Source organism: Syngnathus leptorhynchus, chromosome 3 (genome assembly GCF_054491065.1).
Source record: "Syngnathus leptorhynchus isolate UIUO chromosome 3, UIUO_Slep, whole genome shotgun sequence".
Taxonomy (NCBI): Eukaryota; Metazoa; Chordata; class Actinopteri; order Syngnathiformes; family Syngnathidae; genus Syngnathus; species Syngnathus leptorhynchus.
Genome location: NC_141197.1, coordinates 14094181 through 14233986, shown reverse-complemented (window position 1 = coordinate 14233986; position 139806 = coordinate 14094181). Strand labels below are relative to the sequence as shown.

General features: G+C 42.3%; 9 protein-coding genes and 1 long non-coding RNA gene across 25 annotated transcripts in view; 6 read left to right on the top strand and 4 right to left on the bottom strand.

The window, feature by feature from the left end:
* spata17 (spermatogenesis associated 17) overlaps positions 1 to 25207 on the top strand; it is a 29694-nt gene extending 4487 nt beyond the window's left edge. For 3 of the 5 annotated variants that reach the window (XM_085907549.1, XM_085907551.1, XM_085907553.1), the window contains 6 exons: positions 847 to 950; positions 11910 to 12033; positions 13234 to 13470; positions 14528 to 14658; positions 15687 to 15759; positions 24598 to 25207. In XM_085907549.1, the coding sequence (XP_085763675.1) occupies positions 847 to 950; positions 11910 to 12033; positions 13234 to 13470; positions 14528 to 14658; positions 15687 to 15723 (633 nt within the window). In that variant the 3' untranslated portion in view covers positions 15724 to 15759; positions 24598 to 25207. The remainder of the gene's footprint in view (positions 1 to 846; positions 951 to 11909; positions 12034 to 13233; positions 13471 to 14527; positions 14659 to 15686; positions 15760 to 24597) is intronic. The other 2 variants (XM_085907552.1, XM_085907550.1) reach the window with 2 other exon arrangements.
* A 19535-nt stretch (positions 25208 to 44742) lies between these two features.
* greb1 (growth regulating estrogen receptor binding 1) lies at positions 44743 to 73795 on the top strand. Of its 4 annotated transcripts, none has more exons than XM_085907209.1 (37): positions 44743 to 44767; positions 45513 to 45565; positions 54310 to 54350; positions 55666 to 55892; positions 62085 to 62245; positions 62500 to 62607; positions 62679 to 62855; positions 62945 to 63127; positions 63730 to 63843; positions 63926 to 64057; positions 64695 to 64847; positions 64937 to 65062; positions 65221 to 65406; positions 65677 to 65813; positions 65979 to 66249; positions 66345 to 66473; positions 66626 to 66796; positions 66865 to 67062; positions 67141 to 67324; positions 67413 to 67596; positions 67678 to 67814; positions 67893 to 68244; positions 68312 to 68427; positions 68498 to 68703; positions 68771 to 69377; positions 69440 to 69596; positions 69680 to 69782; positions 69864 to 70019; positions 70118 to 70254; positions 70329 to 70490; positions 70556 to 70760; positions 70836 to 70998; positions 72002 to 72120; positions 72194 to 72426; positions 72507 to 72707; positions 72774 to 72912; positions 72999 to 73795. In XM_085907209.1, the coding sequence occupies exons 5-37, from the start codon at positions 62092 to 62094 to the stop codon at positions 73160 to 73162; spliced, it is 5964 nt and encodes a 1987-aa protein (XP_085763335.1). In that variant the 5' UTR covers positions 44743 to 44767; positions 45513 to 45565; positions 54310 to 54350; positions 55666 to 55892; positions 62085 to 62091; the 3' UTR covers positions 73163 to 73795. The 4 variants fall into 4 exon arrangements, with proteins under 4 accessions (XP_085763335.1, XP_085763334.1, XP_085763333.1 ...); XM_085907208.1 differs by having other exon boundaries at positions 62945 to 63136; positions 72005 to 72120; XM_085907207.1 differs by having other exon boundaries at positions 62945 to 63136.
* A 2895-nt stretch (positions 73796 to 76690) lies between these two features.
* lpin1a (lipin 1a) lies at positions 76691 to 86929 on the top strand. Of its 2 annotated transcripts, none has more exons than XM_085907212.1 (23): positions 76691 to 76810; positions 77778 to 77978; positions 78113 to 78208; positions 78386 to 78482; positions 78647 to 78857; positions 79310 to 79378; positions 79721 to 79813; positions 79924 to 80038; positions 80185 to 80353; positions 80462 to 80614; positions 80693 to 80786; positions 80895 to 81094; positions 81598 to 81691; positions 82153 to 82222; positions 82994 to 83086; positions 83158 to 83222; positions 83311 to 83446; positions 83890 to 84038; positions 84123 to 84209; positions 84274 to 84426; positions 84542 to 84656; positions 84855 to 84958; positions 85039 to 86929. In XM_085907212.1, the coding sequence occupies exons 2-23, from the start codon at positions 77787 to 77789 to the stop codon at positions 85214 to 85216; spliced, it is 2733 nt and encodes a 910-aa protein (XP_085763338.1). In that variant the 5' UTR covers positions 76691 to 76810; positions 77778 to 77786; the 3' UTR covers positions 85217 to 86929. The 2 variants fall into 2 exon arrangements, with proteins under 2 accessions (XP_085763338.1, XP_085763337.1); XM_085907211.1 differs by having other exon boundaries at positions 80459 to 80614.
* A 169-nt stretch (positions 86930 to 87098) lies between these two features.
* On the bottom strand, positions 87099 to 88875 carry LOC147059420 (uncharacterized). Its single transcript, XM_085907753.1, has 2 exons — positions 88743 to 88875; positions 87099 to 88673 (listed from the first exon to the last, which is right to left on the bottom strand). The coding sequence occupies exons 1-2, from the start codon at positions 88868 to 88870 to the stop codon at positions 87506 to 87508; spliced, it is 1296 nt and encodes a 431-aa protein (XP_085763879.1). The 5' UTR covers positions 88871 to 88875; the 3' UTR covers positions 87099 to 87505.
* A 1339-nt stretch (positions 88876 to 90214) lies between these two features.
* On the bottom strand, positions 90215 to 99863 carry cnsta (consortin, connexin sorting protein a). Of its 6 annotated transcripts, XM_085907619.1 has the most exons (15): positions 99711 to 99863; positions 99374 to 99466; positions 98881 to 98958; positions 97880 to 97992; positions 97338 to 97697; positions 96711 to 97255; positions 95746 to 95776; positions 95139 to 95225; positions 94852 to 94933; positions 94406 to 94427; positions 94253 to 94310; positions 93204 to 93724; positions 92756 to 92941; positions 92234 to 92387; positions 90215 to 92113 (listed from the first exon to the last, which is right to left on the bottom strand). In XM_085907619.1, the coding sequence occupies exons 4-15, from the start codon at positions 97890 to 97892 to the stop codon at positions 91902 to 91904; spliced, it is 2271 nt and encodes a 756-aa protein (XP_085763745.1). In that variant the 5' UTR covers positions 97893 to 97992; positions 98881 to 98958; positions 99374 to 99466; positions 99711 to 99863; the 3' UTR covers positions 90215 to 91901. The 6 variants fall into 6 exon arrangements, with proteins under 6 accessions (XP_085763745.1, XP_085763744.1, XP_085763746.1 ...); XM_085907618.1 differs by lacking the exon at positions 98881 to 98958; XM_085907620.1 differs by lacking the exon at positions 98881 to 98958 and having other exon boundaries at positions 97880 to 97989.
* Positions 99243 to 103974, top strand: LOC147059418 (uncharacterized). Its single transcript, XR_015065637.1, has 3 exons — positions 99243 to 100946; positions 101523 to 101649; positions 102378 to 103974. It is a non-coding gene; the product is annotated as an uncharacterized LOC147059418 (long non-coding RNA).
* tfb2m (transcription factor B2, mitochondrial) lies at positions 100040 to 104193 on the bottom strand. The gene is made up of 10 exons (XM_085907623.1): positions 104008 to 104193; positions 103225 to 103561; positions 102845 to 103034; positions 102616 to 102707; positions 102347 to 102500; positions 102131 to 102279; positions 101837 to 101926; positions 101691 to 101747; positions 101461 to 101609; positions 100040 to 100911 (listed from the first exon to the last, which is right to left on the bottom strand). The coding sequence occupies exons 2-10, from the start codon at positions 103516 to 103518 to the stop codon at positions 100722 to 100724; spliced, it is 1365 nt and encodes a 454-aa protein (XP_085763749.1). The 5' UTR covers positions 103519 to 103561; positions 104008 to 104193; the 3' UTR covers positions 100040 to 100721.
* Positions 104194 to 105161: 968 nt separating this feature from the next.
* On the top strand, positions 105162 to 110233 carry LOC147059416 (saccharopine dehydrogenase-like oxidoreductase). Its single transcript, XM_085906742.1, has 12 exons — positions 105162 to 105426; positions 106470 to 106582; positions 106988 to 107068; positions 107452 to 107581; positions 107688 to 107737; positions 107813 to 107943; positions 108378 to 108495; positions 108680 to 108799; positions 108876 to 108932; positions 109135 to 109246; positions 109368 to 109449; positions 109638 to 110233. Exons 1-12 carry the CDS (start codon positions 105228 to 105230, stop codon positions 109726 to 109728), a joined length of 1284 nt encoding a protein of 427 aa, XP_085762868.1. The 5' UTR covers positions 105162 to 105227; the 3' UTR covers positions 109729 to 110233.
* Positions 110234 to 110518: 285 nt separating this feature from the next.
* gcfc2 (GC-rich sequence DNA-binding factor 2) lies at positions 110519 to 115680 on the bottom strand. Its single transcript, XM_085906741.1, has 18 exons — positions 115235 to 115680; positions 115005 to 115106; positions 114496 to 114705; positions 114142 to 114408; positions 113846 to 113946; positions 113586 to 113737; positions 113325 to 113508; positions 113078 to 113201; positions 112920 to 112956; positions 112613 to 112710; positions 112337 to 112536; positions 112121 to 112265; positions 111933 to 112054; positions 111696 to 111772; positions 111556 to 111622; positions 111129 to 111275; positions 110916 to 111052; positions 110519 to 110847 (listed from the first exon to the last, which is right to left on the bottom strand). The coding sequence occupies exons 1-18, from the start codon at positions 115560 to 115562 to the stop codon at positions 110715 to 110717; spliced, it is 2631 nt and encodes an 876-aa protein (XP_085762867.1). The 5' UTR covers positions 115563 to 115680; the 3' UTR covers positions 110519 to 110714.
* Positions 115681 to 115981: 301 nt separating this feature from the next.
* itsn2b (intersectin 2b) lies at positions 115982 to 138161 on the top strand. Of its 3 annotated transcripts, XM_085906740.1 has the most exons (41): positions 115982 to 116404; positions 121108 to 121186; positions 122147 to 122239; positions 122362 to 122425; positions 122511 to 122668; positions 122818 to 122970; positions 123261 to 123306; positions 123525 to 123661; positions 124386 to 124449; positions 124681 to 124818; positions 124900 to 124988; positions 125118 to 125380; positions 125504 to 125653; positions 125747 to 125887; positions 125962 to 126049; positions 126241 to 126380; positions 126878 to 126958; positions 127140 to 127297; positions 127379 to 128205; positions 128287 to 128408; positions 128511 to 128759; positions 128929 to 129125; positions 129362 to 129417; positions 129650 to 129816; positions 129899 to 129917; positions 129995 to 130116; positions 130268 to 130364; positions 130470 to 130667; positions 133282 to 133403; positions 133469 to 133575; positions 133652 to 133835; positions 134507 to 134605; positions 134704 to 134787; positions 134906 to 134989; positions 135121 to 135183; positions 135309 to 135458; positions 135544 to 135662; positions 135807 to 135889; positions 135962 to 136045; positions 136190 to 136363; positions 136554 to 138161. In XM_085906740.1, exons 2-41 carry the CDS (start codon positions 121180 to 121182, stop codon positions 136700 to 136702), a joined length of 5526 nt encoding a protein of 1841 aa, XP_085762866.1. In that variant the 5' UTR covers positions 115982 to 116404; positions 121108 to 121179; the 3' UTR covers positions 136703 to 138161. The 3 variants fall into 3 exon arrangements, with proteins under 3 accessions (XP_085762866.1, XP_085762865.1, XP_085762864.1); XM_085906739.1 differs by lacking the exon at positions 126878 to 126958 and having other exon boundaries at positions 115985 to 116404; positions 128932 to 129125; positions 136554 to 138160; XM_085906738.1 differs by lacking the exon at positions 126878 to 126958 and having other exon boundaries at positions 115986 to 116404; positions 136554 to 138159.
* Positions 138162 to 139806: the final 1645 nt, after the last annotated feature.

The following is a 139806-nucleotide window of genomic DNA, read 5'->3' as shown; positions in this document are numbered from 1 at the left end:
TTCAGAACTTGTTTTGTTTTATGCACAAAACTTTGGATTGTATGTGGCCTCTCACTTGCATTCTCTGCACATGCGAATAAGACTGAAATCCAGCGCCAGTGACCCTTTACAAGAACGAATCGGTGAAGGGCGACGGTACTAGCCAAGCCTTCATTACCAACGAAATATTTGCTAGCATGTGAATGGAAGCGAAAACACATGGTGGGAGAAACAATCATCCCCGAATCCCCCCGTGACTTTTTCCTTGAATCGCTCTTGTCGCTCTCCTCCATTTTATGATGCCGAGCTAGCTAACGGAGGATAATGTATTAGTGCCATAATAGAAACCAATGTTTACATGCTGCACCTCGGATTTGTATCACATTCAACGGCATCGATTTCACTTGTCAACAAAGGTCAGCAAGAACTCGAGAGGCGGCAATTACTTTATTTAAAATTATCTATTGACTAGCAGATCAATGCTAATTCTCATTTTGCTCTTTGTTGTTTTTCCCGCCCCATCCTCCAGCCGTCGTTTCTCCCATTCCCCTCGTCTGATAGTGTGATGATTCTTTTACTCGTGGTTGTTTTAATCTCCTAATTAGTCTGAAGGACGTCCAGCCTTCTGCCTCACAATACTTCACTCTCATGTGTGGGTGTGAGGTGAGGCTAATCTGCAGCCTCCACGATCAATCCGAAAAAACGTATGGAGCTGTGACAGCTGTCCATCCCACCTTGGCTTGTCCCTTTATTATGACAGTGAAAAAATGCCTTATGATATGTTGTGTGATTTAAGGCTGTTGGTCGGGCCATTAATGTTGCCATCTACTTACATAATGTGTTTTCTTTTATGATTTTCCTCTGCAGATCCAGCGAAGGTGGCGAGGGTTCTTTGTGCGAAAGTACATCCATAGTTTCTATTCACGCAAGAGCTATCTGGAAAAAATTGCCAGGACTAATGGATTAGTACGGTAAACAAATATACAATGCATATATATATATATATATATATGTATATATATATATATATATATATTTTATTTTTATTTATTTTTTTTTATTTTATTTTGTTTTTTTTTAAGTCTGAATTACCTCCTATTAAGTTTACAATGAATACGAAGTGTATTAACTAATAGAGATAAACAAAAGACAAATTACCCAAGCTACTAGATGGACATATTGAGCATAGTGTTACGCTCAGCTGGGGTGGTGAGCCAAAAATGCAGAGAACCCAGGAGACAAGACACAAAAACTGAGGTTTTAGGGCAAAAAACAATATATTTACTTCTCTCACAAAAAAAGGGGTGATCCAAAGTGGATAGGAGGGAGGAGACGCTGGTTTGACGTGTAGTTGAGCGCTGACCACGGAAGGTTAACGTCGAAGCGTCGAGCACTGTCTCTCAGGGGGTTTTGTAGACCGCCTCCGACGAGATGATGTGGAACAGCTTGGTTGATTGGGATGAGCCACACCTGTGCTGTGCTGACTGGGGATAAGTGGCACAACAGTACCCCCCCCCTGAGGGGAGGCACCGGACGACCGTCCCTGGGCACCCGGATTGTCCCGGTAGAAGTCATCCAACAACGAAGGGTCAGCAAGGTAGGACCTGGGCACCCAGCTACGATCTTCAGGGCCGAAGCCCTCCCAGTCCACCAAGAACTGGAGGCCTCTTCCCCGGCGACGGACGGCCAGCAGTTTACGAACCGACCAAACAGGATCACCATCAGCCAGTAGTCGAGGTGGCGGGGGAGCAGAAACCGCCGGTGCCAGGGGACTGGTGGCGACTGGCTTCAGCTGGGACACATGGAAAACTGGGTGCACTTTGAGAGCAGGAGGGAGATTCAGACGCACTGCGGAAGGGCCGATGATGCGGTCCACGGTGTAGGGACCGACAAACCGAGGGTTCAACTTGCGGGTAGACGTCTGAGAGGTTTGGAGGGGCAAGTCCCGGGCCAATAGCCAAACTTTCTGGCCAGGCTGGTAAACCGGGGCATGCCTCCTCCGCCGGTTAGCATCACGCTGAGATCGTACTGAGGCACGGAGTAGCGCAGCCCGAGCAGTCCTCCAGATGTGTCGACACCGGCGGAGGTGGGCCCTGGTGGATGGAACTGCCACCTCCAGTTCCTGCTGAGGAAACAAGGGAGGCTGGTAACCCAGAGAGCATTGAAATGGAGACATTCCGGTGGCAGAGCTCTCCAATGTGTTGAGGGAATACTCAACCCAGGGTAGGTACTTAGCCCAGGAAGAGGGGTTGCTGGAGGCAACGCAGCGAAGGGTCTCTTCCACTGCCTGGTTGGCGCGTTCAGTCTGCCCATTGGACTGAGGATGGTACCCGGAGGAAAGGCTGGCCGTGGCTCCAATTCCCTTGCAAAAAGCCTGCCACACCTTGGAGATGAATTGGGGACCACGATCCGACACAATGTCTGAGGGAATACCATGGAGGCGTACGACATGGAGGGTGAGGAGGTCAGCCGTTTCAGCAGCAGAAGGAAGCTTGGGGAGGGGAATGAAGTGGACGGCCTTAGAGAACCGGTCGACCACAGTCAGGATGGTGTCATAACCCTGGGACAAGGGAAGTCCAGTGACAAAGTCCATGCCAATGTGAGACCACGGCCGACTCGGAATTGGAAGGGGTTGTAGGAGGCCTGCTGGAGGGCGATGGGAAGCCTTACTACGGGCACAGACTGTGCAGGCAGCAACATACTCCTTCACATCCTTCTTAAGGGTGGGCCACCAGAATCTCCGGCCGACGAACTCCGCTGTCCGGCGCTCTCCGGGGTGACATGAAACACGGCTGGAGTGACCCCACTCTAACACTCGAGGACGGGCAGCATCTGGAACAAACTGCCTGTTCGGGGGTCCATTGCCAGGGTCAGGTTGGGTCTGCAGGGCCTCCATTACAACAGAATCTATGGGCCAGGAGACTGCCCCAACCACACGGGCAGGAAGAAGGATGGTGTCGGATATCTCCGGGACAGCAGGGCCCTCAGAGAACTGACGGGAAAGGGCGTCAGCTCTGACGTTCTTTGACCCTGGGCGGTATGTGAGAGTGAAATCAAACCGGCTTAAGAACAGAGCCCAGCGGGCCTGCCTGGAGTTGATCCTTTTTGCTGTTCTCAAGTAGGTCAGGTTCTTGTGATCTGACCACACGACAAAAGGCAGTTTTGCTCCCTCCAACCAGTGTCTCCACTCCCTCAGGGCATCATGGACCGCCAGCAGCTCCTTGTTTCCCACATCATAGTTCCTCTCCGCTGGGTCGTAACTTCTAGAGAAATAAGCGCACGGATGCACCTTCTGATCCTCCTCCGACCGCTGGGAGAGGACTGCCCCAACGCCCGTATCAGAAGCATCCACTTCCACAATGAATTGTCTCTCAGGGTCAGGGTGGACAAGCACTGGAGCTGAAGAGAACAGACCCTTGAGTCTGGTGAAGGCCGTCTCTGCTTCGGGCGTCCAGGAAAAGGGGCGTGTGATGGAGGTCAGGGCATTGAGAGGGGCAGCGATCTGACTATATCCCTTGATGAAGCGGCGTATGAAGCCTGCGAAACCCAGGAATCGTCTGAGCTGAGTCCGGTTGGTAGGACGCGGCCACTCCTCCACAGCCTTGACTTTGGAGGGATCGACACTCATCCGTCCAGCCTCCACTATGTTTCCCAGGTACGTAACAGAGTCAGAGTGGAAGACACACTTCTCGGCTTTAACGAACAGGCGATTCTCCAACAGCCGTTGGAGAACCAAACGCACATGCTGGTGGTGTTCCTTCAATGACCTGGAGAAGATGAGGATGTCGTCCAGGTACACCACCACAAAGATGTTCAACATGTCTCTTAACACATCATTTACCAGGCATTGGAAAACTGCTGGTGCGTTGGACAAGCCAAAAGGCATCACGAGGTACTCAAAATGGCCGAGATGGGTGTTGAAAGCTGTCTTCCATTCGTCGCCCTCTCTGATCCGGACTAAGTGGTAGGCGTTGCGGAGATCTAGCTTGGTGAACACCCGGGCATGAGCAAGAGGCTCAAAAGTGGAACTAATAAGGGGCAAAGGGTACTTGTTTTTTACTGTGATGTCATTAAGACCACGGTAGTCAATGCAAGGTCTCAGGCCGCCATCCTTCCTGTCCACAAAAAAAAAAACCTGCCCCTAAGGGAGATGATGATGGTCTTATGAAACCTGAGAGCAGGGACTCTGCAACATAATTGCGCATCGCCTCCTTCTCTGGAAGGGAGAGGTTGTAGAGTCGCCCCTTAGGATAGGGGGCCCCGGGAAGGAGGTCGATCGCACAATCGTATGGCCGGTGAGGGGGAAGTAAAAGGGCTTTATCCTTACTAAATACTGAGGCAAGGTCATGGTAAATACTCGGAACTCCAGAGATATCAGGGGTTACGGGCATGGGTCTGGGACTACTTGGAGGTGAAAGGGCAGAGCGTAGACAGGTCGCATGACAGGCTGTGCTCCATCCCAAAATCCGACCAGAGGCCCAGGAGATGTGAGGTTCATGCCTCTCCAACCAAGGTCTCCCCAATATCAAGGGAGCAGTAGGGGCATGAAGGACAAAAAAACGGATGGGCTCAGTATGATTCCCTGAGAGCGTGAGCATAAGAGGTTCAGTGGAGAAGGAAATGGTTCCTAACGAGTGACCATCGATGGCTCTGGGAGACAGGGATTGATCTAAGGGAACCAAAGGAATTCCGGCCTGGCGTGCGAAGGAAATGTCCATAAGGCTCTCGTCCGCACCAGAATCAATAAATGCACTAACAGACAATGTTTCTTTGCCCCAGGCCAGGGTTGCGGGGAAAAGACGGTTGGAACAAACCTTGGGCTGGGGAATGGTGGTGTTGCTCACCTGTATAGCCCCTACTGGCGAGCTGGGCCTTTTGGGCAGGACCGGATGAAAATGTCCTGATTCTCCACAGTAGAAACATTGTTCATCGCTCAGCCTCAGCTGCTTTTCTGCTGGCGAGATCCGTGATCGGCCAACCTCCATGGGCTCCCCAGACCCTGAAGTAGATAGGAACGGGGGAAGCATAGGGTCCTGAGTATGAGGAGTTGGCCTGGAAGGTGAGGTGGGGAACACAGAAGCAAAACGACGGGGGACAGACTGTAGGGGGCTACGTTGGGCTCGGTCTGTACGCCGCTCCTGAAGTCGTGCGTCCATCTTGAGAGCCAGGGATATTAGCCCGTTAAGGGTCTCCGGGCTGTCACGGACAATGAGGTCCTTAATAGAATCCCTCAGCCCCTTGCGAAAGACACTGAGGAGGGCTTGGTCATTCCAACGGCTCTCTGCAGCAAGGATCCGAAATTCCAGCGTATATTGAGCCACTGAACGCGACCCCTGGCGGATAACCAGCAGGCGGCTAGAAGCATCTTGACCATCTGCAGGGTGATCAAACACAGCCCGAAACTCACTCTTGAACTGAGAGTAGTCGGTAAAAAAAACTGGGTTGTTCTCAACTGCCGCAATGGCCCAGCGGAGGGCGTCCTCGACCAGAAGGGACATGACAAAAGCAATTTTAGACCCGTCAGAGGAATATTTAGAGGGCTGATGGGTAAAAAGTAACTCACATTGTGCCAAAAAACCTCTGCTCAGATTGAAGTCACCGTTGAAAGGCCTAGGGCTGACTAGGCCAGGCTCGGACTGAGACTGCTGTGGGTTGGGAAGGACAGGGCTGGGTTGTTGGTTGGAAGCAGAGGCAGGGCCATGAACGGGAGCGGGATTTCCTTCGGCTGAGGCACGGAATGTAAGTGCATCCAGGGACCGTTGAATGCCAGATAGCGCTCCTGCAATAGACTGCACTTGGTTGGAAAGTGTTGCCACAGAACCAAGTAATTCGGATGATCTTGGCTGCCCGGCCCCCGGGGTCCCGGCTTGGCTCATGATGGCTTCGACGTTCTGTTACGCTCAGCTGGGGTGGTGAGCCAAAAATGCAGAGAACCCAGGAGACAAGACACAAAAACTGAGGTTTTAGGGCAAAAAAACAATATATTTACTTCTCTCACAAAAAAAGGGGTGATCCAAAGTGGATAGGAGGGAGGAGACGCTGGTTTGACGTGTAGTTGAGCGCTGACCACGGAAGGTTAACGTCGAAGCGTCGAGCACTGTCTCTCAGGGGGTTTTGTAGACCGCCTCCGACGAGATGATGTGGAACAGCTTGGTTGATTGGGATGAGCCACACCTGTGCTGTGCTGACTGGGGATAAGTGGCACAACACATAGGGCAGAGCACTAAAAAAGAAATTGATCTCTTTTAATGCTTTAACAATTGAAACAGAAATAAGATTCTCCCATATTATTTCCTCCAGATTACTTCATATGATCTGATTGCTTACCTCAAACCGGCGTATGAGGTACCGAGCAAACGACACACAGTTAAGATCTGTCCTTGCAGACTAGATATTCCCTCAGAGAAAATGTAAGGGAATGAAAGTGACAGAGAGACAAAGAGAGCGCTCAGAAGAGGGAAGGGAAAAAAATCCTCGAAGGGCTCGAGGCTAAGGGAAGGGAGAAGTGAACGATGTGAAGAAATTAAAAATTAGCCTCTGATGTGAACCCCAGCTGCTGCATTAATATAACACTTCAGGGCTTACTGCTAGAGCTACACCATCTTTTACTTCTGACAACAACAAAAAAATCCCACTTAGTTAATAAGTCATATGTTAACTTTGTTAATATATTTTACCGCTAAATATCTTTAGGCTTTTGCTAAAATTAAATGTAAATTTGTTAACATGTCTTGGATCACTGACTCCCGGCTCGCCCCCCACACCCCAACAGCAGTTGTACCTTTTCACAAAGTTGAGAAGGGAGCATGTGAAAACCTATTAAGGAAGTCTTTCCACTTCCCTACAATAACAAACCAAGTCAACCGGATACATCTGATACTTTTATTTCAGAAATTCTTTAACTTTGGTCTGATCGAGCTGCTATGACTTCATCACATTGATAAAGCAGTACACATAATCAAATCTTGAGTTACATAATTTGCATATCTCAATCCTTAATGTTAAGAAATAAAAAAAAAAATGGTTTATTTTAAATAGACTTTCTTAACTATTCTAAATAAAGCAGAACTATAATCATAATAGTTTCATCTAATTTAGTCAACATCTCCAAAGCCCCTCCTCTGCTGCGGTGGGGGGGGGGCGTTAAGGTCATTTTCTCTCCAGTTAATCACATGTTTATTTAGTGCCACCGAGGTCGTGATCAATTAATGCCGTGCGGGCGTTTATTCGAAACATCCTGTGAGCCGCTGAGCTCTTGGCTGCCTGATCAGTCATCCCGCAAAGGTCTGGTTTTTAATCCACCAGCGTGCTCCTTTCCTCTCGCAAGACTGTATGTCTGTCCAGCACTCCAAATGAATTATTCAAAGTTGGACTAATGGTCCCCATTTAGCGCAGGACGATCGGCCATGCATGGTAATCATATTGGGGTATTGCATTCACTGCCTGATTTATTGCAGTTTACATATTATGCTTTTCAAAGGGTTATTTAAAAATATTTTCTTACCATTTAACAGCAATTGCGTTAAATATAATGATTACATTTTTGTGTCTTTATCAGTCAGTCTATCAAGCACATAACAAAGCAACAGGTGTCACTATAGCCCCAAGCATAACATTTCAGTCGATCTGAAAGATGTAGAAGTATTTTTTTAGAAAAGGCACAATAACAACTAAACTTGGAAACGCGAAATCACACATGGGAACAAATAATGCAGTTGATTTTTGACTCAATGTCATCCTTGAATATAAAGTTGGGGATAGTCACATGATCCATTCCGGGATGCTGGACGACTTACTGATTTGTTAATATTTGCCAGTACTTTCCAGTTTATTTTTAGCATCCTCGTTCAAAAAGATTTAAAAAAAAAAACTTTTTACAGGTTATTAGTCACATAAAAATTTTTTACGTTATTTATCTTGATCTATTTTTTTATTTGACTGCATAGACTCTTATATTTGCCCTATGTACGAGTGTAAATGTGTGTTTTTCTTTTTAACTGCCTGTGTTTGGTCTTCCCATTTGATCTTGAATTCTTTCTCTTCTGACCAGCATCGTCTCTTTCTTCTTTTTCTAATTTTGCTTTGTTTGTTTCTTCCTCTTGCCCCCACCGCCATGGCCATCAGTCGAGCATGCTCGCTCACGCATCCTCATTCATCCTCGCTCTCTTTCTGCATAGCCTAATGAAGTCAAGACCCTAGCTCAGTCCCCACTCTGCCACACTTTTCCTGGGCACCCCAACAATTTATCACTTTGTCAGCGAGACACTTAAAGTTCCCGGGCTTTAATAAGGGCACACGATGGGACAATGGGGGCAATTAGGAAAGCAGAGCAAGGCTGTTTTGCATATTTACTAAATGTGCTGGAGTCATCGCCGCTGCCACCAACACGGGCTGTTGGCTGCATGAATTATTCCTCTATCTGCCATAAACAGCTGGGTAATTATTACTGCCATCATCTGATAAATATTCTCCCCATGATGCCGCAACAACACAGGAACATTTGAAACTTATTTCACTTGAACTTGAAGAAATGCAACCGACGGCGTGGCCGGGGTTATTTATTCTCCTCTTGTGTGGCGTCTCACATCCTGCAGCTACTTCTTCTCCTGTCTCTCTTTTCTCCAGCCTTCTTCATCGCTCCCTTTCTCGTGTCCCTCTCAAGGACATTGATGAAAGGCGAGCTGCTTGACTGGAGTGGGGGGACCTGTACTGGCAACACTCCCCGCTTCTGTGCGTCACTCTTTCTTTTGCTGCTTCTTTCTGATCCAGTTTGGTGGAGACAAGTTCACTCCCTCAGTTTGATTGGATTTGTATATTGAGCGCGCGTGTGCGGTGTAGCATAATCTGGCTGCTGTGCTCTCCTTGACTCTTAAGAAAATTACTTTTGAGGAGGAAACAATGGAGGGACATGAGGACGGTCTGAGAATGTTTGAACTTTTTCAAGAAAAGCACAGATTGAATGTTTTTAGGACTTTACAGATGGAGATGATCAATTTGTGAGTCACTTAAAAGGAAAGTCAATGGGAAAGGCTCAATATATTGAGCTGGTCATTGTTTCAATGGGCTGGCCGACACCATTTTCTCCTCCTTGCCTGCTATTGAATCATTTAATTGGAGCAATTAAAGCAGCCAATCAGGTCACGTCTCCATTAAATATTTACAAGTTGGCCAATTAGTTGCACTGTTGCTGGCCTTGATGACCGCAAGTGTGGCCCGCTGTCCCGCAATGTCTCAGTCTCTGATATCCCATGAGCCCTTGACTCTCCATTCTGAACCAGGAGTTAAATTATTGAGGGAGAGCTGGGAAATCTAGCTGTACTATATTAGCCATTAAATAAGTGAACAGACCCGGGTCACGTCGGTTTGGGTTTCGGTTATTTGAAACGGCTTCAAGTGAGCTTGATTAGCTCCCGGATTCACCGTCTCCATACCGGATTATATTTTCCCCTGTTCAGTCATATTTGAACTGTCTTTGTATTTTTTTTTCTTTTTTTTTTCTGGAGATAAACCGGAACCTCAAAGTCCAATTTGTTTTTCATCCGGCACTGTGAAACTATGTAATGTATAATTGTCTAACTGTACAGGCAGTTTTAAAAAGTAACATTTTAACATTCATCATAAAGAATACAAATAGGTTAGCCATTGTTTTTTTAAGCCTCAATAAACATTAACCATTCAATTTAATGACAAACACCTAATATGATGAGTCAGATTTTTTTTTCTTATTTATTATACACATTAAAAAAGAAGTTACCTTAAGTGTTATAGATCTGACCCTCAAGTTTTGTTGGCTTAAATGTGAGTCTACTTTTGGTGGATATCACACCCCTTTCTGTGCATGAAAAAAAGCCAAAGAAAATGAAAAAAGTGCCTGTGAACTGAACTGAGGGCACCTCACAACACTTTTATGTGACTTAAAAAGCACTTTATTCCCTGAAATGCAGGTGTCATTTTGAACTTTCCAACCTAAGGGGCCTTTCCAATTTCGCTCCCAATCTGTTAGGGCCTTGCGTCACGGTAATTTCAATTTGTGACATCTATGTGAAGCTTCCCAAAATTCCTGGTGGCACCCATAAGATTGCCGAGGGCATATTATCTGCCAAAATAACCACAAACAGATGAACCACTGCCATGGTGTGTTTCTGCTTATCGCTTTACCAATTTTCTTCCTTTCTTCCTTTTATTTGCACCACTCATTCATTCACTTCTATACACACACACACACACACACACACACACACCAAGTGCATGTGCAGCGTGCCGAAGAGGGCTAATGAGGGTTGTATGTTGTGTCGGCTGGTTGGGTCGACACAGATCGAGGTGCCTTCAGCCGTTACAAATCTGTTTGGCTTTTGTCCACTACACAGCAATTAATAACGTTGGGGCTTGGGGCAGAGAAACAAAGGTCACCCATTCAGCCCGACACACACACACACACACACACACACACACACACTTATCCCATAACAATTTTCAATCCTGAACACAAATTCCGGAAAACCCTTTTGAACACTGCCTGAATATTCACAGCTGTTATTGTCTACTTTTGGCAAACAGCAGAAATATTGGAGTATATTTATATTACAAACACAATTTAATGCATAAATGAACATAAATGCTTTCATAAAGTACCTTGTTATGCGTGCGCATTGAATTCTTTTACGAATCATGCCGTCCCAGAGTAAATCGAAACTTTATATTTCACATTAATAAGTAATATTCCTGTTAGCCAAGGCGACAAATGGAGGCCAAGCAACCTCTATATTTATGCATACACGCACTATCATACATAAACATGCACAAAGTCTTAAACTACTTAGTTCAACACCTAAACACACACACACACATGCGCGTGGGTAACGTTCTGCACATTTCATTTATTTTGTAATTTAATCTGATGCTGAGAAAGAAATGAAAATGCAAAGGCGGCGGGGACCATGTTGTGATTTCTTTTTAAATGCCACTAGCCGATGAATATATTAACCCGCCATTACAGACCCGCTAAGAATATTCTGATTCGTCTGTTGAGGTCTGTCATTGAAAATAGAAGTTGGCTAGAACAGTAGAGTGAGAGCAGTGAAAATAGACGAATTGTTGATGAGCGAAAGCCAAACTCAGAGCGGGATTGCTCTTGAGGAAATAGATTGGCTTCACGTGTGTGTGTGCGTTTCCACATTACTCTGATATGAGTGCTTTAGTAATTGTTTTCCAATTCCCACTTTTAGGTTATTACCCCCCTTGTAACAATACGTAAGGCTTTGTGATTGCCGGATGGAATTGCTGTGTATGGGCTTTTAATGCATCCCATTTAAGCAGCTTGGCTTAACAGATGTCACAGACAGACCTGTCCTGGCTGTTGTGATGAAATATATTCATCATCCTCCCACTTATACCCTCACACTCGCTCACCCCCCCACCCAACAGCGTTCTCTTGTTTTTCTCCCACGGTACCTCTGCTGTCCCAGCCTCTTATTATCAGCCGCTTTTTCATTCATCTGAAGGACACTTCAGGGAATTACCAGCAAAGGCTGCATGCTAAATACAACGCCACGACTACACATTAATTGTACTATATATGCTGCAATTTATTTATTAAAATATAAAGCAGTTTTCTTCTGCGTTTCCATATAACTCATGTATAATGAGGCTTATATTTACAGAATTTGAACATATGAAATTGTTTTGTCAAAGTTAGCGATGGGCGAGTATGGAATCCAGGAATTAGTATCGGGCCGATACCGGCCTTGTTTAAGGGTATCGGGTACTCATGTCAATGTCGATACCAGTCATTGATACTTAAAAAAAGAAATACATCAGCCTCCTGTAGTCAGTGTCACACTCCGGTCCATGTTCACAATTATCTCATTGTGTTTATTGAAATTGAATTTAATTGAAATGAATCGGAATCTGTGCTAACCATTTGTTTTTAGGAGAGAGATGGATGAACTTGAAGAGCTCCAGAAGAGAGAGAGACTCTGTTTACAAAGGGTGAAGGAGCAGAGAGCCAAACTCTACCAAGCTTACAGATGGCACCACCTACTCAGCACCGAGCAGGTTGGTCATGCACACCTTGTTATTAGATCTGGTCATGATGGAGGTTCCATGTCGTATGTGCTTTTGACACTGATGTAGTTCAGTCTTTCATGATTGACAAGCAAAATGGGAAACTTGTTTTGTTGTCCTAAGCATGCAGTTCATTGGGCATTTAGTTCGGAGGAAGAGTTTTGGTGCTCCAGCAATCCTCTGCTGGTGTCTTCTCTTTCTACAGTTACTTTATACATTGTTGTCTCTTTTTCTGCATATGGCGGGGGACTCTTTCCCTTCATAGCTCTGACCTTGTCAGCAGTGAATAGATGGCTCTCCCACACAGTTCATCCTTCTGCACTTCTCAGACCCCGACCCACACACACTAAGAGACACACACAGGCACGCAGGCATACTCACACATGTACACGAAGGCATACTCACAGCTTACCAAAAGGCCCCAAGTCCCTCTGACAGAGACAGAGATGCTGTGTTCTTGGGGTCAACATCATTGCTCTTCCCTGAGCTTGCTCGTTGCCACGGTGGGCTCGTGTTTGTGTGTGTGTGTGTGTGTGTGTGTGTGTGTGTGTGTGTGTGTGTGTGTGTGTGTGTGTGTGTGTGTGTGTGTGTGTGTGTGTGTGTGTGTGTGTGTGTGTGTGTGTGTGTGTGTGTGTGTGTGTGTGTGTGTGTGGCAAGTGACATGTTTGGTTTTTTTTATTTTTTTTGAATGAACTGAAGTGACTATTTGTTTTTTGTTGTTGTTCAAATGAGTTCATCAATGTAAGAACACACGTTCCATGATCTGCCATTGCCCAGTTTAATATATTTGTACTTAATGGAGTTTATTTTAGTAATACAAACTAAATCCCTGTCAATAACCTTTACTAATCAACTAGTCTCTAAATGTTATTTTGAAAAGACCTGAGAACAAGACACTCCTCATTTTCTACTTAAGCCCTTTTCTCATTTTAGGAGTGTCCTAAATAGCAAGTGGCGTTATTAGCATATAAAGTAGAGTCCTACAACTCAAAGCTTTGGTCTGGTAATTAAAGTGCATGCAAAAGGATCACTGTGATGTGAATAATTCTGGCTCAGTCAGGCCTAGTGGAACAAATCCACTTCAGATCTTGTTCATGTGTGTAGTTCTGCTTGTGTTACCAATTCTTGTCATCTGCTGATGTAAAGTAATGTGAACATGCTTTCTATCTCTTACCCTCACTCTGTCTTTAGCGACGAGGGGTCTTCAACTCTCCATTCAGGACGGCCCCCCATGAGATGGAGTTACTACTGAGGCAGGTCAAGTACCAGGCCCCGACCAAGGTTGTCCCTCAGGACTATGCTCATCTCACACCTGCAGCTCCAACGCTCCCCAGTTTTTATGGGTCTATTGAATCCCAGAGGAGCAAATTGAGAGCCTGCTGTTCTCCCAAGCCCGTACTTCCCCGCATAGGCAGCACGAAACAGAAGGTAAGATGGTATTCAAACGGAATTGCACATCACTGAACATGCAAAATATTAAATTCTTCCCTCCAAGCTCAGCCGTAGTCGGAATGAGGAATTAAAAATTCCCAAATTTATATTTTTTTCTGGCCCCATGCCACACCTGTCCACAAAATTTGGTTGAAATCAATTTCGTCTTTTAGATTTGCATAATTATGACTATAATCTGGAAGATGGGGCGAAAAACAAACCAAGCCCTGCAGTTATGGGAACAATAGTGTCTTCCTCAGGATTTCATACCCCAACATGAATGTATAGAGAATAATAAAAAAAAATCTGATGTGGAGATTCAATAATAACAATAAAAACATTGAGCAGAATGACAAAAATATAAGTTTACTATATTCTGTCCAATTAATGCTGAGAGACCCTGTTTTCTTTTCTTTTCATTCTTTCTTTTGTTTCACCCCTTCGCCCCTAACAAGCGTGATAACTATCTGCTAGTGATGGATAAGGTTGAGGTGCAGGCTGTGGAAGTGGTCAGGCCAGGCCACTGATCCCTTGGCGATAGGGGCAAGGACAGTTTTCCCCACATCTGGCCCTCCCACCGCCCCTCGCCCCCAACCCTCCATTTAAAACGCCAACAAGGTCACCTCCGCAAAGCAACAGCACGTACCAGATCTGTACTGTACTAATTAAACATTCGCACAAGTTACACAGCACTTACACTGGAGAATTGTAGATATGGAGAAATCGTGTTTAAATGATTACGCCACTTGAATTTCGTCGTACAGACAGGACATGACTTTTCTTCATCTTGCTCCCGCATTGACACGACTCGTCTTTTTTCATCGCTCCCTCATCCTCAGACGGGCTTCGATTTATTCTCAGTCGTTTTTTTCCTCTTCACTCGTTACCTCTCTCGTGAGCTCACGGGAGGAGACATGAAGAGGATTGACTTCTGCTTTTAGCAGTAAACCACCACCTGTGGGGAGAAAGATCAGACTAAGACAGAGACGGGAGATGCTGAAGCAGGAACGAAACAGTTCTCATTAACTGATACTAGTTTCTTTGGTTCTCTCAGGTCCGGATCAGAGACCCCGTGCAGATGTGGGAGCAAAGTGGACTTGTTGCTGAGCCGTCTGCTGGTCTGCAGACCTCGTGCGCACACTTGGAGGAGGCTCAGAATAGGTTGCGACTCTACAGTAGCACACTGTGAGTGAAACGAGTCAAATTTTCTTGAACATAGTCTGGTATATTCACACGTGGGCCACAATATTAGGTAGACTCCATTCGTTTTTATTTATTATACAGGGAGAACATGAACATTTTATTTTCCAAAATTAAGGCTTTCGTGAGCTTTACAAATGACATTTAATCCTTATCCGTGCCTCTCAATATTTTTTTTAAAAAGCCGCATATATAAACATTTACGATATTTGCTTTAGAAAACCTTTAGTTACATAAAACTGAAATATTATGTAATTAGTTTGGATCCTTCAGCCAATTGAAGATTGCCTTTAAACGAGTCTTCAAATGCTTGCATTGCATTTTCTTAATCCACCTGAGACTCTGTAAAAAATTTGACTGTCAGTCCAGATGAGAACCAAAATAGTAGACACACCTTAATGTGAAACAATGCAAACTACAACCACAAAATGTATTTTTAAAACGTGAATCCTACATTAAGTACCAAATGAAGTCATCCAAATGTGGTGATTATTTTAATAGTGCACATTTCTTATTAAGAGTGTCGCAGGCTTTCCCATGTAATCAAGACCCGCGTATGTATGGAACAAGTGTCGCTGCGCTGTATTTGTGACTTTGTTAAACACTTGATTATAACCTCATTACTACTCACAGACTAATCTACTCGGCTATGTGTGAAGTGCTCGTATTAACCCTCAGCTTGATCTCGCGCACGCTGTAATTTCCCTGGCAACAGAACAAAAGACCACCCGTTTTTCCTCACCACTTTACTCTTCGTTGGTATTTAGCAGCGCTTCATTCAAGCAAATGAAGCTGCACGGATAAGGATGCAAGTGTTTGACGTAGAAATTCAATGAGTGTAGCAATGCCAGGTGAAATAACAGCTGGTGATTCAAATCAGTTCCAGTGAAGATAATAAATAGAAAAATATCAGAAACAGCTTCCTGTGATGCAGTGCACTTCTACATCACTGAAAACTTCAACCGCAATAATAAATGTGTAAAAAAAATATATATCTTTTTTGCTTTGTCCAGAAGATATACACCACCATTTGAAACACAGCAGCAATGACATTCCAATGCCAAGACCATCTTATACCAACAGAAGGTAGGTTGATAATTCTGAATACAAATGTACCATATTTATTTATTTCCTGTATTTCTGGAAGTTCATAAGTCATTATTGGAAATGAGAAATCCAATGAAAAAAAAGATTGCAACAGGCCATGTGCACCTCGATAGAGTCCATTGCATACTTTGTGGTTGACATGCAAATGCATCCAGTTCACATAGATATATAAACAATAGATTGGGGTTAACTGCGGGGTTACCATGGCTCCTGCCTCAAGTGTAACACAATATTCTTCCTTGAAATAAAAGAGGGGAAAAGAGAGACTTGGTGCAGTCAAGCCCTTTCAATTGGAGTTGCACAAATTTGTCAAAAGTGACAGCAATTTAATAAATCGCTGCTCTCTATCACACGCATATGTACACCCACCCACACACGCCAACGCAATTCCCAGTTATGCCCTCCATTGCCCCCTCTCCATGTATACGTAAATGAGGTGTATGCATGGCCGTGCGTGTGTGTGTGTTGCATGTCGGAGAGTAAGAGTGTGTGCGCGTGGGCCCTGCGGTCTGGTCCAGGCATTAGGTAATTGACTGTGTCTTTGCTCAAGGCCTTTCATGGATCACCGTCCTTTATTAGCTCACTTCCCAGCATGCACACGCATACATATATGTGCATGCACACACACAAACTTCCCAGCAGTTCCACCCCAACCTCTTACCCCCCACTACCAGCAGCACCCAGACCCAATTGCCCGGAAAGGAGGAGTGAAACAAGCGAGAGGAAAAAAGAGAGAGAAGAACAACCAAAAAAAAAAAAAAAAAGGAGAGAACAGCGACACAGGAGTGAACTAACACGGCCCCGGGAAGTGGCGATAAATAAGAATGGGGATTGAGTGGGTGGATGAATGAGGTCTCCTGCAGCTGACAAATGGGCCTGGACCAGTATTAGTCTATTCTGATCAGCTGGAGTCCGATTGAGCATACCTTTTACTTTCTAAAAGACACCTGACCAGCCAAACAATTTGTTGAAAACAAAATATTAATATTATGGCGGAACTAAGCACGCAATGGATTAAATATTTGATTTCCTAGTATTTCCCAAGTCATAGCGATATAACACAAGTGCTTTTACAGGACGGTGTTGAGTAGATCTTATTTCCCATCCTTGGCCCACTTCTATTATATTGCTCTCCCTCCGTTGTTTCATCCTCGTGTGCCTCTCTACCTCTATTTGCGCTCTCTCCTCCGCCCGTGTGGTAATTAGTGCGTAAGTCCTATCGTTGGAAGCACCCCCAGCTACAGCAGCAGCCAGCAGAGCTTTTTGTCACAGCTCAGAGGGCCAATGGAGTGGACAGTTCAGCCTTGATACTCATCATCTTCATACTGCGCCGGGGCCACGGCTCCCCCGCAGCCACATTATCTGCCTATGCTATCCAGCCACGCTCCTAATTATTTTCAAATCCCAGCCGAAGCCCTATCACCCGGCCTGCCACGTTAGCCCGCTCCGCTTGTAATCATCACCTTAAGCCTTGCTTTGTAGCCTCGAGTCCCATCATTAGCATATCCCAATTTTTTTTAATTTTTTTTTTTGCTAGCCGCATACTCTGCCTCTCTGGCTTGACCATCACGGCTCTGGAAATAGCCCATGACTCCTGGACCTTTATTTACCATACCCATCTGTGTCACAGCAAGAAAGGCTGTCAGTGTTAATGTGCTGTGCCCTGTCACGACTTGCAGCCATCCACACATAATCACACGGATGACAGTCCCCACCTCTCCAGGAAGTCAATGGCCCCCCGTCTTCGATCAAGGGGTGCTCGCCCTTCATCCATCGTCCGCGTGACCTTGCCCTCTTTACACAGGTTCCTCACCGACGATCGACTTCTCGGAAGTCGGAATTTTTCAGTTTTATTATTTCATGAGTGAATTACAATAACGGGCTAAAAATCGGACAGGTATTTGACTGGAGTGTACCCAAATTTCTATGTGTGAGCGAATAACATGCAAAGATAAGATTTAGTAAGAAGCCTTTAGTAAAAACTCTGCTTTTGATATGTGAGGAACACTGCTGTGACTCAAACAGAGAGAAAAAGCTGAGTTGAAAAGAGCAAAAGCAACAAATACTGCACCTCTCTGATCATAACATGAAATGCTAGTTCCCTTGTTTGTAGTTCCAACCCGTTGCATGAGTAATGCATCATTTCAAATGCAGTTCTGGGAAAGCCTTCTCTGTCCGGACTAATTTTGTGGCTACGTTATTAGCCATGTCACCAACGGTACCGCCTGTAACCATAAAAGGATAGCTAATTAGGAGACCACGTGCAAATCAAATACACAAGACTGAGTGGTCACGTCTGTGTTTGCTTGCGCTCCCAGCATATCTTTCCCTTCATATTAGACGGGCACCCGTCACAAGTTTGAGAAATTAACGTCATAGCCGTGAAATGCAATCTTTAAATCTCAAAGTTTGAGCTTGTAGTTGCCATTGGTACAGTATAAATGTGCACATGACTTCGAGGTGGAATACCCTTTTGCTCCTAGCTTTCTACCAGAATTATTATCACCACAACTAATTTATGCAGGTTCGTTTTAATGAGAGCAATATTCATCTGCAATTAAAACCCCAAAATGATATACAAGTATAGATCATGTATATTGGTAGGGCAAGTAGGGGGCAGCTAATGCTTGAAGTTCTCAGTGTTACCGAAACTACACATTTCCTGTTCTCGCTCGTGTCCAGCTATCATTCGTCATGCTGCATAAGTGTAGTAGAGGTTACCGTCGTGGGAAAGAAAGAACGTTAATTCTCCATAACAATTTTACAACATGCGTAAAACTCTGCAGCCCTTTCATTTGCACAGTCGTAAAACATTCCCAAACGCCATTTTCTTTCCCACTCGGGAGTGTGTGTTTTTCAATTAGCCCACACTTTGCCTCCATTATGGCGGCGTTTTACTCCAAGAGGCCTTGAGCAGGCAGGGTGATGAACACACGTGTGAGGTTTCAAGTAGGCAATCTCAATTAAGTGATTCATCAGAGTGATGCTAACTTGTCAAATGAGTGAATGGTTGACATAAGAGTTAAATGGTGTAGTTATGTTCTAAGCTGTTGACCATGGCTGAAATACTTGGGTCATTATTGTAACTGTCAGAAAATGTTTCAGGATTATTTTACTGTCCTTTGTTATTTAAAAAAGCTAGAAATCTGGTCAACGTATTTGTATTTTGGTTGAAAAAGAAAATTAAAACTTTTGGTAATGGTACAGGCAGTGTTTTAATTAACATTTTAAGATTCTTTCATGACACACAAGTGTAAACAAAACACAACTTTGAATGTGTTAAATTCACAGATTTTGGTGGATATTCTTTTTCTTTTCGCAAAAAAATAATTCGTAAACACTTGCTGATCGGGGTCTTAGAAGAATTGTAAAAGTCTCTCACAATATGTTGAAATGCGTGATTGAGCCGCCAATTGTTAGAGGCATTTCGGTAAATACGGTGTCTCAGGGGCGTTCAACTTTGTATTTATTTATTTATTTATTTAATTTTATTTATTTATAGTCATCGTTTGCCCGTTTTGCCTCTTTTTCAACTTGGCAGTCGACCTGTTTATGTGAAGACCTCATTGTTGCATTTGCTAGTAGATGGTTTACACAGTTTGCATGCATGCTTGCTCGCGCAAACTATGTGTGAGTTATTGCCAGTCAGCACAGGGTGAGTGGGGGGGGGGGGAGTTGCGTGTCAGTAGGACCTGTAAAGCGAAGCAATCACAAACACTTAAATGTGCAAATGGCACTGATGTCCTGTGTTAAGCAGCCTGTGTTGACTGATGAGCCTGTTAACCCCGCCTGAAACAACTCCAGTGCAGGGGATTAGACGTACACTCGGGCCTCGCAGGCTCCTATCCCATTTTGCATTGGAATTGTGCATATTTAATCTAAGGTGTGTGCCAAGAAGCAACATCCGCCCCCTACACACACATACACACACACGCACACCCTTCATCTATTCCCAGTTTCTCATTATTGATGTGCAACAGCACCTCGAGGCTGGGGTCCTTAATTCACCAGCAGCAATCTTAATCTAAACCTCAGTCTGCCCCCCTTTCCCGCAGTGTGAGGCCTCACCTGAAACCAAATCTTTGTTGTCGCCTTCATTCCGACAGTCCTCTCCTTTCTGCTTTATCTGTTACTGTTCTTTGTTTGTGTCCTTTTGTGTGTGACTAATTATGAATATAAAAAAAAAAAAAAGCATAAATATTGCACTACCATAATCGTAGTCATAATTGACAAAAATTGGATTTGGTGGAAATTTTCAAACTCCTCCTTTTGAATTTAATGTCCAAAAATACTTATTTTACATTTGTTTGTTTTATTAAGTCATAGTTAGACTACTTTTTTTCACATCAAATTTTCCATTAAAGCTCTCTAAACTGAGAACTGAGACAACTTTATTGTCTCTCACTTCTGTCCTCAATCGGACTTACGCTCCCTTGTGTGTAGTTTCTGCCTTTTACTTTCTATGTGTTGAAGCGTACTGTATGGGGCTTCTTTGTCTGTTCCCTTATTGATAGGATTAAGTGTCAATGACAAAGGCTGTCTCATCTCATTTCGCCCCACAACACTTTTATCATCATGGCAGTCAGCATGTTGTCTTATTTTTTGACTTATCTTTCCTTTTTTTTTTTATTTCTCATCCATGGTAACACCACCGCAATTTTGTGTGTGTGTGTTCGCATGAACATAGCTTCAAGAAGGACCCCGTGCTGTTTGTGTAATTTCTTGTTTGTACATGTTTCTAGACCTCTTTGTGCCCTGCACGGGAGGAGGAGATATGCAGAGAGGTTGAACAAGACAAGAGAGATTGGTGGAAATGGAAAGACATGAGGGGAGGGCTGGGGTGTGTGGGGGGGTGTACGAGAAAAAACAGGATGATAACAAAAGCAGCTCAGATTTCACAGTCGCATATTTCATCAATCATGTGAATAAGTCGTCGTGATTATGCATGGCGGTGGCAGGCCAAGAGGGGTGGTGGGTGCTGGTGATTACCATACACCATAAAAGCTGCTTTCTTATCTCACACACACTGATTAGTTTCTGTCTGCAGATAGCTTCTCACTCTTCACTTCTTCCTGTATGCACACACACACACACACATGCAGACGGATGTGGACAATCACACACGAGCCAACAAATTCCCTCATAATCAGCGATAGCGTATTGCTAACGTGTTCGTCAATAATGACTGCCATTTCAAGGAACTAGAAAGTAATCAGGAAAATAGCGAAGTTACTTATTCATGTCTACTGTGGCATTCATTCCGTTTTTTTTCTTTATATTGAATTTTGAAACTCGGTCGTGCAAACGCCCCCTAAGATTTAAACTAGCTCCAATCGTTCTGAAGCCTCATCCAAAACTTAGGCCAATAGTAGTTAGTGTTCATTGGCTCTTAATGAGTAGAAACTAAAGCAAAAGTGTCATTGTTTTGATAGCGTAGGTCAATTTCCACCGAAGCAGGCCTTCACGTGAGAGTAGAAATCGATAGGAGGAGGTGAAAAATTAGCTCCGTATGAACGACCTCGCTTTGTGTCTCAAGCAGGTGATTAGAAATTATTATTTTCTCTTGCACGGGAACTCCGTCTTGCTCAGATAGTTAACGTCAACTCATTTGGTAAGCAGGCTAGGTTGCTGCGTGGCACTGTCTGAGCATGCCAGAAGCGTGCATAGGACGCATTAGGGCCTCCTGACAGGGGCCCGGGTGAAATAAGTGAAATTAATGGAGCTCCTTTCATGTCGGACAAGGCCGCGGCACCCCTTTCACGCCGCGTACAGTCGCCGAAAAGTCAATACTTTTTTATTACTCCTCGCTTGCCCTACATTCTCCGCTACAAGTGCTCTGCTGGCTAATTGGTTTCAGTTTGCTGAGAAGGAGAGAGCGAAAAAACTGGTGAAAGAGAGGGAGAGGAGTCCGTCCCGGGGAACACTGAAACAAATAAATCAATCTAATATTTTTCATAGCTTTTTTTTTTTCGTTGAGGGGTAACATGCCAACGTGGTGAAGTTGAGGGAGACAAAAAGAGATGTGAGGGTAAATGGTTGGTTGGAGCACATCTGCTCCTCAGAGAACATGATAATATCCAGGAGCCCGCTAATGGAGACAAGTAGTTTAAGTTATCTGGCTTCATCACACCCTGGGGTTTCTCACCAGCAGCCATACATGTGGTATTTCTGGAAAATTCTTTGCAGAAGATACATTCAAATCCACTGCAGTAATGTGTCTTGTTATTGGGATGTGAAATTTTGGCAAAGGCACGTCAGACAATGTGTTATGGTTTCCGCTGATTACCAAAAGAACAGCATGCAGACAGTGACGCATTGTGGCGTCAGCATAACGCTTTGGGGTTTTCTTCAGATGGTAGTAGACGCCAAGACAAGGTAGAAGGAATTCTAAACAGCTTGAAATCTCAGTCAATGTTGCACAAAACGTTATAGCGTTTTCAAGGATACAAAGTAAAATGTCCGGTAAAGCCTATCACAACGGCTTAACTTCATTTGTGCTTAAACCATGTCAACAATGAATGAGATTGGTTAATTCTGAGCACAGCCACGTCCCAGTTATACAGAGGGTGTGCACACTTGTGCAACCAGATTATTTCAGATATCTTTACGTCTCCTCTTGAAAATATTTTTCAAAATCATTTTGGTTGATACAGTTTTTATGTCACAATGATGTTGATCGTTTAAAAAAATGTCTGTACATTTCAACAGGGGTGTCTAGAGTTTTTATAGCCACTATATGTGCATCCAAGCAATATTTTGCTTTGTGTTCTAGCTCATTGTTGATTTTCATAGGACTGTGTTCTGGAAAAAAAAAAAAATTTGTTAATCACCTGTTAGATACGAGGTTAGTGTTGCTGTAACACAAAAACAATCCATCCTGTGGCCAGCTTGAAGAATTTGAATCAATCTTTGCAAATCAGTACATTTTCCATTTCATCTGCAATTAATGTGTGTGTGCTCCTGTGTTTGTGTGTAGTGTATGTGTGCTGTCTGCCAGTATGCTGTGTACTGTTGTGCTAAACTCAAGTGGCAGGGGGGTTAGCCTCTTTCAGAAACAGCACAGCCACAAATTGATGTGACACTTTGAACCCCCGCCCTCCCTCCCCGCAAGCCCACCTCATCATCCCCTCCCACACACACACACCGATCGGCCTCCAGTTAGAGGGAGATTCCATCGGGTCTTGTTTTCTTGCTGCATCGCAGCTTTCACAGCTATAGCGTGTGCACGAGGGTAGGTTTGAGGGTGGGGTTCGAGCATCCATTTTTTTTTTGCTCATGTTAGTATGTGTGTGTGAAAGAGCTGTCACAGAGGGCTGGCATCAGCATCCACTTTGCCATCTCTTCTGCAGCGTGACAAGTCCCTGCTCGCTGCCCTTTGGCTCACTCCACGCACACACACTCCTCTGCCACACATACGGTAGAATGATATGCGAGCGCACCACTCACACATTTGCATCCATTTAATGTACATCATGACGACATGTACGAGCGCACTGGTATAGATTTACAACTCTGTGCTTAATCGTTATCAATAGGGGGGGGTCAGCAAGTTATTTCGTACGATTTTTGATATTTTGCTTAAGCTTTGCATGGGTTCCAAAAATTCAATTTATTTGATAGGAGCCATTTTGGTAAGTGTGTCTATTTATTTGTGCTGGTTCTCTTCATGGAAGTTGTGGACATCAGATCACGGAGGGGCCACTGTTTGTTACAAGGACAGGCTTGTCCCCGCCCCCGGGCGTCGGCGCGACGATGATTGTCATGGCGATGGAGTGTGAGTGACAGGCGGGATCGCATGTGCTAGCCGCGGAGCAGTAAATTTCAACAGCCTCAGTCCCTGACATTAGTTTGTCCTTCATCAAAACTTTGCTCTCGTTTACAACTACCACTCCCTCGCTCCTCTACAAAAAAATCTTTCCTGGCACCACATACTCACTTATTTAATGTTAAGGGATCAGTTTGGAGAACATGTTGTAATCCACAGCACGCACGATTGAATGCATCATTTGGTTCAGGTTATCTTTTTGTGTGCATTCATGCTCGGCCATTTGGTGAGCAAGCTGGATTTTTTTTTTTGTACAACACAGCAGAAAAGGAGGTCAGTTTATTTTTTTATTTTCAGTCTTAGACATTCATCATTAGTCTGCTGCCGGTAAAGTTGCCCGTTACAGCCATGATTAAGAGCCTCGCTTAGTTCCAGCAGCCACTGTGGTCTTACACGCGCACACACACACACACACACACACACACACACACACACACACACACACACACACACACACACACACACACACACACACACATGCACATTTCTAAGCATTGTAGTCGTTTTATGGAAAACAGCATGTTACACCATTACCTCGTTTCCTGGTTTCTTATTGATTTGCTTAGGGGCACTAAATAAACCACACACACACACAGATACAGTACACATCAGTAGGCACCCTATGAAAGTGGAGAGCAGCACCCCGAAAACTGAATGGCCTTCAAACAATTCAGAATAGAACCAAACTTGCATCATCAACAAACGAAAGAAAACCTAAGAAAGGAGGGGAAACAAAAGGCAAAAGCCCCATATCGAGCTTCTGTAAGAGATGCAAAGTATGGATTTGAGAAAAAAAAAAAGGTGAACATTCTAGTCTAACCTGCAGAGGGCACACATCACAGCCAATAGGCTGCCACCAAATCCCATTCTGCAGCTACGCCATAATAGGAAGGAAGGCCAAGCAGATGGGGGAAGCCAAGGCATGCGTTATAAGATAGGTTTGTCTTTGTTTATGTTAAAGTGATTGTCAATAAAGTTTTCTGTATCCTCAGATCATGTGCAGGATTGGGCCCTCAATGGCCTCAACAAGAAGTGCTGCATGATGACGACGTACAGTGGGGCTCTCCTTCTGGACCGACATCCAGCCTCTCTCAGGAGCATCCAGATGCCAAGCAGCAGGTTCAGCCCTGTCTCCTACCCACAAGCAATAGACAGCACTCGTAAGCACAAATCTATTTGGTTCACCTTCCCAGTTTCTTCATATTATGTTTCACTTAGAAATTGCATACTGGAGTTGAATCTAATGTCAGAACATTGCTTCACTTTGTTACATTATGACCACATGAGTGTTTTATGAATCAATGGACTTTCAGTTTGCAGCTATGAACATAAGCTATTTTGATTTTGAAAAAGATTGGTGATAATGACGCAATTATCACCACTGCAACACGTGTTGTGCAACATATAACTGTACAGCAATTTTTTAAATGTGTATCTAAATCATACTCATTAGAATATAATCAATTTAGCTGTATGACTATTTAGATAAGATGAATTTTATTAATAACATTAAAATCACCCCAAAATAGTCCTGATCAGTTTCTTATCTTTTTACAGAGCTAATAGAAAAGTACTACTTTCGATGACAAAATAAAATGCACCTATGACAACTGAATGAATTGGCTGAATGAGTTTTAATCAATTTCCCTCTCCTGCAGTAATTCTTATTTTCAAGTTCAGTTTGTGAGTCAACAAAAGGACAATACACGTCCACAAAAAACGTTATCTTTGAAAAATACCCGTGCATGTTTCCTCTCTATTGAGTCCTCCCACCCTCTCCATGCCGCAGGCACTCCCGCGGGCCTTCGCTGTAAGGCCTGGAAGGCTTAGCAGAGACAGAGCATTTAGTAATGGCTTCTTAATGGGCTTGTCGACAGCCACATTAGAGCGCGGTGCAGGCGGCGGGCGAGGCCGAGCAGTGATATGCCAAGCCAGATGCCGTGCCAGCTGCGGCACTCGGCTCACTCGCTCACGCTCTCATTTGTAATCACATTTCTCAGACGGATGGATGCCATGTGCGCAAGAGCGCGCGAGCAGATACGCATTTGTTGCCCTTTCTCGGCGCCTGCCAGGAAAGATCCTTTTAATCTGCCGCTCCACATTTTCTCTGTCGCATCTGTCACCATCATCAAGTACCGCCTGAGAACATTTTACGAAGGAAATGATCGTATTCCTTTTTAATGATTGGATGCCACCGCCTTCTGTTAATATGTTGCTTTATCTTGTCCTGATGTTTGAAATAAGAGGCTCTCGATTGGGGATCAAAACTGTTTTGGATTTTCTTACTGTGGCATCTTCTGAAACTAAATGTGGATGCTTAACAGCACACACTATTGTAAAGTGAAATTCCAGGTTGTAATATAAAAGTGGCAGAAAAAGGCATTATTATTATTATTATTATTATTATTATTATTATTATTATTATTATTATTATTATTATTACTACTACTATGCCTGTGTACCAAAAGAAATGTCCAGTGAGCATGTCCATTAGTCGATCCATAACATACCGTAAAGGTTAAGTACAACTTTTAACCTTTTACATGCAAAGCTGTAAAATAGCAGTGGTCTGTCTGGCAGCGGATGCCTTTAAAAAGATCGACTTGTACAGTGGGTGAGGGGAGGAAATGAAGGAAGGCTTCAAGGATACAAGTCATGGCAGTAAATGTGGAGATGGGAGCAGGAAGTGAAAAAGAAAAAGTAAAGAGAAAAGGTTGATAGAAAGTGGGAGGAGTGATTAAATGACTACATGGATGATTGGATCAATTAATGAATGCTAATGCGCTTCAGTGTCATTACCAAAGGTCTTAAAGGTCTCCAGCAGGGGGAGCCGGGTGTTAATCTGAACAGGATTTCGCCTTTGTGTGTGGTGACTATGCCTGTGTCGACGGAGGAGTCAGAAGGTGATTCTTTGTTTCCACATCTGATCAGACCTTTGTTGCTACCAAACCAAATTTCCCTGCATCAGCGATGAGCAAGCGTGATGTGGATGCATAGAGAATAACGTATGTGTGTGCGTAGTACATTACACGTGTGTGTTATTGGCAGCTGATAGCATTTCACAAGTTGAAGCCTTGAATATAGACGGCCGTCCCCGGACGCTGTATCGACAGCTGCCAATTGTCACTGCGTTGACTGACAGTGTTGTATTGATGGACAGTAGCCGCTGACAGAGAGGTGGAGGGCGAAACAAAAGGGAAACAATTGGCGAGAGGCAGGAGAGACAGTAAAAAGAGCAAAGGAAAGGTGCACAGAGAATGCTGACTAGATGTTAGTGAAACTTTGTTAAGGTCAAAAGAAGACACGACCACCTCACTAGGTCACCTCTTTGCAGTGTTTCCCAAACTTCATTGCGGCAAAGCACGTTTTACATCATAAATCATTTCCAACTCGTCTTTGAGAAGGAAAATCAAAATAAACTAGCAAGTGAATCATGTGGTTGCAAAAGTGTGCACACCCTCTTATAACTAAGCACGTGATTGGGTTCTGAGTTAACCCATCACATTTGAGCTCACTCAGCGGACGCTACCATTTAAAGGGCTTCTTATTAACGTCAAATAAAGTTCAGATGTTCAAGTAGACATTTTCTGACATGGTCCTCAAAAAGCTTCCCTGGCAGCAGAGTGATATCACAACATGGTGGCAGCAATTTCTACTTAGTCAAGATGGACAGAATTATGAACAGTGAGTAACAGCAACAAAAAAAAAAACCATCTGGAAAAGCCAACTGGAACACCTGTGAACTTTATTTGAGGTTAAATAGAGTGCAGGTGAGGTGACTTCCACTGAACACGACTTTGAATGGGATTGGTTTCTGTCACATTGTGTTATGTTCGTTAACAGTAAAACTCCCTTTTCCCAACATCCGGCTGACCTTAGCATGCCCCCCGAAATACGGTATCGTGCATACGCAGACAGTATGTGGCCCGTGTACAGTGTACGTGTGTTGCTCTTCGCCTCAGGAAACTTGTGGCTGATTCCATTAGTGGGAGGAGAGCATATTTAATGAGGAGAGACAGCTGCTGGTAGAGGGTTCTTGGTGGGCTTCGAAATGTTGGGGGGGGGAGCAATTAAACACATGCTCAAAACTGGCCACACGTACTATGCTGGAAAGGACTTCTGCCAGTTTGGGGATTTCGGGGCGTAGCCTCAGTCAAGGAATCCCAGGTTTGAATCTCGACTTGGGCCTTACCGTGTGAAGTCACAGTTACTGTATAAAATGGCTGCAGATGGTAGAGCAGTGAGACTGTTTTAAGCTATGCTAAATGTCCACATATATACGGGAAAATGTCCCAAAGCACATGAACAGCATGTTAAGATTGGAATTGGATGGTTTTCCCCTTTTATTGTTGGCCGCCTATGACGTACTCTGCTTGATTGACGGGAAATGAGCGAGGAGGCCGGGCGGTGTGTCATAACGTTAATGTGATAGGTAAAGCCCCGAGGACACGCACACAAATAACTCCATGGCTGGACTTCTATCCATATCCCCGTACCAGACACCTGGGTTTTTCCATACGTCCATATCTCAATCTCCTTCCGACACACAATTCCCTGCTCTCCCTCCCCATCTCGCTACATCATTCACATATCAAAACACTCCTTCAACGTTGTGGGCCGCGTGGCGTTTTTACCACAGGTTAATAATGAGAGGAGAGGTGTGTGACCCTGTCAGAAGTGTGAGAAACTGACCCAAAGATATCAGACAGAGGCCGAGACCCCCGGTCCTGAGGGCGTCGAGTGTGTGCGTTTGAGAGGGGGAGAAGGTTGGCGGGTGTGTGTGTATGTGTGTGTCCGTTGCCTTCTTCTCATGGATGACATATGTGAGGTCATTTACATGCTATTACCTTTCCACTGGATTTGATGTGCCACACACACACACACATAGTGGCCTGGTGTGATGCCCCTGTCAGATGGGAAGGGATGGGGGGTAGGTCACGTCTGTTTCCCCTCTCTGTCTCACACACACACACACACACACACACACACTCACCTGTCCCCCCCCCCCTTCGGTTTACAGTTACTAAGAGAGTTGTCAGGAGGCCCGTGTGAAGCATCAACTGTTTGACATCTGCCAGTGTCTCCCCAGCACACACACACACCCAAAGTCTCACCTCATTTGAGAACAACAGAGCATCTCCCTGTGATCAACATTTACACACAGTCATCATTTACCAGTCACAGCTGCCAACACACACATCGGGACACGGATGCGCACGCACAATTTACAGTCAGTCAATTAGTCAATCTGTCATCGTCATAAAGAGTCGTATTAACTGGACAGGTAACACTTAACATTTTTAATTGTAAACAAATATATTATCTACTGTAAAATAATGTCAAACAATTATTTCCTGCTGAAAAAGCAGGACAATGTTCTTTTGCAATAAATTCCAATGCAGGTCATGATAACACTTTTCCTCTTTGCCCCGTCACTGCAATCACATAAAACACAAATAACAACTTTGGAGTTGATTCTTTAAAAGCACACTAAACTTGATCCCCTTCCAAATGAAACAACAGATACAAGCCAATAGATACAAGCCAATCTAGTTGTTAAATTTGTTTTGTTCAGCTCTGTATGCTTACATCTGCTGTGATCCAGATAGACAAGCCTCCATTTGTCCCACTTTCATACAAGATAATGAAGCTGTCATTCGCAGACAGCCAGACAACTTCATTGGATTGCTTCAAGAGCGCAGACGACTGCTTGGGGAGACACACACACACTCATGCACATACATATGCGCACAAGACTCCGAGCAATCCCCTCGGCCCCTGTTAAGCATATGTCAAATATAACCGCATATAGAAAGCGAGATTGTTTGACATACGCGCGGCCAACTGAATGGCAGAGACACAAAAGACAATTAGACGCACACCAAGCACATTTTGGAACATGCAAACAGACAAGACAGTCCTGATAGCCACGAATATGAAATCAACCTTGAATGGGAAAACCCTCTGCGAATACTTGTCTCCACTTTACAAGTCAATTTCATATAATGTAACCGCGAACAATTCCAAAGAGATTTAAAAACAATGTAGAAGCAGCCAGTTGATGAGCAGGAATGAAAAGAGGGTCACAAAGAGGAAGTGGGCGAGGGGCCAGGGTGCATGACAAGTTGAGTATGTTAAAATGAGGTTGAAGAGTCAGATTGTAGGTGCAAAGAGCATGTCTTAAGGCATACGATGGTTTAACAGGTTAGGTTGAGGAAATGTGTGTTTTAGAGTTTCTTATGTGCCAACCGATTTTTTTTTTCTGCGAGTGGCAATGAAATTCACAAGAAACAGCAGATTCTAAACAATTCTTCCAAAAAAAAGGCCCGTTGATTCCTACGAGCTGTTTACCAACATTATCAATTGAAGTTCCACAAAACCACATCGTAACTTACAAATGTTAGCACTACGCTATTACGCAACGCAAAACACCATAGACAGCCTCACCACATCAATATTGCGGTAGGTTAAAACAATATAAGCGACATATACCTGAACACAAACAGTGCCTCAACACACGTAGACAGACAATATAACATTACTCACTGGCATATTCTTGCCTAAAAATTGATCATTTTACTGCAGCTTATTGAGTCACATAGTTGTGAAACTCTTCTTTGTGTGGTTGTAAAAAAATATTATCGTATAAAGGCAGAAGTAATCTATTTGAAAGTCTAAACGAATATCAGGCGTGGGTGTACAAAGGACACTTCAAGGTGGTGAGGTCTTTAAGTCTTGTTTGAAAGCATTGGCTCCTACATTTCCCACAATGCAATTTCTCTTCAGAGTCTCCTTAAGAGCCCCCCTGGAGCTTCTGAGGAAGTGTGGTTCTCTCATCAAGGCTCACATTAAAATTGGACTTCAAAGCTGAAATCATTAGTTCAAATAAAACACTGGAGGTAGTGATTGGAAGAGCTCTTTAAAAGTTTACTGAAGTGCGGCACAATTGGACACATCAAGATGGCCACAGCCGGAAGCCCGGGCGTGAAGTGTCTGTGTTGTGTGAGCAAATGAGAGAGAAGAAGGAAGGCTGTTAACTTGCCTTTTTTATCCGATCATCCGCAAACCCACTCATCTTTCGTTATTCAAAGACAAGACATAATTACTGCTTTGAGTATTTAGCTTCATAATTTACTCGTTCTGACACATTATTTACAAGCCTTTCCTCCGTCTTGGGCTCCCGGCAGGGGTTCGCCTCTATAATCTACTCTGTTAGGGCCGATCCGAGTTATTATCACTCTCATTTGCTTATTAAGTGCTCCCTTGTTTTCTTCAAATAAAGTTATAATTAGAGATTGAGCAGTTTGAAATACTATCTTCTCTTCGTAGAATCTTGACTGGGATGAGAGAGAATTGTGTTTTATCACTCTCGAGGAGTTAATGAGGATGTGCGCAACTGATGCTGTTTGTAAGCGTGTGTGTGTGTGTGTGTGTCTGTGAGAAAGAGCGAGTGAGTGTATAGACTGGATGGATAAAGTCTCTACACCCCTGTCAAAATATAATTTTGGGAAAATGTGAGACCAAAAGAAATGATTTTGTAACATTCTTCCACCATTAATGTGTTACATTTTAATGTTTGAGCAGCCACTATGTTTTTGGGCCATTTTGTTGTTGTTATTTTATTTTCCCTTTAATCACTCACGGGCCACCGTAGCTCAAGCTCAACATAGCTTTCACTGAAATGTAATTCTGACACCAAGTGGAAGGAAAAGATATCCTGTCGTCCCGTCCCAGTCGTATCCTTTTCAAAACCTGCCATGAAGGGAAACGTTGGTGACAAGAACAGACAATTAAAAAAAAAAATAAAAAAATAAAAACAGGATTTCCTTTATCATACTCTTTTACTGCATCAAAATGCCACAAAAATCTACAGTATGCACAGTAGCCTACTTTACTTGAAATTAATAAGAACTCTCGGGCCTCTTAACTTGGACGGAGGGAGTTCTCAGCTTTGAGAAGCAATCAAAAAGGCTTCCCGAGGATGGTCCACTGATCCGTTTTTACCTTCTCGTGACCCCCCCTGCGGGCCAGGCCCCGTCTTTGAGTGGAGTACATTAGGACACGGCCCAGCGCCACTCTGATTACATATGCTAGCCGCGCTAATGAGCTGAGGTGGACAGTGGAGGACTGCCGCTGTTTATGGCAACTCATTATCCGGCCCATTGACCAGAACTGTTCTACACATCACAGAACCTTGTGTCCTCTACATCTAGTCGACCATCACCCTGCACTCGTGCAGGAGGGTGGGATGTATGAAAAAGTGAGCTAGCTTGTGATTGCTTTGTGTATCCGCCACAAGTCAGATGATGTCGTTGATTCCGAAACCACTTATTTGCTTACAAGCTTGTTTACATGACGAGAAATGAATCCCAAAGCTAATGATCGTAGTCTCGTCAGTTAGTTCTATTAAAGCGTGTGTTAGCGAATTTCGCTATTGCCAAGCGCGTGTTTGTACATCGCTATGATGGCCTGCCAAAGTAAAATGTTTGCGGGCCCGCAGAGAGACGGGGGCGCTAAGCTCAAGGGCACATTTGTTTCAAGCTAATGATAGAATGTAAATGGAGCAAATTTCCTCGGCGAGAACAGAAGCGGCTTTGGCTCCGACACGCAACTCTTTCACGCACACACATACACAGCCGTCGTAGCATCGTGTTGATGGAGTGCAGAATCTCATTACGCATCTAATAGAATAAGTGTAGTGTGCGTATGGGGAGAGGAGAGGAGCAGCCAACCTGATTAGCCTTATCACTTTATTATGCCGCTCTGCACGCAGCACACGGGACAATTGCATTAGAGAGGAGCAGATGAGCTGAAGGCAAGGAGAACTCAGCAAACACTGCCTTAATTGATTCCTCACCAAATTAGCAGGGACAGGTTGGAAGGAAGGGGTGGGGGCCATCTCGCTGCCTGGCGGCTCGAGACGCTTCCACACCCGGCGGAGGACTTCCTGGTCCACTGGTGAGGTGGATGACGTGTGCTTGTGAGAGGCCTCCCGTGGCAGCCAAGGTGGCAACTCAGCAAGCTTCTCTAATGATCTAATTGATTCCCCCCAAAGGTGAACAAGTACAGATGAGGTGAACAAATTTTGCCGATGGCTTTGTCACATGGGCAGACCTTTCCGTAGACTTTACGATTAATTAATCTTTCTCTTGTAGTATTTTGAACCGTGGGAAAATATGAATAAAACTTAAGCAAAAAACAATTATACTCATGTATTGTTGTACGTAGCAACCGATGCCCCTTCCCCCGTCTTTCTGTATGTGCAAGCAAGACGTCAGATCAGGTCTTTTTAAGTCTTCATCATGTTCTTTCAAAGCTGCTTTTTTGGGTGAAGGTGTGCGCGAGGGAGAAAGAGGTGGGAGACTGAGGACACGAGAGGGAGTGAGTTTATCTTTGTCTCCATAGGCGCCCCCGGGGATTGTGGGATAGCAGAGGGTAATGAATCTGATTGGCTGCTGGGAGTTTTTCTGCTTGTGCTGCGCTTTGCTCACTTGTGCAAGTTCACTTTGTTTCTGTGGCCAAGTTTGGGCAGTATGAAGGACGGAGAGGTGGACAGAAAGTTTGGGATGGAATACATGTGCGTGCATGTTATGCATATTATTGTGTGTGTGAAGACACTAACACAAAAACCTTAGCATCAATGATTCAAAAGTGTTTGTGTGATTCAAAAGGCTAATGTTTTCAGAAATGGAACACAAACCACTTCAGGTCACTGCTGGATTTTTTTTCCCACTTTCAGAACAGAACCATGATGTTCACATTTGCCCCACAGTCCAGACATTCTGGGCACTGTGTATTTTGAAGGCTTGTTGGTTTATGAATCCCTTGACTAACTGCCAACACACTGTAGAAACAGATTACAGATCAAACTTTGTACATTCGCGAGACCTTTACTACTGTATGAGTGCGTATGTGTGGTGGTGGTGGTGGTGGGGTGGGGGGGGGGGGGGGTGGGGGGTTGTGCGGGGGTCACAGCAGTGCGTCCTCTGCTCTCCCAGCAGGTCACAGGCGACAGATGTTCCCAGCATATGTGGCGAATTAATTAGCCGCTAGTAAACAGAGGGGGCCGCCGCCATGAGCCACCACTCAGGCCGCGCTGCCGTCGAGCCGCGACGGGCCACCTTTTGTCAAAATGTTTCTTTGCTCTCTACTGCGTCGTTACGGGGGTGGAAGGGGGGCATCAGTCTTTCTTGCTGGACCTCCCCCAACCGCCCAGGTCAGGTGCACGTGTCAAGCTGCATCTGTTGGTGCAAACGTGTTTTTCCATTAGTCAGAGCCGCTCTCTATTTGCAGCCAGGTAAACAGAAGAACACATTGATGATTTCCATTTCCACAATTCCCACAACTGGGATGACTGGAAACACTTTAGAATCACTTTGGATATTAGGCACACGCACACAGGGCCACTCACCTAACCCTTTGTTGGACAATTTGAATGATCATATTAACTAAAAACAAGTCTTTTATTTTATAGTATGATGTACTTTTTTTTTGCCCTGTGCATTTTTGTTCATTTGATTGTGGTTTTTGCCTCCATTTTGTAGCACTTTGAGATTATTTTTATGAAAAGTGCAATACAAATATTTTTCTATTATTATTATTATTATTATTATTAATTGTCAATAGGTGTGAATGTGGCCATATTTAATGAAAGTAGGTTCCTTCCAACCCGAATGACATTTGGTGTGTTTGACTGCACACGTGTGTGTGGCTGCAATAATGAAGTTGTTAGTTAAAGTGGTGGTGACCACTTGGGGCTGGCTTAAGCTGTGTGTGATTGCTTAGGGATGGGACACACATCCACTCACACACACGCACAGTGAGAGTCATTACTCTATTACGCACATAGACTATTGATTTCCTGCCATCTTTCCATCAGATGAGAGCTTGCCAGGGAATATGGGAATGAGCAGCCTGGCTGGGAAAATCAAAGTGTCACTCCTCCTTTTGCTGTCTTCCTCTCTCGTCTCCTTCATTACGGACACATGACAGGTCAAAGCTGTTGTTTTTTCCTCCTCTTCATCCCTCAATCACACCGCTCACATCTCAATCCGACGTGTTCCGATCCGTCGCTGTCTCTCTTCATCTGGGTCCGTCCGTTCCGTTTAGCTTCCTTTTGGGTTTCTTTATCCTTTCCTAACCTCGGAATGTTTCCGGTCTTCCTGTGCCGGCCGGGGCTTCCCTGCGTCTGCGTGATGGATTCCTTCCCCTGTTGTCTTTGCCCCGCTCTTCCCTCAAGTCTCTAGCGCTCTGCACAATCAATCAGCAGACCACCCTCCCTCCCCAAAAACCCTTCTAGTCCTCTCCTCATCCCCTCTTATCCCAAATTTCCTTCACCACAGTTGCGTCGATGTGAAGCTCGTTTCAGAGCACAGCTTTTTCACCGTAACTTTTCTGCATGTCCTTTCTTCCCTAAAACTTCCCCTCATCCCGCGGCCTCGACTATCCGTCACCCCTTTGTAACCTTCTGCTCTTCCTCTTCATTTCACCTGCTGTCCTCCTCCCTCCTCACCTCTCTCCTCCCGGAGAGGAGGATATGAGATCAGAGGATGACAAGGGTATCTATATTTAATATTAATGGCCACGCAAGACCCCGGACACGCACGCATATGGACACACACGTGCTCCCGGCCAAATAAAGAGTGATCAGAAGGCCGCTGCTTCCCCTCAGGACGGGAGTTTCGCGTATGCAACAGCCGCCTACGTGCATGGCGCTGCAGGATGGATGTGGCATCATTAGGTAGAGGAGAGTGGCCGTTCTCAGCTGAAACCACAACACTGGGGCTACACATCAATCTATAGCCACACACACTCCCTCTGATACTGAATGAACACACACACATACACGCAGGAGGAGACGGGGCAAGCATTACCGCAACATGGACACTTTAACAGGCACTCGCATGGTTTATTCATAATATTGGTATTATTCAATATTATTATTATGATTATTATTATTATTATTATTAATGATTTTCCACCTATTATTGTTAATTTAATTATTGTAAAATAAAATTTAAAGGGTTTCGGACAAATATTTCCCTTGGGAAATACATTGAATAATAATTTTTATCTGATGTCATAAAACCTAAATAACTGTAAAGGCATTGTTTTAAATAACGTTTTAAAAACAATAACCACGATTTGTATTCAAATGTAAAAAGAATAAAAAAAGATTTGTCCTAGTTTTAATGACAAGAGGTAATTAGTACAAACCTACAGGTTATGAGCCTTACACATCTCATTTGAAAAATTCTTAATTCTTACCAGATTGTAAAAAGAAGTTAAGCGCCCTTCATGCAGGAACAATTAAGCATTGTCTTAACTTGGAAAAATAGTTGAAATTTCTCCACATTTATACATTTACTTGTCTTCAAAGTTCTTACTGTGTATTTTTTTATTTTTTTATTTTTACTAAATTTACTTTTAAAAATACATTCTTGGAGAAATAATTGCTACATGATCCACTTCTAGGTTCTATTGTGCCCTTGGGATTACAAGCACTGCTGCAATCATATGTATAGTTAAAATGCACATTTGTGAATTCTGAATTATTGTGGTCTTAATGATGTCTAAAATGTTTCCCTGAACATAAACCTTTCCGTGTCCGTGTGTGTGTGTGTGTATTTATCACTCAGAAAGTCCACCAATAGCTCCTTTAATATGCTGATTTCTGCATACGTTATATACGTTTGCATGTACCTTCAATGTATTTTATTGCAGTTTTATTTTCCATCCTAGAGTGCTAATGATCTACCATATAAGAGAATAACAAGCGTCGACTGCAGATACCATCTGCCTGTAGGCTACACACACACACACACACACACACACACACACCTTGTACTTTAGTGTGTCTGCACAGTGTCTCCTTGGCTTGCATTGATCTGTGGCTATCACACTGTATCGCGTAATAGGATGCTTTGGGACAGGGGCAATATTTAAATGAAAGGCGACCAGTGTGCATATGCATAGACACAACTGTCTTCCTGTGTACTGTACGTGCATGTGTGTGTGTGTGTGTTGCACTTTCCCAGCCGTCAGAGGCATTGTCGGCCATATTGGCAATCAATGGTCAAACTCCAGCCATTGAACAACTGTCCGCTTTTTCAATTGCGTCCCGTTTGAGAAACAATTTGACAATAATGTCGGCTTGAAAAAAAAAAGACCCGCGGTCAATACGCAGGGAGAGTTGTGTGAAGGACAATTTAGAGCGCCTCGTCATCCATATGAGTGAGTTGTGTATGTGTGTGTGTCTTTTGGACAGAACTCGCGTCAGAGCATTGTGTGCCCTTCACTGATAAACAGCTTCTAGAGTTGTTATAACCGAGTTAGTGTGTGTACACACACACACAAGCACAGACAGACACTTGTGTACATTTGTGTGTGTGAAGGATGAAGAGAGCTAAATTAATTAAGTTGTTAATTAAAATTGAAAAGTTCACGTTACAATACATAAACCTTCTGAGTTTATCATTAAACAAAAATTATACAGATTACAATTCTTTTTTTTTTTTTTTTTTATCCTTCCATCCATTTTTCATCCCGCAACATACAACATTTCAATATTGATGATGTTCGTTCCCAGCACAATTTTATTCCGACAATTTCCTTCCTAAACAGGATGCAGTTGTCGAACATTTTTTCTTATGGCCCACTGTCAAATAGTCTGCAATCTCTCTCTGTCTCACACACACACACAGTCTTTTTGTCATGATAATGGATTCTGTGTTGTTGGCTTTCGGGTCAGCAGGTCAACATAAGCTTCTTAATGGACTGTGAAATAACCCTAACTGCATTAACCTCCCTCCAAACCACACACACACAGACGCACACACAGGTGTGTGCTTCCTCATGCATATAGCGCATACATATATATACATACAGACACACACCATGGCGCACAACCCATACACACACACACCATGCGCTCAGATGCGATTGGATTGGTCTTTAATTGGCGAAGGGGCGATTGCACCTTGAGGATGCGGCGAGGGGCCTTCAATCAGACAGAGTGATAGAGCGAGGCATGCTGGGAAGGAGGAGCAGTGGATGGATGGAAAACAAATGAGCCGGCCTAAAAAAAAAAAAAAAAAGCAGACACCCTCACACCTATGCAAGCGCACGTAAGGTGGACTACATTAAGATAATGCGCAGTACAAAGCGTGTGTTGCCTTTTAGGGTGTATTAGAAAGTGGCTCTTGTTTGACCTCCACCAGGTGTCATTCTTCTATATGCTTTCCTTTAATACAATCATCTATGCAGCTATCTGGCATCGTTTGGTTATGTCTAATCCATTGCTATCTTTAATTGCTCTTCATTACGCACAAAGATTTGACTGATTTAGACTACAGCAAACTTCATGGATGCTGCGGTTTGGTGAAAATGAGGATTAAAATTGCAGTTAGAGAATTTTATTTATTTATTTATTTATTTATTTATTTATTTATTTATTTATTCGCCCATTCATGCATTCTGGTACCAAAATGGCCCGCAGACCGGTGGTACTGAACCACTAGACTAAGACATTCCGTTTCCAGCTTGTAGGAGTTTTTGAAACTTTAAAAAAAAAAAAAAAAGTAAATAAATAACCAAGTTAAAGCTGCAATGACAGATGTGCCCGTGTGTAATATTAAAACAAGCTTCTCGGGCTAAACTGTCTTCTAATTCCTCTTCTGCTTGCCTCTCCTCCTCTCCATTGCCAAATGTGTCTCCCAGCGAGGGGATCACAAAGGATTTGGGGTGTTGGTGGGGGGGATTTAGCGGCGTGTCTTAAATCAGTCTTAATTTTTTGCTCTCCTCCATTAAAGAGCCACCATTAAGCTCCTCTCTTCTCGCCTCATTTCCCTCTTCCTCTTGTTTCACTTTTTCAATTTGTGCGAGAGGGGGAGTTCGCTCCTCATAAAATTTCACTTTGGCCGGCCTATCATTTGCATCTGAGCCAATAAATAGCAATTAGCATTAACAATTAAACCAGCCAGTGGAACCGTGGGCAGCTCCCTGAGATGGTCTGATGGATGGATGGCACGCTGGCTGTGAAAGAAGGGAGGCAAGCTATAGCTTCCCGTCCAACGTGTGTGTGCGCGCGTGTGTGTGAGTAGTCCCTAGTACTCGCTACATGAACCCGCACTGGGCGCTCCAGTATATCTTGCACTTTCAAAGCTAATTTATCTACTGTCTCAGTGGCCTCATCACAACACACTCATCAACCGTGTGGGCAGAAATGCCAAGCTGGCACACCATTTGGTCCACAGTTAGCACACACATTTTCCTTGTTAATTGCACTCATTAAGTAACAATTGATGTGAGCCGGCCATTGTCATACGTCATGTTTCCTACACTTTGTCCATGTAGGTTTGATGTAAACACTTTGGAACCAAATACAATCTCTCATTCAGTCTTGTGGCCTGTTGTTGAAGTTAGTTTTTCAAGTTACTAAATAAGTGAATTTGGAATTGAATTTGGAATTATAAGGCACTACAGCGAATGAAAATGGTCTGTTAAGTGTCTGTGACAAATAGTCCATCCAATAAGGCTGGATTTACAATTCAGTGTAGCTCCAAGTGCCTGATTCAATTATGCCAAATGAAATTCCTAAAAAGTAGGGGGGCGGTTGGGGGGGGGCACAACCTGCTACTCAAATTGCAGGCATAGCCCTTCACAAGCCAGGCAGTGGTCAATAATCCAAATATTAAATGTTAAACAACATGTAGTTGCCTGGGCTGATGCTTCATCGCCCGTTGATTCAAAATACATGACTCAGCTATTAATTTTTAAGTCCTGCTGTATCCAGCACAAAATGTTATGGATTATCCAACCATACTTTACTCATTACCTTATTATTCTCTAGGGTTAGGGATCATAAAGGGGGAAAATCCTCCCGTGATTGTCCAATCACACACATACACACTTTAAAAAAGTTTCACAATTGATGGCACCAAAGCACTACATTAAGCTCCTCCACTTTCAACTCACTCCAGGTGAGTTAGTATGTGAGAATAAAGGTCGTAGCTTATGCCCGATGCTCTCTGCAATCGTGTAAAGCTACAATATGAGCAAATACATGATTTAATAAAGGCATACAGTGAGATAGTGCAGGTGTCCCTATTATTGTGTCCGATGTCCATGCCTCAGCGAGTGTGATGACACCCAGCTGTCACATGTCCGGTGAAAATAATCATGTAGGTGCCTTGCCGTGGAGCCGTCCATCTCCATACATTAATCACCCCCAATAGAAAGTCCTGACACAGCAACTACAGCGGAGCCACTGCCCTGCCTAACAAAGCATAGAGCAAGGACACGCGGCGCCAACGGTGCACAGGTGTGTGCGTGCCTATGTGTGTCTACGTGTGAGGTGCGCCGCAGAGCAAGAAAAAGACTGAATAGCAAAATCAAAAGAAAACATGCGACATGCTTTCCCTCTCTGTCCCAACGTGTCCTTTTGCCGTCTTTTTTTTTTTTTTTGAGGGGAGGCGTCTTGGTTTTATTGTTATTACCACGGCAACACCATTAGAGAGCTCCATGTTCTTCTCCACTGGAGCAATAAATGAAGAGGGCCTAACTCCCTCTTGCCCTTCTTTCTCATACCTTCTTCACATTCTCACTGGGTTCTTTTGCATTTCGACTGTCCATTTTCATTCATATTTGTGCACGTTGCTATGCAGATTTTACCTGGAACAAACTCGGAGTCACACACACACACGTACACACTCAAAGGATGTAAAGTGCAGTGGTACTTGTAAAAGACAGGTGTTGCCGTCACGACGTGTTAATTTTCAAACAGTCTTATTATAAACGCACTCTTAAAACTTCAGACGACAACATGCATGCAAAGCGATATTTTCTTCTTATTCACAGTAGATTAAAACAATGTCAAACATTTAAAAATGAGGTCATTAACTTTAACCTTCGAGACAATTGCAGGTAAAATGGGTTGTTTTGATCGGCTATATTAAATAAATAATTGTTTTCTCAGATAGTTTTTCATTACTTTTATGATTTAAAATAGAGAGGAAAATGTTTGGATGAGTAATTTTGTCTAAACTTATAATCAATTATTTAACGATACGTAGTCATATTGTGCAATATGTATTTTTAATGACTTATAAAATAAATGCTAAATAATAAATAAATAGGCCTTTTTTTTATTTCAACGTGGTGATTTTAATTTTGTTTTTTAAAAATGGATTTTGTCTATTTTGGAAAGTTTGGGGGTTCAAATTTTCCAGTTGAAAAAAAAATCCGATCAGTGTTACTGCAGTACTTTCTATTGACAGATTTCACAATACTATTCCACGAAGCAAACTCTATTGACGGACTTAACGACCTTGAACGGTGGCCCGTGACAAAGTGATGAAAGGCAGATGACGGGAGGGAAAATAAAAGATGTGAAAATGTGATAATGGCGAGTCCAAAACGACTTTTTTAAAAGTCCCTGCAGTAAAAGTAACACTTGAACGGCTGCTGGGGAAAAATATTTTACAAGTGCCTTATGACAACACATGAGCCTCCCAGACACAATCCAAATAGCAGAATGTTGAGCGTAACCAGTGCCTACCTGCTCTTATAAAAGACTTCGACAACCCGCAAACGTTTGACTCACACATTGAGCGGACAGACACACACACATACAACAGAGAGTGGACATGACAAGGTCAAAGGAAACAAAAACCTTCGGATGATTTCATTTGCATATAAAATATCTGCATTTGCAAGACCTTTCCCTTGTTAGCCCGTGACTCACTAACTGAATATCTCCAACTGTTTGTTTTGGCTTCTCCATTGGCATTGTTGCTGCCCACCAGATATCTCTTGACGTGGATTCTGATGGGAACAAAAGTGTGGGTCATATATCTCATAGTATTTGTTTCATAAACAGCAGCTGAATAACCAATTGCAAAGAGTAATTGTTTCTTTAAACAAGGATTTATGACATTCGCTAGAGATATAGTTTTTATTAGCCTCAGCAGAGGTCTATTGGTGGAGTTAATTCATGTGTTTGCATTTAAAAGTGTGCAAAATGTGTGATTAAAAAAATAATAACAACAATAATAATGATAATAATAATAATCATTTCATTTCTGGTTTTATATAGATATCACGCATTTTGAATATTTTTTATCAATTATTTTTAAGTAATATTGGTAATTTTTTGCAGATAGTAAAGAATAATTGCCTATGAGTGTTGTAATTTTTTATGTTTACATGTGTTGCTGCACCGTTTTGTGTTCAAATATTAGTTGTTTAAATTGTTGTATAATGAAATAAAAACAACTCAAATGAATTAAAATTAACATTAACAATAATTAAATTAAATTAAATTAAATTAAAAACAACTTTCTCTTTTTCATATTTAGTTTGACAGTAAACTTTGAGTGTGAGTGGCAATTGCTTTAAAGCAACTGTTGCTTGCTGTCTAGTGAATTGAGTTTGCTGCAACAATCTTGAGTTTTTTCTTGCAAGTCAAAGCAAAACAATCATCAAGATACCATACATACACAGATTCTCAGCATCCATCTACCCGTCCAATTTCTGTCCTAAAAACACCTTACGTCATCATTAGCGACCCCATTTCTCCCAAACCTTGATGCCGCACGTTCTTTTAATCCTTCCAATCTAACCTCTACATCAGTCTACTTGCTCATCTTTCTCTCTTTCCTCTCATCCTCTTCCTCCACCTCTTCCCCCTCTCGTTCGCCACTCAGGCTCCTGCGTCTCCCTCACTGCCCCCGGAGAGAGAGATGCTAAAATTAAGTGGTGCCACTTCTCAATGACACTTTAATGATAGCACACACACACACACACACCGGAGAGATGTACAGTATATGAGCATCTGCTAAAGATAGGCCCCTCAGACACAAACACACAATGTGAGCACACACACGCACGTCCAAACGAGTGAGCTTTCCTTTGTCTGGCCCGCCACAGGGAACGTGGGGGACGGGTGGAGTCTAATTAAGAGCGTCTGCGGGGAGACGCTTGGGTATGCATTCATGGGTATGTAAGTGTGTGAGTGTGTGCGTGCGTGCGTGTGTGTCATTCCAGCTTGGCATCATCATCACATGCCTGGAACTGCCTTCATGGCTTGTGTGTGGACAACAGAGGTGCTGACAGGACTGCTTGGCACAGAGGTGCTCAGGAAGATTTTTTTTTTTTTTTTCATCCTTACAGACTGTTTGGATCAAATTTGACCCCTTTTGACATGTAATGACTTTCTATCATCACCCTAAATGCTAAAAAATTGCAGACACACGTACCTGTTGGTGTTTGACCTGTAACACGTGCGTGCATGGAAAATGAACAAAATGAAACTTTGGAAAATCATTTACTTTTTATGTGCTTGTTTTTTGGTTTTGGTTTTACTGTACATTTGTTTTCCTGTGTGTGTGTGCATGTACATGCATGAGTGTGTGTCAGGGTTATCGTAAGGTCAGGGATGAAGCTCCAGGGAAGAGTGCCAAGTGCCATTGTAACAAACACACACACACATACACACACAAGAGAGAAAGTCTGGCTTGAGCAGCCAGAACATCAACAGTGCGATTCGCCCATCGTTTTGGAGGAAGATCACAACATCAAGAGATAAAAAAAAATCTAAAACCCTCTCAGTTCCTCTGTAAGTCTAAATAAAACCTTCTCATTTTTCCCAGAGCAGAATAGTGGCTAATATTTTCTCTCTTGTATACAGGTGTCAAGCCTTGCTGCATTCCCGTTGTTCATTTTGTGCCCCCACACACACCACCAGAGGAAACAAACATCAGCTGCCAACATCCACAATGAATACAGACAACACGTATGCTGCCTGCCACATGCAGCCAGGTGTGTGTGCATGTGCGTGTGTGGTGACCTCGGGATGAGCGCGCTATTCTGAGCGCTGCTTTCCGCTGAATTGAGTTCTGTTACAGCTTGTGTCGTCTGGTCGGGTCGAGTGCAAGCGCACGTGTGTCAACCAAGGTTGTAGCGCATCAATATCTCAAATGGGACTTCACTTTCCTCGGAGCACACAGAGGAATTAAATTACAAATAGCGGCCTCTGCTTTATTACTTTTTTTTTTTTTAATTACAAAATTAACCAAAAAAATAAGTTTTATAGATTATTTAATTTCAACAGAATACCAATGCAAATGCATAGGTACGCACAGGCATATATTTTTGATCCTCAGTAAAAAACGACTAATATAGAATTAAATAACCTTTCCCTTAATAAAGAACTTGTCAGCATTTTCTGCCATTGAGTAAATAAACAACAGGCCCGGCATTTGAGGAAATATTTTATTCGTGAAAAGATGCACACACACTCCTAACTGTATTTATCATCATGGAAATAATTCAGCAACAAATGTATGAAAGTTAACAAATGAATGTGCAGAAACATAAAATGTTGTCTTGGTGCTGTAATGAATGAGCTCAAGCATGCAAGTTGAAACACTCAAGGTTATGTGACCATCAGACTCTTATTTATGTCGATGTAGGTATCGATTTCTGCTTTTAGAAGCGCATGATGTCATCTCATGTGGTTAATTATTTTTTGTCCTTATATTTTCGGGGGGGAAGTTTGTTGCAAAAAGTTTTTTTTTTTTTAAGTACTTCGTAACTCACCGGCCTTCAACCTTTTCATCATGCTGCTTCAAATGAGACGTCAACATGAAGAACACACACACACACACACACACAAAGAGCGATTTGCCATATCATCAGCTCGACATGCAATTGTTTTGATTTGTCGTCACAGGGAGGCTTGTAAAGTGAATCTAATCGCATTTCCATGTCCCGTCATATTCTCATCAAAAGAGCTGCTCGGACTGCGCTTTTCATTGTCACACACTTCACTCTGCATGTGTGTGTGTGTGTGTGTGTGTGTGTGTGTGTGTGTGTGTGTGTGTGTGTGTGTGTGTGTGTGTGTGTGTGTGTGTGTGTGTGTGTGTGCGTGTGTGTGTGTTAACAAGCACGTGTCCATAAAAGCGTTGTCAAGTAGCGCACCGCCGTGGAACAACACGTTTCACGCTGTTCGGCCTGTAATGAATTTACTGATGAATGAAAGCGGAGGGGAAACGATGATACTCGGTCACTCTTTTTGCTTCCGTTCTGTCTCTCTGTGTTGTCTTTTCTCAGACGTTCTTTCTTCCAGCTGCCTGAGTGGAAGTCAAAGCTCTTGAAGGATAGGTCAGTGTCATGCGCGTACGCTGGTGCGCGTTCACAAGCTTCCACATGTATGAAGGAGGCAGTGCAGTGTGAGAAAAGGCTGTAGTTCACGTTGCCTGGGCCTGACGTTAGCAGAAGTGGAGTCGGGTTGCTTTGACGTTTCAATTCTCATGCGTCTCGTTCTCCGTCACAACGGGAAAGTCACTTTTGTAGTTTACGTAACGACTTTAGGATTGTTTGCCTGTCAATCGTATGACTTTTTTTTTTAAATCTGACCCGCAAAACTTTTTGGAAATTAAAGCAACAGTCACACATGTAACTATGTTTGACGAACAAAAAGTAGTTTGAAGTTGAGTTTTGAGGAAAGTAACAAAAGTGTGTTTAGGATGTCAACGTGTGCTCTACTTTCTGAGAGCAGGATGGAGGGAGATGAAGTGTAACAAGAAGCGTAATTAGGCCATGATTTGAACTCTCTTAGTTCCTCCCTGAGAGAGAGCACCGGGTCCTGCCAACTTTTATAAATCGAGCCAGTCTATATATATGTACCTGTGTGAAAGTGTACTTATATGTGTCTGTGTGCTTGTGTAGGAGGAAAAAGTGAGGCAACTTGAATAAAGTAGAGCTCCAGGAGGGCGGCTTGGATGCATCACTGATTTCAAATGATGCAAGACTTGAGACCAAAGACCAAATTGATGCATGCCTTATGTTTCATCTTAAAATGGATGTGTCCCAAAAGTCACTTTAACTTTTTTCTGTTTTGCCCAAGGTCTCATTGGGACACACGTGCGGCCATCGGTATTTTACAGCTTTGCAGTTTTGGTAAGCAAATCATTCCGTTGCCTTTGGCTCATGTTCGTTCTCTACTGAAACTGTGCTTTTTTTTTTTTCGTACAATATCTTACAAAACCTTCGAGTATGTTACATCATCTTTTGTCATTGTAAATCTCTTGCTTGTGAAATTACTGGTTTGGTGTCATGCGGTGTAACATTAAGTTTGTGTCGTCGAGGGCTTGAGGCTTTCAACCAAGTGCAATTTTTATTTCTTGCCTGAGTTAGTATGGAGATAAAACTGGCAGCACTCAATATATTACTTTACTTTTCTTTTTTTTTTTTGTCTTCAGCTCTTTGATAGCCTATTTAGGGACCACTAATCAATTGATTTTTTTTTTGTATCCTCCCCTGTGCACGCACACACATATACACACACATACACACACTCATACACACAAATACACTCATCCATTAATGAATGGATGTCTAATTAAGACTCCAAAAGTGAGGGAGTCACTTCTTTTATTTTATTGCTAGCACCTACCATCATCTCTTGCTGCTATTTTGCATTTTAATGATCATTAATAAACTTTTATTGTTTTGTTAATTATAATACCAGCCTCCCCCATAATAGGGAAACAGAAATGTTCTGCTGCATGAAGGCAATAGACAGTGGGAAAGGAGTGCCATGGGAAGGAAATGGGGTGGATCCTCTCAGGTTCAACTCATTTTCTTCCTGTAATATCAATATTACTGTACATAAATAATGAAAAACCAAATGGTAAAACCTCAGCAAACAACTTTAGGGGGTTCCATTGCATATATTCATTCACACTAATGTTTAACAAAGTCTATCCAACAAATTGTGTGGGGGGGGGGTGTCCGTGCCTATTTTAATGATGGTGTGCACACTGGGCCATAGAGGTGTGAGGCCAGGGACGTGCATGATGGATCGTGGAGGCCAGTTGATAGCGCCATTACTCATTCACTCTCAGGCACGCACACATTGGTACAGTTCACACCTGCCTGACACCTGTTCCCAGCGGGGGTCTGCGATCTGCCCCTGAGACCAGACCCAAAATTAGTCCCCATGCATGCCTGCAAATATTTTTTAAGTTTGCAAAAAAAAACATATTTTCAACTGGAAGACCAATCCTGTTTGTTGGTCTGTCCAGTGGTCCACCTACCATCCATCTAATTGATACTACAGCCTATATATAAAAAGTCTACACACCCCTGTTGCTATGAATGCTATGTAATTATATAGTTTGTACTTCCACCCTGTCCATTTTTTTAACTCTGTTTGTATAGTTTGAAGTTAACTTGTAAACTTGACTTTTAGTCATCCCACTCTATTAAACTAAAAAAAAATGGCAATATCATCAAGAAATGAAACTGTATTGTGGATCAATAGCTTGGAGGGTGAAAAATGAGAGGTCAAGGTGGTGAGAAAAGAGTCAAAAGAATATTTACTGGAGACTACAACCAAGAGTCAGGCCTACATGTACAGAACATGTCCACATGGACAGAAAGTAGCTAGACAGAAGGACAGCCAGCTTATGTTAAATGTAGGAACTGGTGAGCATGGGGAGGAGCACCTGGGGACACACAGCAGCCATATGTTGAAGCTTTGTCTCGTCCTACAAAACTCAGCCTGCCCTTCATGTGATTTGTCAAAGGGCCGTGCGCGGTGACAGGTGCGCGCTTGCAGCGGGGCCCGAGACGCGCCGGGGTCGAAACATGGAGGAGTGTGTGTTGTTTAGGAAGAAAAAGAAACACAGAAGGGAGCTTTCCAAGCAAGGTGCCTCTGGGCTTTTTTTTTTTTCCCCCTCTGCTCTCGTTCTCCTCTCTTGTCTCACCTCCCTGGTCCCGCTGCACCCTCCTACCCCCATTTCCACTCGTACCCCTCTAACTGTGTCCTCCTGTGCAGGGGGCTGGGGCGCTGAACAGATTATGGCATAATTAAGGCGCTAAAGAAGCACATTATCCACCTGGTGGCTTAACCGGGGTGGCTAGCGCTGTGGCTAGGCTAATCAGTGTGTGTGTGTGTAATTGCACTCATTTGCATGTATGTGTGTGTCTGCAGTGGGCATGGAGGCCCATCTCACCTGATTAAGGCCTCTTAGAGGGATGTGTTAAAAGCATTAGGTGAGGACAGGAATGTAATTCGTCATGTTTAAAGGCTGGAAATTGAATCAGGGATTAAGAGGCAGCCAAATGAGCATACACACACACACATATCCACACACCGTTTGGAAGTCATAGCACACTCCCTAGTTTCCCGCGTCCTGTCTTCAACTCTTTCAGCTTAGTTTGTCCATCCGTGCAGCTGAGAGACAACACAGCGCCCTCTATTTCTCTTACGCCCTCTCACCACTGTCCTCTAAGTGCCTGAATTGAAAATAATTGTGCAGACAATGCAATCAAAAAAAGGAAGCGGGATAGTATACTGGGAAGAGACGCCGGTATTATTAGGTTGGGGAGACTACTAAGTGTATAGTGAAATACCTCAGAGAGTCATTTTACACCTTCAGACTTTATTAAAGCTAATGGGTTTATATAGACCTCCCTAAGGCTGGTCTATTCATTACTTGTAACCATTAGGAAGTATTGCACACACACACACACACACGCACACAACAAAGTCAGGGTGGCCGGCGGCGAGACAGGATGAGATCATGAGAGTGCGTCTTAAAAACACTTTAAAGTTAAATGGTACTAGATGAGGTTAAATAAGTGTGCTGAAAATGAATGGAAACAAGATCACATTCAAGGACTTACAGATGTGTGAAAAACGGCTAAAAATACTAATAAAAAATAATTGAATGCATTTTTTGTAGTTTTTTAAGAATAATTTTGCATTTAATTGCCTGTTATTATTATGATTAGTAGTGACACTTGTGGTGCAAATAGAATGAACAAAATTTCAAACTCCTAAGAAAAAGGTGATTTTTGTTTTCTACATTATCAGGGGCACAGTTTTTATTGATCATGTTTTTATTTTGACAAAGCAATCTGTAATGCACATGTTGATTCTAACATGACAGACTCAGTAGAACTGTGCTCAGAATATATCTTTTCCTTGCTGTATCATTTTCTTGAGCAAAGCAATGCATTCCCAGCATGGTGCCCGTTTTCTAATTGAAGCTCTTGCGCAGTGATCGCCATGAAGGTTCAAATGCAAATCAATGTGAGAAGTGTGCACCAGCTCTGTGTCTCCTACGGGTACTTGCAAATAAGATTTTTTTTTTTTTTTTTGTGGAAAGCTACTCTTTTTCAGTCACAATTTACACATGATTAAAAATAAACACCTTAGGTCCTTGCTCTTAATAAAACAGCACCAAGACAAAAATATGTTAAAGTTGTAAAAAAATTAATTCAGAGAGGCTGAGTCATCGTCAAGGGCATTTTTTTTTTTAAATACAGTCAGCCTATATGAAGGGCAAGACATGTCCTCATGTTCATGCATGTATTAAATTAAAAGTGCACTGCTAACAAGTCGGCATATGCTCCTTAAATATTTCATCTGGCAAACTGAAATATTATCATATATTATCACTTGGATTTTTTTTTTTTAACCAAATGTGAAGAATAAAATGATTTAGGAACCATGTTTGATTACATCAAAACACTTAATTGTGCGATTTAGTTAGACTGTGTTCTATTACAATTTAAAATAAAGACAGACACAAGAGCTGTTTACTTAAAACAACTTAAACAAACATTAACAATGTTTTTTTCAATAGAGATATTTACTTCTCTTTCTTACTTTTTCTATATTTAATAGCTGTGTTTTCTATACTTAGATTTAAACACTTTACCTTCTGTAGGTTGAATCACTGTGCATATTATTTGGCCTCCTTTTTTAAATGTTTTATATTAAGACTGGAGTCACAATAAAAGGCGCACAAAAATAATTGTATATGAATATTTTCAATGTAAGTTAATTAATTGCAGGAGGTACCAAGATGTTTAATTTATAAATGCTGAATCATGAACAAAAAACGTCTTGCGTAACATCTGTAAATATCTTCATTGCCATGTGTGGCTTGATGAGACAAAAACAAATCCATAAATAATAATTATGTAATACCTTCGTAATTATCATGTAATTATATGAAAAAATGCCACGCAGCTGCTTCATGTTACCAGGCTCATTACTCACGTGACCTTGACTACATTTGATCGTCACACGTAGTTCAATGAGACTAATACGCCACCTGTCCCGTATTTATCTCATATTACAGCTTTTTATAGTCCTGCATCTTTTTATTTTTTAAATGCTGCCTCATTAGTGCATGTTTACAGCAAAGTCTTCACAGTTTCACAAAATCCAATGTGTTCAATTTGCTTGCACATGCATGAAGTCAAATTAAGTTGAAATGTCAGCTTCAAGTGGAGCAAATAAGTATTTGGATTTATTTATTTTTTGGGGGGGTCATCATGTCAACAATGAGCCAGTGTGCCTTCTTCACTTGATGTGTGGCTGTTGCAGTGGTGGTGCTGCTGGATGACTTGTCTGCCATGAGCTCAAAGACAAAGAAAGGACGGTCATTAGATGGCTGTGGAGCATCAGGTATTCTCCCATCTTTCTGCCTCTGTTTTTCCGTTTCTCACATATACTGTGATTTTATGTGCACTGTGGCTCTATGGCACCATCGCGCAAATACTTGGTGTGATGTGCTGGTAGAGAGCGCCATCTACAGGTTATCATCCGTTTTGCAGGTTTAAAAAAAAAAAAAGCATCAGTAAAACGACACAAAGACCTTTTTGAACTATTAAGTGGCCTGTTTTTGAGCAGTAGATGAATGACGAATAAAATAAAAATATCTAAAGTGATTGACGACTACCAACCTCAGAGTAGTGTTTCCCAACCTTTATTGAGACTGAAATTAGACTTTTGAACCCTTGCAATTGGAGGTGCATAAAATGGCTCAAATATGTGTGTTCAAGTTGAAGTTACTCAAAGCTTGACTGAGAGCACTTTAGTTTTGTGAACTTGCAGAATTTGTTAGCTTTGGGAAAGTGATGAATGACTGTGCCCCATTCCATTCTTCATTTCATGTGCGCAAAAGTCAAAGTCATAGCTTCCCCGGAGAAATGTACCTATGCTAGCCAAAGCTCAATGACCACTGCACAGGGATCTTACGTTTACGGAATGTAATTACCTGATTTGATTCAAAGGATCTGTTTAGAAATACTTTTACGTCCTATTTGGCAGATGACATCATACAAAACTAGTTTTTGTTTTGAACTTTGTAGTGTGAAGACAGGAGAATATCGAATGTTTTGAAACTGAATGTTGAGGTAGAATTTTTGATGATTCTATATGAGGACTTGGAAGTGTGGCCTGCCTGTGGGTCTTATAGGCACACACACACACACACACACACACACACACACACACACACACACACACACACAATATAACAGTGGAGTGTGTCACTTCCCTCCCCTGCCCGCTCGCTGCCCCTGGAACAATTTCAATTTTAATAGCTTAGTACTATATATATACTATATGTAACTGAAGCACAGGAGACACAAAAGGGAAGGACACACACACACACATCCACATTAAAAGGGAGAAGTGTAGACCCCCTTGTTGAAAATAGAGCCATCAAAAAAAGAAGGCCGACCCACAGAGACAGACAGAGAGAAGGACAGACAGATCCCAGGAGCTTCTTGTAATTATCCCCGTGGACAAGTTGCCTCTGGCAGGGCTCAGCCACGTACCCCCAACACACCCACTCTCGCCGCCCTCTTTCTATTCCTCTTCCCTTCTCGCCGCGAACCCCGCAGTTTGCTAATTTCATCCCGGGGATTAGCCCCTGCTTGCTTGTCTGTCTTGTAATATTTCTTGGGGGGGGGTGAAATATGGCCTTCTTCTACTTATAGTAGGACTTAGTGAGCTCGTGACCAACCGTCCTCCCTCCCCTCCCTCCCCAAACGGAGGGTTAAACAAGGAAACGAGGAGAGAGGAAGTGAAAGTGAATCTTGTACCTGCAGGGCAACACAATCTGTTTTCTTTATGCATAGAAGGGAAGCAGAGATGGAGGGAGAGAGGAAGGTGGGGGGAGTCATATATCCCCTGCTAGTCTTTTGTTTAACTCTCTTTCATACCCCGTAGAGCGATTTAGCTTTTTTTATATTTCACATTTGAAAACAGTTTAAAGTTCTTTCATAACATCTGTGACATGCCTAACTGTCTTCTAACGATGCCACTAATATGCCACTCAGCATAGTGTTACTTCTCTAAAGTATCCACACGAGTGGCCCGCGAATGTCAGTGTATGTTGCAGGATGAACGCGTCCATGCACAAAATGACCCGCAGCCCGGTGTCTGTCTCACTGTTTCCTCTCCATCACTCCAGCCTCTCATTAGAGCCGCACAAGCCCGGCCTGTCACGTAATTAAAGGCAAAGTTATAAATGACCAGCAGGCCAAAAGCCATATTTCACAGGTGGACGCATATTTATTTATAATTTTTCACCTTTTAAATGTGTTTTTTATGCAAATGAGCACCAGGACACTTTTCAATTAACTTTGGGGGGCAGTTCCTCTATAAGTGCCACAGAGGCATGTTATTAAAAATAGAATATTTTTGTTATCCTCCATAAATTATTCCCATGTGTCACATAAATTGTTTGGGGTAATGTATGTTGCTGTGTTCAAGGCTCTATTTCTCCTCACTTAACTACTTGGCGATTGCTTTTTTGTAACTAATGCATCGCTGTTTTCATTCTCTGTTGGCTAAATACTGCACACATTTTATGCAGCCGGGTAGTCAGAAATGTTTCTTATATGGAGACAGACTGAAAGTGCCCCTCTCATTTTCTTCTTAATTGACCCACAGGGAAAAAGCAAGAATAAAAAGGCATTCAGTTTCCCTATTGATAAAAATGGTGCACCACATGAGAAATAAATGTAGTAATGGGAAATGAAGCTTCAAATTTACTTCATGAACCAGTTGTGGTATTTTTCCACTCTTCTAGAGGGCACTCTGTTCAACATTGGGCTAAAAGTATACAAACTTGCCATTTCCTAAATTATTTTATTCAAACCAACAGTGTCATGCGGAGGAAACAAAAAATACAACTAGTTAATGAAGCACATTTGAAGCTTCATTTTCCCATCTCTAAAAATGTTACGTTGCATGTGTTATTAGCCTACTACTTCATGATGGTGTAGAGCAGGGGTGTCAAACTCTGGCCAAATATGGCTCATAGTGTAATTATATTTGGCCCGCCCAAAAAAATTTTCATCAACGTTATGTGCCCACCATAAATAAGCATTCAAATAGCATTTTGCAGCTTGTAAACAGAGATTATGATCTGAGAGGTTAATTCACATACAGTGATGTTACAACTGTCTCACTGGACTGTATTACAGTAGCCAGAAAACAACTGTTAACCAGAAAGAGAAACAGCACCATCTGATGGGAAAACGCAGATTGGACCCATGTCCAAGCACGAATGTAGCATTGGTTCAAATGTGCGTCCGTCCGTGCGTACGTCCGCGCGTGCGTCCGTGCGTACGTCCGCGCGTGCGTCCGTGCGTACGTCCGCGCGTGCGTCCGTGCGTACGTCCGCGCGTGCGTCCGTGCGTACGTCCATGCGTGCGTCCATGCGTGCGTCCGTGCGTGCGTCCGTCTGTGTGTGCGTGTGTGCGCCCCTGCGGGCGTGCGAGCGTGCATCCGTTCGTACGTCCGTGCGTGCGTCCCTGCGTGCGTGCGTGCGTCCGTGCGTGGGTGCGTCCGTCTGTGCGTGCGTCCGTGTGTACGTCCGTGCGTGCGTCCGACCGCCCGTGCGTGCGTGCGTCCGTGCGTGCGTGCGTGCGTGTGTGTGCACATGCAGCTGTGCCCTCTCCCTGGTGCGTAAAAAACATTTATTAATTGAATTCCCTCTAATTTTCCCCCGTCAGCTTCGCCTCGCAAAGCGAAACGCCCGCCTGCCACGCGTGCCACGCCACACTTCAGGTGTGCTGGATAATGGAGGATGACATTTGTGTCCCATCATGCCTCGGGGGCAACATGTGATACATGGCTTCCTTCTATGAAGGTTAAAATCGGCTCACCTGCCTTTGGCATTTCATTACCCACTTGTTAAATACTCTTTTGGTAATAAAATGATTAAAGGTTTTGTTGCTTCACTCAAATGAGGCCTTTTTTTTTTTTTTTCAAATGGGAGTGATGACTTTGGATATGAATTGACTGTATGTCAATGGCTGTTGTGTGAGTGTGTGTGGACAAATGCATGTCCAGTGTGTAAAATAATGATCGAGACAGACTTGACAATAAAGCTAGCATTACTTTCAAGCAAACGGCCTGTGCCGTCATTATGTCTAAAGCAGTAATACCTTTCCTCTTACGTTCGAATTGACACTTTTGTGTAGTATTTCTACTCAAATGAATGGGGCTGACTATTTTTTTTTTACATCTCGAGTTAAGCACTGTGGCTATATCAACGGGACATAAAATATTATATTCGAGCTATTAAGCGGAACTACAAGCCTCGCCTTGGCCAATATGGCTCCTCTGCGACTTAGCAAATCGTCATACCTGGTATCGTTTTGTCAGTGAAAACAGCTGTAAAGGGCTTTGAATAAATGTTCTCCCTAACCCAATAAACCACTTTCACACAGTTTGAGTCAGGACAGCAAAAATGGCTCATAGCAAGTGAACATCTGTCTTTATTTCATCCATTCATTTCAACACGGGTTTGTGGTTAAATTGGAAAAAAAAAATAGTGGTGATGGTCTGAAAGTTTGATTATGATTTTCCTGTTCTTTTCCAGGTTGTCAGTCAAATTCTGCTTTCTTTATGCTGCAAAAAAAAGTGAGTTTTCTCTACTTCACTTTATATACATCAGCGAAAATGCTTTAAAACTTTGTAATTGCCTGTAGGATCCACGAGATGGTAGGAAAGCACTACTTTTGTCTGAATGAAATTCCTAAACTCACTTTACTCACTTTAAGAAACATATTTGCGTTTCTTGTGACCACAGTGGTGCCAAATCACTGCTTTTGGACGAAATAAAACTGTATTTTCAGAACTGTTTAGCATTTAAAAGAGAAAGGCATTACTATAGCGTCGAAAGTAATAGATTGTAAGTTGTGATTTTTTGAATATCCTCAGAGCCATTGTTTGTTAAATGAGCGGGTTAGTCTCCCTCCGGCCAGAGGAGTTCAGTCCATGTGATATATGACGGCGGCGGTCTACTGGTCTCTGCTCCACTGGACCCTGTCCAACACCTGTTCTCCCATCAGGGGATGCTGTGTTGGCGTGGCAAGGCTACGCCACCGCACAGATTGGGACTGCCCAGTTGGGGTTGCGGAGAGGATGAAGTAGGAGCTTCCCTGCTATGAAATGTAAACGCTAACTGGGTGGGGGGGCTCAGTAGAAATAAATGCTCCCTTTGTGGAAATTTGTCATGAATACATATGCATGACTCAGTAAAATCATAATAACTGCAGATAGATGAAGCTTTTCTGATGGATGTGGGAAACAATAAGATCTATTTGAGAATATACCTCCCAATTTGTCACATTTATTGGAAACTGGGTTGGCTGAAATTAACTCTTGAAGAAATCATTAGCTTTGACATTCACATTCTTTCCCACCCTGTACCGTAAATGGTTAACATGGTATATCCAGTAAAACATATACACATTCTTATTGTGGTTTAACTTTAAGCAGTATAAGTTTAAGCAGAATGTTTATCTATTGTTGAGACTTCAAATGATAGATTATATATTGGGAAAAAAATCATGCACAAATCCAGTCGGTTCACAGTACATTTTGCTGTAACTGCACGTAACGTGGATGCATGTACGACTCTGTGCAGAGGAAATTAAAAATGCGCTCTCCAATTTGTCCAGTAGAGGACAATATAAAGCCATAAATTTGGAATTGGGTAAAGTTTTCAACTAGCAATTGGAAACCTGCTGTTTGAGATGTGATCATTTTATAAATTAAAATCAATGTAAATGTTTGAGTGCATGTAAATTTCATCAATTACAACACAAGTCAGTGTGAACAGTCTTATAGAAACGACCTCATAATTTTTTTCAGAGTCGGACTATTTCTGAATCAACCATCCTATAAGAAGAATATTAATCAGCGCCATTTGATTCAATTATTTCTTTCACAGAGAAGACCAAGAAGAAGAATGATGCCATTTGACATGTCGGGTGTTGGACCGTACCAATATGGCCGGCAAACGAGGGGGAGGTCCTGTCTTCTCCCAGGGATCAAACCAAAAGTGATGACATGCGCGACCCTCAGTTTGTCTCGAGCCGGTCAGATGGAGACAGCTGGGTGAATTTATCGACCTTTACGCACGAATTACTTCGACTTTTGTCCCGCCTGATAGGATAGGTGAGTATTTTTTTAATTGCCATTTTCGGGTGTGGTTCACATTTTGCATTGCATTTTGCCAACTTCTTCACTGATGCTGCTGCGTGTCGCTCCTGCAGAAAACTATCAATAATTTGTATTTCTTTAAAAGCATTAAATGTACACGTTATACGTGCATATGGAATAATTGTTTTGGTAAATCTTTATAGTACATATGCATATAGGTTTGTCCTTTTTTTTTTGCAAAATCAACATATCCTGATTTTTTTTTTCCATTATATTTGATGTGATGCCAACTCATAGAATGCATGCCACAACCAATGATTGTCTGTTATAGGAAATTAGTTTGAATTATTGGAGCACAAATCATTTGGAAGTATACTCTTATAACATCAGTGTGGCACTGGCCTGGGCAACGCACGTCCCATTGGACACAGGCTGCTCAATTATTTGGAATTTAACTTTTTTTAATCGATTTTTTTTTTATGAAGAGTCTTTTAATAATCCACATTTGTTGAATTATTTGAACTTTTATTGATTTTTTAAAAATTGATTCGCAATAAGCAGTTATTTTGTGGGTCAACTTGACCCATAGCAAAGTTTTGATTTATTTATTTTATTTTCTGGAGGGGGGGGGGCGATGTAGAGTTTTTTTCTTAATCGGCTGAAGGAGAGTGTGATGGCCTTTTCTCTTAAGCCAACTTTTTATTATTAGGATTATGATTATGATAATGATTATTATTATTATGATTATTATTATTATTACATTATATTGCGTTATTTTGTAACCCCTTCTAGTTAACCCTGCAGTGACACATAGGACTAAAAGGGAGTCAGTCTTGTCAAATGTAAAGGCTTTTTAAAAATTATTTAATTATTTGCAATTATTTGTCCTTTTTTATCATTAAACATCTAATAGGTCACACTGACAAGTGTACCAAAGAAACAAATAAAAAAGAGGGTTCAGGTCATGATGTAATTAAAAAATATATATATATTATTGTCCAATAAATATTTTGTTGTGTTGTACATGTCGCCTTCTATTTTATAAACCTCCTCTTCAAATTGTCCGACCCATCTGTCAGGTTTTTTTTTTTTTTTAAACAAAGTGTTTCTTAAGGTCAAACATTTGCCCACTTGTGTTGTAGCATGTTCATATAATCCTCCAACAAGCTTTTATTGTTGAAGGTGTTCTGTTTGTGCTAGCTATGAAACCAGCAGGGTTTTGTTTGAAAAACACTTCAAAACGACACAGGAGCGCAGGCACGTACACGCACGTACAGCATTTTGAAGTGTTTTTCAATTCATGTGCTGACACGTAAATAAACAGTGCTTGTTGTGAGTCATGATGACAGGGAAGGTACTGCGTGTCGTGCATGCTCAATATCCAGATTGTCTTGACGCTAGACAACACACGCTTGCTGAGAGTTACTGCAGGAAGAAAGCAAAGAATAATCATCTCAAGGACGTGTGCAGTATGATAGCAAAAGCTGCAGGCCGACCACAATCAGAATCATTTTTAATGGCCAAATATGTGAAAAAATGCAAGGAATTTGTCTCCGCCAGTTGGAGTCACTCTAGTACTTTTGGTAAGACACTATAACAAAATATACATGGAACATATTCCCAAATGTAATAACGTTGTGGTACATGATTGTTGAATTGAATTTCATGCAGATTGCATGGGTTTGATTCCTGGCCAGGCCCCAATACCCAATCGCAGTCCGGGATTTAAAAAAAGGGGTTACAATCGAGTCAACTTTTTAGATCCAAATTAACATTCAGAGTTTGAAGTCGACCAATGACGTGATTTGGGCATCTCGTCTTCCAGTCGGTCAATTTACAAATAACATTTGACAACCAAGAAAGCGTGTGTGCCTGAGAGTGTAAAATTAAGATAGCTGTGGATGAGCGTTGTAGTTAACCTTGTGAGCCAGCTATTCCAATTGTCACTTTTAAACTAATAGACTGGTGGTGAGGAAGGATGGCGTGTTGTGAAGTTCCATTTGTGTCGCCAATAACGCTCAGACAACAACTGTGAGAACTTTGTCATAGCACAATAGGCACCAACCACAATTTTTAGCAAAAATGAAATTGGCAGCATTGCCACAAGTCTACCCTCAAATACAAAAAAAAAAGCACGAGTGAAATACAAAGCATAAAACTAAGGAATGCGGAATTTTCTTGAGCCTGGTTATGATTTCTATTTTAGAACATGTTTTATGAACATGTTTTTATTCATTTGCTTTTTTTTTTTTTACAGTATTTCTATGCCAGTTTGTTAAAATATGTCTAGGTCAAAATTTGAGCCCCCCTGTTCTGTGCTAAAAAATATCAATGAATCCATCAATGACTCGATTTTACCACCACAGCACGACACAGACATGTAGTTTGTTTAAAGTGTGACGAATGAAATTGCAGGTCAAACCTTTAAGAAGTTAACGGCAAGGGGGAAGAAGCAAGTGCCAATTTTGCTTTGCATTGTTCAAGCGCATCAATTCATCTCATTACTGATGACATCATAATGCGTTCACGCGTGGACGTATAATTATGCGCCCTGCTGTGTGTGTGTTTGATGCAGGGGTGTTGACCCGTCAGTGAGCCGGTTGGCCGTCCTCTGCCATCGATCCTACGTCGGTTGAGCAAACTGTGAATGAGAGCATTTCGTCGGGGTCATAGGTCAGCGCCAGGCATATATTGTCGGGGCAATTTGTGACATCGCTTTGCATGTGTTTGGGCTGCGGATCGGAGTGCAAAGTGCCTGCCGCTCTTCTTGCAACACTCACCAGATGACACCCTCCGTACATACTGTAGCGCACACACTCGCACACAAAGCCACACACACACACACACACAGTGTTTTTAATGCATACGCAACTGTGCGTGTGTGTCTCTGGATTTGTGTGTGTAACATGATCTGCTCTCCAAGGGTGGAGGATGGACGCTGCAATCCAGCTTGTCAGACTGAAAAGAGGGAAAGAATAGCAGGGATGGTGTGTGTGTGTGGCTGGTATGCAGCCCTGGCTAATAGTAAAAGAGCCTGGGGTTCTTATCTGACCCCTCCTGCGTTGACCTTTCACCTCTAGCCAAGACAAGCCCTTTGTGTCCACAGCGCTGGAACCTTCGAGAGAACGTGTGTGTGTGCGTGCGTTGCATCAAAGTCTTGCCTAAACATTGTTATCTCCACTGACCTCAGTGGTGATGAGACCTCAGTGAAGCTTTTATTTTCTCTAAAGTTCCCTCCATAAACATTTGGGTATGTTGACTGGAATATTTGTGTGTGTGTCAGTTGTGTACCGCCCATGGTGTCAATATGGATTGAGGAATGAATGCCGGTAAATTGTTACTTTAAAAAAAAGAGCTATCGAGTGTTGAAATGCTAAGCAGCCCGTGTCAGTGACATCCTGAAAGAAAGGGGGCTCCCGAGTTTAAAGGGGGTCCTAACTACAGGTTTTGTATTTGGGTGCCTGAGTGTGGTGATGGGAAGGCAAGGGACCAAGGGGTCATAAAACACTACAATGGTGTCTCTCTCCCCAGGGTGAAAGAGAGACAGAAAGAGAAGAAGAGATAGGGAGGCGGGGGGTGGGAGGGGATTTAGGGATGAAAGGATCTCCCACTTCCACGTCAGGGAGACGGGAAGGAGGGGGGGGATGCAAAGAGGAAAGATCAACAAAGGTTATGTGAAAGATTTAACCACAACTAGGATATGTCTTTTTTTTTTAGCACAAACCTTTGAGAGACATTTGACTTGTTTTGGTAAATGAAAATATCAGTGAAATGTTGCGGAAATGATTGATCCAGCAATCCACGAAAAGGTAACATGATTAAAAGCGTATATGGAATAAATCTGATTGCTTAATAGCATGATCACTGTGGTCATTTTGAATTCAGTCCAAATATCAATAAAAAAAATGACAAATATGCTCAAAAAAATGAAATCTATACAAATGATCAATCATTCGGGACATTGATGAATTCATGCAACTGGACTCTTCTTGTTTGTTGAATTTCTGTTTCCTCTATTTCCAAAATTGTTCAAAAATGACTTTGTCCATTATGCTAATAGGCTAAACCTTTCTACATTTTTAAAAAGCAACTTTCTGGACACCCTGTGATATTTAAATGCTTTCCTCTCATATTTTAGTGGGGTACTAATGCAAAGTGACACTTTGTCATTTGGATTGTTATGTTGATTGACTGTTGGTCCCAGTTTTTGGTCAGGGGGACGGTTCCCTGCTTTCATCCTGTGTCTCTCTGTGGTTGTAAACGTCAGACTGCTGTTTACCAGAAGGTGTGATTACTTCCTCTCCTTCCATGTTATGACCGGCCTTCCTGCCCTCGTCTCTCTACAAAGCAGTGCGAGGCAATGGCGGTTCTCATTGTTTCTTCTTTCCATAATGGAAGTGTGGAAGCAGAAGGTTGTTATCGAAATGTCTATATCCCACAAATAAATGCTAAGGCCAGAATATTCCGTTTTAACAGCAAATTATGAACCACATCCAGTTAACTTTTACCGCAATTGAAATGATATACATTGATGGAATTTAACAATGATGACACCCGACGATCAAACTCGACGTAGTTGCCAGACTTCTTTCCACTTGTGTCACAGATGTGGAATGTTCATCTGCGACACGATGGTCCCTAATGGAGACGTTTTGTACGGCGCTTGGATCTGATTAGATGTTGCCGTTGTTCCTGATAATGTGTTCACTGAGTGAATGTTTTGTTCCTGTTGTGAAACAATGCAGAAATGTTCGTCACTCTGGAGACGGACTGTTTGTCTCGTTACTAACTTTTCTTCTTTCCATCTTAAATCGCTTCAGCTGAAAGGTTCGCAGAATCGTCAAACTTTTTGGGAAGCTGCGGTCCTGCCATCCATCTCATAAACCCTACGTCACAAAAAGCCCATATGTGCTTTGTTTATATTTGTAGCTGACCTACAGGTTGCTTAGGTCAGATAGTCATGTTTGTCTTTGTTAGTGTGTGTTCGTGCACATGTACGCGTGCGTGGTTGTGCTCGCTTGGCTTCGTATGTGAAATGGGGGGCCGCCAACATATGGTCAGAAGGGGGGATTACGTTGGCGTTAGCATCCGCCCGTGTTAATTGTCTCCAGGTTGACCCACTTTGGTTACCAATAGATTTGCTGACCTGCCACATTATAACAGAATTGCACAATGAGTATGGGAAGGGAAACAAAGCAACAATTTTTTGTTATTGGAATTGAGTGTGTTAAGACTAAAGTATTAAACCATGACATTGAAATGAATTCAGTTATTTACAGCCTACATGTTGTTGAGTTGAAATGTCAGTTGAACAGATCACATTTTGACGGAGTGTTTTCTTCATTGAGGCTGCGGTCAACCACAGAGAGCTGTGGGGAGAGAGAGCGAGAGAGAGAGAGAGAGAGAGCGGAGAAAAACAAAAAGGGAGTTGCGTCTAGGTCAGGGTGTCCTTACTCTGTCAGTGCAGCTGATTTTATGGCATGCCGTCTGGACACATGCCTCCATTAGTAAGCCCTGTTAATGTGTATGCGGAGATGGGCCTCTGGAAGTTTCCGCCTGTTCTTTGCCTTTGCAACTGTGACTTTATTCGATTTTTTTTTTTTTTAAAGATGATCTTCTCCATTATTGTTCAAATTAAATTACATTAATTATGGGGGGGGGGTGATCTTGCTTTAAAACATACTGCAACACTTCGAATAATTGCTGCAGTTATTTTTTTATTTCTGCTCCTTAGTTTGTTTGAATGTTTTGACATGAAGGGGCGACCACATGTATTTCTTGGCAAAAGTCATTTTGATCGATATTTCTTATGATTATGTTTGTTGGTTCTATTGACTGGCTTGTATTATTTCCACATCCATGTGGCCAAAGGGGTGTATACTCAACTGCATACCAAGTGTTAAGATGTCGTTGTGGTTGCAAGCTTTATTGACGAATACAATTTAGAATCAATTTCAATAATGATGGTCAGAAGTCTTTGTGTACTTTCATCCCACAATTGAATTATTATACCTAAAATTATACACTTTAACGGGAACCATAGTGACTCACCCTTATGCTCTTCTTGCCGCAACCCAGACGTTTTCTCGACTAATAACGTTTGGGAAAGTGTGCTTAAGGCCTGGACTGGTTGATCATTGACTTTCCCTTCAGATGGAAGTAAAGCAATGAATCAAATTAGAGGGATTCAAACTTGTTTTTTTTCAGAACACCAATGGGGAACTCCTATGCGGGCCAGCTGCGGACCACGCGCTTTGAGGAGGTCCTTCACAACTCCATCGAAGCATCACTCAGGTCCAACATCGTCGTGCCGCGGCCAGTTTTCTCCCAACTCTACCTGGAGGCGGAGCAGCCGTCGACACACAATGGTGACACCCACGTGCCACTTTCACAATCTCCCATAAATTGTGTGAATGTTGCCTCCGAAAAATGCCAAAAGGCTGAAAAAAGGAAATAGCGTGAGGGCCATAAGCCTTTTTTTTGTATCAAAGCTTTGGTACTTGCAAATGACCCGAAATGTGTGTATGTGTGTGCTCGCACGTGTGAGAGAAAGAGCGTGACCTCAGAGGTGCTGCTTTGATAGTAACGTATGACCTGGACTGTCTTCCATGTCTATCCGCAGGTCGCACGGAGAACGACGAGGAGGACGAAGAAGACGGCTCCGAATCCAACAGTCCTCCGATACCCTATCAGATGAAGCCCCCTCCTGATGGATGCTGCACCACAGATGGTTTGTGCAAGAAAAGTTTCCTCTTTACGAGCCAGTTCTTGGACAAAAATAGCAAGTCTCTCTCCTTGCAGGCTTCTGTCAGGCAGGCAGGGATCTGCGTCTTTCATCACTAGCATCAGATTCCTTGGAATTGTTGCCGGGATTCATGCTGATCGGGCTGAAGTCCCCCTCCCTTCCCGAGAACCTGCTGGTGGGCGCGGTGGACCATCGTTTCCTGCCAGATGAACGGGGTCACAACGCTCTGCTGGGTAAGACAGAAGGAAAAATCTTGAGCGCTCTCCATTAAATGCAGCTGGGAAGCTATCGACTCTCATCTCACCCACGTGTCTGCTCGCAGGCTTTTCGGGGTATTGCATGGGCTGTGGAGAAAAGGGCTTTCGCTATTTCACAGACTTTGCCAACCACATCAACCTGAAACTCAGCACCCAGCCTAAGAAACAGAAGCACTTAAAATTCCATCTGTACCGTGACAACCAAGGTGTGCTGGTTAAAGGAGCCCCCATCTGCTGGAGGGGACACGGTAAGATTGGTTCGTATCAACTTTATAATACTTTGGGGGGTTTCATTAGAATTTGTATTTTACTTTTTTATTTCTATTCAGTTGGCGTTAATGTGTATCTATAGCATGTTTGTTAGTTTTAATTTTGCTTTATTTTACTAGTTTGTAGTACTTTTTGCATTAGTTTCATTTATTTATTTTAAAAAAAAAAGTAAAAAGTAATTTATTTATTTATTTATTTTTTTTATGGAGCATTCATGATTTGTTTTTTCAAGAGTAGTAGCTCCTCAGATTCAGAGCAATTGTGACCAAACTCGTTTTCCCCAAAGGTTAATTTTACCAATTTGTGTTCACACTGCAATAACATTTATGCTGGTCCAGGTGGACTAGCAGTTAAAGAGTAAGAACAGGTCAGACGGAAATTATAGCCTGAAGGTAATGACATCACACTCATAAAAAGGGTACTACCCAAATCAGGAGTCCACACCCCCAGCAACTATAAAATATCTTTTGAAGATGAAGGAGATACTTAATCATTGATTATTGTCAGGCACCTCAATGAAGTGAATCCCCCCCTACTAAAATGAATGTGATGTCAATAAATATTCTCTGCTGCGTTTCAGGTGGACGAATAAGACAGATGAGCTCGAGTCTCTCGGAGACTCATGCGGCGTCAGATGAGCAGTCATCGAGTGCGGCGTTGTTGCATTCCTCACACGCACTTGGCAGCTATGCAGGTATAACAACAAAATGGCCACTTCCAGATGCACTCAAAGTGATCATCAGAAGTTACTCAGTCATCTTCCTGTCCATACGCAGCTACATCTCACGCAAACGGCGTCGCTCAAACCTCCGCTACCCCGCAGTCGCTGACAAATGGCACCCACGCCGCTTCTTCAATCGCTCAACCGGTGATAAATCATTCGGGACCGGGGAGACCATCAGCTGCAGGTACCGTAATTGCACAGTAAGAAAAGTCCCAAATTACAATTTAAGATGTTTATCATGGGCCTATTTGGCTTTTTGTCACATGCCTCAGTCCATATTTGTGGTCAAATTAATAATATGAAATTCATGTTAGGGCAGCCATTGTGTCTGCTATCATTAACCCCCTGGGTTTGTTCACACCTCTGAAAGAGAGCGAAGCCCCCTGTATTATAACGCCAGCGCTTTTGAGGGGGGGGGCTGTCAGCTGCATTGTTTTGAGGATGGTCTTTTGTCTGCCTGATTTCATTTGCCAACACTTGAGGCACTAAAATTTCCCCCCTCACTTTCTTCTCTCTCCCTCGCTCGGTGGCCTCTATAAACCGGGGTTGTAAAATACTCTCTTCTTTTTCTTGCTACTTTCTCGCTGAATAAAAAAAAAAAACGCTTCCTTCCTGTTGTGTTTTTTTCACGACTTCTCTAACAAGTGCGACTCCAGTCTCCACCGCTGCGTTTCATCAGGGGGTTAAGGTTGTTCGTACAAACCTAAAATTCAATTGCATCCAAATCGGCTCATTCAAAAACAATATCAACTGAAACATTTGAGAAGGTGCTCAGAAACCTTTCTGTTAAATAAACCATTATCCATTGTTTCTTGCTCCAGTGTTGCAGACAAATGCCGGACCCCCCAAAAAGCGGCATAAGGGTTGGTCTCCTGAAACTTCTTCAAGTGCTTTGCTAGAAAACGCAGGGAAGACGCCAACATCTTCCTCACTTTTGCCATCATCAACAGTAACTGCAAGTGGAGCCAGATTAGGTAAAAAATAAAATAAAAAAATCATCATAAAGGAAAAAAAAAATCATATGTGGTCTAACTTTTTTAGTTGTGTTTTCTTCCACATTTAGGAGATGCCTCTGCCACGCTGAGCTCCTCACAGAGGTCCTTAACCACGCTTTCTCCATCTGGGCTGTCTGTAGCTGTGCCTGATCAGCTGTTGCACACTTGCGGATTACAACCTGTCATCTTTAAAGGTCAGACACATTCATATGAACTAATTCACTGCCAACTGGATTCAAAGCAGAACATTTTGGCTCTTTGCAGGCATCGACCCCAGTTCAAATTTTCATCATTAGGGCATTGATACTTCATTTTCTAAAATGTTTTATCTGCATACCTCTCCTGGATACAGGTCATGGCCCTCTTCCACAGCTGACTGGTAATTTTAGTGAAGTACTCGTCAGCTCTCTTCTGCAGAGTTGCTATTTGAGCGCTCAGACCCTCCCTAGAGTCTATCAGCACTACGGACCCTCGCCTATACAGCCACTGTCTACTGAGATGCAGATCCTCCTCACTGTCTACTACCTTGTTCAGCTCGGTCAGTGTCAGCTGAAACGTGATTTTTTTTTCCTCACTATATTGTTGTTATTACACTCAATGGCCGCTAGAGGACGTATTGGCATACATTTGTGTTTATAAGATTTATCAATTTAAAACTACAAATTTAGAACCTTCTTCAATATTTTTCATCCTGCAAGCTCGTTGTGTTTTTAAAACACAGTTTTCCTGAGAATTCGTGTAATTGTTTGATTTCACTTGTTTCCTCCGTGCTTATGATTTCTGTCTTCTACCCCCCAACATTTGCAAGGCCCCGAGCAAGTGCCCCTGATTGAGGACTTGGAGCAAATATTCATGAGATCATGGAGGGAGTCCCATCTCAGTGAAATCAGACAAAATCAACAACCTCAGACAGCAGCCACCCAAGGGCGGCACTATGGAATTGAGGTTCCGTATATATTTAGTAGGAACCGTGATGTATCTATTATAACCTGTGCCATTCAAGATGTTATTGGGGTTTCTGTTATTCACAGTAAATTATGTTTTGAAAATACATTTGTACGATTTAAGGCGTGTGGCAGTAACATTAATTTTCTCTCCTTGGCCTTTCAGGCCCCTCCTACCCTTCCAGGGCTCCCTCAGCATCTTGGCTTAGCACCACAGCAGCCTCTGACGCCCAGCCAGCTTCCTTGGCTCGCTCAGCTGGCCGCGTCGTCCTGCGGAGAAGGGGTGGTGGTGTTGGGGGAACAAGTTGGATCTTTGGCTCAGGGCCTTCAGCAGATGTTTAGCAAGTTAATGGAGGGACGCTTTGAAAACACAAATTACATCGTCGTCATTGTGACCGCTTCTGGACATGAAACGCAGTCCTGTGTGGTCGTCACAGGTGGGAGTTTGATTCTTTAGAAATAAAACATAAATTTATTATTATTATTATTTTTTTTTTAAAAGGCTTTATGTATTTGTGTGGTTTCGGTATAGGTAAACACCAATGTCGGGCCTTGGCCGAAAATATGTTTTCTCCCAATGAGGGTTTAAGAGAAATCAACCAGCAGCTTTCCTCTGGTGAAGCCCAGGAGCTAATCCAGTTCTGCAGTTCCCTCGGACAAGGTGTGCTTGGTTATCGCCCTTGGAACGCACGAGTCTCTGTTGTGTTTGTTCTGTCCTATAACAATTTATATGATGATCTGACGTCTGGTCTACGGGCACGTTGACGTGATTAGATGAGGCAAAGCAGTATCTGACTTCCTGTTTCGGTGCAGACGGTGATATGGATTTCCTCCTGGACAGCGCAACCTTGGACAGCAACGAGCCTTCTCCCTTATCCAGCGGTCAGGAATCATCGGAAGAAAAAAGCGTGAAAAATACACACAGTCCAAAAGACTCAAACAGCCCTAAAGATAAAATTCTGCCTTCGAAGGAAACTTGTTCAGGTAAGGCAGATGACGCAAATATTATTTATTTTTTATTTTTTTATGAACCTGTGTGTGCACGCATGTAGAGTTCTCAGTGGAGTGGCGAGACATCCGACCCATCCAGTTGGCAGTAGCCAGAAAGCTGCTGTCTCACGTTTGCGCCATAGCAGATTCCAGCACACAGAACTTGGACCTTGTGTCCTTCGACAGAGTCAACTTCCTCATCCTGGTCCCGCCCTCCGAGGTCACCTTTCAACAGACTGTGCTCCACCTGTGGAGCTCTGGTGAGTCACATGTCTCCACACATTTCCATTTCTTTAACTATTTTCTCCATCCACGTTGACTTGAACCTGGGATTTCAGGTGTTCTCCAAGAACTCGGAAGTCTGGAGCAAGATTGTGTGTCTCAGCGGGAGGCTGAGCGCTATGTGGTGAAAATGGATCAAAGCGCTCAAGTGCGAGTTGACAGCCTTATACAGGAAGCACACAGCAACTCCTACACGCTTTACATCCTGGTCCATGACCACGCCCACTGGGACGTCAGCAGGTCTTTGTGATACAGAGTCGAATCCAAAAGAATTTGTACTTTTTGACATTAACGATGACGTCTGTTTCCTGTTCCTATTGTTTCACAGTGCTTCTTACTGTAGCGCGGACTCGGGTTTGGGTCTGGTGGACCAACTGCTGAATTCCAGACGGGTCAGAGATGCTCCAAACATTCTGATTCTCCACGTGACTTCTTTCCCGTTTGCTCTGCAGACACAATTCACACGCATCAGCCCCTATAATGAGATCCACTGGCCGTCTTCATTCAGTAATGTGAGATTTCGTTCTACACGTGCGAATAAAAACATCCGTACAACAGAAGCACATTGTAACCGTTTTTTGGTGCATATGTAGGATGTGGATTTGTATCACGAGAGAACACGCTACTTTGGCGTGTCAGAGCTTTTAGAGTCCACACGCTCGGGAAGTAGCCTGCCACTGATGCGATGCGATTCTTCTTTTGAGAGCATGGCATCTGCCCTGGAGGAAAGGTACACACTGTCAGCCGAAAAAAAAAAGATCTAGGTCAAGGTGCTTAAAATATAAAAAAAAAAAAACATTTCTTTTAGGTTTCCAAAGCTGCACAGCGCCGTGATCCGTACGACAGTTCTGATCCACCACTACTGCACGGCGCTGATGGCCGTTTCAGGAAGAATCGGCGGCTCCCACAATCTCCACAAGCACACGTCTGTGGAGACCCTGGGCATCGTGCAGGCGCTGCTCAGTGCCGCCCAGCAATGCCCCGCCCACCACGGTCACATGATCCTGTTGCGTATCCCCTCGTTGGCTCTGGCGGCGTGGGCGCATCGGCGCCTATCCCGGGTGAGGAGACAGCTGGGTCTTGAAGAGAGATTTGAGATCATACTAGGGAATCCAAGCCAGCCGTTGAATGTTGGACACAGCTTTATTGATCAAATTAAGGTATGCAAAAGTAGTGAGGAAATAGTTCAAGTCAAGAAATATGACTTGATTTTTATGCCTTATGTAGCTATGGCTAAAAATCCAAGAAGCTGATTGGGTGCCTCGTACCTACTTGGAGCTTGAGGCGCTTCCTTGCATTCTGATCCTGACGGGAGCTGAACCTCGAGGAGAATCATTTCCCAGGTTGGCACGCTAAGACCAAAGCAGTTTAGCATTTAGCAATCTTAATATTGATTTCATCCTCGTCCCTCAGGTCACTAAAGTACTGTGACCTTCGAGTGATAAGCTGCTCCTATCTTCAACGTACCACACTGGAGCAAGAGTTGGGACTTGCCGCGTACCTGCTGAAGGCGGAGTCCCGATCCCCGCATAACCCGGGGCCTGGAAGTGACCTGCTGGAGAGCGATGCGGAAAAACTCAGTAGCACCGACAATGAGGAAGAGGAGGGCCAGGAAAATGGTAGTCGGTGATGATTTATTCCATGAGTTTATTTATATTCATGTGTTCCTCTTTGCTTTCCTTCTAGAAAGCTCTCCTGTGTCCTCCAACCAGCCGCTCCAGTCCAGCCCGGACGTTGCAGCAGCAGCAGCAGATCCGTCTCCAACCCAAAGCAGCACATCAAGGTCCCCAAATGCCCCAAAGAGCACAGTGGAAACCACGTCGTCTCCCTCGCCAGCTCACCCTCAACTTCCTCCCCAGTCCTCTTCTCAGTCATTTGTATTCCATCAACCTTCAATTCTTCACCCAAGTCAGTTAATAGCCCAAACGTATTCCCTGGCCCAACCCATTTTCCAGCCGCAGATTCTGAGCCAAAGCCAGTTACTAGCTTCAGCGAACCCCCAACTTTACTTCCAAACGCTCCCGCAGCACCAAATCCCCCAAGTACCGCCCCAACATCTGGCCCCTGCCCGGCCTCGTCGTCACCCTTCCAAATCCACTTCTTCTAGCTCTTCGTCACCCCGAGCTTCTTCGCCTCATCTGAGTTGCTCCTGGGCGCGGGGAGTGAGTCGTCCGCCTTCCGTGCTCCTCCCCCGCTCGCTTTACGACATCATCACGGCCAACGATGGCAGCGGCCTCCCGCGATGCACTTCCTTCCTGCCGCATATGTCGGTCGCGTGGGCCAGCAGCTTCAGGTGAGACTCCCAACAACTACACCTTCTTTTTCTTCCACATTCACCAATGCTTCTGTGTGCAGACCTTTGCTGAGTAAGATGATGACGTGCACAGAACAGTCGCTCTACTACCGCCAATGGACGGTCCCCGGCCCTTACCACATGGACAGCAGCAATCGCACGGAAGGACGCAGCGACAACTTTCACCCTCGTAGGCTACTTCTCAGCGGACCCCCGCAGGTACTTTTCCATCCTTTTCTTACTCAATGTCAAAATTCTTTTTGCGTGTTGACATTCTTTTTGGCAATGATGTCATTGGACAGGTGGGTAAGACCGGCGCGTACCTGCACTTCCTGGGTATTCTGTCTCGGATGCTGATCAGGCTGATGGAGGTGGATATCTATAATGAAGAGGAAATCAATTTAAGTCAGTACATGCCCAGGTGACAAGAAAAAAAAAAAAAATTCACACAGTTGTGTTCAAGTGATGTTTGTGCGTTTGTTTTAGATGTCCAATCAGACAGGGTTCAATACAGCCCGCCCAATGCCTTGTGGCCGGACCCAGACGTTATGAAGACTTTACCTTTTGACTACATAGTCCACGACCCCAAATATGACGACATCAGCTTAGTGTACTGCCCTGGGTATAGACCAACCTCTGATGGTAGGCACGGTTGGACAACTATAGAAGCATATTTATATTCAACAACTTCATTTTATGATGTTGTCACAAGTATTGTGTTTTTTTGTTGCCTTTGCAAGCCAACCCAGTGCACCAAGAGGAAGTGTGCCTCCGGAGGCGCACAACCAGGATCAAATTGTCCAAGTATGCGGCCTTTAACACTTATCACCATTGTGAACAGTGTCATCTCTACTTGGGCTTCAACCCCAGATACCAGGTCAGCATCACGCAAGCGTACATCTATCATCAACTCTTTTTTTTTCTCAAGACTTTTGATTTTCTTGAATCTAGATGTACGAGTCTACGCTGCATGCCTTCACGTTCACCCATTTGCTGCTTGGAGAAGAAATCCAGCTCTATTTCATCATCCCCAAGTCTAAAGAGCACTACTTTAGTTTCAACCAACCGGGAGGCCAACTGGAGGGGATGCGGCTGCCTCTCGCCGCAGATCGGGTGAGTTCTGTGGCAACAGGACTTGAAAAATATGCTGCTGTGATTCAATATTGCTCTTTTGTCAGAGCCCGGACTGCATCAAGAGTCCAATCTTCACTCCGACCACGGGGCGTCATGAACACGGTCTCTTCAACCTTTACCATGCCATGGACGGAGCCTCACATCTCCACATCCTGGTGGTGAAAGAGTACGAAATGGCCGTCTACAAAAAGTACTGGCCCAACCACATCCTGCTGGTGCTGCCTCCTGTCTTCAATGGCGCTGGGATAGGTAGGTTACCCGTGTTACCGTCACACAACCCGCAAATTTGCATCTTTTTAAAAAGTGCTCCGGATTTTCTTCCAGGAGCTGCTCACTTCCTGATTAAAGAGCTCTCATACCACAATCTAGAGCTGGAGCGCAGTCGTCGGCAGGAGGGCAGCGGCTCCATCAGTGACGTCTGGCCCTTCATTATCCTGGCGGACGACTCGTGCGTAATGTGGAACGTGGTCGACTTCGACGCGCGCAAGTACATGCTCCACACACTTTGTACTTAACCTTCAATGGTGTTTCTCAAACTTTTGCCACCAAGTACCACCTAAAAAAAGAAATGCAAAAAGGATTAGACCATTCTTTATTTTCTTATTTATTTGAAGCGCATGCTACAACTAAAGCTGCATTTGTTTGAAGAAAAGTAATAATGGCAACAAAAATAGCTCATGTGAGTTTAATTTCAGGGCTGATATCCAGACAATTTCAATGGTTTTCCTGATAAAATCACTTCAAATAGCTTTGGCATTGTACTGCCAAAACATGGATTGCATGTTTTGTTTTTTTGCTGTTTTGTAGTCACGCAATACATATTTGGTGGCATCAGACATTGAAATGATTAAGAAATTGAAAAAAAAGACAGCCTAATATTTTTTTTCCAAAATTCAGTAGGTCTGCATTTTCATCAAAGGTGAGAAAGTGGATTTACTCCTAAAATTATTAGTTATGTCGTATTTTACGCCATGAAAATAAGTATAATTAGTACAGAACGAAATTTAATTTAACATTTTTTTATAAAAATATGTTAAATTTCGTTCTGTACTAATCATACTTATTTTCTAAACAAATACTAAATGTGCATATTGCAAAATATAAATACAACTAAACTGTACTTATAACGCAGTGCTTGAATAATAAAACAAATGCACTGTAAATGAAAAGTGAGCAAATTGTATTTACACCACTAGAGGGAGCCCACGTTCCACTAATGCTAAGGGAACAAACGACCATGTGGAAACAGGAACAAATTTAACAACATGCTCAAATATTTGCAGATAGGTTCACCAGTATCATTCTGAAGAACTATTTTCTATAAACACTAATAATGATATTTGGCTTCTCTAAAGGAGAAGATGTTAAATCCTGAAAGTTGCCAGATTTCACAGGCAATATAATAACTATTTTGAGTTCTACAGATATGCATCATGATGGCTTACCATGATACTTAACAAAAACATTTTCCCCTCTGCTGCTGCCGCCAGTAGTCCAGTGGAACATGCCGCATCACTGAAGCAGGTCTTGCAGCACATGGAAGGCTGTCCTGACCTGGCCCACTACGGCCTGTGCGGGATTAGAAAGTGGAGCAGTCGTGTACTCGCCGGTTGGTTCAAAACTTTGGAAATGCCAAAATAGTCTCCCGGGACTAAAAGCCGAGTGTGTTCTTTTGTATCTAGGCCCCAACCAGAGAGAGCCTTTCTCTAGAGGTCACCTCCATGACTTCCTCCTTCTCAACGTGGACCGGAGTCAAAACGTCCAATACGACCAGAACCGCTTCACATGTCACGACGTCGACTTCACCCTACGGCTGCACAGCGCCGGACTGCTCGTCTGCCGCTTTAACAACTTCAGCGTTATGAAAAAGCAGATCGCCATCGGAGGCTACAGGACCTTCATCATCAAGACGAAGGCAAGGGCGCACATCCAAACATCCGTACGACCGTTAAATATCTTTTTAGGGTAACTGACGGGAGGGAAAATGTTCCCCAGATGACGGACGTTCCCACGTCAGTGGGGCCCTCTCAGTACATCTGTGCCCCCGACAGCAAGCACCTTTTCCTGGCCACCCCGGCTCAGCTCCTCCTGGAAAAATATCTCCAACACACCAGCCACAAGCTCTTTCCTCTCAGCACCAAGAACTACGAACACCCGGTTCTGTCTGTGGACTATTACATTAACTTGGGCCCCGAGGTAAACACACTTTGGAATTGGTTTGAATGTACACGCTGGGTTTCACTTTGCTATCCATTGCCACAGGTGACGGTGTGTTTCGTAAGTTCAAGACCACACTCGGTCAACATCTGCACCACCGGCTTGCTGTTCAGCGGCCTTCTCCTCTGTTTCGCCGACGCATTCGTGACCCCCAGCTTTCTCAAGAAGTTCACCTTCCTCAAAGGTACACCAACATGATGACAATCAAATGTAAGTAGTAAAGGAAATCATCTTGGGAGTCATGGCTCGTCCGTCCGTGCCTCCCCGCAGGCGCGACTCTTTGTGTGATCGGTGCAGATCGTAGCTCCTTGAGGCAAACGGTCGGACGGCTAGAGCTGGAAGAAGAGTGGAGGTTCCGGCTCAGCGACGAATTCCAGACAGCAAACGCCAAGGAGGACCGACCCCTCTTTTTCCTGACAGGAAAACATATATGACATGGAATGAAGACTTAGACATAAAGTTTTGTTTACATGCATGATATGTGCTTTGAACTGAAAAGTGCCATTTACAATCCCTTGAAGAAACTCACCACTTGGGGATTTCTCAGCCTGGTGTTTAGCAAAAAAATTGTGGGATTTGTATCAAAAGTGAGGCACTGACAAAAAAAATAAGGAGATTTTTGGAAAATAATGATGACGATAACTTAGTGCTTCACATCTTTTTGTGCACTTTCCTACTACATGTGTGTGAGAAAATGATGCAGGTACAAGTGTGTGCAATGTCTTGATGCAATATTCTGCAGCTTTACTTTCTGCAGACCTTTAATGGTCGACACAATCATTCATTGTATGAGGGTAGCCGATTTTTGGCAACAAGCGTTTTTTTGTTTTTTTTTCTCAATAGATGTACATGTATTTGCATGTTAATTATTTTAAGAGTATTTTGAGTACTTATTTACTGCATGTGTACGACTGGATGTTGTCTCTTTGTCCGGCTGTAGACTTTGTATTGCTTCCATTCAATTTTTTTATCCTGTAAATTGCATTTCACAATGTACAGCTTTGAACGCATTCATTTGTATAAATGTACAGATATTTGTAGCTTCTCTTGTGTTGTGTTTTTTTTTTTTTTTTAATCCACTCCTAATGTTAAGTTTTTTTAAAATTCTTTAAGAGAGTGGTCTGTAATGGTACGAATTGCCTCCCATGCTATTTTTATCTGTACTTCTTCATCCCACCCACACTGAGCTATGTGTCAAGTTTTACACTTTAATAATAGATGTCCGACATTTTGTTGATAGACTTTATGTCCGTGTGAGTAGTTGTTGTGCTGTGTATAACTGGCATGATGGCGTCAACAATTCTACATATGCTCCTCCCTCCAGCTTTCTCAAGTTACCCTCGACTAGTCCGTTACTAGATTGCTTTGGAGGTCAATTTAGTTTAAAACCCGGCACGCTGCATTTGCAAAATTACATCATAATGTGCACCGTTGTTATCTCAACCACGTGGGGAACTTTCGTCACACTTCAGGCCACACTTGAGAACAGAAGACATTACATAACAGTACCACTATGTTGAGCCGCAGGGGGCTCAGGCTACACCTCCAATACTTTTTCCCAAGCACACGGGGGCCCAATGTTCAACTATTTATTTTTTTATTGTAAGTATGGTCCTCTTTTGGTGAAATTGTGTGCATGTCAAACATACACTTTAGATTCATGACCAAAAAGGTCATCCTTGGTTTGGAGTGTGTAGACTTAAATCCAGTTTTCAAAAGCTTTATGAATATTATCAATCGGAGTCCAGTCTTGGCTCTGAGGTTTATACAGTCGCATAGCTTTTGCATACTTGCAAAATTAATCACAAGACACCACTTGTGGAACACCACAACGTGGGTAGGGCCAATGTTTTTTTGTTTTTTTTTGTGGTGTGTGGCTCAGTCTGCCTCCTGATAGGCTGAGACCCACCAATGCCCCCAGTCTCCTTGAGCAACACCCGTCTCAGCCATGATTAAATCAACACATTCTTGACCTTGAAGGGAATTCGCCACCAAGCTACTCTTTAAACATTTCCAACTTCCAGTGTGTACTGAGCATCCTCATTTTTGGAATTGAACATTTTTTTCCTACACTTCTTTCATTAGCCCTCATTTGTGTGTATCAAATGAAGTATGCAGTAAGTGTGCAGCGAAGCAGAAAATGTGATGCATTTTCCTGCAGACATAGGAGACACATAGCTGTACAACAAACTGTGCGGCCCATAAACACATTGAGGAAATTCTCCCTCCAAATTGTCCTTCTGTCTCCTCCCACTGAACTCTATCTGGCGGCTCCTTGGTAACTCATTCAGTTCTTGGAAAAGATTGCACGTGTTTCCTTGTTCCCTGTGGCTGAGTTTTGTGCGTGCGTGTGTGTGTGTGAGAGATTGTGAGCAAATCACAATGGTCATGTATTTGCCTAGTAGAAACTATGGACTGACAACAGAAAACTGTCCTCTAGTTCATATTCTGCAACACACACGTTGTTGCATAGCAGTGGTGACGCTGCATTAGAAGCCCTAATAGATGGCGCTGTTTTGTTTTCGTTTCTATTTTATACTTAATACAGAGCAGTACGTATTGAGAAACTTTAATTTTGGTGACTTTTTTTGTAGTTTCCAATTTGTCCTGTCTAGTGTCCTGTCTATCATTCAGAGAGACTTGTGGGAATGGCTGGATTTAGTCAAATGTTCATTCTTGATTTCCTGGCATGATGGTGCATTGCTTTGCATCAAGACTGATATGATAGACTAGTGTTGTTCCTACTGAAAGGCCAGTTGTTAAAAGCAGTATTAGGTTCTGCTGGGCGCACAACATGAGGCTTGGTTCTGGGAATCACCAGACAGCGTGTCATGGAGCTCCGCCAAAGGGGGGGGGGGGGGGACCAAGTGGGGGCAACAAGCTTTGTTTCTTTATGGCCACAATCACATTCAAGGCTAATTACATAATCAGATTTAAATTATGGGTGCAGAAAATGGCAAGGAGAGAGTTTGTCTACCCTCATCTGGCCACACACTCAAAAAAAATCGAGCTTCAACCTAATTGTCTTTCACATTTTCCTGCATTAATATGAAATTATTGGGATTTTTTTCCGATGCACTGATTTAGCCACACCAGTGGTGTGTCACTATAGGACTTGCTATTGCACACACACGCATGTGCAGGACATCTTTCACACAAACTAAGTAAAAGCAGAAAAAGATTAGAATGTTTTGTGTGTTAGTAAATGGAAGTAAAGGAAATAAAAATTCTATGCACAGCTGAGTTGGGGCTTGTCTGTCTGTATATTTGTATATTGTGTGTATATTTTGATTTTGTCAAGAGTGACAGTGTGTTGCACAACAGCCTTCAATGATTTCAAGTTACCTAACTGGCATTTCTATTTTGGTTCCCTAGCCTCCAAACACATCTCTAGTTCTTTGTGGAGAAATGCAACAGCAAAAAGAGTCAAATTTCAAATCACAAGTTGAATGGAAGCAGGAAGTGAAATACATTTTGAATAATGACATCGGCTGAGTATGTCACATGACTGTGATGAAAACAGGACATCAACTCGGTAGATAAAGTACAAGTGGGACCGGACGAGAAGATATTTGTGACCGGACGAGAAGATATTTGTGATCTCATTTAAATAGTGTCCAACATTTACAAAGAACTCAGTATGATGTCATGCAGTACTACTTCTGCAAACTACAACTACAATAATAAACATATTGAATGATGACATACAAATATTAATAAACATAATTCAAGTCTCAGTCAGTTCAATGATGAACTGTTTGGTTTGAATAGGGGAAGAGTTAAACTAATTTGAGACCATTAGACAGACAGACAGACAGACAGACAGACAGACAGTTGAAAAACACTATAGTATTGTGTGTTTTTCCCGTTGACGTCACTCCAGTTCAGCCAATCAGAGAGCGTTTTATTTGCGGTGTGACGGCAGTGGGAGGAATATTTGCACTGCAGTTTAAATAGCGACGCAGTTTTGGCCAGAGGAAAAGCATCTTGCAGAGGGATTGTTGTGACAATGTTTGGCTTGAGGACATATAGGTAACAAAAACGGAAAGACCCGGAAGCTGCAGAAAAGCCTGCCAATAAATGTAAGTAGGATGACATCTCCGTGCATATTCGGTGGGTGGCTTGGCTTGTTTTGCACATTATATGAATGCGGCTGCTTGAATGCTTGGGCATTGATGCAGACTGCAGAGCCTCACCCATGTGGAACATGTTTACATGCCTCTCAAAGCCGCTACTCTATTATTATTAATATTTAGGGAATTTTATATTTTTAGCAAATATAATCTGTCATTTTTTTGGTCTATTTTAACACGCATTAAACTGATATTGTCATGTAGTTTATTTGCATTCCCTCCCCCCCATCCGCGTAATGCTTGTTTTACTTTGAAATAATCAGTTATTGTATATGTTGGTAATTCAGCAGGAGGTAATGTAAAAAAAAAAAAGGTTCTTGGTGTGGCTTTTCTGTTGATAACACAAGATAATGTGTCCTGAACGACCATACGAGTTGTCCCGTGATTGTCTATTACGTAATAAACACACATTTTGATTGGCTGTTAAGAAGACATTTCCTGGGAGAGAATGTGTGCGTGCATCCATGCGTGCGTGCGTGCGTGTGTGTTCGCACATGGTCAGTGTTGACAATGACATCAGAAGTTCGTACTTTGTCCCTGATTCACTTGTGCATGTGTGTAAACAACACTCAAATTGCTCACTCAATTATCCAGTGCCACCACCCTGTGTTGAAGAGACACGATTTCAAATATAACACTTTTGAAAACATACTTAATCATTCTGCAATATGTTCATAGCTGTTGGGTAATACTTCATTCAGTAGTTTCTAATAGTTTGGTTCACATAGTGAGCTGCAGTCAAACTAGTCTCCCAAATGTTCTGCTGGTCGAATGATTCTTGTGGAATAGGTTAAACATTCCGCAACAATTTGGACGAATCAAAACAAAAAAGTCAACCAACAAGAGGCACGATGTTATTATGGAATGGTCAAACGTTTGATGTTTCATTCGAATTTCTGCTTGCCTCTGGTTCCAGTTGTAGACCATGAACTATGTGGGTCAGCTGGCGGGTCAGGTGTTTGTTCAGGTCAAGGAACTGTACAGAGGCCTCAACCCCGCCACGCTGTCGGGCTGTATCGATGTGATTGTGGTGCGTCAGCCCAATGGCTCCCTTCACTGCTCGCCCTTCCACGTACGCTTCGGCAAGATGGGCGTCCTGCGCTCACGGGAGAAAGTGGTGAGATGATGACAGCACTTCATATACTCTATAGCGCCTACACACTTTAATACCGTGATGCATATGCTCTTTTATAAAGTCCATCAAAAGTCCCAGCAGATTATATGATTTTTTTTATTTATTTTTTTGTGCAGGTGGACATTGAGATCAATGGCGAGCCTGTGAGTTTACACATGAAGTTGGGAGAAAATGGAGAAGCCTTCTTTGTTAAGGAAGCTGAGAACACACATGTGAGTGTTGATCTGCATAACATTTGGATCTCCAAGAAAAATGATCATTTTCTTTTTCAAGGTGGATTTATTTTTTTTGCTCTTACTACTTACTGTGGTTCCAAAATGGTCATCTACTCAATATTTAGAGATGATGGAGGCTTTTCAATGTGATTTGATACGATATGCTCCTAACAGGAAGTGGTTCCAGCATATCTAGCAACGTCGCCCATCATGTCGACAGGTGAGCAGTTGATGGACTCCAATTTGAGCAGAAGCAGCGCACGTCACCATGGTAAACATCTTTAAAACCAGCTCACGTTTTGCTACTGGTGTAGCTAGGATTTTTTTTCAGGGGGGCAGTTCCTCTGCGCCCCCCCACCCCCGTAGCTCCGCCAATGCATTTTGGAGAAAAGCCCCATTGTTTTTATTAACACTCTTTTGTTCTGTCACAAACAGATATGATGTGTGGCTCGCTTCCCGTCCAGAGCATCGGGCCGCAGCAGGGCGATGGAGGCGTGAACAAGAAGAGGAGAAAGAGAAGGAGGAAGGCTCGGCCAGACAGCGGAGGAGGAAGGCGGGACGAAAGCGGGGAGGAGTTTTCCGATGATGAGAACATGTTTACTATTGACCTGAGCTCCGATGAGGAGAAAGAAGAAGACAGCGGAAGGTGTGTGTGTGTGTCTATAATGGATTCAAACTATGTTGTTCCTCTGTCCGCATCCTCGCCGCAGAGGAGATTTAATGTGCATATTTGTGTGTGAAGATGCAAGCCCGTTGAGAAATGGCTACAGTTATTGGAAGCGCTCCAGGAATTTGTCCTGTTCTCACAGGGCTCTCTGTTTCCTTGACATAATGGACCACAGCAGTGTCCCTGCTGTTGGCTTTCCAAGCTTTTTTAGGAAGTCTTACAACACCGATGACATGGGAACATTCCTGAGACGCTTTGAACTGACTGAGCTCGGTGGATTAAGTCAAGGAGCATTTTCATCATACATGTTTTATTTTAGAGGATGACGAATGATAGTGATTCCAGTTTACGCAAATTCACTAGTGCACTGTTTACTATGTGGTTGTTCAACTCTGACTGTGTTGTGTGTTTTTTTTTTTTTTTGTCACCAGAGCTCTATACAGTGATCAAGACTCAGCAGCAAACACTCATCCTGGTACAAATTGGACACGTCCACAAAGGTAGGCAAACATTTGGCACACGTTACACATATTAATCATATTCATTTCCACATTATGAAATGATTCATCTGACGGGTTCAATGTAAAATGGAACATGAAGCTCTATTGAGTTTCAATGGCTAGCCAAAACAAGATTGTAGAGATAGCTGAGATCAAAGATTGAATCATGACTGGGTCTGTTTGTATTACATTCCAACTGATTGTCAGCGTTTGCTTGGTGGAGAGAACATGATGTCTTCTGTGTTTATCTTCTCTCAATGGGTAGCTCATGACATGATTCACTCTGTCAATTTTCTCTTTGGCTCTTCTGTTGTGATCATGTTGATGTTTATCTTCTCATAGCCATGTGATTAAGGAGACGCTCTCCGTCCCTCCGTCCTGCGGTCTGTCCATCTCTTGTCCGCAGCAGACCTCTCACTTCTCCTCCCACCTTAGGTATCACTTTCACTTAGCAAGAGATGGAAATGATCCAAATATTTTTTTAATAGAATGCTGACTAATACAAAAAAATGGTCCCGTGATGTTTTTTTTGGGGGGTTTTTTAGTAATCCTGATGACTCTCGGTCTTCAACGCCTAAAAGCGACTCCGAGCTGGCCAATCGGGCTAAAGACAACCCTGAGATGCTGTGGACCTGGGGGGAGCTTCCACAGGCCGCTCAGGTATTTACACACCTGCTCTTCAAACATTTTGGGATACCAAGCTGCTAGAAACGTCCAGTTCCATAATTAAGATTCAAGGGCAGCTGAATAGCTTTGTCTCTTTTATTCACATGTGCACGCATGAAAGTTCTGTTCTCTCCCCCTAGCCATCCTTCCTGAGTTCCCATCAGAAGCAGGACTGCACCACGTCAGTCTCCATCCCGGTGTCCTCCAGCACTCACTTCAGAAGCATCAGCGATGGCGGCCCCCCGTCTCGACCTCTCTCGAGCGAGCACCCCGAATGTGAAAGTGAGGGGAGGATTGCAGAAGAGCAAAGTAAGATTTTGGGAAAAAATAAATAAAAAAATACTCTCATGTTGTTCTTCTCATAACCTTGCCCGAGCTGCTCCTCACCATTCGGCCATGTTTTTTTTTTCTCAGCAGGAAGAATGATGGAGAGCGTAAGTGCATCATGTGCAGAGATGGAGAGTTTAAGCACATGTTCAGCGGCTCCCGGCATCCTCCCTGATCATCTGGAGGAAGGCAGAAACAGAGGCAGCCCAATCCGAAGAACGGATTCTCCTTCCAAGAGAAAAGGTATGAGCACGCTAATCCAAAATCAACACTGAACCAGATGTTAAAATATCTCCTTATTTAACAACTGTCTGACATTAGAGAAAAGAAGCCAGCATCTCGGTGCTGATGGCGTATACTTGGATGATATTACAGAGCTGGAGCCAGAAGTCGCTGCTCTCTATTTCCCTAAAAGGTAGAAATACTTGGAAAGAAAACCATTTTTTTGTTTTTTGTATTGGCATTCATGAGCTCATGCAGGTTTGGCATATTGAGTGACTTCATTGAGCGTCTCCTTCCTCAGCGACGGAAGTGGAGGTTCTATGAAGGTGGACTCGGACATGGTGATGACAGCCGTCCGTAGTGCAAATCAATCTCCGCAGTCAGTGGGCAGCTGCGGAATGGATAGCGGCGTGGATAGTCTGTTGGACCACGCGGGGGACCTCCCACACGTGGCCATCTCGCTATGCGGCGGTCTGTCTGACAACAAGGAGATCACGCGAGGTACGTCCAGGACTTGGATGCATCGTGCTGATTAGTGTGACACACTGACAATAGGTGTCCATCAATGAGTTGATTATTTGATTGGTTGTAGCAAAGCACTACTTTTCTGTTAGACAGAGTCATGGGCTGTCTAAATGAAGCTCCTCTGTTCACTTTCACCCAGTTCCTTGGTGTCAAGATGGCACCAAAGCACTGCTTGTCTCTAAGTTTATAGTTTGCAGTCAAGTCTACTTTGCACTCAGTTGCTTGGATTAAAGTAGAATCTTAATATATCTCAATAAGCAATGCAATCAGTCATTTAGTATCCCAGATGGACATTAGCAAACATAAATATTGAGCTACAAGTTTTGAGCACATTAATAGTCACGATTGATACACAATATTCAACTTTCTGTGTTTGTCTTTGTGTGCACTCTCGTGTGTGTGTGTGTGTGTGTGTGTGTGTGTGTGTGTGTGTGTGTGTGTGTGTGTGTGTGTGTGTGTGTGTGTGTTGGCCTCGATAGAACACTTCCAGGAGAGGGCAGTTTCCTACCAACAGTTCTCCGAAAACCCTTCCCTCATCGATGACCCCAACCTGGTGGTGAAGATTGGTAACAAGTATGTATGACGCACACTTATAGTCTGCACTGTATGTTGCCACTAACCCAGTTCATTAACCCAGTGGTCACTTTATTAGAAACACTTGAACACCCTTGACATATAATATAAAGCAGAGGTCCCCAACCATCGGGCCCCGGACTGGTACCGGTTGGGGTTAGGGCTAGGGGTTAGGGTTAGAGCTAGGATTGGGGCTAGGGTTGGGGTTAGGGTTAGGACTCGAGCTAGGCTTGAGGGTAGGGTAGGGGCTAGGGTTAGGGCTAGGGCTGGTTTAAATGTATTATTTATTTATAGAAAGGCCGGTCCGCCAAAATATTTTTCTGACACGTAACCGGTCCGTAGCGCAAAAAAGGTTGGGGACCACTGATATCGAGGATTTTACGATATGAAGTAACTCTTTTTCTGGATGTCGTTAGATTGTTGTGGCCAGAACGTGATTGACGGTGTAATATTTCTCAAAGGTACTACAACTGGAGTACGGCAGCTCCAGTCATGTTGGCCATGCAGGTCTACCAGAAGCCATTGCCACAGGTAAATCATCTGATTTTCATGCTCACACTAATCTGACTTTATCAAAACTTCCAAAGGTTGAAACTTTTGTGCTTTTTAAAGGCCGACCTATTTGCTGTTCAAATGATTGGCTCATTTCAATGTCACTCATTTTTGTTGGGTGCCCTTTCTAGAGCTTTGCAACTCTTTCCATCCTCTTCTTCTCTGCACTTATGTATGCACTAATTTGTAGCAGTGATTTTCACTTTGGTGTACTATTTTCAAAAGGTTGTATCACTCGAACTGACTTAAGGTGTTTTGTCAATATTTCCATGAGCCACATTGGGCACTAAGCTTGACACCAGAGTGAAATGTAGCTTGATGTGAGCGTTGCTAACACTTTATTAATATCATGTCTTTGTCCCCCCCCCCCTTTTGACCTGTTCTCCCTTTTATTTACTTTTGTTGTGTCTCACACCATCCATCCATCCCAAGTTTTGGTGTTTGAGTTATTTTTTTTCTGCTTTCGGCCTCTTCGCGTACTGCCTCCCTGGTCTGTTTGGTCCCAGAGCTGCTGAGCCTGTACGAGCCTGTTTTGTTTTATTTCGAGCATGTTGCTCAGCGCATGCGATTTGTCTGTCTTGTGTGTGTGCTGATTTTGCAAGCCTCATTGCATGCATTTGCTCAGCTAGTGGCAGGACATTGTGGTTTTGCTTCACTTTGTAGGCTATTTTTAGATCCATCATGTTCTCTGCTCGTCGGTTTTGAGTTTCCAGTGAGTTTTTTGCGTGGTATGTGCACGCTTTTGTCCAGGCCTCCGTGGAGAACATCATGAAGGAAAAGATGCCCAAGAAGGGAGGACGCTGGTGGTTCTCCTGGAGGAGCCGGAACAGTGACTCTAAATCGGTGAGCGCGCCAAAACAACTGTCATGTGATCAACCAACACGCAGCCATCTGATGACAACTTTGTCCTTCAGGAATCAGTGACAGATATCACCGGAGACCGAGAAGACAGTTCCATCCCCATGGCATCATCGATGAGGTTAAATCCACACGCTTTTCTTTGAAACTGTTTCACAGCTTTCACCTCGTGGCCATCATCTAACGGTTTAGTTTGTCCCTTTTGGCAGGATGAAAGACGAGTCGTCCTCTAGTGATGAGGACCACAGACCCACATTGGTGTCTGGAAGTTCCCAGCCTGATGCTCTCCTTGCTTCTGGTAACGTTTGTTACAAGAAGACTCTTCGGCTCACCTCAGAGCAGCTGGTAAGCAATTTTTTTTTTTTGTTTAAAGTTTTAAAGATAAAATAAAATGCAAAAAATGAACAACTTGACTTAAAAAAATATTGTATACTTGCTTCAAATTATAAATCCTTTCAACACACATAGGAAAAGCAAACGTACCATAATCTGTAATTCATAGCATTAGTGTTACGTGGGCGCCCTCTTGTGGTAGATGAAAGAATATCTGAATTGATTCCATTTAAAAGGTCCATTTATTTTCTGAACTGCTCATTCTAATTTGGGTCACGGATAGGCTGGAGCCTATCATAGCAACACAATTCAAATATTTTTAATCCATTACAGTACATTTTAAATTCTTCATGCAAAATATCCTTTTCACTTTTTTTGGGGGGGGGTGCATTAAAAAAAAAAAAATGTTGTTGTCAATGTGTAAAAAAATCAAAACGTGACATGTTGCTCGATAGGTGAGTTTGCAGCTGAAGGAGGGTCCAAACGAAGTGGTTTTTAGTGTGACCACTCAGTATCAGGGCACGTGTCGTTGCCATGGCACCATCTATTTGTGGAACTGGGACGACAAGCTGGTCATCTCCGACATCGACGGGACCATCACCAGGTCAGACTAACTACTTCAGTCGTAGCGCTTCCTCCACTAGAGGGCAGCCTTTTCACGGCATTAAACGCATCTTGTAACGGACAGGTCAGACACACTGGGCCACATTCTCCCCACGCTAGGAAAAGACTGGACCCACCAAGGCATCGCAAGACTCTACCACAAAGTCAGCCAGTGAGTGTCAATTAGTAACTGTTATTCATATTTATGTCTTACTTATTCCACAAATATGTTTCAGAAACGGATATAAATTCATGTATTGCTCGGCGAGGGCCATCGGTATGGCGGACATGACCCGAGGTTACCTGCACTGGGTCAACGAGAGGGGAACCATGCTGCCGATGGGCCCGGTGATGCTCAGTCCCAGCAGCTTGTTTTCTGCGTTGCACAGGTCGCTCTTTTGCACACACACACACACACACACACACACACACACCGGTCACAGTATTAGATACAACTTCATGAAAATACTGTACAAATTAAAAAGGGATGTTATTTGTTTTTAGGGAAGTGATTGAGAAAAAACCCGAGAAGTTCAAGATTGAGTGTCTCACTGACATCAAGCATCTTTTCTACCCTAATACTGAACCTTTCTACGCTGCTTTTGGCAACAGAGCTACAGTGAGATTACACACACACACACACACACACTTGTGATATTATTTAAAGATATTATGTGCTACATCTTTGTCAAAATCACCAACTTTCCATGAATGACCTACTTAAGTTCATTAACTTTAGTCCAATTGATTTCATTTTGCACAATCAAACGTGTTTTTAAAGTTCTTCCATGTGTATGTGTTGTGTGCATGAACCCAGGATGTGTATTCCTACAAGGAGGTGGGCGTTCCCCTCAACAGGATCTTCACAGTCAATCCCAAGGGGGAACTGATACAGGAACATGCCAAAACCAACATCTCCTCGTAAGCTCTTTTTCCGACATGATATTTCTCTATGCCACACGCTTAAGCCTTAAACATATGTGTCGTCAACGTCTGTCCAGTTACGGGCACCTCTGCGAGATGGTGGACCACGTCTTTCCAGTTCTACTCCAAAAACAAGGCGCCGATTTTCCCCGTTCTGACACTTTTAACGAGTGCGATTACTGGAGAGAGCAAGGTCCCGATGGAAGCAATCAGGACAAGGACGACGAGGGCTCACAGCTTCTGGAGAGCAGCTGAGCACACTTAAATAAGTCTTACACAAGTGAGGATGAGACTGAAACCAAACTCCGATCTCGAATGTGATTTAACACTGTGCCGTTCTTTAACAAGAATCCAATAAGCTCACAACACACGTCTGTAAAATGGGAAGGTATAAGAAGAAAACCTCATAACGTCCGAATACCTCAAAATTAGCACATGAACAAATAATGGACAATGAGAATATGAAGATGTTGTACGTTTACTGACTCGCCAACATAAAAAAAAAAAACACAGTATCATTTGTTAACTATTACTCTGGCAGTACATATCACTTTAGTCAAGACGCAGATTATTTGCAATTTTGCATATTATTTATGAAAAAACGTCTTCATTTATATAATGCCGCTAAAGATTTCTAGATCACGGTAGAATGAAAGGCACATTGCTCCAAATTGTGGTAGTCAGAGAAAAAAAAGTAAATGAAACAATAAAAAAAAAAAATCTGTCTTTTTAAAGATAATGCAGCTATTTTTCAGAGATTATTCGTTTAATAATCATTAGCTGTTTTTTGTTCACCATTTGTTCAATCACCTAATCATTACATTATAAATTTTCAAACGGTAAAAAGTCATTTAAGACCAATATTATGATTAATATTATTAATAATACCTTATTAAAATTATATGTAATTTTATAAATCCCTATTTGTACATTTATAAATATAGAAAATAATTTAAGCAAGGGCATTACCATAATTAATTATATCCCATTAAAATTTTATTTTTACACCTATTTGTATATTTTAAATTATGGCACTTTGTTGATTTATTTTATGTTGTTTATTTGAATGTTTCTATTCTGTGTGCAGGTCTTAATTGAAATTTCATCAGTACACTGTAGGTACAGTTTAAATATTAAATCGTATCAATATTTTAGTCTTTATAAAGTGAAAATTAATGTCTTCTTGGGTCTTTCCAGTAATCCTCTTTAAATTCAGATTCACCTCACTCCACTCAGATAGACACGTGGTCACATGACCGCGCTACTGTGAAAATAAGAAAGTTACATACACGCAGGACAATGCAATTGATAATATTTGGAGTAATTCTTACTATCAATGCAACTCTTTATATATAGCAGGACTCATTCACTGCTATGTGAAATAGTATTTTTCTTTTGGTATGTGTTGCACATATTGGGAGGCATGCATGTTCACTCACAACTCATTGGGAACGCCACTGTGTATACAAACAATGTTCTGTATAAATGATATTGCTAATGGTTGGTGCTCACTAAAGCAATACAATAATATTTTCAGAGGCCGTAAACTCGGTGTATTCATTTATATGCAGCAAATTCGCACTTGGAATGCAAATTGAATGTTTCTGAATGCACTCAATGGACTTACTCGTGTGTTGTTGTTTTTTTTGGGGGTATTTTAGTTATGTTCACAAAAATTGTTTTTTTTACAATAGTTGATCAATAATTGTACTCATATCATATGTGTGCCTGTGTGTTTGTGTATGTGCCATTTTTGTTATAACATCACCATGCCATCCTCGTAACATAATACAGGAGCACCATCACAGACTGGTCACCTCATTTCTGTTAAAAGTGCATTTGTTTTTATCAAGTAATATTTATAACACAACCAATGCAATTGACTTCTCAAGATCTTTTGGTGAGCATTTTTATGATGATTGAATTCTTTCTGTGAAAGATCGAATAAAATTGTTGACAAGTTCATAATTGTCTACTTGTTTTCTATTGACAGCAGTGGAAACAGTTTACCGACATCAAAACATTTTTATTTTTTCTTTCGTTTTAATATTGACTAAAATAGAACAAACTCCCAGACAAATATGTTTGCATTGACTAAAATAATCAACAGTTGACTGAAGCTCTTTGAGGGCCCCGGTTATTTAATTATGTGTAGGTTGTCATGGTTTCCGTGTACTCGCCCCTCCCTTCCTGTGTCTACTCACAATCTATGTACAAATCACAGTCACCTGCCTCGTTACCTGTCGGGTATATAAATCCTGTCTGCGTGTCACGCCCTTTTCGGGTTATTTGTCGTCGGTCGCTGGTTTCTTGTCTCGTGTCTCTCTGTTAGTTTGCTTTTTGTTTGCCATCCGTGTCAGTCGGTTCCATTGATATTTGTCAGGCTGTTAAGTTAGTGTGCCGGTTCTGTTGTCTTGTACCCCTTGTCCTCTCTTCCAACTACCTTTTCCCTTCAATGTACCCTGGTCTTAAGATCCATTTGGTCGCCCTGCTCCATTCCGATCACCCCGAGCATTAAACACACCAATATAGCGTTCAATGTCGTCAAATCGAAGAGGCGGGAGCCTCGGGAAAGTCACTCGTGAGGTCGCTGCAGCGCTGGTGTACGCGCATGTGCTCCGTCACACGGTACTGGCGGGAAAAGGTCATAGGGCAGCGGGGGCAAGGGAAGGGCCTCACCCCTAGGTGAGTCCGCATGTGTCTGTTCAAGGTGCCACGCTGGCTGAAGGAGCGCGTACATAACGAGCACTGGAACGGGCGGCGAGTAGGCCGAAGCGTGCCGGGCGTGGACGTTGACGCTTTGTTTGTGTGACTGTGACCGATGACAGACACTTTTTCATATTCCGTCGTCTTGTCCAGTAGATGACTGGACGTTTTGTTTGCAGGTTCCAAACTATCGGAGACTCCGGCCTCTTCATCACTGGACTGCTGTGATGAATTAGATGGGGGAAGATGAAGGCATCTCTGAGAATGAAGCATGTCGTCCCTCACATACTGCTGTGTGACTTCAGTGTTCCTAATGTTGAGGAGTGGCTCAGATTCCGACGTCTTGGAATCCTCCTGCCGCTGTGTTCTTGTCTCATAGTTGTCTTCCAGGATATTCATGCAGCCAGCGTTTCTTACACTTGGATCTTCACAGTGGCTTCCCGCAAGAGCTATCTCGTGGGAGTCGTCAATACGCTTGTTCCTGTACTGGTGAGTGTCCTCCCAAGAAGCCACTTGGAGATCCAACATTGCGTCTCTGCTGCTGTGACGTATGACCGGTACTGATCCACAGCACCGAGAGGGAGAAGAGGAAGATAAAGAACGGTAGTCCACATGGGCTGTGAATTGGAGCACATATTTTTGGTCTTCTCTGGCTTCTAATCTCTTCTTTGTACTTGACAACTCAGGACTGTGATCCAAGTCCTGAAGAAAAAGGCTTCTACAAGTCCTAAAAGGCTCATTTGAGGCTTTGTCTGCATCATTCACTTCTATCGGTGGTGCATTCATTAGAACCTCCCGCAGTTGCTCCATCTCCAAGAGGCGGGCAGCAGCAAGTAGGTTGTGGTACTGTTGCCAACTCTGAGCGGGAGGCGGAACTCCTGTGTAAATAAACTCCAACACAAGCTCCAGCACAGAGTGGGCCAGGCACGGAGCTTGCAGATCCACCAAGGAACCTGTTGAGGAGACTATATTGGCCAGAACTGGACTGGAGGCAGCCAGGATACACCTGATAGATATTAAAGTAGAGTTAGGAGGTAATTAAAAAAAAAAAAAACATTTGTAATCTCTGATTTACTTGTGTGCTGGATAGAGATGAGCTGGGTCCTGTCTCTGTCTGAGCACGCAATCACACAAGTTAGCTTGTTCTCGTTGGTGGTTCAAACTTGCCAGTAATAAAGCTGCATGGCGACCCACATCCTTCATGTAAACAGGAGATATAATAGTGTAAATAAAACAATGCATTGCAGCTTATATATTCAACGCTGACTCTTGTTACTCGAGTTCAAATGTGTTTGATTAACTCTAAACACAGCCGCATGCCAGTTAGAAAAGGGTGTGCACACTTTTGCAACAATAGTATTTCAATTTTTTGGGGTTCGGTCATCAGCTATTTTGCTCCATTCCAAAATAAATACACTATATTATCTACAGACAAGTGAAATTTGCTTCAAAAGGTTTTCTCCTACCTCCATGTCGTGGTGAAGAGAGGAGAATAGTATCCTGTGTGTGCACAGTCCACTGAATGGAGCTAAAAGCCATGGTGGAGGATATATAGTAGTGTGTGCTGTCTACTCACATGCTCTCCATTGGAAAGCGATCACAAGGTTTTTCAGTCTGGAACCTTGGAGTGACGTCGAGGAACAGGTGCTTATAGGGAGAGCTGGCTTCTGACGTGACCATTTCCATGGCCCTCAACGGAGGGTACGCTAAGCCCGGCCCACTGGGTACCAACCGTAGTGAATAGCGTTTCGTGTAGTAGGGATAATTTTTGTGTGTTTGAAGTTCTACCCTGTAGAATTGAACTGAGAGGGATGTACTACGAAACTTTCATTATTGCCACACAATTGTGCATGTAGCCCACATGTGCTTATATCATCTCTAAAAGAGAAACTACGCCACCCAGAAAGCTGGCACAGTGTTGACAAGAACATATCAAGGCCCCACCAGCCAATCACGTGCTTGTCATACCCAGCTCCTTTTACTACCACACAGTAGTATTTACTTGGCATCTGCCCAATGGAAATACAACTGGATGACACACATAGAGAGCCATTTAAAATAGAGGCCTTGACGAATCAGGACGGCCTGAACTAATACCTAGTGTAAAAGTAATTGGTGATAGGATCGAGTACGTGACTGGAAAACAATGTGACGCGGTATCAAGATACGCTGAATTTACAGACGACTGTCGGCCACGTCCGCCGTAGTCTCTCGGAGTAGGACAAAGGTTGCATTTTTTTTTTGGGGATCTCATTCAATGGATGTGATTTATATCTATGGCGATGGGAGACATTTGTATACAAATATTTATTTTTATATATATTTTAAATAATATTCCAATATGTGTAAAAACAACTGGAGGACAGTGAGTGTGATTCATGATTGCTCCGAAAAATCTTTAAAAGATTGGCATCAACGGTCTTTGATCTATTTAGGTGTAAGATGCATCCAGTGATTAACTAGGTAATTTAATTTAAATAATTATATTGATGTGTATTAGTAATATTAACTCCAACTGTGAGCCAGGTCCTAAACAAATACAGTAGAAGGAAAAACACAAGTAAATCCACATTTCAATCCAAGACTTTACTTCATGTTAGACATGAACAAGTAACAAAGAGTTCAAACCTCAGTGATCTGATTGGAAGCAATGCTTTGTTAAGATTTCGTTAAAACAAAATACAAAATAGAAAAGTTCTGGTCATCTTATACATTAAAATCTGCAGGCAAGAAAGACATTTACAGGACATTTTCCAATGCATTTTTTTTTCTACCACCAATCCTTAATATATCGAGTCTTTATCTTTTTTTAATGTGGAACATACACAAAACTTAAAAAGCTCGTCAGTGGTAGACAGAACCTAATGATACACATTTTGTTGTAAGCTCTTTTTGTGAAATATGATATGGTCGGAAAACATGATCTGCTAATGTGACAGCCGAGCCAATCTGCCTGATAGAAAAGTGATACAAGCATATTATACATGTTGTTAAAAAAAAGTAGTGAGACAAAGAGGCCCGAGAAGTAATGCCAACACAAAAGCTTCTGTAATGTGCAACAACAATCATTAAGTGAGGAGTGACAAAATTCAAATGTTTGCATCCGCTGAGTCATAAATTAAAAATAGAAACTATTCAAGACCATTTTCAGAGTCACCTGAGCCAGCAAGACAACTCGTGCAAATAAAAACAAGAGGGTCTACAATGCTTGACATCATCATGTGATGAATGAATGAATGAATGAATGAATGAATGAATACTGTTTTAATCTAAGATAATTCATAAATCATATAAGACACCGAATGGAAGCTCCTCTCGTGCGAAAACTTATTTGTTCGATATTTTTTCATACATGGCATCCGACACAACATGCAACACGACATGTTTTGATGCCGGATGTAGAAACGCTTTAATAATGGAAAAAAAAAAAATGATGCTCTCCACCCAAAGGGGTAAATAACCTTTCAAAAATTGGGGGGAAAAAACCCAGTGGCTCTCACAATGAGGATGCTATCCAAAAATCCTGAGATGCACAAACACGATGCTACATGACATCCCACAGAAGAATTATTAGTTGCAAGAGGTCTCTAGTGTGAGGATAATATTGCGATATTACGACAATAAAAAGGATCGTACCAGTCTTGTTAAACATTCCTGTAGGTGTATGATTTATATCGATTTAAAAATGTACAAGTAGAAAAACACTGCTCAGTGGTGGAACAATGCATAGATTAAAAACAGCGTTGTTACTCGGCGAAATTTTCTGTAGTCCAGCAACAGCTCCATTTCTATTACAAAGAAAACTTGAAAAATACAAAGTGTAAATGCCTCACTTATGACCGAGAACATTCATTCAGCGTATTAAGACATGATTAAGACTTAGCAATGCATGATTTGTTTTTTGTTTTTTACATTTGTGATTTAACAAACCCCTCCCAAAAGTCAATAAACGCAACCGTAGAGGTTGTAATTATTTTGCAAAATGCCCATCAGGCCATTATTTGTGCAGCATGTGTAGAGAGCAGGTTGCAGCCCTCTGGTTAACAAATACTTTTTTTTTTTTAAAACATTTGACAGCAATGTCAGCTGTTCTTCCTGTGGTCTTGAGGTTTCTCCATGGAGAAGTATGAATCCAATCTGGCGGCCTGAAGCATAGCGGCTCCTCTCACTTTTTCCCTAATAAAATGGGATGAGATTGACCTGCACAAAGCTGACCATTGTCGATTCCTTGCAGCTACGATGGACTCGGGCCTAACCACTGATGGATCTGAGCTACAGCCCGCTGCATTTGTCCAAAGTAAAAGTCCACATTTCTCGAGAAGTCCTGGCATACAGAGGAGTGCACATCACCCAGAGCACAGTAAAGGGTGGTGCCTCCCATGCTGATCACCACAGTAACCAGGCAAAGCAGGAAAAGAAGCAAGCACGAGTCTCTGCCGCCAACATCTGCAAAACAGGTTCAAATTAATCACTTCAATTTGATTTCTAATTTCTGTACCGTATCCCAGCGAAATAGGTGACTGGTATAATGTGAAAAAATATCAGGCTTGAAAAGTAGAAACTTACCACTATCAAAGCCATCATCTGCTACTTTGAAGCGGACTCGTCTTTTGGCAGTGGATTTATCGGATCTGGACTCCGGACTAGCAGACAAACTAACTTCGTCGGAGGGGAAATTCTTCTTCTTCAAGATGGAGATGAGGCCATAGGCAGGAGATATCTGAGAGGTCACAGAATACAAAACAGGATGAAAACCTTTAGTTTCGCCACTAGGTGTCAGTGCGTCAGACAATATCCAACACTGAAATGTAAACTCCAGCACACATCCTCCCTCCAACATTTATTACCCTGCAGTCGGCAGTGCTTATGTACATGTCCCAAACAATCAATAAATGGCGAGTCGTCACTAATGGACGCCTATTCCAGTTGCCTTTGTTAGACCACATTAGCAGGAGATCAACGAGACAGAGTCGTTCGGAAAAAAAATGCCCGTCTCTGAGACGGACAAAAAGAAAAATCATATTTAAATCAGAATATGAAGATAAGACAATATAATTACATTAAAATCGATACATAAGGGGTACAGACCTCCTCTATTGTGATGAGTTTCGCCATGTCGTCCAGTGTGACAGCTTCTGGGAAAATATCAGCCTTCTCATTCTCATATTCTTCCTGCTCCTCCTCTTCCTCACTGGCCAGCTTGGGGTGTTTGGGAAAAGCCTCTTGAGGAAGATGGCCATCATCATCCTGGTGCATGCTGCTTTCCTTTCCCTCCTGCAATCAAAAACAAATGCAGTGCTTAGAGTATGCAGGAAACAGCAACAGATGTTCCACCCCCAGTAACAAATATATCCGGAACATTTTTTTTTTTTTTTTTTTTTTAAAAGAGAGGGAAAAACTTCATTTTTGTACAATTGAGACCAAATTTATTTTCAAAAAGAAAAAGTTTACTGTCAAAGACTGACCTTTAGCCAAGTTAAAAATGTGTGAGGAAAATCAAAACCACTAAGTAAACAAATTTGTTTTGGATTTGTACCTTGATCTTTTGGCAAGTCTCCTCTTTTTCTGCTACTTGAGTTTCTTGATGCAGTTGTTCCACGTCCACATCCATCCCGTTCTGCTCCTCCTCGCTTTCTTCTTCTTCTTCAGCCTCATCTTCCATCATTGGCGCTTCCGCTGCCTCTCCTACATTGTACCGATCGTCTTCCTTATCCACCTCCTTTTCTTGTGCTGAAATTAAATCTCCACCCTGCTGCTCTGCGGGTTTGGTCTGATCCATTTCTCCAGCTTCAGAGGGGTGCAAATCATCCCCTAGAGCTGAAGTGGTCCGTTCTAGACACTCCCCTTGTTCTCCGTCACTGCCCTCCACCTCATCACTCAGCTCGGTCCCATGGAAACCGGCCATCCCTTCTAAATTACATTTGGGGGCTTCCCTGTCCTTTTCAGGACTGTCCGGCGAATCGAGCGGAGGTGACAGATTAATGGAGGGCGGATGGCTGCTCTGTGGACACGAGGAGTCTTCGGCTCTATTCTCCATTGTACCTTCAATGTGTCGGGCTGAAGGAAAGGAGCCACAAAATGGGAAGTGTCAGGGATAAAACAATGAACATGTTTTACAATCATTGGTAATAGAGGACATAAAGAAGAAGTGGTAGCTTTTTAAATGAATCTTAAACATTAGATCATGCTTGCTTTTGACTTTGGGTTTCACAAACATGAACAAACACCAGATAAGCCGTCTTTCGGAGAAAAGCTAACAATTTTGAAGATAAGAGAAATGGGGGGGGGAAAAAAATCAGTCAGAGCTATTGCAAACATTCTTGTCATAGTCAATACATCAACTTGGAATGTACAGGAAAAAGAAAAAGTTATAGATTTCAGAAGGAATAATTTCGGTACAAATTCAATTTGCTGAAATCCGGTGACGACTGACTATAAACATTAGATCACATATTTCCCAAGTTGTTGTGACCTGATAAAAGCCACCGTATCACATTTCAGATATGCCTGTGGGTAAACACCCTGCTTCAGAAACAAATCTCTGCAAACTTGTACTAATGCAGACTGCAACTTTCTCTCGCTCACCTGGTGGAGGTAATGCATCACCTTGTTCGAGCAGGTGCTTTACGCCCAGAGGTGCCGACTGTAAACATAAACATAAAAACACTTCATGAAAAAAAAAACAAAAAAAACATTATCACCCATTTCTATATACCCAGACAAAAAAAATGATCTTACCGCTGCATCTGCTGCGTTTGGTCTACGACGAGAAGACAAAATGACATGGTGGTGAGGAATCTTCGTTTCGTAAATTAAGACATGCAAGATTTGGTGACGCTTCATGACACTGCCAATCTAATATTAGCCTGAGCATATTTCCCGGGCTATTAAAACGTGTGTGTGTGTGTGTGAGAGAGTCAAGTGAGGTGAAACTTAAGCAGCACAAGAGCTTAAATATCTGAAAGTGGCCAGGTAGGAGTTCAGCCATTACTGCAATACTCATCACCACAGTTACACTCTAACTTGCAAAGGTGGCAACACAAACATGACACCCGAGCCACCTTGTGTGTATTTTATTCCTGTGTATCGTCTGTCTCTTGGCATGTTATTTTTTTTTAACTTGGTTAACTGTTGCATTCAATAGATTAATGTGCCAGACCTAAATTAAAAAGACACATACTGACCGAGTGTGCGTTTGGCAGATGTCTCTGAGAGTGTCCAGATGTCGAGCTTCTAAACTGGGCCGGCTTCTTATACACCGACTTTCTATGAAGAACAAGCAAAGAGATAAATATTATTGGTGAGACGTCAAACTCGGCCAAGTATCTACATTGTTTGACTTTAAGTCAGCTCGCTGAACTTGGATGTAAAAGCAAAGATGAGCAGAGTTCAGTGTGAGGGGTCAAGCGACCAGATTTCATGACAGAAATAAGAAGTGCACCATGAATATGAACGTGTGTGTGTAAATTACCCCACTGTTGCTGGAGAGAATTCAAGTTGTCCAACACTCTCTGGTGATAAAGCCTCTCCAGTTGAATGCACTGTAAAGCCAACTGGTCTGAACAACACGAGTTAACGAAGACACATTTTTTGTAAAGCGCTTTGTTATGGCAAAAGATGGATTATTGTATTGTCATAACTTGATTCGGGTGGAATGGCAAAACAGGAGAAGAGTGAAAAGTGTAGAGGATAAACGAGTGCTCATGTTTATGGATATATGCAAGCAGTCATAATACAATCCTTCTTTGACAGGGCTCAATCCGCCTTCTCTCAGTAAGAAGCCCTCTCCTTTATACATGCACAGAGATGCCATACATGATGTAGGGCATAGCTCGACGCAAGCTCTTACATACTCAGATTCTCAGATAACATTCTCTAACAACGAGCGCCACCTCCTTGGACTACATTATATTGCAACAGATGTTAATATTAAATATTCAGTTCATGTCAATATTTTATGCGTCGAATAACTTAAAGTCAATTGTGGTTTTTAGGAATTCCATATTAGAACAAAATCTGCCCTCCATAAAAAGCCTGTCTAAATACAGAAAGACTTACGCATACAATGATAAGGATACAATCTTCATGACAGATAGAGGCCTCGGCAATCTGCAGGAAGAGATTATCTTTAAATGATGATAGGCAATTTTCGAAGAAAAGTATCACTCTGGAGGATTAAACTAGAACCAAAACTAAAATGCAATTAAAATGAAAACAAAAAGACAACATGAGGACAATGAGGCGATGCCACAACAGAAACTCTACCTCTCCTTGGCCTGTGTCAGTGTCGTTTTTATGTTGCTCGGCTTAACACAGAACAAGTGTGTATGTGTCTCAAGTGAGAGCGGTACAGATTACACAAAAAGCTCTCACATTTGAATTTAAAGGACCAGTACGTATTTTGAGGGATCAAATATATTTGATCAAATCTGCAAGTTGAACATATCTCTATCGAATCTTTTTAGAATGTTTTATTCTACCGATTGACTAATCAAATACAATTTTATTTTCATTAAAGTGTCTTAAAAATATTTTTCCCCTGATTACTGTTTCATAACCAAATTTTTTTGCTTATTTGGTGTTATTTAGCGATTAAAAAAAAAAGAACTAAACAACAGTTACGCAATATCACACAAGGAAGTTGGTTATTTTTGCTTCTTTGGTATTATTTTGCGATAAAAAAAAAGAACTTAACAGTTAAGCAATATCACACAAGTTGGATGGTCATTGTTTTCCAAAATAAAAGCAGATTTGAAATAACTGCGTATTCCCAAATTGCATGTTTAAAAACGATGCTCAAAGAAAATCATGCACTTCGTTACAAACTAGTCTTGCACACACGAGCACATTCTTGCTGTTCACATTCTAAACGCATCCATAAAACACAACGACAGAAATGCTTTACGTCTCAATGCGCACACCTTGTCGAGCAGGTAGCAAGCTCAACTATTCGAGACGAATGTCTTGTGATTGCAGTCTTTCAAAATGACAACAGGTATTTTTTTACAGGCATTTGGTGTTGAAATAAAGAAAAAGAGGTTACCCAATGAAGGTCTTGTGGAAGGCAATCGTCATCTCCTCTTTGGGCCAAATGTTCCAGGGATGCCATCAGACCAGAAATGGGCACTGAAGAGGAAGTGCACTCATCTGAGTGTCTAAGTGTCGTTTCAGAAATTGATTGTGCACCAGTCGGTATCTGCCTTGTGGAGAAGGCAAAGGGCTCTGCTGTGATGGAAGCCTTTATATTGGCTGTGGTCTCCAAGTGAAGGTCATGAACAAGTCCTTCAATGGGGGGAGAAGAAGTGGTAAGAGGTGCTGAAGTGGATTGTGCATTTCTGGCAGTAGTTGATGAGACATGTTCAGGTCCATCAGTGCAACTCGGACTTGTGTCTGAGGTTAAAGATAAATGAGGAGAAAGCAATGGCCCCGTGATGAGGGTATCTCCTGAAGTGCTGGAAGTAAACCCATCCAAGTCCACTTCACTCTGGCCCACTTCCAAAGGACTGGTGGGACATGAGGTTTCTTGGAGTACGGGGGATGTGGGTTCTGGACTCGTCCCAGGACTGAAAGGATTCTCCAGCAGGCTTCCTAAAGAAGGAGAGGAGAAAATTATTTAAGACACCACTGTGTCCAAATTCCAGGGCTGCATTTTGTCACCTGCTTTCTGTACCTGTTTCTGAATTGGAGGAATCAGTCATGGGAGTATCTGGAGACTGGCAGTGCATTAGGCAACTGGATGCCTCTGATTCCTCCTCTTCGTCCTTCATCAACTCATCAGTGTCCTCCTCTTCGTCTTTGCTTTTGCTTTTGTGTCCCTCCAACTCCTCCTTGTTCTCCCCGTTGTTGTCGAGAGACCCTTTCGAGGGAAGTCCAGTTCTGGAATCATTTTTCAGAGCTGACGTATGTTCGCTCTGAGTGTGCGGGTTGAGCTCATTGAGGTTGTGAGGTTCAGGGTGGGGTGTGTTGTCACAATGGTCGACCCCACCCGCTATAACTTGTGCCATTATTCTGCCTTCATACTCCAACGGGCCTGGAGACAATGTGGAAAGACACAAAAGTAACATGGTCAAACTATAGAAAGAGATATCCACTCACAATACAGTGTAAAATTAGGCACTAAAATTATGCAAGTGACTTAAATATTTGGGGCCACTGGTCAAAAGACACCATAAAGTCTTTTACTGTAAGGACATGTTTCTTTCTCACACTCACCAACATGATCCATCAGGCTCCACCCTGACAACCTTTAAACTTTCAAGCGTGCTGTCACCAATCAAGCCAGTCCTCCTTCCAGCCACAAAAGAACGAGAAAAGAAAAATGGCTGCTGTGAAAGAAAAAAAACAACACATTAAACAAGTTATGAACAGCCTGCTGACTCATTCATTGGTGGAAGTGAGTGCGCGAGAGGCAAAACAGGTGCAAAGTCATTCCTGAGGTGCCAAACAAATCGTTCTGGCCCTTAAGTGCAATCTGTCCAGCATTTAAAATGGATTGCCAAAACAACTGTCACAACTTGTAGAACAAGATTTGGAAAACCACTCTTTGGACCACATATTTGTATTACTACCTGGAGGCTCGACAACAAATCTCTGGATTCATCTAATGCAGTAATCAAATAAGAACAATTTTAGAATCACATGGAACAATGAACCTTTTTTAATCACAAACTAACTATACTTTAAATGCAGACTTGGAGGCATCACTAACATTGATAACAATCCTGGGTATATGTCAACTTCCTCTATAATAAACCCCACCCCAAATAAAATAAATAAATAATGTGTGACATTTGCAAAAGTGTGAAGAGGAAAAGAAAAAAAAGGGAAGCTTGTATATCAGTGAACGTCATGCATTGCACTTTGCATGATAGGATATTTTACCAACGTCACACTGTACACTATAAAAGTGATATGGGAGTATTTGCTCCACAACTACTTCTTAACATGCAAAATATTTTTTTTTAAAAAAGGCACAACCAGTATATGGTAAACCTGAAAAGCTTGTCATATAGAACACACTGTGAGAGGATCACCGGAGCAAACAACAAAGCGTTTTATGGATTTGGAAAGGGAGCAGGATTTGCAAAAAAACAGGGAGAGACATTATGATATGCTGTGCTGAATAAAAACAAATTATTATGATCTTGTTATTCTTATATTAAGATTGAATCGATAACAACCACCATGTTTTATGTCATTGTTACATTACTTGCCATTGTTTCTTAATTAACAGCATCGGAACCAAAGTGTCTCTCCCCCACAGCTCTGCTTGTCCCATCCTCTCCTCTTCTCTACAGGGGGGGGGGGGGGGGGTGTTATAAATAATGAAGGACATGAGGAATGGAAAGCGCGCATCAGCAAACAGGAAGAAAAAAAACCCAAGGCCACCCAAGAGGAATACCTACATCGTATGAACAGATTACACTTCAAACCGACGGACACATCATTAGGTACACCAACAGGATCGAATCAATGGCCGTGTTGGTGCGTCGTGTACCTAATGAAGTGTCCCTCGGATGTTTGCGTCTTCTCTGTCTTTATAGCACACGTATTACGTTTAGTTAATCAAGCTTTGTAGTCCAGTCGCAAACCTTCCGTGGTACACGACGGGCCTTAATGCAGTGCCACCTAACACAAAGCTCGGTTCGGCGACAGGAGACGTACTGATCAAACGTTCACGTGATTATTAACAAGGTGAGCGCTTACCCCTGGTTAAGCGTCAGCGAGTTGCTTCTTTGGAGAATGTTGTTAGGGTTCGTTTGCACGACGGTTACGATCATTAGCATGATCGGACGTTACCTGTGTAAAGATTCTGAAGGCGTCAGTCGATACATACGTTCTAACAGCATGCTACGATTTTGTTCAAGTTGGGTTTACATGGTAATTTTTTTTTGGGGGGGGGGGCTATGATTACCAAATGAGTCGTCGTACAGAATACAGCGGCGTTGGCTAATGTTAGCTCGCCTCCACATCTGCACAGCACATAAGACTAAAACCATGTCATTGTGTCACTGCACGCTCGTTTGCTTTAACGTGGTCTTACTTTTTGTTAGCTTGTGAAGAACACTTGTTTCGGCATCGTCGATCGCCAGGTAATCCAAAAGGAACGCCACCTCTCACTGACAAGGTTGGTGAAAGGTGACAGCTTAGATCGGAACGTCTGACACCTTGCCGAGGATGTTGTCGCAGTGGCGCCTATCGGCCACCGGGGGCGGTGTTAGCAAGACCAATACCGAATGGCTGTGTCGTCCTCTTCTGGCCACAATAGGGATTGCAAGTGTCTACGTCATCGGGGACAAAAACGTCAATTCTATTTTGGTTAATTAACTCTGTGTACTTTTTGGTTTGATCTTGACAGCCTTCCAAACAAAATTCACAAAGTTTAAAATGTTTTATTTTATCCAAATACATTATTGTTTAACCATGAATGAGATACTGTCATGACCTATGGGAACGTTTCCAAAGACGAGGGGTCGTGTATTGCTAATTGCATGACTAAAAAATTTATAGAAAAAACATTGAAATGGCTATAACGATTTCCAAACAAATTACAGTCCACAGAATTGGTATAGAATTTAATTCCCAATATGTCAAACACATTGTGCCAAATTGGAAAAGTGAAACTTTTAACTAAAAGAATAGTCTACAAAACATGACAAGCATAAAGCTTTTTAGCACTTGCAGTAAAGATGTTTTCAAATGTCTAACATACTTCATAACTTCAGAACCTCCAGAAGTGATTACAATGAGTAAAAAAAAAAATTATGACGCATTCATTGGAATCTTTCAGTGACCTTCTACATACATGGTTTTAAGAGCAAGGTTTTTAAACATGAAGGACAGCAACACATACTGTATGAATTCTATTTCACCGCTTTATAAAACACAGTTGTAATCCATTACTCTGCTGTTTACACATCATGAGCAATTATACTTTGAAATCCATCTGTTTATATTTTGGATTGTCATTGTTATTTGTATTTCACTATTAATAAATTATCCACATTTTTTTGTACTTGACATGATCTGTTTGTGTAGTATATGCACATGCACTTCAGCCCCATCCCTCTTTCTCAGTGTTCTCCATGATCTCTTCATAGAGCCAGCTCTGAGTGAACTCCTGGCTCTTCTCCATCAACTGGAACAGCTGAAGATACTGCATAGGATGAAGCTGACCTGTCAGGATATCTTTTGGAAGTCCCATCGCCGACAACAATTTACTCCCACTGTCAGGTGACCAAAGACTTTAAAAGGAAAAACAAATAGACAGAGCAGAACGGTAAGAATGTTTCACATTAACCGTGCATGGCAATTTGCTCACAGTATGAATAGATAGTCGGTGCATGCCGTTGGGATTCAATTCCAAGTTAGGTTTTTAACCCCATCCATGTCAAAAAATCTTGACAGTTGACCCCCCCCCCCCAAAAAAACATCTGTAAGCAGCTAACTAAATTAGAGTGGATGCAAAAAGTCTACACAGAAACAAGGCTTCTGTCTAAGAAAGCAAAATATTACAACCACAGAAATTTGTTTTGGTTTAATTAGAGGCACTTAGAGCTAGGTTTTTGTGCGTGCAGACTTCCTTTTAATACGAGTTTGAATTTAGTGGTTCATTCTCCCCGCCTGATGTCCACAACAGGAATATTTGTTCTCAACCTTTTTGGGCATTTAAAACCAGGAGCTACCCATTCATCCAGCCATCCAACAAGACCAAAATAATTCAGTAAAAATTTGGAAAAAATTAATGCTTGCATAGCCGTGCTGTTGAATTGTGCAAAACTGTGATTGCTTACTTCAGCTTGTCAATGAGCCTCCCCTTCCTTTTTGCCAAACACTGTTTGACCATCACCATCAGGGTGGAGGCATTTGCGGGTGTGAGGCCGCCAGAGAACAAGTCGGCCCGTGGACGCAGACGAACCAGGCATATGTGATCGTTGGGAAGCTGAGGAGTGAAAATGAAGAAAAGTGGAACTGTATTAAAAGTACTTATCATGATTACATTAGTAATTGAATGAGTCATTACAAGGCCTTTGGGAGGAGGTAGATTCTGTTTGGATGTCACAAACGACTCCCAGGGTTCCTGTGAACGCAAATGAACGTATGGACACATAACAAAGGGTCAGTGGTTGCACAGTCGAGTAAAAGTTCCTCTTCTGACACGCTGTGTACCTTGTGTAGGAGTTCAATATGACAGGCCATCTGCCATAAGACACTGAGGGGTCTGTAATGTCTCAATTGGCCAGCGGGAGTCATCATGACCTGACACAGAAAGAATTCACTTAAGCTCCAAGTCAATGTTGAGTATATTGTCAGGTAGTCGTTAAAAGGAAAGCACAGATACCGGTATCATATACAGTTGTTTGATTTTGCAACATGGCATTTATTCTGTCGGTGTTGCATGTTCAAGAAATGTTTTTGTGTTTGAACAATGTTTGAATAAAATCAACCTCATAGTCCTCTTACCATGTACTCACGCTCACTCAAAAAGAGGTTGAGCTCTATTCTTCCGTATCTGTAGAAGGACAGCCGTTCATATAGAGCATAAACTAACTTCAGCAGGGTGGCACGTTCTTTATTCTGCGGCACGATGGCCACAACTTTCACTGGAAAGTCTACAGAGAAACAAAGAAAGATTGATACAAAAAATATATGAAAAGATCTTTTTGTGCTGTTTCTCACCATCCGACCAATTGGTTTCTGTTATTCCCAGGTCATTGAATAGTTCATCAGTGGACATTACTGATGGCTTGTTGCTTCCACCCCAGACCGGGTCCAATCTGAAGAAGTCACAATGAGCCACTTCCAGCTGACCATCAAGAAGGGCTTCCAATCCCTAAAGTGGTGCAACATCATCCATTTCACTCACTTGTGAAGACTGCCTTACTCAACAATGCAGCATTCAATTTTCTCAAGTGGAACCTGAGAGTCTGTTTGAGAGGGTTTCTTACCCGCAGCTCATTCAAGAAATGTCTCTCCGTCTCAAGTGCCACAAGTTTGTGAACTCCAGCATTGAGCAGGGTCTTGGTCAACACTCCGGGACCTACGGCCGACAAACAAACGCATGCAGCTGTTATTTCCATTCCCCCCCAAAAAAACAATATGTGCAATATTTATGTGACAAACGCCAAATTGCAGAAGACTACAGAGCATTTTTACTTTTACTAACAAAGCACATACCTGGGTTGCATTCAATGAGAATAGTCTTGTCATTGTTTAGGTCAGGCCCCAGATGGTGTGCTACCACTTTAGCCAAATCTGGGTCCACTATGAAGCGTCTGACTTTTTTACAGGCCCGAGCTTGACGTATATTATCCTCAAGTTCACCGACATCCAAGAAATCATTAAAGCACAGTGAACGACATTGACCCTGGGGGAAAATAAAGAATGAAAAGACTTTTAAGTCCCTTCAACCACTGTAATGTTGAGATAACCAGAAGCACAGGAGTAAACCATGTCAATGTCAAGCACTCAGGGTAAAACCTACAAAACATTTGAATACTGACCCATGAGGGCCAGGCCACACCTACAAAAAAAGAACATTGGGGAAAAAAATCTACCTTCATAGCCACAGCAGACAAGTTCCTGTGTGCGAGTGGTGAGGAGGGGGATGCCCTATCTGCACGGGGCTGTTGTGAGTTTGCACCAAGCGTTGGCCGACCAGGCCCAGGGGACAAAGAATCAAGGCTGTAGGCCCTTGTGTGAAGCATCGGGAGCCCGGGCACTCTCGGAGCAACCAACATTGTCCTTCGCAAAGAAGGCTGACTTGTGATGGGTAAACAGCAAGAGGCGCGTGAAGCCAGCTCCAACAGCCTACAGATGTGGGTGGACATGATGGAACTGCAGAAGGCCATCAAACGTGGAAAAGGAATTCAAGAACTCTGGCGAGGTCCGTGCCTAAAAGGAATTGAGAGAATATGTATTTCTTGGGTCTTAAAGGTGCATTTATGTCAATGTTGTATATTTCTTCCAACCTGATTTAAATGCCATAAGGAAGACACGTGTAAATTAGTTATTACATGAATTTATGTTTCATAACGGGTCATGTTACTTTAGTAAGTTTATTACTTCTGTAATATACAGTACTGCAATGCACTGTTATCCCTCCAAGCACGTGTTGTAAGGCATACATTGACGTAGCAGAAAATAACAGGCATTCTAATTACCGATAACTTGTTCTGCTTTTGGATTCTAGTCCTAAAACCACTTTTGTAAAGAATAATATTTTGAATCAAATAGATGGGACAGGGGAGGAAGCTGATTACGTTAGCAAATGTGCTAACTGTATGCTTCTACCGCTAACCAACTAACTAAACAACAGTGAATAAAGAAGTGAGACATACCTCAATGTGGAGCTCCTCTGTTATATTCAATTATAGCAAAGGTCGGCCTTCAAACTTGACCAAATGCAGCCCGTTTGCCCGTAAACTCTGTGACATTGGATCCGTACATTATGACCCCACGTTTGTTATGAGCGAGTAAAATTGGTAGTCGCACATTAACTACGTCAGCAATGCAGCCATATTGGTCCGGGCACGTGGAGGGAAATATCCACATTCAACGGTATTAACTAAAACGTTATTTTCTTGGGACAAATGTTAATTAGTTGTAATCGTATGTTTTCCATGAAATTGTGTGTTTATACTTTTCCCTTAAGTATTTTGGAATTTGTTGTGAGAACGGTAGTATGCGTAAACGACGTCGCCATGTTTAATGTGGCACAATGACGCAGTCGGTTTAGCGGATGCACTGTCTATAAGGATGACTAGTTTTCATGCGCCATTGCATGTTTATTATGTAGTTCCTGTTGCCATTTGGCATATTTGGTGATTCGTATTTTTTATATTGTTTATGTTACGTTATCTCAGAAGACGATATAGAAGCTTTCCTGAAGTTACTCGTTTCCTCCACCCCCAAGCTCCACCCTTGTGGATTCGAGATATATAAAATATCGATACGAGTTTTGATATCGTTGATATGATCAATATCACTTCAACACCAGCTCAACACTGGAGTTTCCTTTTGACTCGTGTCTAAAAGGAGTCACCCATACTCACTACTTCCAACTTAAACCGAACACTCACTTAGTCACACACACTCAGTCACCCCCAGATCAGTTATTTGAAAAAGTGTCATGAAATTATTGTTAATTTAGTTGACAGTATCATTTATACTTAGACCTTGAAGCAACATATGTATCCCATTAAAATGTGGAATTGCAATGAATAAATTTACTGGAATTAAAAAAAAAAAATGCTACTTCTTATATTTGATGGGCAATAAACAACGTGTGTTAAATGTGAATAAAGCTGTTTAAATATGATCAATATGAATATGACTTCCACTTCAAACGTTGCCCAAATAACTACCAGGTCACAAATATTCGTTTAGAGCTGACCAGCAATGATAACATATCGGTATCTCTATCACGATACCACTTTTATTTCGATATTAAGGCTTGCAGTATCATACGTCAGATTCTCTCGCTTCTTCCGGGTAGATAAGCACTGTCAGGTGTGTGTCACTGGTCGCTGTTCTCTCACTTTACTTGCCCGCTGTCATCATGGCGAGTGTTCAGACATCATCCAACAGACCTTACCATTTGGTGATTTTTGGAGCCTCCGGGTTCACGGGACAGTTTGTGGTGGAAGAGGTTGCCCGAACGGCATCCGAGGGTCCGAAAGGGAACCTCAAGTGGGCTGTGGCTGGTAGGAGCAGGCAGAAGTTGGAGCAAGTTCTGGAGCAGGCGGCCTCTGTCCTTGGTTTGTATTGGGCTTTATTTCTTATTTCCTCACTGCCGATTTGCTTTATGTCGTGAAGTTACTGAGAATTGACTTTTTGTTGTGAGAATACAGCTTTGAATTATTAAATTGGAATTGTTACTTGACTTGTTGACTTATCTGAGTTCACCTTTATCCAAGACTGATAACTAAAATGGTGACTTTGCTGAATTCCAAAGTACAACCAAACTACACAAATCACTCTTATTGTCCACAAATCGACATCAGATTGCAAACTTCGCGGAACATTTCGTAGCTCTAGCATTCATTACCTGCATCATCTGGAATGCAGTGCAAAATGCAGCCAAGTTGATTTTCCAGGTTGACAATGGTCTCCATGCAACATTCTAAAAATGGAAAGTAAAGCCTAAAACCAAATTAGAACCTCGGAACATTTCTGTGTTCATGACAGTAACCAGAGGATTAAATTGGTATGATTTGACTTTCATCCACCCGTCTCTTTGTCTTTGTCTTTTGGGAGTGCACAACAGCTGATGGAACATACCATCTCACTGATCAAGCCCACTTTGGAAGGCACACACACCATTTTGTTTTGGAACTGAAGTTCTTCTTACCTCTTGACAATTTTGCTGCGGAGATCTAAAAGAGCCTTTTAAAGTCTTAAAAGGCATTGAATCCATAAAAGCTCAAAAACAAGGCTTTAATTAACACTTAACTGTTAACACCGTTAACAAATATGTTTACTCCCTTATCAAGGTTTGAACCACACTGCACAGTTCCTTGGTCAGAGAAGCTCGTCTTGTTTTGCATAAAATCTGGCCCAATTTGTCAAGATGTCAGATTAAATTTTTAGGTATACAAACAAAATGATGCTCTTATTGAATCTGTAACTATATCTTCTATACTTGTTTGATATTGAAATGAATGTAAGAAGCACCTAAATGAGACAAATTCGAATGTCTTCTTGTGAATCCTCCTCTTTGAATATGGGAGAATGGCTTCCCCTGTTCTTCTGAAAGTTGTGAACAAAGGATGAATCCACTGAAGCGCCTCTCGTGTTGCAGAAAAGCCCGAGCTGAGGACCCAAGTGGACATCATTGTTGCAGATGTGGAAGAACCCGACTCTCTTACGGCCATGTGCAAGCAGGCAGTCATTGTTCTCAACTGTGTGGGGCCGGTAAGTAGAGCGCATGTATTTTATTTTTTTTATTTTTTTCAGCGAGTACTAGCTTGGTCTGGTGACACACACCTTTTTGTAGGCAACATTTCCATCATTTCCCCCTGCTCTCTCCTCCTCTGGCCATCTCTCACACTACAGCATTCATGTACACAATGAAGGCCACAGTCTGGCGGCGCACAAACACGCCTTGTGTCCAGCAATGGCGCTTTGCATCTGGTAACCCATTCAGATTTTTGTTTCAAACAAAAGTTTGCCTTCCACGGTTACACACAAGTGTTACCCACTACCTCTCTTTATCAGTTTCCTTGGAATTTCACCCGAAAGCCGATTACATGTTTTATTTTGAATTCAGTTAAGGGCTATCTAATATGGGAATGAATGGATTTGTCTTTGTCTTTATAGTACAGGTTCTTTGGTGAGCCAGTGGTTAAGGCTTGTGTGGAGAACGGAGCACACCACCTTGACATTTCCGGAGAACCTCAGGTATTCATGTGAGATCACAAAGTCGTGCCCAGTTTCGACTTCTGAATCAAGTATCAAGTAGTACTTCTTTGAACAAATCAACATTTCAAATCGTAAAGTGTGTTTTCAAATCAAATTGAATCCTGCAAATCATAAGACCATGAGGTATTGTTCAAAAGGTCATCAGTTCCCGCAATTCTGCAAAGGAATGTAAGCCCTTTTGAAGCATTTCATGTGATCTGATCTTGTCCAGAGACTTTCTGTTCTAAAATATCCCATTGAATCAACATATTGATATTTTAATCACATTGTATTCATAATGCTCGTTGGGACTTTTTTTTTTTTTTTTTTTTTTGGTCAGTTTAATAACTTCTGCAGGATACGCCTGATTTTGCTCTTTGCAGTTTCTGGAAGGCATGCAGCTGAACTATCATAACATGGCAGCCGAAAAGGGCGTGTACATTGTCGGAAGCTGCGGATTTGACTCCATCCCTGCTGACATGGGGGTCCTGTACACCAGGGAGCAGTTCAAGGGTACACAGACATTCTTGCATGATTGCAACCAACTATTAAGCATAGTACCCCCCCCCCCCCCCTCCACGACCCTGTAGATAAAACTATTTTGCCACAATGTTTTCAGGTACTCTAACTGCATTGGAGAGCTTCCTGACTGTCAATACTGGCCCTGAAGTATGTGAAAACATTTTGAATACAATTCTATGCCAAAGAGTTGTTCCATGTGACTGTTTGTCTTCTCTTGAACAGGGAGGAGTCATCCACGATGGCACGTGGCAGTCTGCCATCTACGGCTTTGCAGACAGCGACAAGCTTCAGAGTCTCCGCCGGAAGTTTAACTACAAACCGTTGCCTTCTTTAGGCACCAAGCTGCAACGCAGGTATTGTGTTTCTAAAGGCTGGGCAGGAGGGGGACCCAGACGCAAATGGCAAATACGTACGAGTTATTGACACCCACTCGAAAGAATGCCTTTAGAGGCTACAAGATGGTGGGAAAGCACTATTTATTTTTTAAGACCGGGCCAGATGCTTTTTCAGCAAAAAAATGGATGGGTTCCTCCCAAAAAAAAAAAAATAGATTGAGAGTATGCAGTTTAACACTGTAATCATTTATGTAGTGATGTATGTTTTATGCTTTTATTTAGTCTGTAAAAAAAAAAAAAAAAAAAGTGACTTGTCTGATGAATGCAACTTATTATTATTATTATTATTATTTATTTTTTTAACGTTCACAGCTTTTCACCTATTGCTGGTGGGTCTGGAATGCATCACTGGGGCTCACTGTAGTGTACCTTTCGACCTGTGTCTTTCATAGGGGTGCATTGTTCTACAGTAATGAGATCCAGCAGTACACGGTGCCCTTCATGGGTTCTGATCCGTCAGTCGTCAAGAGAACGCAGCGGTTCCTGGTGGAGGAATATCAGGACACTCCGGTTAGTTTGGGAAAAAGAAAATGAGAAAAGTTGAATAAAACTTAATCCCTTCTTATTGGAGATAATGGGGATTTTCTTTAGTCAGCACAAATGACATTTGTATATTTTTACATGCCATACAAGTGTAAAAAGACTGAATTTGAGAAAAAAGCGAAAGATATATTGAATATTTCCCCTTCTTCAGGTCCAGTATGGAGCCTATGCAGGCGTTGGTGGCATTGGCAATGTCATCAAATTGATGTTTGCCGGCATGATGTTCTGGTTGTTGGTCAAGTTCACTTTTGGACGGAACCTCCTCGTCAAGGTAAGGTGATAAATGTACAAATCGATTACTGAATCGCGATTTGGATTTATATGCTAAATTAGCTGTTTCTTCACAGCATCCAGAGTTCTTTTCCTTCGGACTCTTTTCCAAGGCTGGACCAACTCGGAAGCAGGTGAATGTGTACATTGAAAAAAAACGAGAGAACTCTTAACTTTCTTGTATAATCTTTAACAAATACTAGATGTTTAATAGGAATGTATTGATTTAAAAAGTTAAATAGAAGTGATCTCAGGCAGTGATTATTTTACAAACCTTTAGAGGGAGCTCGTGTACCACACCGAGTAATTAACCGATCTACTGTGTACGCGTTTCAGATGGAATCGTCCTCGTTTCGCTTTGCTTTCTATGGAGAAGGTTACACAGAAGGACTGGACCCCACCCAAGGAAAACCTAATGGCAAGATTTGCACGCTGGTTCAAGGACCAGGTAAACGATAGCAATTCTTTGAACTCTTCAATTATGAGTTTGTTTGTTTTTTTAAAACAATTTATGAAGTTCTCAGCTGTTTTACCTTTTAGACCCATTGACATTGTTTCTCCCTTTTTAGAATGTGGCTACGTGGCCACGCCCATTGCTTTAGTGCAGGCAGCTCTGACAATCCTCAACGAACCTAAAGCCTTGCCCAAGAGGTGAGTCATCAAACCCTAAAGAAATGCAGACTAACACGTTTACTAGTGAACACCCCATATATATACCATACTAGTTAAATGGTGTCAATATCTGTACAAACGGCCTGCTGCAATGCAGTTACTTCATATTTATAGCTTTAAATTTTTGTATAATCCGCTTTTGTTTCCCCCCCCCCCCCCCTATATAGTGGAGGAGTGTATACTCCAGGAGCTGTGTTTGCAAAAACCACCCTGATCAAGCGTCTCGACAAACACGGCATCCAGTTCTCTGTCATCTAGTAAGGCTCCCTGTCCGATTATGTGCTCCAGGATTTACTTGAAGCATTTGGAAGCAGCTGCAGAATAACAACTCCATGTTTCCAATCTAGAAAAACTCATTCTACATTGACAGATTACGTTCCAACAACACTTTTGTAACCATTCTTTTTTTGTCCTGCAGAATGCAACATTACTCATAACTCACTGCCTGCTAAGTCATTTAGCACCATCAAGTACTACTATCTTGAGTACAAAGATACAATCAGATTATTATTTTTTTTTTTTGCAATGCACAACAGCTTTTGCAGCACTAAGAAGGCAATTTAATTTGTGCTGTAGAGCATAGCAGCTTTGTGTTTATTTGCTTACTTGTGTTAAAGTCATCTTCAACTTGTTTTTGTGGATAATGCATGGAATTCCACCATCATCTTGTCCAAATATGTACTAGTAAGAATGAGTATTAAGATTGTGCACAAAATGAAATATTCCAATAACACTCTGCATAAATTGCTTTTGTGGTCTGGAATGATGTCAACTAGCGTGTTGATCTTACTCAAAGCTTGTTTTGCATCCAAGCGAGTGTGAGGTGTGCAGATAGCAAGTTTTGTGGAATTGGCTTTTTGTGTGATGAATTTTGCTGTTTTGGGTGTCTTGAATAAAGTCAGCTCTTCAAACTGATGTCTTATGGCTTTCACAATGCTAATGCCTTTTGGAAGAAATCCACCAGCGGTTGTTGTTACCCACAAACATTGAGCTCCATTTAATTGAAGATTCCGTTTTAAGAAATATACACAAAATAGAATGTACAGGATTGTTTTTGGTGAATAAAATGCAATTTTATTTAGAAAAATAATCTTTCCTGTATAGAAACTGTATTGCTTACAAAACCGGCATGAACACATTTTCTCTTGGCAGTGAAAAGCCTTGAATTTTTTTGTTCATGGCATGTAATAACATTCAACTAGAAACACTAGTCATGAAAAGATCTGCTTTTATCGGATTGTGGTTCATTCCATTTCTTGATTGAGCAGCTGATGAGAGTAGATAACATCCTCATAGTGGTATTTTTCAGCTATGCTCATAATAGCGTTGTGGCATCGAATTCGGCTCAGAATTTGCAGCACTTCAACCACAGCAAGCCTGAAGACGGAACAAATATAGATGATATAAATCCAGAATAATAAGCGTGGTGGTCAAACTTTCACTACCTTGTGTCTGGTTCTTTGGGAGGTTGTTGTTTACAAATGTTGTGAGCCTTCTGAACGAGATGATCTTTGAAAGACTGTAGCTGAGGCAAACCTTCCTTTTCTCCTCCAAACCAACTAGTTGGCAGGCTGTCTGCAATCTAAACAGAGACAGGATAGTACAAGTTTCCAACCGAAAATGTTTGCTCTTCCTGTTTAGAAAGGAACAGTATTTACCCTTTTACATGCATGAAGGTCATTGTTGGACAGCATCTGGCTGCCAAGGGTGATCATAAGGTACCGGCACAGTAGTTTGTCTAACATCAGCTCCTTCAACACCGAATCGGGCAGCAGTTGGTTCCATTTTCCCATGTTTTCTAGTAGCTAGCAGAAGCATATCAAAACAAATGCATGTGCTAATAAGGTCATGAAAAAAAAAAAAGAGGGGAAAATATTCACTGGCGTCAGGCAGAATCTTCATATTGCCAAAATGATGTGGGGGGCGGGGGGAAGGTTTGCCATTTCCAGCAAAAAAAAAAAAAAAAAACACACATTTGTGGACTCACCAACAGTAAAGATTTATGATTTTTTTTTTAATTTTAACAAATTGTGATTTGGCATTTCGGCCTGATGCCAGTGCTATGCTAACGTAGCATTCTTTTACCTTGATAGCCATCCAGAACTGTTGGTTCCTAAAGTGACTGTGAGGAGATAACCTATCTTCTAGGAGCCTAATAAACCAGCAAGGAACAATTTAAAAACATGTTAGAATCCAAACAAAAAAAAAAAAGGAAAGAAACTGACTTTTTGGGGTACAATGGGATAAAGACGTCTTCATCCACACAGACCCTCAGTCGGCCAATCACAGCCTTGGTGAGCGCCTGTGGACATGAACGTACATGAATGCAGTTCAATTCAGCATTTGGGTGTAATTTCAGGATCAACAAAAAAGTTGAATGCACATTTAGGTTCATTCTACAGTTTGTCCCACAAGTTGAATATTTAAATTTTGTGTGTGTATATATTTCAAAACAAGCTTACCATGACCGGCTTGCTCTGTTCTCCTTCAAAAATGGAATAGTCCTCCCTCAGCCGGTGACACAGCTCAGTGAGACTGGTTGACTGACGGAGGGACATGGGGTCCCAAACCAGGTCTACAAAGGCTGAACACAGAAGAGAATGCAGTTTGGTTTTGTTATTTATGCAACAATGGGTGGAATGGGTGCTACCTGTTATTTTGGGTATGACTGTCCTTTCGATGACATTAGAAAGCATCTCTCTATCTAAGTGCTCTAACTCTTCATGACCGTGGCCATGACAAAAGGTCTCCACTGCGGTGAACCATGGGAGCTTTTCAAAGTCTGTGCTGGTATCCTGGCACACAAACACACTAAATCATCTCAAAATGTCTCCATGTGTCATGAAGTGTGTGAGCATGTAAGCACCTTTAGAGGGTTCCATCCAAGCAGCTGAAGCCTTATGATGGGGTTAAGCAACTTGGGCAGACACAGAGAGATGTAAGCACTGTGGTAAGAGTCCGAGTAGAAGCTTCTCCATTCTTCAAAGTGAGATAAAATCTTTTTAACGTCATGAAAGTCGTCGTGAACGTCAGAAAAGATTTCCTGGGACTTCAGCAGGATGCCAGCTAGAATGAGAGCAGATAGGGGAAATGTGTTTGTGTCAAGCGTATACAAAGTAAACTTTTTTTTTTTCCTCCTTACCCATCTCCTTCTCCAGATGTTCTTCCTCTTCACACGAAAGCAGTGTATCTTCAGGCGTATCGCCGTCTTCCACAGGTTTATCAAAGGTACCTTCTACTCTGCATTATAAGATTACATAACGCTATCAAATTATAGTTCGGATTCCAGCTTTGATTTGATCTTTCCAATTGAGATGGCACATCTACTCTTTGGGCTGTGTGAGATGTCAGATGATCTGATTGATTATCCACCGCATTATGGCAAAAGGTTTGTAAACAATATAATGTATAATTGAAGTGATTTGTATTCAAAATTGAATCTAACTCACCTCTGATTATCAGCTCCATTGGTGGAGTTTTCTGTGGCTGAAATGAAATAGAAAGTAGCGAAAAGTGGATTATGCCAAGTGATATTTTCATTATGGCTCATTAGCAGGCCAATAATTAGAAATTAATTGAGAAGGATGGATTGATGTAGCCAACTCACAACTGAGCTGCTGTAGGTGCTGGGCACGCTCCTGGATCTTCTGTCGTCTCTTGGCGCACAGCGCCTCCATCTGGCTCGATAGTAGCGTGTGCAGCTCTAGTTCCAATGAGTTGATTTCAACAATCTGCACTCAAAAAAGAGCCTTGAGTAAGAAAACCAACTGAAATATGACATCATCAACTTTTTCGCATCTACAAATCAAACGGCCATGATGTGCTTTTGGTGAGCAAATCCAATGGCGTCTTACCTTCTCACGTAGACACTCCACCAAATTATGGGAAAAGAGGGTCATATCTCGGTAAAACTTGAGTTGTTTTTCTGAGGAGCTTTCCTCCAGAGATTCCACAGAGGTTTTAGCACTCTCTGCGTCTCCTTCCATCCGACTCAGCTGGGCCCGCCGCGCACTGTGCACCTCCTTCAGGGAGTCCAGTCTGCAAACAAACGCAATTACCTGAAGGACTTCAAGCACTTGGCAAAATTGGAATTAAAAGACTAACTGCAAACCTACGTTCCAGCTATCCTCCTCTTAACCATTGAGACAGTGACGGAGGGGAGTATCTTTGGGATCTTGAGACCTGCTGATTTCTTCTTTTGTCTCGGATGTTCATCGTGTTTGAAGCTACTGCAGCTGTAGTTGCTGGACTCACTGCCAGTTGGGCTCTAAGTGTGAAACAAAGCAAGAGAATCAAACTATGTAGTCAACTTCACTGGGGAAAAACAATTGGAATGGAATTAATATCCCAATAACTGTTCCACTAATCTTCTTACCTGTCCTCCAGGCTGTCTCTTGACTCCTTTCCCAATTTGGGTCTCCTCCCAAAGCTCTTGTTCCTCTTCGTCACTCCCTGACAGACTGCCAACACTTCCCTCTGATACACAAAACAAAATTACTTGAAGCACAATAGTCTTCTAACTTAAAACCACCTATACAGCGAATAATCTGATCCTTCTATCTATCAGTGATTTTCATTTGGTGCGTCGGGACAAAAACGTGGGCTTTCTGAAAGGCGCTTTCAAACATGTAGCCGAAAACACGTACTTATGTACTTTTATTTTTTCCATACCAAGTTTCTCCGCGATCCTCTCCTTGACGGTTTTGAATCGCGGCGCAAACTCAATTCTTTTCTCATGATCATCAGGTTCATCATCATCATCCTCGACCCTGTCTTCATCCTCCTCCTCCTCCTCCATTTCCTCTTTGTGGTAGCGCTCTGGGGTGCTAGCGGAGGAGTTTCGGCCATTTTTGTCAAGAGGGATGAATTCTTTCTGGGCTCTCGTGTCCCTCCTTTGCCTCTTAGCTGCTTCGATGGCCCTTGCACTGGGGATCACAACTGTACGCAAAATAAACATGGCACATTTGGTCTAAGTATCGCGGCACCACCGTATGACAAGTAATCTAGAAAACAAAAACAACTTACATGGTTTAACAGCCGTGTAGCTGCATTTTGATGTAGATGAAGAGGAACTGGCAGCTCCATCATCATCACGATCATCCTGATCATCATCGTCATCCACCTCATCGGTCACCACTTCCTCATCATTGTCATCACTTTGGTGAGAACTATGTGGTGATGCTTGGCTGTCATCTTCTTGCCTGACAGAGGCAGATGTGACGGTCCCTTCTGGTTCTGAAAAAAAAGGTGAGGAATGTCTAAATTACTTCACACAACATCTTTGATACGTCCAGAGCATTGATTCCGTACAGTAACAATATGACATAAGCATGCAGTGATAAATCCTCATGTGTCCATTATCATTGAATATAGATTCCTACAAAGTACTCCTTTGTCCAGTAAATAGCACTGTGCAGACAAAATAAAATCTGCACTAGTCAAATTCAAGTTTATTTTCATCACATTAGCATCGACTTTGAATTGACAAAGCCATAGGTGCACCATGACTAAGTTTGAATTGAACCATTACCTACCAACGTCGTGGTTGATCCTGACAGGTGGAACTTCCTTTTTCCTCACTTGGAACAAAACGGCTTTATCAGCAGACTTCTTTAGTTTAAACTCGGGTTCCAGCGCTGAAAACAAAAACGAGGTGCAATATTCAGTGACTACAAACATTGAAAGATTAAAAAAAAAAAGATAACTCTGGTCTAATGTTAGCTAACTTGTCACTGTGGCGTTCTCCCCATTTAGACATATTTACGTTCTTTGTCGTCAGAGAAACTGAGGACGGTGCTTGTTTTCTTCTTGATGCCATCGTTTACGTCGTTATCATTTTCTTTATTGTCTGCCGTCAGCGTGGATGTCTCCACGTCCTCTCCGTCACCCTCATCCACCTTTGATGAATTTGGCTCTCGCTTCGAGCTGCATGATATTCCACGGGACTGACCAACTCTGGATGGCTTAATTGCCACAACCGCTACGGCCTTCTCTGACCCGGCTCCATCCGCAATGTTCCCCTGACTTTCCTCTTCGTCGCTCGAGTCTCCCTTTCTCTGTCGAAAATTTCTCTTGGGCTTTTTGTTGAACATTTTTAATTCCTCAATTGACAGATGAGCGTCTTATTTTCGAAGTGGAGCGAAATAGTTTACGTTATGTCGAAACGTATTTATAAATGTCGTAAAAAAGACGTAAATGTATCTCGATGCACTGTGGGTTACGTAGTCCTAGTCGAACGACCTTGAGCGGCTTAGCGCAAATGCATCTGCTAAATAGTTGCATGTGTCAGATCTGCGCCATTAAGTAGAAAGATGAGTACATTAAACTTATTTATCTAAATGTATCCATCACCTTTTTTAAACATAGATATGTTTCCGTGTTAAAACGTTGTGGCAGGGGGATTCTGCCCTAATTAAATTGCGCAATATTGCCACATTCAAAATGGCAGCGACGTTTACGTACAACGCGGTTGTTATGGGGTTATGTAACTTAGAAATTGATGGATACCTACATTTCTAATTTTCTCCAAGTTGGTAGACGAGATCATCTTGTCTCCTGACGTCACCCCATCCATCACTCCTCTTCCACGTTTGTTCCTCCCCCGCTATCATTTACGTTTCACTTTTGTTCCACCCCGGGGAACCGCGTCTCTCCTCCCAGTCACTGCCCCGCGGAGCAGCGCAACCACTGGGCAACAGCAGAGCAAGCAGCCAAATGGTCGTCAGCCATGTTGTTGGTGTGACAGACTCAACGAGCTGTCAGCAACAGGTCCTCCCGAGAAGTAATAGCAAAACTAAAAACTTTCAACGCTTTATATTTCCCTTTTGTTGCTCATTGGATAAGTCGTCGGCAAGAGCAAGATATTAACTTGGGACTTTTGGAAAACTCGGAAATGTGTCATTTTACTGACCTTAGCGAAAGACATCAACCAGAGGTAAGTTAAAATATTGTTGTAAATTGCCCTTTCAGGAGTGTTATCATGCTTTCAAACAATGTGTCGTGTCCCACTGCTTTTATTAATGTCACAAATTGGGGGGAAAATCTGATCTGCTTCTCAATGATGTAAATGGTGAAACTCAGTGCCATGCAACGGGAAGTCATTGGTACTGGGAGATAAATCGTGCTTTCTAGCAAAATTGTGAATTTCTTAATTAGATTACATGCTCAAATGCATATTTACGTGACTATCGGTGAAGGTGGATTTGCATGTCATTGAAACTCGTTGAGCAGGTTGTAGGAAGCAGGCGAGAGATCTGAGAATTTGTGACTTGCACAGAGATCCAGGACTGAAACTACAGATTTTCTTAAAACTGGTCCTCGGACTTATTTCTCCACATAAACAATTGCACCATAACGGCCAACATTAAATTAATGTAGTCTGTCTATGTATAAATAAGAAAGATGACCGAGGTTGTATTCGTAAAAAGTGTACCTAATTTTATGAAACACTATAACCCCATTAACACTGTACTTTAATATAACAGCATTAAAATCACTTAATGATTCAACTAAAACGTTTTGCACATAAAAAGTTCAATAAAAACATAGTCGAATAAGAGTTTGAAAACATTTTCTTTTCATAGAATAAATATGAATCCATTGCTTCAAAAAGTTAAACACAACTGAATTGTGCTTAGGTCACCTCCCCATACAGGGAACCCACATACGAGTCTGACAGGTGGGACGAGCCCCATACTTTGAGAAGCTCTGCTTTACAGGCCATTGCTCAACACTGTTAGTGTACATCTTAGTATGACATTCTTACTGGATAATGATGGCCTCTCGGACTATAACTTCGATGATGCACTACTGACTGCAAACACTGAACAGCTCTATTAGATTTAGTTTACATGGCTGACAAATAAACATTGGATGATAAAGCCCAAGTCCCCACTGACTAAGTCAGTTTGTGTGTAAATAAAAAATGTGATCATTTTATGTTTTGTGACATTTTTGTTTGGTGGCGTGTCTTGAGATTTGTCTATCGAATATTTCCCTTGGCTAGTTACAGTTTTCAAATACAGCTGTAGCAGGCATGATTGTGCTTTGCAACTTTTTTTTTTGCAAACTTGATTATCCCTGCAGCAACACTTCAGCATGGTATGAAACACTTCAAAAGGCCCCTGCAGATTTGCGAAATGTGTTTTCCGTTTGTGTTAAACGTTCACCTGCCAGCCACATGATCATAACATACCATTAAAAGCCGGCGTTTCAATCACGAGTCGGAATTGTCATGCTGACTCAACCTGCTTTGCTTACTTGAGCACCCTTGGTGGCTTGCCACACTATTTGGCACTTCTACAACAAACATGTGGCCGCTAGTACTAGCGAGCAAGACCTAGCAGACTTTTGTCTGCAGTGTTGCCAACAGCAGCGTTTTTGCATTATTTGGCAACTATTCCAACCCCACATGCAACTTGTTTTTTTTTTGCCAAAAAGAGGCTAGCAATAATAACAGTAGTCTTAATGTTGTTAGCAACATTCTTATTTTCTGCACTGTGGTCAAGATTTGGCCTGATGCAAATTCGCAGTTTCATATATATATATAGGATGTATGTGAAGTTGACGGCCACCGTAGTTAGTGCTCACTGCTCTTGGTGCAAAATTCCTTCTTTTTTCTGTGGCTAGTTTCTTGAAGAACTCATAAAATGGGTCACTCATAAGTCAAGGTATCATTTTATTTAAGCGGGAGACACATAAGAACAAGGAAATGGTTTGAGGTTTTATTTCTCATCTGTCTAGCTCAGTATGACCCCCTTTTCAATGTCTGCATGGTTTATTATTAAACGATGCACTGATTGGAATTACATCTCCAGATTTATTGCTACTATTAGAACACATAGTCAGTGCCAGGTAGGCTATTTATCCAACACTTCTGTGTTTTGTACATAGCGAGTGAGACAGGCATGACCTTTTGAACAGCAGCTGAAACCAAGTTGAAGCATTTGAGGTTAGACTAGAACAGGCAAGCCACAAGTGAAATGACAGACTGCAGTCTGTAGACATGGTAGAATTAATGTCTGACAGTTTATTACCAAAAAAATGTCTGCGCTGGGCACTGCAGTGGAATCTCAGAAGTCCAACACAACCCGTTCCAAGTCTGCCTGTGAGTGCATGAATGGTGCTATTGGAGTTTCTACAAGTATTTATCAGTGGAAATGTCTTGTCTGTACTTTGAAAGGACAAATAAATACCCAAATGTACATATTTGCCTACAAACAGCAGAAATTGTTACAGTCTCAAAATGTACCCTTTTTATGTCTACAGTATTTGTCCCAGTGACGAGCCATCGGACCCTTAAAGGGACAAATTTAGCACTTTTTTTCTGGTTAGTGTAGCATTGATACTTACTTTTGAAGTAGGATTTCATACTGCTATTTTTAATGGACAGTAGCTTGACATATAATAACTCAAATCTCCTGGTGAGTTGAGTTTATCTACTGAACACTATGAAATTCTGCAATAAAGCAACTCCATTTATCTAGCACCATCAAAACAGTGCTTTTGTGTAAGCTTTACTTCGAGAATACTCTCTCTGTGTTCCATCTGGCCGTTCTTTGTGTTCTCGCACTCTGCCGCCCAGTCAACTTTGCTGTGTCTGTTGCAATGCAAATATTAAAGAGGCTGCTGAATTCATTTGGAAACTCATGGCTACTTTGACAGAAGGCTTGTTTGTGCATATTTGTGTCAAACTATGTCAATAGGAATAATTTAGAGATGTTTAGAGGTCTAAACTGACTATAGTCGGTCCATTGTGCGTGACGAGTCTTTGGTTCTCCGAGTCAGGCAGTGATCATTCTGATTCATATTGTGTTTGTGAAATATGAGTTAAGCAGCAAAATTGGGTGAAAGCATCCTCTGGGAGACATGCTTGTACTCCAGAAGCATAACGGGCTCTGAACCAAGGAGGAGAAAGTATGTAACTGAGACCAAAGGAAAGGACCTGACCCAAAAGAAGAGACGAGGCGGAGAGCGACAGATGGCAGGCAGTAGATTAGTCTCCCGCTTTGATCTTCGATCCCTGTGGGCATCGATTGAGTACAATCAGTCCAACGAAACCCTCCCTCACTCTTGTTATGCCTTTTTATTATTCCCCAAACTGTGTTTTTTGACCATCTGTAACTGTAGCTCCCAAAATAACTTGTTCGGCATTTTTTGTTGTTCTCCTGTCCCATTTGGGAGTTTTGGTTCTCAGATTGCTGTGTCACGTCCAAGCTGTCGTGCTGCCAAAGTCAATGATAGGTTCCTGTCAGCTGACTGGTGATGAGGAAATGCTTGGTTCTGATTGCCGGGAAGGAAATGTTGCATAGAAACCCTGGAATGTGTCCCCATTTGGTTGTCATTCTTCCGGGTCATTTCTTTCCCAGAGCAGTGACTTGATCGCAACTGGCTTGGAACTTCCAAGTCAATCTAAGACACCCCGAGGTGTTTGATTCAATGAGAAATCCCAAAACCTTGTTTTGTGTTGGTGTACTGAAGCTACATTATTGCAATTTTTTTTTTTTGTATTCTCTCTTTGTTTTCATTAATGTTAAATTTCTGCGTTGACGATCACAATTCTCACATAATTTCCATGCTTTTTTGACTTGAAAGGTATTAGCAGTTTTGTTACAGTAACAGAGTTGCCGCTATGCACATAACTAAAGCCACTTGTATTGCATGTTAATTATTTGTTTTATGTTAAGTTCAATAATAAATGTCAACTGGGAGTGGCCATTAACAGCTTGACCTTTTTTTTTTTTTTTTTTTTTTCTAAGGTTTACTATCAGCCAAACCGTTGCTGTTGTGTGAAATTAGATCAATTGAGTTCCGCTCTAATTATCTGGGGCTGGTCGCTCAAATTTCTGCTTACAAGTCACGCATACAAAAAAAAAAAATCACCTGAGCGATGACTCGTATCTCGGAAAAGCTGTACGCCGGGTTACTTTTAAGGGAAGCTGCTCAAGACTGTTCAGATTTCAAAAGATCAGACTAACGCCATGGTTGAACTTTTATTAACTGTATAAGTCATCGTTGAATATTTTTTAACACTTTGCTAGTGTTGTCATACATGACAAGTTTTGTAGTTTTGTGTGACCACAGGAGCTTCATAAATTCCATTTTGTCACTGTCACCATTTTTTTTCCCCTCACTGTATTCTTTTGACAGTTGACTGACAGATTTATAAACCTTGACATGTTGAGTCGTGTTCATTCAAAGCATGCGAACCAAGAATGAATGGCGCGAAAACCGTTGACGTGACATAAATCAACGTGGTATGAATATGTGCAGCATGTACACTATGACTCCCAGTCAGTCTCACCTCAAGCAAAATTGCTATTTAATATTTTCGTGTATGTTTCATACAAAAGGTGTACAGTGAATGTTAATGCCCTCACTTTAGCACCATTAAAGAGTGACTGCGGATAGGGTTGGTACCTCTCCCAGTCTGCTTTAAAAGGTTTGGAAGGTGGTCTGAGTTACCCAGCCAGAGGGGAACAGGAGAAGCCCTGTTAGACTGTGCTGACTGGCTAAAAGCTGCTTCCTGCTTGCCTTGTTCGTTCCACGGCTTGCTGTACTGTTGCTGTGCTGTGCTGTACTGTTCTGTCCTGGCAGCAGTGCTGACTGATGACTGGGCTGCCACTGTTTGTTTTGCAGATGACTCAAAGCAGTAGCTGAGGACACTATCGGGAGTTCCACCCCCTCGCCGGGTCCCCGACACCAGCAAATATGAATGGTAAGCTGGCTCCTTGTTCGGATGAGTGCACTGTGTGCATGTATGGTTGAATAGTCGTCTTTGTTGGAGAAAGTGATAATAAGATAGATAACCTTTGTGTGCAAGTGGACTTCATTATAATATGTGCCACATCTACTGTTTCTTATTTTAGTTTTGCAACTACCATTTCTCATTTTTATTTCATTGAGCTGTATTGCATGTTCCCATGGATTTACTTGACAGCTCTCAATCACTAACGTTAAATCTGTTTCTGTGGTTGTTTAACTTAGCACTTAGTTTAGGGAGTGTCTAGTATCTTCGCTGTTTGTGTGCCGTCTCTCTTTTAGTGCCAAGTGCTTTTTTGCTTTTCTCAGGTGACGGTTTTGCTTCCTGGTAATGATCATCAGTGTAATTTTATTTTAATAAGGCTTCTTCTTCCTGTGTGTTTAGGTCATTAGTGTAATGTATCATTTAGAAACAATTGAGCGTGAGTGAGATTAATGACAAGGTCAAAAGCATACATTGGCCATATAGCATTTATAGGAATTGGAAGACATTATGGATTTTCTGCTTTCTATGCAGGTTCCACTTTTCTAGAAATACTTCCTCCAAAATTTTGGAGTGTCTCTGGGAATTTTTTTAACATTTGCAAAGTCAGAGTTCAAGGGGTTGAGGTCAGGTTTCTCCTGTTCCTCTTGTCTACACTAAAGTCACCCAAGATAGCATGTACAGTGAAGATCTGGTTTTGTATTGTCAGAAGGTCCTGAAAAGCCCTTTCCTTATACATGGTTGGAAGCATAGAGCTCTCTAAAAATATCTCGGACGCATAAAGACTCGGTAAAGTCCATCCAACCCAATTTATGAAGACATATGTATCTTTATAGTGTTAGTTTGCCTTATATTGGTATGCTCACAGTTATTTATTCTTGTGTAATTTATTTATTTATTTATTTATTTATTTATGTTAAATTTTTTTTGCAGGTGGTGCTAATGTGTGGGCTGTCACTCCAGAAGAGAGGCTCAAACATGACCAGAAGTTTGATACCCTCGCCCCTTCAATGGGCTATGTTTCAGGTGCATCCATAAGTTCACAGTTTTTAGTTTTTTTTTATCTATAAGGTTTATCTTGGTCATTATTGAAAGCAAGATTGCTCTCAAGTCATTTAATTTCCTGTCTTTTATCTTCTTTTCTGTAGGTGAGCAGGCAAGGAAGTTTTTCCTTCAGTCGGGGCTACCTGCTTCAGTTCTGGCTGAAATATGGTAGGAAATATTTGTGGAACAACAAATCCCCCCACCCCCCCAAAAAAAACTATCCTCGACTAACAATTTTGTTGCTCAATCCCAGGGCTCTTGCTGACATGAACAAAGATGGCAAGATGGACAGGTTGGAGTTTTCCATTGCGATGAAGCTTGTGAAGCTCAAACTGCAGGGAACGCAGCTTCCTTCTGTCCTGCCAGTCATCATGAAGCAACCTCCAGTAGCTGTTCCCAATCTCAGCTACGGTACTGATCACACGCTAAAGTAATTTCGAACTGTTGCTCTGAAGCAACAGATTTACATCCAAAAATCTTGACACAGCCTTTTGGTGGATTGTTGTCCTGCAAATTGGCTATCATCTAACTAATTAGCTTGTCACGTGTTTATGCCTTAGGGATGATGCCGAGCATGTCCATGATGCCTGGCACCAGCCTTTCTATGTTCACACCTGTATCCATGGCAACCCCAGGACCTACCTCTTTGCCATCAATGGCAGGCCACAACCTGGGATTTATTCAGCCAATGGCTGCTGGCACCTTGGCCACTGGTACACAATATTTATGTTGTTTTTATATGTATAATGATTTATCCATATGGTCCTGCTACTGATGTAGTTTACAATACAGGAAACTATTTGATCACTCTTGATTATTTGTATTTTTGCCATAGAATACACTATAAACAAAAGGTTATCTATCCCCTTGCTTTACCCCTGAATCTGCTTATGAGTAAAAGTGTAATGGCTGTGTCCTAATACTGCTGTCAATATCGTGTGTCGTCCATCTTCTTGCTGATGCGTCTAGAAATGAATGGAATTTATGTTGATGTATTTTTCAGGTCTTCCACTTTCTGCTTCCTCCTACGGTTCTCCCCTTGCATCCAGGTAACACACACTCAACGCACGCACAAACACACGCGAATATTTCAATGCCCAAAGCAATAGCCCTTCACATTATCAGCCACTTATCTAGTGGGATGCTTGTAAGTTATACGCTATACATCATTTATTATTCATCCATCTGAAGACTGCGAGGACCAAGCCTCAATATATTGGTGTTTTTAGCTCGTATTTGTTTTTTGTTTTTCTGTGTGCTGCTGCAGCGCCACTTTGCCAACCTCCTCAATGACTGCTCAAATGGCAGCAGGCCTCGGGGAGTGGGGCGTGCCACATGCCTCCAGACTCAAATATAGGCAGCATTTCAACGTCTTGGACAAGCAGATGACGGGATACCTCACTGGTACTGCGTGTGTGTGTGTGTATGTGTGTGTGAGTGTGTAAGTGACTATTTGCACAGTGCACTTAGGTCACACAAAAGCCAACTATGTGCGGCATGCAGGCGTGGATGTTCATGAACAACCGTTGATTTCATAAATGTTCCCTCCCTCTTTTTTTGCTTTCTTTTTTGGAATCTGAATTGCGTCAAGCATTGACTATCTTGGCAATTGTGTATGCGCTTGTGTGAATGGCAGGCTTGTTGGACCAGTTTTTCTGAAATAGCCATAGTGAGACAATGAGCACACACCTACTCAAGCCTGCCTGACTTGCAGGGCGGTTAGGATTTTTAAAGTGTGTCCCAACATAATAAATAAAGCAAATTCATTTCTTTATGGGGAATTATTGTAGCCTCCCCACCTACCTTTGTTCACATAATACTTATAGTCGTGCCTTATACAAACCTTCCACACCCATACATCAATTTCTTTCTCCCACATTGTCACCTGACTTTAGTACGTATTTGTGATGAAAATATATATTTTTTCTTAAATCTTCTCCTCATTCTGCTGAAATTGCCCGCATAGCAGGTCATGTAATTCTACCTTTCAAATGAATTAATAATAAATATAATCACTCAGTTTTGGTTTTTATACAAAAATGGGGACAAAGACTATAAACATTATTCTAGGCTGGATTACTATGTAAGAACATTTTAAATAAATAAAAAACATTCAATTTGTCTGCAGGTCAGCAGGTGAGAAGTGCCATGGCAACCACAATGCTCAGTCAGACTCAGCTAGCCTCTATTTGGTAAGGAAATACGTCTGTGTTTATAAGTGCAAAGTTATTTGTAAATGGTGATGTGTACTTCTATGACAACTATCGAGGAGCTATCGAATTGTCGTGTATACATTATGTAGTAGTATCATACGTTTATTTGGCTTCAAAGTTATAATTACCATGTGGCCAGCGACAAAATTTTGTTTGTATATTTGAATCGAAATATAACATAATACACTCAATAATTAAACCTTTCTACAGGAATTTGGCTGATGTGGACAAGGATGGCAAGCTTTCGGCCGAGGAGTTCATCCTGGCCATGCATCTGGTAGATGTAGCCAAGAGTGGGCAACCACTGCCGCGAACCCTGCCAACTGACCTGGTGCCACCCACACAGCGGTATAAAATGACAAAAGAGTCACCACCACATGACTACATCATCATTATTTGCTGCCTGAATGATATCATCCTTTCTCACAGGAGCCTTGCAAATGGATCCAGTGTGTCCAACTATGCGGCTCTTTATGATAATTTTGATGTTGAACTGACACAGCAAGCCAGAAGCAACAGTCAGTTTTTTTTTCTTCCCTTTTTTCATATAATTTGCTGTTTCAAATGATTTTACTTCAAAATGAAGTTTAACCTAGACTGTAAGTGATTACAGGAAGCATTAAAGTTGTGTACCTGTCACCCTTTAGTGTCATTCGAGGACAAATTCAAAGCCAACATAGACCGCGGTAATGCAGAGCTCGAGAAGAGACGATTGGCGTTGCTGGAAGCGGAAAAGAAAGAGCAGGAGAGGCAAGCTCAAAAGGCACGAGAGGAGCAAGAACGACGGGAGAAAGAAGCTCGCGAAGCGGAAGAGAGGAGGCGGAAAGAGGAGGAGAGGCGGCTGGAGCGCCAGAGAGAGTTGGAGAGGCAGCGAGAAGAAGAACGTCAGAGAGAAATTGAAAGAAAAGAGGTGAGGCTCTCTCTCTCGAGAAACCCTTCACATTTCAGGAGGAGTTTTCTGGCTCAACTGTTCTACTCGTACAAAATAATTCCGGTGGCGTCACCCTGCTTTATTTTGTTGGATTCTCTCCAGGCTGCACAGCGGGAGCTTGAGCGGCAAAGGAAGGAGGAATTTCAAAGGAGGAAAAGAGGCGAGCTCCAAATAAAGAAGCAGCAGGAGCAGAACGACATCATCCAGCTCAAAGCGAAGAAAAGGAGTTTGGAGATGGAGTTGGAAGCTGTGGTTAGTGTTGTGAAGCAACTGGAGCCTCAATTGTAAAAGTTGCGCCAACCTGGGTGGAGATTTCAGGTCATTCTTTGTGTCTTAACACTCAAGGGTAACAAACAACGGCAAATTTCTGACCGTTTGCACGACATTCAAAATAAGAAGAAGCTTCCCAAGACCGAGCTGGACCTTATCAATCAGAGGAAAGATGCGCGCCATCTTGATATCAAAAACATTCAGCAACAGATTGAGGTTAGTGTTGGTTTTATGTCCAACTCTTTGTGATGACTATTTTGTTTGCTGAATGCAACAAAACCTTTTGACAGGAGTTCCAGAAGAAATTAACCCTATTGACACCAGAACAGAAAAGGCTGACAGAGACACTCCAAAGCATGGCTGTGAACAACCTGTCAGGTTGGTGTTGGCGGTAATATTTCTTTTTTTTGCAAACTGACGCAAAAGACATCATAAGAAACACAGAAACGAGTATAGCGTGTAACCCAATGCAACGCTTGACACATTAGTAATAATTCAAATACATAAAAATAGATTTCCCATAGTATTTGAAAGTCAAATACCAATGCTGTCTCATCCTATGTTTGTAGTGTCCACCATCTCCAACATGAAGCTCAATGTCACCCAGAAGCGAGGAGCATGCACAAACCTGAAAACTCAGTTGGAAGCCCTCGAGAGAGAAACTGCCGCCAAACTGGAAGAGCTGGACCGGTATAACAAAAACATGCAGGTAGAATAAGGCAACATCATAGCAACTTGACATTGCATCAGTTAAAAAGCTTGCAGTCACATGAAATATGACTCAATATGACTGTGTGTGTGTATGGGTCACACTGTGTCACGCTTTATGTCATTTAATTCCTCATAGTCGCCCGGGGCATGTATTTACTCAACAGCAGATAGTGGATACATTTGGTCTGTTCGTGACATTTGTTCTAGAATGCTAATTGCCAGTAAATATGCAATCAACACATTTAATGCTTCAAATCGGCATTGGTTAGTTCACCACTTTTGAAATTCATCGGAAAGAATTCCATTTGTCTCAGCCGCTTTTATGTCTGTGCGCAAACACACCTTGTCTATGAAGGACAAAGTTTGCTTCATAATGTTCTCACATAGCATTATGTCCAACTTGCTTCCTCCTTTTTAACCTTATCTTTTGCTACCTTCAACTGTTGTTTGTTTCTTCTGCATCTTCCTCCTGTCCTTCATCTTGTAACTTTGCAGCATGCGGGTGCTAACGGCGCTTTGCTTGAGGCAGTCGTCTCACTGCTGGCCTGCCTGCGTAATCTCTTCTACCTGCTGAAGGTTTTCATTCTTCTTGTCGTTCTCAACTTTGAATACCTTTTATCGGCTGGTGTCATTGGCTATCCCCATTTTTTTATGCTTTGACCGCCCCCCCCCTTGCTTTTCTACCATGTATTTTTACTCTTTTTGCTCAGCCCCTTACTTGTTAGTCCAGTCATCCCCTGTTTTTCATCTGCATCAGGAACTAAAAGCGAGCCAGCAAATGCAGGAGGCAGCACTCGAGAACCTGCGAAGCATCAAAGAGGACAAAAAGCAAGAGCTGATTCGAAAGAAGCAGGAGCACGAGGAGAGGAGGAAACTGGAAGAAGAGAGGAGGCGGCAGGAGGAAGAAGCTCAAAGGTCTTTTACACGTTTACACAAGTGAAACGCCATCGAACCTGCTGTATGATTTTCACGTTCGTGTTTTCATCCGTTTTGCAGGCTTATCAAGCTAGAAAAGGACCGTCAGTGGAAGGAGAAGTTGAGGAGGGACGAAGAGGAGCGCCAAAGAAGACTTCAGGAGGAACGTGAGGCTAAACAAAGGGAGGAGGAGGAGAAAGAAAGGCAGGCTCTCATCCAGGCAGCAAAGTTGGAGGCCGAACGAGAGCTCAGGGCAAAGCAGGAGGCGGAGCGCAAGCGCAGAGAAGAAGAGGAGAGGAGGAAAAGGGAGGAGGAGGAACGCCGGAGGCAAATAGAGAGACAGAGGCAGGAGGAAGAGAGGAGAAAACTGGAGGAAGAGAGGAGGCAGTTGGAGGCTGAGAGGAAGAAGCTGGAGGAGGATAAAAGGATGGAGGAAAGGAAAAGGAAAGAAGAGGAGGAGCGACTGAAGCGGGAGGAGGAGAGAAGGAGGCTGGAGGAAGAACGCCAAAGGAAGCAAGAGCAGGAGGCAGAGGAGAGGAGACGGCTTGAAGAAGAACGAAGAAAGGAGATGGAGCGGGTGGAGGAGGAAAGGCGAAGACAGAGGGCAGCCCACGCAGCCGTCCGAGACTCTGAGGAGAGGAGGAGGTTGGAGGAGGAGGAGCGAAGGAGAAAGGAGCAGCAGGAAGAGGAGAGGCGAAAGAGGGAGGAAGAGAAACGAATGCTTCAGCACCAGCAGGAAGATGATCGGAGGAGGCGTGAGGAGGAACGAAAAAGAGCAGAGGAGGATAGAAAGAGGAAGGTGCAAGAAGAGGAGAAGAAGAGAAAGGAGCATCAGTCCAGTGGAGGAGGCAAGATTGACATTCAAGAGAAGCTCAACTCTCTACTTCGAGGACTGGAGGAAAGGAAAGGTAAGTCAATACGACGCGAGATGATCAGATGATGAATGAGGAGCTTCTTGTTTGGTTCAAATTGCTCATGTGCCACCATAGGCCGGCAACCACGGACCGTGCAATCCGGCAAGTCGGTGATTCTTACGCCCTTCAGGTCACTTTACCCGTTCACGGCGCGAAACCACGAAGAGCTCACGTTCAATGCGGATGAAATCATCGAGGTATGATTGCAATCACCTCACAAGGGCTGCCCTCCAAAATCAAATCAATTATCTTCATACATTTTCTCCTCACTTTCAAAATGTCCGTTCCTCTTCTGTTAGGTGGATGAGACTGTGGAGCCAGAGGAGGGTTGGTTGTATGGGTCCAGACAAGGTCTGATGGGTTGGTTCCCAAAGAGCTACGTGGAGAGGGTGGGCCAGTCGGACTCGGCAGCCCCCGCGCCACCTCCGAAGTTGCCCATTCAGTCGCAGCTTTCTCATGCTCTTGAAGCGGCAAAAGTAGCCGGGACTAAATCTGCCTTCACCCCAACACACTCTCCAAACTCTACTCACTCAGACACACCAGGACAGGTAAGTCATCGTTGTTGGATTTATTATACGATGATATCACACACAATCGACATGGCTGACATAGCTTACCTGGAAGAACTGTTATCATTTCCAACCACGTCAAGAAAGCTTTTCGATGTCTAAACTTATCTGCATGGAAACGTTTTTATTTTTATTTTTATTTTATCAGCAGGTGGTAGGGAACCTGCTCGCCCAGGCCTTGTGCTCCTGGACCGCAAAGACTGACAACCATCTGAACTTTGAAAAGGACGATGTGATTCAGGTGCTAGAACAACAGGACAGCTGGTGGCTGGGAAACCTGAACGGAGAACAGGGCTGGTTCCCCAAGTCTTACGTCACACTTGTGGGCGAAGGGGACAGTTCAGAGTATGTATTCAAATACACAAAAAAATAAACAAGATCGTTTTAACATATTCAAATATTTTTTTATCAAATCTTGCACAATAGATAAATTCAAGTCATAACAAAGATTATTTCAGCAACTCTGGGAAATAACATGAATACTGCTTTGTATCATTTTCAGCCACTAAACCAAATTGCAAACAGTGTTAATGAGTTCTGAGGGCGTTTATAATTTATTTCTCTTGTGTTTGTGTTCACAGCGTGACAAACTCCACATCCGCTGGTGCAGAGATGAGCAACAGTCAGCAATTTGAAGGTGAAATTAAGATGGAGAATGTATCTTGTAATGTTCAGCCACAGCATTAGTAACAACTGAAACTCAGCTTTATGATCAAAACTTTAAAGAGTTCATAATTTAGGACAACATGTCTTAGCCTTGTCCTCACATTGGTCAGATGAGTGTATTTGGCCGTGAGTGTACAATTTTGCATTGTTGTGGTTACAACTTCATGGCTGGCTTCAAGCTTCTCATCACTTTTTCTATCCAGAGTACACAGCGTTATACCCGTATGAGTCATCCGAACCTTCAGATCTGAAGTTCAAAGAGGGGGATGTTATCTTAGTGACCAAGAAAGATGGAGAATGGTGGAACGGCGTCATTGCCGACCGCTCGGGCGCCTTTCCCGGCACCTACGTCAAACCTAAGGAAGCGGATGTAAGGATTTTGGAGATTTTGGCTCTCGTTAATGTCGCCCAATTTATATGTGGTTTTAAATCGTTTTATCTACATTTTTCAGGTGAGCACAAAAAAGAGAGGTTGGTATCTTTTCCCTTATTGTGATATTACGCTCTCCATGCCATTACAAAATTTGCTCCTATTTGTTCTTGCACAGAAATTGGCAAGGTTACTAGACCCCATTCTTCCTCTGTACCCGGCCAGCTGAACCTGGAGAACGGCCAGCTCATTGTCGTCCTCAGCAAGGACGCGTCAGGCTGGTGGCTTGGAGAGCAGCAGGTCAGTGGTGCTCGAGTCGTCTACTACCGAACAGTAGATGGCACTAAATGTCCTCTACGTTGTCCATTTAAAGCCGGCGGCAGGTGAAAGTCTGTGTCTTGTCTGATCAAAGTTGTGAGAATGATGCTTGCATGTGTGTGTTTTGAAACAGGCCCGTGGTAAAAAGCGGCAAAAGGGCTGGTTTCCTTCCTCACATATTCAAATATTGGCATCTAATAGCGGCAAATCCACACCAGCAGTCCAGTCAGGTAAAACATTTTCACAGCCAGGATTACAGCTTTTATCTGAATGGCAAAATACTTACAGGCCCTTAGATATGACGTTTGGCTCATTGACATGACCCTCTTCCCTAGGAGCGTGTCAGGTGATCGCTCTATACGACTATGTAGCCGCCAACAAGGACGATCTGAGCTTCTCAGCGAATCAGCTGATCACCGTCCTCGACAAGAGCAACCCGGATTGGTGGAAGGGAGAAGTCAATGGGACTACCGGGTTGTTCCCCACCAATTACGTTAAGATGATCACAGGAGACGGTGACCCCAGTCACCAGTGTAAGTAATGCACGTACACACGACCGCACCCTTGAGTCATAATACGTAGTAGTAGGATGATACGGTGAAGCTTTCTCTCCCTCCGTGTAATAAGCATGTTTCAAGTGGCTTGTGGGAGCTGTTCTATCATCGTTGCACTTGGCATGCAGTCTTCTTCTTGGTCTATGCTCTTTTGCACAGCACGCAAATCAGTGCGTTGTTGTCGATAATTGTACAATGCAAGCTGCAAATCATTCCTAAACAAAGCCAAGTAAATATCAAAACAGTTTACAGTGGAACCTCTGGATTCAAACATGATCCGTTTCAAGAAAATGCAACGTCAGGTCTTCTCTGATTTAGAATCACATTTTGCCCGTAGGAAATACAGGAAATCGATTCCAGGCTCAAACTGTTGCTGTCATAGAAACTCTATCAAAGTATAAATTAAAAGCATAAATTGTGTTCACTCAGCCATAACATTGATGAGTGGTAAACAAAGATGGCTGTTTCAAAGTTAGAGCAAATACAGATCTATTACTTTCTTTTATTAATATTACCAATCACTGAGGTTTGCAGCATTTTCCCATAAATGTTTAGTTCTGCTCTAAACTACATAACTCCTGGTTGGTTGGATTTGAGAGGTTCCACTGTTTTTTTTTTTACTTAATACTCGACCCAGGTTTCAGAATAAAATATCAAGACAATCCCTTACAGTCTCATTGTGGGGTAACTCACATTGATGAATCAGCATCAGGAGCAACTCGGGGGTTTCAGTATCTTCCTCAAGGAAACTTGGACAGGTCTGAGGGGGAGCCGGAATCTCCCTATCTCCTCCCTTCCCTTTCAACCATGCCGCCCTGCAACTCGTGATTTAAGGAGATTTTTTTCCCCCCCTCTCCATCAGCACTTATAGGGAATCTTCTAGGTACAAACCGAAGTGGTACTTGCTTGTTATCTTTTAATCTCTCCTTTTCATCCCATCTCCTCCTCCTCGTGTTGCTTCTTGCTGACTATCTTACCTTTTCCTCTTTCCTCATTTCTCCACTTGTTGCCCTCCCACCCACTTGCCCTCTTGTCTCCTTCTAGGATGGTAGAATGGGCTCCACCTCCTCTCCTTCTCCCGGCTTCAGAGAAACCCACTATTAATGCACACGGAGTAGTATTTGGTTGCCCGGACCGTCCCACCTAATCTACTGACTACTCTCAATTGAATATTGTCATGTTTTGGAGACTTCTTCTCACCCCAGAGTGGCTTTTTAGAACTCAACGAAGAACAATAAGCCTTTGTGCCTTTTTCACAACAAATATATTTAGAGAGGGGGGAGGGATTGTGGGTCTTTCTATGGTTTATGCTTTTCTTACACTTTTATTTTTCACCTAACTTACGTCCTTCTTGCTCAGCATCTATTCTCTCTTTTGGGGGGGCATCCATGATTTATCTCACCAGAATGCCTCCAGAGATATTATCCAGACTTCTACCATCTTTTCATCAAGTTTGTTAGTGCCTTCTTCAGATTATCCTCAGTGGAAGTGGAAGCATCATTATGTTTGCTACAATATTGATTTTTTTTTTTTAATAACAGCATGCAAGCTTGAAGGAGAATCTGTGTCTAGTGCGCTGCCATGTTGTGCTAATGAGAGAAAGGGCAAATTTCTGCTTAGGTTTTAATGATCTGGTTCAATGTATTTGCAAGCTTTGGTCAGATTTTAAGGCTTCAAGAAGACAGGGTAAAACGCACTGATCAGAATGATGTATTTATTTTCTTTGGGTTCTGCCTTAAAATATTAAAGCTTTGTTGAATTTCACATTTTAAGTGTTAGTGTTATTATTCCTTTATGTATTTTCTTCATTCGCGTACATACGTGTGTGTGTGTCTATCAGCAAGATGACTTGACCAAATCAACCGTTAACATTCTCCCTGGTTGATGTTTGTCAAAGAACCATTTTTCATACCCCCGCCCATATAAAAAAAGATACTGTATATAGATAACTTGTCTCATTTTAGATGCTGTTCTTAACCTTTTTTTTTTTCTACGGCTGTAAAATGAAATCACCAACCTTTTTGTTCCAAACATGCCACCATGAACCAAAGAAAGAGTCCCTCTCCTTGTTTTGGTACAAACAGATTTATTTTGCGCACAGAAATCTGTAATCTGTCACCAGCAACACTGAGAAAACAGCCAGAAGGTGAGGGAGACAAAGACAAAGGTGTTGAAAAGTCATACATGTGAAGACAGGGACTCAGGAAAAGAAAAAAAGAAATATATATTTTTTTGAATGATACATGAAATGTACTTCATGTGATGACTTTAGAGAGCAGATTTCATTTTTTAAACCTCTGGGATGAGGTAAACAGTGAGTGTTTAGTTAGTGAAGCAGAAAGAAGAACGGTGAGTTTGGAGTGCTCTCAAATGTTAAATCATGCATCCGGTAAGTATGCACGTGTTGTGTTCTCATTATTCCCAACAGTGACCCGACAGCACAAGTTTTAACACGATGATTTTTTTTTTTCCCTAAATGTTTACAAAGTGTAAAGTTGCTTTTGCGGTTGAGTGCTCAGTTCTATTGAATTACTATTTTGTTTTGTTTTTGCATCCCAAATACCTCGTCTTGTGTGTTTTGTGTGCGCCGTAGGGTGTGCAGACCTGACCAGCTTGGACTCGCTGAGCCCGCTAGAGAAGAAGAGGCAAGGCTACATTCATGAGCTGCTACAGACCGAAGAGAGATACGTGGAGGACTTGCAGACCGTGCTTGAGGTGCGACAAAGCAATCCATGTTAACTGGACATCCGCATGGCAAATATCTGTGCTAATCATTTTAGGTTTTCCATAAGCCTATGTCGAAATCTGGACGATTGACTTCTTCAGAGATTAACATGATCTTTGCCAACTGGAACGAACTGATTAGCTGCAACACTAAACTTCTCAGGTTTGTGCCACATCCACCAGATGAGGTTTGCAAATATTTTCAGTTTGCTTCCATCCTTATGTTTTTTTTTTGTCAGGGCGTTGTCTGTTCGGAAGAAGAGCGGCGGGGAGAACATGCCGGTGCACATGGTGGGAGACATTCTGGTCGCCGAGCTGTCCCACATGCAGTCGTACATCCGCTTCTGCTCGTGTCAGACTCAAGGAGTCGCACTGCTGCAGACTCGCACTGACAATGAGCCTGACTTCAAGGGCTTCCTCCAGGTAGGACTGAGAAGTCATCCATGTGTTTTTCTGTATTATCCTAATATATATATATATATATATATATATATATATATATTTACTGCTTTAGTTTTACACAGTGAATAGTAATTACATAACCCTTTTCAAAGTTTCATTCTTTCATTTTGTACAGAATGTGATGTCCCACCCTTGTATGTATTAGCATTTTTATTATAGAATTATAGAATTTTATCAGTTCAACTTTGGGAACAAAAGTGAAACTTGTATGCAATGTATAGATTCACCTTGCAGAATGAACTATTTCTAGAGTTTGAATTTTTATAATTTTACTGATCATAGTTTACACCTAACCAAACTCTCTTCTCCAGCTTTTGGAATTAGAGAATGATGCGAGCAGTAAGCAGCAATCAAAGTAATAATTTTATTTACGTATTAAGTAAGAATTTAAATTCTCCTGTGTTTGATGAGCGTGTCTATAATTAGCCTGCTAAAATAAATTATCATGATGAATTATAAATCTAACAATAAATGAATCTTATATTATTAGAAGATAAAAATGGGATACCTCCGAATGTGTTTTCTGCCTACTCGTCGACTTCCACTGGACGGATTGAAGCCTTGGCATAGGTTTTCACTCATTTGCGCTCATGTAAAGCATTTTGAATCTTACCTTTGGTGTCATTTGTCAGAAAATCAGCGCAGACTACAGATGTAAAGGGATGCCGCTGTCCAGCTTCCTGCTCAAGCCCATGCAGAGAATCACACGCTACCCACTGCACATCAAAAGTGTATGCATGTCCAACACCTACTTTTGTGGAGTTTTGTGTCCAAGAAAAACAGAAGCACAAAAAAAAAAAATATATATCCTCTATTTGTCTCATCTTAGATTCTAGAGTGCACTGCAGAGGGTCACCCTGATAGAGGCCCTCTAAAAGAAGCTCTGGAGATAGCAGAAGAACTCTGTCAGCAGGTGTGTAACGCATGAAGTGCATTATCTTATTTTGGTGTCATACGAGTTGATTTAGGTATGCCACGCTTGATTTTTTAAAATTATTTTTAATGAATATATTTTACTTTATACCAACCAGGTCAATGAAGGTGTGAGAGATACGGAGAACTTGGATAGGCTGGAGTGGATTCAAAATCATGTCCTGTGTGACGGTGCAGCCGAGGTCAAATTTCTAGCAAATTGAAAATGATTCAATGCAATTTGAGTTCATTAGTAAATTGCTGCCATTGACCCACACAACTAGAAAAAGAATTCAACAAAAAAAATCTTTTTTTCCTTCCCTGCCTTCCACAGAATATTGTTTTTAACTCTATCACCAACTGTTTGGGCCCAAGAAAATTACTCCACAGTGGCAAGGTGACACAAACATTTTAACCGCTATTCCACCATGCTTCTCTTATTTTACATTTTGTCACCTTTTCTGTTTTATTCCTTATTGAGTGTGGATGTTGATTAGCATTTGTCTTTCTTATGTTTACAAGATCTACAAAGTCAAGAGCAACAAGGAACTTTGGGCCTTCCTCTTCAACGACTTCCTGCTCTTGACTCACTCGGGGAAACAATTCGCCTCATCCGGCATTGATAAACTGTTCAGCACCAAGAACAACACACAGCTCAAAATGTACAAGCCGGTAAGACACAATCAACTTGACACCATTTTTATTATCATTCTTAATTTTTTTTGCATTGATATCTGCGGACTGTGTTTTCCTGCAGCCTATTATGCTCAATGAAGTTTTGGTCAGACTGCCCGATCCTTCGAGTGACGATCCCATCTTCCACGTCTCGCACATCGAAACGATTTACATACTGAGGACGGAGAACATCAATGAACGGTAGCCGTGCACACAAATGTTGTGCGTTGCATTCAAAATTTTAAAGAAGGTTAAATTAAATTAATCTGTTCATCTTAAAACTGTTTGCGAGTAGTATATGTGGAGGCCGGTCAAAATGATCAATCTGATCCTTTGTATTCGCAGGACAGCCTGGGTTCAGAAGATCAAGGCAGCGTCTGAAGAATCTCTCGAGAAGGAAAAGAAAAAGCGGGACAGGGCCTTCCACTGTATGCATTTCACACTCTGCCCGGCAAATGTGATGGTCACTGTAGATGAATAAATATTGCTTGTGGTTTTAGCTCGATCCTTGAAGGGAACTGGAATGGGCCGTCTCCTGGTCACAGTCTTGGAAGCCTCTGAGCTAAAAGCAGTCAGGTCCAGTGGTGAGTATGAACACATTTGCACAATTGGCTGGCTTTTGAGTATTCCAATGGTTGTCCTGATCATGTATTTTCGAGGCTTTTGAATGTACTTCCTCTTGCTTTCCTTTCATCCTCGTCAACCTTCCCATCCTCTCGCCGCCACAGGGAAAATGAATCCATACTGCGAGGTGACCATGGGATCTCAGGTCTTCACATCCCGAACGCTTAATGACACCATGTACCCCAAGTGGAACTTCAACTGTCAGTTCCAAATCAAGGACATTTACCAAGACGTTCTCGGGATCACCATATATGAGAGGGACCCGTTTGCTCCTGATGGTCAGTTCCACTCTTATCGTGGCGTCTCCTCACGTGTTTCATATAAAATGTTCACGAGTTACAATGAAATCCACTTTTACATTTTTTGCTATTAAATTCTGGTGAGCAGCTCTCTTTTTTTTTTCTTGACAAATTTAGAATCTGTATAAAAACAGTTCAACTCACTATCATGATTGTTTTCCTTTCTCAGACTTCCTGGGACGGACAGAGGTTCCCTTGGCAACCATAAAGAAAGAGCTGGGGAGCAAGGGCGGCGGAGCACGGCGTCTTTCGCTACAAGAGGTGTCCAGTGGGGAAGTGTTTGTCCGCTTCGACCTGCAGCTCTTTAACGGCAAATAGTGTTGTGATGAAGGAAAGGCAGAAAATCTGTCTGACATTACTCCAATCCTCCTGAAGGGCTGGTTTTTTTTTGTTGTTGCTTGTTTTTACTTGGATGAAAAGGAGAATATTGACAAATCTTCAATGAAGATTGAATCAGATCATTCAGGGCAAAGTCCACCAAACAAGTTGTAGTAAACTCGAGGACCTTTGCTCCAGTCTGAAGCAAGCATGACTGATGGTTTTGCTGATATGCTGTCTCCTCCATTTGGCCGTGAAAACAGGAGCACTGGTTTGAACAAAGTCTACTGCTGTAGATAGATCTTTGGTTATTTCATTCTGGGTCAAGTAAAGTCACTGTCACGACACAAGGTGCCGTCTCCTCTGTGTCCTCTCTTCTTTTCATGTTTGGCCAAGTTCTTGGTTTGCCATCTTTGTATTTTGTGCCTGCAAACAAAATGAGCTCCTTTCAACCTGTTGAACTTTCTGTGCATTATTATCGCACAATCAATTTTGAACTAAAAGTTGATTTTGTTGATATCAAACCTTGGAGGGCACACTGTTCTTTGCCATATGTTGACTGTGGTTAGGGAAGATATGAGGTGTTTTTTTTTTTTTTTAATCGGAGTAAAATCAAAGCAATTTTCCATGTCTGTGTTTCTTATGTATCTTTAAATTGTCTAAGGTAGGTTTGTTTAGTGATTGCTCTTTCATTTCTAATTGTCTGGTAATACAATCAACACCTTTTCCTCTTTTTTTTTTCCCCCCCTCTCAAAGTCCCTCGCAATTATCTTTTACATTCAAACCCGAAACAGAAGTTGTGCAATAATAATAATAATAATAATAATGTTTTGTGTTCTGTTGTTGTGAATCCTGCTGTTTATTTACAGCTAGTGTGCTTCCTGCATCACTTTTCTCAGATAAATGTATAGTGTGACTTTTTCTGTTCTTCCATCCCATCACAGATTTGAATGTCACCACACCCTCAGCGATGTTTAATGATCTAACAGTAAGCGCCTGCCGGGGTTCTGCATATTAATTACAATGTGTATTTATTTCTTTATTTATGTGAGGGACTATCCGAACGTATAACACTTACATAATCGTGTTTGTATTCACAGGTATTTTTTTTTTATTTTTTTTTTAGGGTCAGCAAAACATGTTAGCATGTTTTCTGTAATGGTTAATTCCTCTCTTGTTAGTTCAACCTGTTTAAGATCTTTTCTAAATGACATTGGTTTGACTTTATTCCTCTTTTTTTTTTTTTCATGATTCTATTTTATTTCTGCGCAGATACTGGACTGCATAAACGTTCCCAATAGACTTGTGAAACGTGTTTGTTTGGTTGTACGTTTTGCAGCCATCTGCTGTACCCGCCGTGTCTGTCTGTTTACCTGCTGTTTGTACTATCCCGGGCCTGATTGAGGCACTCAAGGGTTGTCGAGTCAAATTAAAGACATTAAAAGTGGCCAGACTAACACATTATTTGAAAGGCTCACAACAAAAATAACTTTGGTACCCCGATAGAGCAAGGAATTCCAAATATGAATGTTTTACCATCACTAAGTGGGAATCATTTTACAAATCCATTTTGTACATAGTTGTCGAGGAGGAAATTTTGGAAGAGTAGAGTGCACAAATAGACCTCATTAAGTCCTTCTTCACCCTCCACTTGTTCTGAGTGCACGGGAGCAACATTGATTGCATAACTACACTGACAGTGGTTGTGAGAGAGGCTGACAAACACACACACACACACACACACACACACTCACAGCTGTGCAACACAACATCAGCTGGAGTCAACCTACTGTGCCTACATTGGGGATCTTTAATCCTGTAGGGACATTATTAAAATTATTAGTTACTCCTGCTCTGTATAGAACGTGGGACAAAATTATTCACAAAGAAATATTGTTGAATGGGAGACTTTAAAGTTAAGCAGAATCCGTTTTACAGTTTTTATTCATGCCTTAAGATGCAAGGTGAGTTCATTCCACATTCCCCCATTAAAATGAATAGACATGCCATTAATCTATTGAGCTTCATATTGTACTGTTTGTTTCACTTGCCAAGTCCCAATGTGCATTCGTCTTTTGATATTACTTAAATAATTCACATTTACTGTAGATTTCTCTCACATCCTATACACGGTTGCAACGAGACAAAAATAGCCCTAGCAAAGAAAAATAGGCGGACGGAGAGGGAGACGATGAGTGAAATACAAAAAAAAAAGACAAAATGCAGCAAAGCAGAAGCAAAGAGCTGCAGAGTAGTTGGAAGGCAAGATGGAAATAAAGAAGAATAAACACGTATGAGGGTAGAATCAGAGAACAGAGAGGCAGAGTGACAGTCTGAGAGGCACTGAGTTCCACTCGACTCAGTCATGAGAATGATTTCATTATTACCACATGAACAGCTGTCTTATGTAACACACACATACACACACAACTAAATAATGGGGCACATCCTGGACACAAACCTGAATAAACGCAGGTGCCCTATGTCAACAAAAGTCTTGACAAGTTCTTGCTACATGTTTAACTAGAGCTACTGTACTATGCTGTATTAACTACAACTCTATGCAAAATGGGGATTTTTTTCAAGCACGTACAAAAGAGTAGTTATGTATTGAAACCACATCATTTGGTTATGGACTTAAGCAAACTCATGTAAGCAAGGCACCTGATGAATGCACAGATCACCCCCCCCCCCCCCCCCAGCAGTTTCCTCAAACAGGACACAAATGTTGATGCGCATCTGTGATTTGATCTAAAAACAGTTATTCCATTTTATTTATTTTTTAATTAAGTTGCAATATCTACGCTGGAGTCCTCTGGTGCCCTCCATGGGAGATACCACAACGACTCATTTTCACGAAGTGATACGACCTTTCAAAAAACAAAAATAGCTCTTTAAGTATCACCACAATAAACATTAAAATATATTATCAACCCCCAAGTGTTTCTCAAAAACATGGCAGAGGTTTTATTCCTAGAAAGTATAAGCTAAAGCAACACAGTTTGACTACAAAGTGCTGCACGACAGTTCTTTCATTTGCTGCAGTTTCTACGATACTTTAGAAAATAGCATGACGGGGGAGAAAAAAAGACATCCTTTTGGAT

What these genes read in the sequence shown, in the direction of transcription:
- cnsta (XM_085907619.1), bottom strand. An exon ending in CAAACGCAGCAGATGCAGCG is followed by an intron (nt 94,311 to 94,405) that starts GTAAGATCATTT and finishes TTATGTTTACAG; the next exon opens with TCGGCACCTCTGGGCGTAAA. An exon ending in TGATGCATTACCTCCACCAG is followed by an intron (nt 93,725 to 94,252) that starts GTGAGCGAGAGA and finishes CCTTTCCTTCAG; the next exon opens with CCCGACACATTGAAGGTACA.
- greb1 (XM_085907207.1), top strand. Translation starts at nt 62,092, where the DNA reads ATGGGGAACTCCTATGCGGGCCAGCTGCGGACCACGCGCTTTGAGGAG. An exon ending in GCAGCCGTCGACACACAATG is followed by an intron (nt 62,246 to 62,499) that starts GTGACACCCACG and finishes GTCTATCCGCAG; the next exon opens with GTCGCACGGAGAACGACGAG. An exon ending in GGGGAGACCATCAGCTGCAG is followed by an intron (nt 64,058 to 64,694) that starts GTACCGTAATTG and finishes TTCTTGCTCCAG; the next exon opens with TGTTGCAGACAAATGCCGGA.
- itsn2b (XM_085906740.1), top strand. An exon ending in TTCAATGGGCTATGTTTCAG is followed by an intron (nt 122,240 to 122,361) that starts GTGCATCCATAA and finishes TCTTTTCTGTAG; the next exon opens with GTGAGCAGGCAAGGAAGTTT. An exon ending in GGTTCTCCCCTTGCATCCAG is followed by an intron (nt 123,307 to 123,524) that starts GTAACACACACT and finishes GTGCTGCTGCAG; the next exon opens with CGCCACTTTGCCAACCTCCT.
- LOC147059416 (XM_085906742.1), top strand. Translation starts at nt 105,228, where the DNA reads ATGGCGAGTGTTCAGACATCATCCAACAGACCTTACCATTTGGTGATT. An exon ending in GCAGGCGGCCTCTGTCCTTG is followed by an intron (nt 105,427 to 106,469) that starts GTTTGTATTGGG and finishes CTCGTGTTGCAG; the next exon opens with AAAAGCCCGAGCTGAGGACC. An exon ending in CTGGACCAACTCGGAAGCAG is followed by an intron (nt 108,933 to 109,134) that starts GTGAATGTGTAC and finishes TACGCGTTTCAG; the next exon opens with ATGGAATCGTCCTCGTTTCG.
- lpin1a (XM_085907211.1), top strand. Translation starts at nt 77,787, where the DNA reads ATGAACTATGTGGGTCAGCTGGCGGGTCAGGTGTTTGTTCAGGTCAAG. An exon ending in AATTGGACACGTCCACAAAG is followed by an intron (nt 79,379 to 79,720) that starts GTAGGCAAACAT and finishes ATCTTCTCATAG; the next exon opens with CCATGTGATTAAGGAGACGC. An exon ending in GGCTCACCTCAGAGCAGCTG is followed by an intron (nt 83,447 to 83,889) that starts GTAAGCAATTTT and finishes GTTGCTCGATAG; the next exon opens with GTGAGTTTGCAGCTGAAGGA.
- gcfc2 (XM_085906741.1), bottom strand. Translation starts at nt 115,562, where the DNA reads ATGTTCAACAAAAAGCCCAAGAGAAATTTTCGACAGAGAAAGGGAGAC. An exon ending in TTGGATGGAACCCTCTAAAG is followed by an intron (nt 112,266 to 112,336) that starts GTGCTTACATGC and finishes TTTGTGTGCCAG; the next exon opens with GATACCAGCACAGACTTTGA. An exon ending in AGTTCTGGATGGCTATCAAG is followed by an intron (nt 111,276 to 111,555) that starts GTAAAAGAATGC and finishes TGCTTCTGCTAG; the next exon opens with CTACTAGAAAACATGGGAAA.
- tfb2m (XM_085907623.1), bottom strand. Translation starts at nt 103,518, where the DNA reads ATGGCCTTCTGCAGTTCCATCATGTCCACCCACATCTGTAGGCTGTTG. An exon ending in ATTTCTTGAATGAGCTGCGG is followed by an intron (nt 102,501 to 102,615) that starts GTAAGAAACCCT and finishes GCACCACTTTAG; the next exon opens with GGATTGGAAGCCCTTCTTGA. An exon ending in AGGCTCATTGACAAGCTGAA is followed by an intron (nt 100,912 to 101,460) that starts GTAAGCAATCAC and finishes TTCCTTTTAAAG; the next exon opens with TCTTTGGTCACCTGACAGTG.
- LOC147059420 (XM_085907753.1), bottom strand. Translation starts at nt 88,870, where the DNA reads ATGAAGGATGTGGGTCGCCATGCAGCTTTATTACTGGCAAGTTTGAAC. An exon ending in CATCTCTATCCAGCACACAA is followed by an intron (nt 88,674 to 88,742) that starts GTAAATCAGAGA and finishes AATATCTATCAG; the next exon opens with GTGTATCCTGGCTGCCTCCA.